Source organism: Mus caroli, unplaced genomic scaffold (assembly GCF_978045245.1).
Source record: "Mus caroli unplaced genomic scaffold, Mus_caroli_1 scaffold_4, whole genome shotgun sequence".
NCBI classification, from domain to species: domain Eukaryota; kingdom Metazoa; phylum Chordata; class Mammalia; order Rodentia; family Muridae; genus Mus; species Mus caroli.
Genome location: NW_028227259.1, coordinates 126,635,370 through 126,760,412, shown reverse-complemented (window position 1 = coordinate 126,760,412; position 125,043 = coordinate 126,635,370). Strand labels below are relative to the sequence as shown.

General features: G+C 46.3%; 2 protein-coding genes and 1 pseudogene across 3 annotated transcripts; 1 reads left to right on the top strand and 2 right to left on the bottom strand.

Annotated features, from left to right (window-relative positions):
• Positions 1-30,711: 30,711 nt before the first annotated feature.
• Positions 30,712-30,812, bottom strand: LOC115031164 (U6 spliceosomal RNA; annotated as a pseudogene).
• Positions 30,813-35,529: 4,717 nt separating this feature from the next.
• Positions 35,530-83,783, top strand: Atp2a2 (ATPase sarcoplasmic/endoplasmic reticulum Ca2+ transporting 2). Of its 2 annotated transcripts, none has more exons than XM_085837131.1 (21): positions 35,530-36,181; positions 36,803-36,820; positions 36,931-37,013; positions 46,009-46,113; positions 48,055-48,193; positions 64,472-64,552; positions 66,325-66,410; positions 67,695-68,159; positions 69,661-69,749; positions 70,513-70,615; positions 71,348-71,479; positions 75,414-75,536; positions 75,616-75,834; positions 76,419-76,754; positions 77,184-77,404; positions 77,735-77,937; positions 78,863-78,948; positions 79,259-79,392; positions 79,813-79,930; positions 80,016-81,543; positions 83,112-83,783. In XM_085837131.1, the coding sequence occupies exons 1-20, from the start codon at positions 36,064-36,066 to the stop codon at positions 80,289-80,291; spliced, it is 3,135 nt and encodes a 1,044-aa protein (XP_085693257.1). In that variant the 5' UTR covers positions 35,530-36,063; the 3' UTR covers positions 80,292-81,543; positions 83,112-83,783. The 2 variants fall into 2 exon arrangements, with proteins under 2 accessions (XP_085693257.1, XP_029333694.1); XM_029477834.2 differs by having other exon boundaries at positions 35,531-36,181; positions 80,016-80,139.
• Positions 83,784-92,753: 8,970 nt separating this feature from the next.
• Positions 92,754-114,701, bottom strand: Anapc7 (anaphase promoting complex subunit 7). The gene is made up of 11 exons (XM_021162055.3): positions 114,499-114,701; positions 109,227-109,413; positions 108,008-108,127; positions 104,896-105,007; positions 104,210-104,363; positions 101,928-102,070; positions 99,371-99,488; positions 97,675-97,871; positions 96,877-97,101; positions 95,708-95,858; positions 92,754-93,385 (listed from the first exon to the last, which is right to left on the bottom strand). The coding sequence occupies exons 1-11, from the start codon at positions 114,597-114,599 to the stop codon at positions 93,196-93,198; spliced, it is 1,698 nt and encodes a 565-aa protein (XP_021017714.1). The 5' UTR covers positions 114,600-114,701; the 3' UTR covers positions 92,754-93,195.
• Positions 114,702-125,043: the final 10,342 nt, after the last annotated feature.

Below are 125,043 nucleotides of genomic sequence, written 5' to 3'. Positions count from 1 at the left end.
GCTGTCGGAGAGACATTGACGTTCTTGCCTGACACTGACGGTCCCTCCACTCTCGGGTCTCAAACTAGAGGGATCTCCTAGGAGCCAGTAGGTCTCTAGGAGCGGGTGGAGCTATGGGTACCCATGGGTATTCGAATGGAAGGTAGAGGACGCTGTACCTTATCACATACGTCCTGTTAAATGCGTCCATGTGTGATCACCGTGTGCAGTCATGGTACACACACAATGTGGAGGACAATAAATGAGTAAACTGGGAATGGGCCATGGTACAGTTTTGGTTTAACCTAAATGAACTCGAGGTCAGCCATTCCAAGTCCTGAGAGTTTGGTGCCTGAGAGTTTCCTTATCTGACCCTCCTCTTGAGTTGTAAGCACATAAAAAAGCAGAATTGAGTTCCTCGGTCTGCACAGGAAGATGGGCAGCTCAGTCAGGAAATATGGGTAAAATGGACGTACAAGGCCTTCTCTAGCAAATCACTTCATTGTGTTTTTCTATGACCAAAAGTCACTGAAAAGATGGAGTTACGTAACTTATGGTGGTGGTGGATGAGACGGGGTGCCCTTCACAGCAAACAGTATCATTATTCTTGCCCAGCTAAATGTAGTTTCTACTCCGGCCCCTGGCCAGGGAGATCTTACCGTGTAACACCCCCTAACGAGCAGTTTCTTGGCTAACCTAATGGGAAAAAATGTAAGGTAGCTTTATAATTAAAAAGATTCATCCCCAGTCTTTTATTTTCAGGTAGGTGGGGTAGTCTCACGTAGCCATGAACTCAGTGTGAACTTGGGCTGTTCTTCTTGCCTCTACCTCACAAGTGCTTAGATTGCAGGCGTGCACAGCCACACCTGGTCTATGTCGTGCTGGGCATGTAACCGAGGTTTCATGCATGCTAGGTAAGTACTGTCAAGTGAGCTGCACCCCCATCCCAGTCAACCCCTAGTCTTTATAGGGAGTTTACACCCTATGTGGAAGCACAAATGTATTCTCTTCCACAGAAAACAATTAAACAAACAGAGCAGCGGTTCTCAACCCTTCCTGATGCTGCAACCGTTTAGTACAGATCCTCATTGTGTGGTGACCATTTTTTCTTTCTTAAAAATTGTATTTATTTTATGTATATGAGTATACTGTAACTTTCCTAAGACACACCAGAAGAGGGCATTACAGATGGTTGTGAGCCACCATGTGGGTGCTGGGAATTGAACTCAGGACCTCTGGAAGAACAGTCAGAGCTCTTAACCACTGAGCCATCTCTCCATCCTCCCCTCCCCCAATTGCTACTTCATAACTGTAATTTGCTTATGTTATCCACCACAATGTAAAGATCTGTGTTTTCTGATCGTCTTAGGCAACCCCTGCGAAAAGAAGTCCAACCCTACTAGGAGTCACAGCTACAGGTTGAGAACTGCTTTGATTGTGTGTCCTGTGAACTTTGATATATCCAACAGTTTATAAATTTGGGGCTAGAGCGATGGCTCAGTGGCTAAGAGCCCCTAGTGCTCTTTAGAGGAACCAGGGTTGGTTCCCAGCACTTACATCACACAGCCCACAACCTTCTGTAACTCCAACTCTGAGAGGTCCTGTGATCTCGTGGCCTCTGCAGGCACCTGTGTGTATACATGTATGTGTACACACGTGAGTGCATACAGACACATGAACATACATGTAACTAAACATAAAATATTTTTTAAAAATAGATACTTCACTAGAAGACCCACTAGGCTTAGGAGAAAGTTAATAGAAATGGATATTACCATGTTTTCGAGACATTTAGCAATATGTAGATGGTTATTGTTCAAACACAGAACTGATAAGTCAGTAGTCATGTGGTATGTACACAAGATGGTAAATGGCTGTTTCCAGAGTTCACCTTCTGTCCCGGAGTAATAGGAACATCTGTCCTTTTGCTTGTATCTTGAATCAAGTATTTGGGGGGGAAATGGTTACATTTTGGAGTCAATGTGACAACTTTTTTAATCTTGGCAAGATTCTGTGTTTTCCTCAGGATGGATTCTGTGACCTTTTAGGTTTGTTGAAAGAGGAAAGTTTATATAGGAACAGTTCAAATAGTACATCTCAAGTACAAGACTGTATCCACTCTCAGCGCCGAAGGAGGCGTCTCACCCAGTACTGAGTCCCCCAGATTCAAATTTACTTAAAGAGAGGTTTTTATGGAAGCATGACGGTACTCATTATAATCCCAGAATCTGAGAAGCTGAGGCAGAAGGATTTCCCTCAGCGTCTGGTCCTGCCTGGGGCCTCGGAGGGCCAGCCAGACTACATAGGAAAGCATCGGCAGAAATGATGTTGATGTGGGGGCTGGAGACATGGCTCATGCAGAGGCTCTGAGTTAGTTTCCAGGACCCACGTCTGGTGGCTCACTGCTGCCTGTGACTCCAGTTCCAGGACATCCAATGGCTTTGGCCCCTGGAAGCACCTGCACACACTCCGTGCGTAAACCTCACGGAGGCACAGGTACACATAAATAGCGGTTTTAAGTCTTGATGTCAGTGGAAACATTCCTCGTTCCTCCTTAGTGCAGAACCATGAAGATAACAGATTGGCACGTGAACTTTTTCCTTTTGTTTCCATTTGTAACCCCCAGAATTGCATAATCAGGTAGGAATCGGGAAGTAAAAACAATCACGAAATTAAACCAAGTGGCCCGTTTCCATAACTCCATCACAAGTTTAAAAAAATTTATTTAAAAAGACAAACACGGAGCAGGTTCATTACATTTAAGAATTCTTTCCACAGCAGTCATAATGACAATGAAATCAAGTCGTTACTCAGGCTTTGAGATCCGTGCTGCACTTTAAATCCTTTTGAAATGTGGCAGAAACAAAATAGCCCAGGCTGGCCTCATCCTCTCCCTCCTAAGTGCTGAGGTGGCAGGGCTGAGCTCTGGGTTCAACATCTTCCTGCCTCTCAGCGTCTGCTTCCTGGATGTTTACTGTGGGCGTGTGGCGGCACGTCGACCCTCCAAACCTTCCATCACGCAAGAACGAACGCTTGAGATTTCGCACCCTCCTTCCCTGCCAGCACCTACCTACCCTGTTAGTTTCCATCTTCCTGACGTTGACCACGGGCACCTCGCAGGTGGCATTGTGTGTCTTTTTCCAACTGGCATCCCTCTCACCAGCGTCCTCCAGGTTCATCCTCCTTCGTCAGTGAGACTTGACGCTGGCCTTCCACTGGCCCTTTCTGTGTCTTCTTTTACAACGGAGCCCCAGTGCTCCGAAAGTAACTGTTCTGAAGATGATATCAACTGTAGTGTCCCAGCGTGTAATTAAATTATGGAAAAACAAATTAAAAGGCACATTTGGTTGTCTAATATACCCAGAAATCAAGAGAGATTTATAATGCAACTAAGCAGTGTAGAACTTCCTCATCTCAAAAGCAGCTATCCGGCCTGAGAAGTGTTTGGTTGGGCCCCTGTAGTTGCTTTCTGCACAGTGTGTGGCTTACTCAACTGTTTCTAGAGCTCCCTGTACCCAGCTCTGTTTTCTTGAGCACAGTTGAGTCTCTTGAGATAGCTGTATTCCTGTTCCTAGAGAGCCCTCCTTCCCTTCTTGTCCCAACAACAGCAGCCTCCTGTTCCATCTTCCATTAAGAGAGAGAAGCTTGCCTAACAGAAACAGAGTAACAATTGTTTAAAGAAGTCAGACTTTATACTTCCATGGTCTTCCTGCCTTAACTTCAGCATATGATCCAATGGGGCTATATATTTTTTTCTCTTTTGAGAGGGTTTCTCTGTGTAGCCAGGGCTGCCCTGGAAACTAGCTCTATAGACCAGGCTGGCCTCAAACTCAGATCTCTGCCTGCCTCTGTCTCCTGAGTGTTGGGATTAAAGGCGTGTGCCAGTGGAGCTCCCCCCACCCCCATGGCATCACTATAATGGCACTCCTGTGGGGCCAGAGGACAGTTTTAGTTTGTCTCCTACCACCTGGTCTCCAGAGTCCAGAGTGAACTCTCCATGAGTTCAACCAGAAGCACTCTTACCTGCCAAGCCATCTAGTTGGCCCCCAACCCTCAATCTGTGTAATGTTGTGCACTGCACTCAGTTTTTGAACACTTCACCACCCCCAAAAGAAACCTCACACCCAGTAGCAATCGCTCCCACTTTTCAAAGTCACCTCAGTGTTCAGCAGCCCCTAACTTGCTGTCTATCTGTCTAGACTGGCCTATTCCAAGCATTAAAATGTATGATGTACCACTGTATGATATATGTGTGTAAGTGCAGGTGCACACATGTGTCATTCAAACTCAAGTCTCTAAACCCTTGAACCACTTCCTATTTTATTATTTCATTCCTTGAGAAAGAGTCTCGCTGTGTCGCCCTGGCTGGCCTGGACCTCACTAAGACCCTCCTGCCTCTGCCTTCTGACTGCTGGGATTAAAGATGTGCCCCCACCATGCCTGGTGCCTTGGCCACTTTGAAGCATACGTTTCAGTGGAGTACAGCTCCCACCTTCCCCTCCCGCCATCTCTGGCTGTCCTGCCTGTGTAAGTGTGGTCGCCCTTGGCACCTCAGGTGAGTGAGATTGCAGCATTTGCCAGCATCTGACCAGCTTGTTTCCTTAGCGGGTTGACCTCCAAACCCTTCCCCTCTCTGTCACTGGGGCTCTGGGCCATGGCAGGTGTGTCTCCTGCCTCCTTTGGCTGAACATTCCATTGTGTGGTTTTACTCCAGTTTGTGTCTTCATGGGCTCCTAAGCATTTGAGTTGTTCCTATTTCTTGACTACCATGAAGAATGTTGCTGTGAGCATTCAGCTTCTGTGTGGCCATGTTTTCCATTCTCCTGGAGTCAAACAATACCTCCATGTTCAACTTCTCTCTTGCGCGCGCCCAACTGGCCAGGAAGAACAACTCTGCAACAGGATCCTTCTGCACATGTTTATTGGGAGAGCTTGATTGTAGAGGTGAAGAGAGAGACCCCAAGCCCAGAACTGGTGCTGCTTATATAGGCTTAGGAGAGGTGTTCTCTCTCATCTGATTGGTTAACTTGTCTCTCATCTGATTGGTTAACTTGTCTCTCATCTGATTGGTTAACTTTGGTTAATTATCAAAACCTCATCTTGGCAAAAGAACCTTTACTGCCTATGTATGTGTGGTGGCCAGCAGTAGCCAACTGCCACTCTGCAACTGCCACTCTGTAATTGCCACTCTGAAACGGCTTCCCACACTTCTCAAAAGAATTGCAAGCTGTTTCCCAAGCCACCCTCTGCCCAGTGAAACACTGTCGAAGATTCACATACATCCACATTGTTCCCAGGGGGGTGTTGTGTTTTATTCCTGTTTGTTTGTTTGGGGGGGGGGTTGCTGATTTGGCTTGGGTTTCTGGTTTTGTTTTGTTTTGTTTTGTTTTGTTTGTTTCGTTTGTTTTCAGGCAAAGTCTCATTTAGTACAAGGTAGCTTTGAACTGACCTCAGTTGTTGGATCTTCCTGTGCCTCTATCCTGCGATCACAGGCTTGGGCCACCAACCCCGGGCCGACATCACTTGTTATTGTCTCTCTCATCATTACAAGGCAACCTGGGTCGCAGATGTATTGCACCTTCACATCTCTCCAAAGCTGTTTGCCCAGGCTAGAACCTGTGGAGCAATGTCCAACAGACGTCGTGAGCTTGGGTCTCTTCCACTTATCTTCACCATTAACTAGGATGTGTGCCGTGTCTGTTTAGTAGACAGTTTATCAGACTGGGACACTCCCTTCTATTCCTGGAGTGTCTCTCTCCTAAATGGATGTGTGTGTGTGTGTGTGTGTGTATGAGAGAGAGAGAGAGAGAGAGAGAGAGAGAGAGAGAGAGGGAGAGGGAGAGGGAGAGGGAGAGGGAGAGGGAGAGACAGAGACAGAGAGAGAGAGGGAGGGAGAGATAGAGAGAGACAGAGAGAGACAGAGAGAGACAGAGAGAGATGTGCTGGGATTCCTATTTTACCTTTGATCCTTATTTATCACTTTCATTAACTGCATGGAATGGTTGTATTTTTACTCCTTATCCATCAATTTTTATGGGACACATGGTCTATGCTGGACACGACAGTGGGTGCTGAGGTCCTGTCTAGAAGGAAAGGAGTCCTGTGCATCCCTGGATCATACTCCCAAGTGCAACAGACACCAAGTGATCGAACCAGGTGACTCTCAGTCCTCTAAGTCCACTTTCCCTTCATTTAAGATGAAACACACAAGCAAAGTTTCTCCAAAAATGAATCCTTTAAATCTAGACACAAGTCACAAAGCCATTGTGGACAGTAGGTTGAGCCTTTCACCCGGGAGTGTTCTATCTAGTGCAGAGGCTTGGAGGCTGGAGGAAGTTCTTTGTGTATAAGGATCAGCAAATGTCCACTGTGGCCAGGGCAGAGCCCAGGTGATGAAGGCTGAAGCAAGAGGAGGGAAATAGTGTTCATAGGGGGAGGGCATGGTAGCACCTCGCTGTGGAGCCCAAGCTGCCTCAAACCCAGGACAGGCCTCATGCCTGTCTCCTGGATGTGGAGTTACAAGCATGAGCCACCCCGCCTGTCTTACAGTTTATTTTTTAACACACTGATATGATATTCAGTGCCTCTGAGAAGGAGGAGGACATAATCTGGCTTGGATTTCATTTTTTTCTTATTTTTAGATTTACTTTACCCTATATTTATGAGTGTTTTGCCTCATATACATAATGAACGCACACCACATGTGTGCCTTGTGCCACTGGAGGTCAGAGAGTGTTGGATCCTGTGCAGCTGGAGTTAAGGATGGTCATGAGCTATCATGTGGGTGCTGGGAACCGAACCCAGGCCTTGTCAAAGACCAGCAAGCTCTCTTAGCCACAGAGCCATCTGTCCAGCTCCCTCTCGCCCAATTTAGAAGAAAAGCTTTGCAAATCTAAAAACCGGGTCATAGGGCTGGAAATATTTGTGTTGGCCACGGATTTTCAGTTACCAATGGATGTTAGATAACCAGTTGGTAGTCAGAAACCCTATGGGGAGCCCAGAAAGACATGGAAGACTCGGGTGATTTCACATCTGAGTGTGTGAGTAGCGTCTGTTGTAGCTAGATCGCTGAGGCTGCCTTGCTATCCAGCTTTGGGGAGTAGTGAGTGAATACTGTTGAATTGCTGGAGGGGGTGAGAGGCCAAGTTCTTTCATTTGTTGGTAGAGAGGCCATTAAGTAAGCCATAGTTTTCTTCAGGGGCCACAGAGGTGGGAAGTAGGGGCACTTATACTAGTCTTCCTGGTGAGACATGAGCTGACATCTGCTCACCCCGTAGGAATCCAAGGACAGAGTAATAATACCACCAGAGCTCAACCTGGTGAACCAAGGCATCTGTTAGAGATTGCTTACAGGACCGTGGATGACTCAACGACAGCTGTATCACCAACAGCTTACCCCAACATGAGTGATAACCAGAAACAAAACAAAACAAAACAAAAAAACTGCCACCCTGGAGCTATCTTTACAACCCTGGAGCTGTCAGTTTGACACCTGGGAGAATCTCCTTGCTTCAGGAGCCCTTGCTGCTTATATCACCTTAGGGAGGGAGGAGCCTTGAGAATCTGGTTAGTTTTGGGTACTACTTCCTGATACTTGTGAGTTGTCTGCATCCCTCTCAGAGGATCTCTCCTCTAGGATGGACTTTTTAACTTGGAGGAAATTGCTACTCAACAAGCATCTTGCCATAGTATCCACCCAAGGATGTGAGGAAGACAGCCCAGGAACTGGAGGCTCGCAGCCTCCTCACCTACAAGTCGTGATGTGTCAACTACAAACTGTATTATTTTTGGACTCTTAGCAGGTGTCTTATAGAGATTGTGGGGACATTTCCCACCTTCCCTGCCCCTTTGTCCCAGTCCCCATCTTCCCTCCCATGTCCACTCCTTTATATACAGATACGTGCACAGCATTCAAGGGCATTCAAGGGTGTCGCTTTTTAGTCTAGGACCCATAGCACTTTCCGATGGGTCACTAAACCTGAGCCCACACCCACTGGCATCTCAGATGTTAAAGAGCAGGAGTCAGTCCTTCATTCATTCAGGTTTTGTCCTTGCCAGCTACTTGTCTCCACCTCTGTCCCATGGGACACAGGGACCACAGGACAGCTTTGACCACCCTGACCCCTTGGAGAGGCATCTAACAGAACTGTGTGCATAAGTTTTTGCACAACAGCCCCTTGGGTGACTAGTACAAATGTAAATACCGTAAATACTTAGGACGAACAGGCCATTTGAAACCGAATCATTCCATTCACTTGCTTTTTAGCAGGAAACAAGGGGCGCCATTTTGTGAGAGTGGGAAATGAGGGTGCCCCCACAGAGCCTGTCTGTGTCAAAGGTCAGAAGACTGGTGGCCCTGAGCTGAGTTGCTCGGCCCCTGTGCCAGGCTGTGGGTGCTGGTTGCTCTGGTTGCTTTGGTCCAGAGACTCAGCAGCTATTCAGCCTTGGCCAGCTCAGTCCTTGACATTGACTTTATGGAGTCGATTACCATTGCTCCTGAAGTTAGACTCCAGGATCTCTCAGAAGAGTGGTGGAGGAGGGCAGGCAGCAGATGCTGAAAGAGAAGCTAGAGAGGGAGTCATGTTGATGCTGGTGGGACGCTCTCTGTGCGTTTATGTGCGCGTATAGAGCACACCTGCCTTGACCCCATGGTTGACTAGCAACATCCCTCCTCCCCTGGCTACCTGCCAAATACAGACACACACACACACACACACACACAGAGAGAGAGAGAGAGAGAGAGAGAGAGAGAGAGAGAGAGAGAGAGAGAGAGCTCTATAGAGCCCTCCTTAGCCTGCAAAAAATCTTTCTCCTGAGACATCAGTAATGACTTGTAATGACAGGTTTAATGGTTTATATTTCTGCCAGGACCACCTACCCAGAGGCCACACCCTACTGACCTGCACAACCAAAGACTAAGCCTGAGCGCTCCCAGGTCCTCTGGAGCCAGGAGAGCTGCCTCCTGCTTTGGTTCAGTCTAGTTTGCCATGTGACTGACCATGTTATTCATCCTCACCATAATTCAGGGCTCTGACTTCTAACACAGGACCGATGGTTCTCATCTCCTGGCATTGTAGGGAGAACAGAGTAAATTCCGGCCTTTGAGTGTGTGTGTGCATCCAGGAGACAAGGGGGCTCCAAAAATCCAGTGTTTTCCTCTTGCTTTCGTTAAGGTGTGAGGCTTTTACGGGCTCTCTTATGCAAGTCCTTAGGAGGCATTCACTCAGGGAACAGACTGGGGAAAGGCGAGCCTGCTTACAAAGGAGAGGGCCTGCAAGTCTCCCTGCTTGGAGAGTCTGCAGCAAGTGCTGGCTAGCAGCCTGGAGTGGAGGTGGGGCTGACTAGGTGGCTTGTTTTGCTAACTTCTGGTTTCCCTTTCCAGTCTGGTCTGTTTCTGGGTCACTAGTTGGATGGGTCACAAGTTACAGCAGAAAATACAACATCCCAGCTGCTGAAGGCGGACAGGTGGACACTCTATTGCCCAGCCTGCCCTGCTGGCAGGGGAGAGGAAAGTAGTGAGTGGAGGGAGAGAGAGGAAGAGAGGATACAGCCTTTTTATGACCCTGTGACTAAGGGAAACAGTGATCTTACAGCTTTGTCCCCATGGGTCTGCCCTCTGTGTCACATGCTGAAGAGTGAATTGCAGGTTTCTTGTCTTCACCAGAGAGCCTTGGGTTCTGCTTTCAACGTTGTATTTGTCTCCTGATGTTGCTATACAAACATCCAACTTGATGGCTTAAAACAGGACTGTAGCCTTAAATTTCTAAGGCCGGAAATCCAGAGGTCAGGGTGTCCGACTGGTCAAGTCCCCACTAGGGCCTCTGAAGGGCATCCATCTTGCTTTTCCAGCTTCAGGAGGCTAGCACTTCTTGGCTTGAGGCCCCTTCCTCAAAGTACAAGGATCTTTCCCTAGCTTAGAGCCTCCCGCCATGTAATGAATCATGATGAGCTCTGGCCCCAGCCTGTCCTCCGTCCTGCCTTTCTTCCTTGGACTTTTCTTTTATGAACTATGTGTTTTGCCTTGTTTTAGTCTGTATGGATCTCACCATGTAACAACTCCAGGCCAACCTCAAATTAGTGACCCTCCCAGGGCGCACTCCCAAAATTCGGGGTATGCGACCCTGCGCTCAGCTTCCTTCCTAGGCCTCCGAGGGACTTCTTGGAGATGGGAGATTATTTCATTGCAAGAGACAAAGGGCAGGGTCAGCGATTGTTAGACTTAGGAAGTTTCCCTAGAACAGAGAGAGGAGCCTCTGAGTTTGGGGGCTGTGGACACTGGAAAGACAGAGAGTCCAGGCATAGGAAGAAGGGGGGACCCAGTATGCCTGAACTATAGGAGAAACAGACAACAAGGGTACCAGTGGCCCACATGTTGGTGTGACAGCCTTCCCCTTTGCCTTTCCCGCAGGGCAACTTCACCGAAGCACTACCACACTTCCCAGGTCTTGGTGCTTTTATTTTTAGTTTAGGGTATTTTCTATTGTTTGAAGGTTGCCTTGCAACCCTTTTGCCTGGAGGCTTAAAACAATATAGGGTTTCTTTGCTGAGCAGCAACAGTAGCCAAGAGAGACCGAACATAAACTTTTAAGTCTATTTTCTCAGAGTTTGTAAATCAGCAATGGCTTTAAACAGAGGAACACGCGCCCCCAACTTGCCCCTCCTGGGGGAGGGTAGAAGGGTGCCTGGCAGAGAACACTGTGTGGACTCTTATCGTCTATGCGACGCAGGGACAAGTTCCAGAGTAGGAAAACAAAACATCTGCTATTAATACACCCAAGTCCTCCAGCACACGGCTGGATTCGATTATTTGTGAAAGGGAAAGATACTCTTTACCCTCTGGAGCTCTCTTGCCAGCCAGGACAGAGCTGGCAGAGACAGTGCCCTCCGTGATGCGAAAGGGTTGGTCACCCAGGCCTAGCTTTGGACAGGAAAGAGAAGCCTTCAGACTCGTCCCAAGAGGAATGCTTTGCCTGGCTTGGGATGTCTGAAGCCCTGATGGCTTCATTCAGAATTAAGAAAGAAGAGGGCCCCACCCACTCAGAGGAGAAGACCGTGGGTAGGGGCGTGGGGCTCTGGGAGATTGTGGGAGGGGTGACCGGGAGAGGGGCGGTGAGTGGGATGTAAAGTGAATAAGTAAAATAAAATAAAAAGAAGGGGGCAGGTGAAACAGGCTCAGACAGAAAGCTAGGCAGGGAAAGGGCCAGAGTACCCCACCTCTCCATCACACAGGCATCATCACCATGTCTGTGTCCAACGGCAGGAGCCAGAGACCCAGGCAGCCTTGCCGGGCTTCTTCCCCACTTCCTTGGCAGGGAGCAAGGCTAAAAGGACAGAGCTGAGAAGAGACAGAATGGTGTGCAGAGCAGGTACAGGGTCTTTAGCTCTCTCTCCTCCCAGTGACAAAGTGTCCAAATTGGCAGGGGTTGCCTAAATGTCTAGTTAATGATAAGCCTTCAGCTGGCAAAGAGCCAGAGGGAGGGGTGAAGGGGAGGGGGCAGAAGCACACACAACACTTAGTCCGGTGCCTGCTGGGTCACCCCAGAGGCTCCACAGTGTCCTAACTCCCTGGAAGGTTCCCCGCTTATCACCCACCAAAGTTAGGCTGCTGCCTCAAGCCCAGAGAACATTCGAGCAGCCAAGAGCCTCGGGCAGATACTGGGAGAAGAGGGCCGTGCTAGCCGGGCCAGCCCTCTCCGAGAACAAACAGGACAAAGGTCACTGTACTCGGAGCCGCCTCTCCCATCCTGCCTGGCTCCTGTGCCACATACCACAGTCCGTCCTGGCATTGCCACACCAGGCAGGTACCCGCCATTTCTATGCCCGTTCGTCACCCCAGATCTTATTCCCCAAGTGAGACCCAGTGCCATCCTAGTGGAAGCGATGGTGTCCTATCACCTTAGAACAGGAAAGCCATCATGTCGGAACCTGTTGGGGAGCCATGCTTGCTTGTGACACATTTAGATGCGAGTATATATGAGAGGAAAGAGTCTTTAACCAAAGCCAGCTAGCTCCCTGGCCTACCTACAGAAGCCGCTCTCTGTGGGAACGCGGCTCTCCAGGCCCCCTTAGAATCTAAGCTGACTGACAGTGTAGTACTGCCATCCAGGCAGGCTTGGATCTGTCTCTCCTCCAGCGGCTCCAAGTATCTACTGGGCTGCTCTTTGAGAATTCAAATAAGTTGGAGACCACAGAGTTTGGCAGGAGTAGGCAGACCTGGCACTGGTTAGCCAGAGACAGAGCAAGGGAAAGAAGGCTTGGGCATTGTGAGCCGCTGAGGTCCTGGCCCACGGCCTTCTTGCTGGGTGGGTCTGAGGGGAGCTGCTGCTTTTTCTTGTCTGGGGATGGCCTCCAGGCCCTGAGATGATGGGCATGTAGCCACAATGCTCACCGAAGCCCAGACCGCACAGAGCACACCGCATGAATTCTTTCTTTGTTCTGTTGCTGTTTTGTTTTTATGTTTTTGAAACAGTCTGCTGTAGCCCAGGCTGGCCTCAAACTATGGAGCCCAGGTTGACCTTGAACACCTGGTCTTTCTGTCTCCATTTCCCAAGTGCTGGAATTACAGATTATGAACCATCATGTCCAAGGTGTCGCCTTGTTTAACCTCCACGATACCTGTGGCTCAGGTATAGCACTGACCCACCATTGAGTGAGGACGGAGACTCGGAGAAGTTGAACCGCTGTTATGTGTGCCTGCATGAGCTGTGGCTGTGACTTAGCCCCCCTGAGCTGTGAGGACAGGATGGTAGAATTGGAGGCCGTGCGCAGGCTTCTTAGAAGCTACAGCTCCTGATTTATGCTCCTCAAAGCTGTCTGAGGAAGTTGTTTAGCTTCTAAGGTGATAGATGAGGACTGGGTCTTCTGTTTGGAGAGCCTAGGGCGGAGGGTAAGTCAGGACAGTTTCTCTCCTCTGGTCCCCAAGGGCTCCACAGGCCAACTGCTGGCCAGTGTTTACATCATCATTTTTAAGGCACTGGCCTTAAGCACAGCCACTCGAAGCTCACTCACCCCCCTTTCTCTGTCTCTCTGCTTCTGTGTGTGTGTGTGTGTGTGTGTGTGTGTGTGTGTGTGTGTGTGTGTGTGAAGCCGAACAGGAGCACTTCCCACCCATTCCCTTTGACGCAATCAGCACCAGCCAGAAACCCAAGACCCAGCTGAAAGCCCGGCTAATGCATGTTTCCGTAGACACAAACACCTTTTGTGGCCAAGCCACTTTGGGTGCCGGGGTGCTCTGCATCCCTGCCGTGACCCCCAGGAGCCAGCTGGCTGAAGCACTTGTACAGATTGGGGTGGCCACGGCAGCTTGCATGGAGTGTGGGAAGAGGATGCCTGGGCCACAAGCGTTTGTGTCCAGGGCCTTCTCTTTAAAAGTCTCTTAGCAAAGGAGGAGGTTGGAAGCGTTTCTACAGCCGGGGAAGAGCCTCCCTCACATGTAGCTCTGAAAGGGAAATTTTAGTCCAGTACCTCTCATCCCTGCCAACAAGTGTGCCACTAGCTGCCCCATAGCCACTTAGGGTACTCTTGTCCCCTTCTATGGGCATGCAATGCTGGTGGAGGACCCTGGTTCCTCTGGCTGTCCCCAGGAGCCACAAGACCACAGTCTAATGTCCCAGCTGGCCCATCAGCTTTGCCCACACTGCTTCTGAATTTATACGTACTGGCCACAGGTCCCAGCTCTCCTGTCCCTGTGCCCTGCTGTCCTCTGGTTAATAAACAGCTCACTTAAAGACACCGAGGAGCCTTTGGAGAAGCAGAGAAAGCCTGTGGTTCCCAGAGTACAGACCAGGATAGCCTGGACTCAGCCCAGGATCTCGGGGCCTGTTCATGTTCTCTACCCTTTGTAGGCTTCCTTGTGGACGGCAGAGGATCCCCACCCAAAAGCCACAGTAGACAGCTAGGTGAGGCAATGAGGTAGTTATTAATCACAGGGAGGCATGCTGAAGCCTGAGGTCCCTTCCTGGACGAGCTTTAGGTTTTTTTCCTGAGAGACCAGATCCACGAGCTCCCTGAACTTCAAGCTGACCTCGATCCCCCCTCTCCAGGGCCCGGCAACTGCTGGGGTGACTCTCTTTCCACCCACCCCCTCCCACCCATCTGCCTAGCCAACCCCAGGACCTTTGGATTTGACCTTGAGAAGTCTCTGTAGAAGGGAACACTGGGGAGTGTGTGTCACACACACATACACAGAGAGAGAGAGAGAGAGAGAGAGAGAGAGAGAGAGAGAGAGTTGCCACTGGCTCTAAATCCAACAGCACAAGGGGAGTTGGAGCCCCTCCCAGGACTTGCCCATTCTCAAGGTCTTGGTGACCTTTCACACCTCCTGCAGGGATCCCCATTGCCAGCAGAACTGTTTTGTTGAAGCCCAGCAACAGGACAGGTTGAACAAGAGATCTCTTGACAAATGCTTCTCACTTAATCCTCCCTGACTTGGCCTCAGGTTGCTTAGCCAAATTTATGGGACACTGCTGGTGCCTGCGGAAACGTTACCTTTGTTCCAGGCATTGTGTCTGGATGTGGGAATCCAGGGTCAACAAGGTGGAGGCCCTGTCCTTGAGGACAGACTAGTGAGAGAAATGGTATAAAACAGAGAGCCCACTCCTTCCATACACTGCCATCCACCCCTGCTCTCCACACCCTTCCTCTTACCCCCTCTGCCTCTTGTAACTTGTTAACTGGTTGCAGATCTACAAAAGAGGGTCACTGAACACAGAGGTGGCAGTCACTTGGGCCTGGAAACCCAACACTGTGGAGGTTGAGGAAGAGAGACAGTGAGTTCAAGCCCAGCCTGGGCTAAAGGGTAGACAGCGGGCAGTTACTGCAAAACTGGGTAGAACGAGGCTGGTGAGATGCTTCACAGGTAGACACCTGCCACCAAGCCTGATGACCGGAGTTTGGTCCCCCAGCCCACATGTTGAAAGGAGAGAACCGGCTCCCAAAAGCTGTTCTCTCGTTTCCATTCATGTACTCTGACATTTGCACATCCAAACAAACACATCCACAAGAAATATTTTTTTTCAAGTGAACTCAGTGGCTGCTCTTCCAGAGGATCCAGGGTAAGTTCCCAGCATCCACACGGTAACTCACAACTGTAACTCACATCTGTAACTACAGTAACAAGGAATGCAAGGCCCTCTCCTGGCCTCCATCAGCCCTGTGCACATGTGGTGCCCAGACATTCAGGCCCTGGCTGTTCTGGAACTCACTCTGTAGACCAGGCTGGCCTTGAACTCAAAAATCCATCTGCCTCTGCCTCCCAAGTGCTGGGATTAAAGGCATGCGCCACCACGCCCAGCTTATAGAGCCTAATTTATAAAGACAACCTGAAACTCACTAGATAGACCAGACTGGCCTTGACCTCAGAGGTCCATCTGAGTGCTGGGATCAAAGGCATATGCCACCATTCCTGGCTGAGATGGCATATAGAGCCTGGCACATAGGGCTGGGCCAGTGACGGCTGCATTTGTTTTCTCAGAAGGATAACATTTGCCTGAGAGCAGTGGATGAATGAAATAATCTGGGGTCCTTGTTCTTCTGTACTAACTACTGCTTACATTTGGCCAGCGCATCTCCCCTGCAACATCTTCCTGGGGACCGATACCTCGCTGAAGAGTACCCAAGGACAGGGAGAAGCGCCATTGGCGGCATGCTCTCCTAGCAAGCATATAAAGACGACGACTCGGGGCCAGGGAGATGGATCAGAGCAGTGGTTCTCAACCCTTTGGGGGTCAAACGAGCCTCTCGCAGGAGTCACATATTAAATACCCTGCATATCAGATATTTATGTTATAGTTTGTAACAGTTGCAAAATCACGGTTATGAAGCAGCCATGAAAATAATTTTGTGGTTGGGGGTGTGTGGTCACCACAATGTGAGGAACTGTACTTAAGGGTAGCAGCATTAGGAGTGTTGAGAACCAATGGCTCAGAAGGTAATGGTGCTTGCCACTAAGCATGGTGGCCCAAGGCCAATACTCAGGACCTGCATAGGAGAAGGAGAGAACCAAGTCCCAAAATAGTCTTCCTGCCTCCGTACATGTAGTGTGGCATATTCATGCACGCGAACACATGCACGTGTGAATATAATAAAAAAAAAAGTTAAAGACCTGGGTTTGATACCCAGCACTACTTAAACTGGATGCAGTAGCCTCTACCTATAAGCCTGGCACTCAAGAGAGACAGGCAGGAAGATCAGGGGTTGAACACCATCCTCAGCTACATAGCAAGGTAGAGGCCAGCTTGCGATATAGAAGACACTGTGTATAAATCGTTTATAATAATAGGGTTGTGGTCTGCAGTGCATGAGACTCTGAATCCTATCTCCAGGCCCACAGGTAGGTAGGTAGGTAGGTAAGGTAGATAGGAGCCATTAAAGCCCCAAGAGTTCAAACTGTGCAGCCTCTGGGAAGCCCTGAAGACTGAAGTTCCGGGGAGGCAGAGACTGGGAAAGAAGCTGGTTCCCTGTGTTAGTGAGGCCCCGTTGTCTGAGCTAATCCTGGAGGCTTGACCCCCTCTGGTTTGGTTCACATTCTCCCAGAGAAGAGCACTCCCTGATAAAATGTTCCCTCCCTGGGTCCTCGCTGCCTCTTTACAGAGTACCAGGAGGCACTGGGGCTGTCCACACTTAAGCCTCACCTGCCTGAGATGGGCAGCCAGCTCCCCTAATCACTCCACAGCTTAACCACCCGCTCCTGACCCCCTCCCCAAGCTCCCACCCATCTCTGGTTTTGTTCCCTCAGCTCCTTAATCAAATTAAGGGAAAGGAGAGGGTTTAGATAGGGTTGCTAAATATATTTCTGTTCAGGGGATAGAGAAAATGACGATGACGGGCTGGGGAGGAGGGGGAGTGTGAAATTCCTTAATGGAATGTGTCCCGAGCCACCTTTCCCTCGACCGACCAACCCCAACCGACCGACCGAGCCTGCTTGGATCACCTCTCTGTGGTAAAGTGCTTGTCCATCGTCCCTATCTCCTGGAGATAAGGCCCCATGGCAGTGCGCGCCCCCAGGGAAAGGTCTGCTGAGGCCATCGGACCCTGTGAGCTGAGCTGACCCTGGTCTATATATTTCACAGGACACCTTGGCCGTGCCGGGGCGACTGGGCTTGCTGTGGATGTGACACCAACAGAGACCAAACTGTTGGCAGGCAGCCGGAGGGCACAGTTCACAGGGTACACTTTCCCCACACCAGGTTTTTTGGAAATTTTTTTTTTCTGTTTCAAATACACTAAACTATAAAGGGGGAAGAAAAGCCACCACAATCGCTGCCTAGCCTCTGGTGGTCTGTCTGTGAAGTGCCTGTATATGCATGCTTACTGGGAAGTGGACTCGGACACACACAGTGCCTATATGCTTCTCTTATATTTACCTTAACGCCTTAGTGTCCCATCCATCAACATTTCTTCAGAAACACCTCTGTCTGATTTCATTGTACATTGATCTTGGGGCGGATGGGTCCATGCGGCACAATAGATGTGTAGTGCTACGATGACCTCTGTAATGTAGAGGTCAGAGGACAACCTGAGGGTCAGTTCTGTCCTTCCACCATGAGGATCCTGGGTACCAAACGCAAGCCCTGCAGCAAGCACCTCTTCCTGCTAAGCCACGTTGCCAGGCCCTGGAAATAATTTCTAAAAAACGTACTTCACATTTGTCCCTTATCAATGTTAAGATAAATGTTGCTTACACGATCTCATCTCAGAGGCCAGGGACTCTTTTTTTTTTAAATATTTATTTATTTATTTATTTAATGTATGTGAGTACACTGTCACACCAGAAGAAGGCATCAGATCCCATTACAGATGGTTGTGAGCCACCATGTGGTTGCTGGGAATTGAACTCAGGACCTCTGAAAGAGCAGTCAGTACTCTTAACCGCTGAGCCATCTCTCCAGCCCGAGGCCAGGGACTCGTAAGAATGTTAGGGACCATGTGACATGAAATCTTGCAGTAAGTGACTCAAGCTAGAGGTAAGGACGGTGAGGCCCAGGGAGGTGAAGGAACTTGTCCTCAGTCCCTAGGCTCCTGCAACATGGGCACAAACTTAACCTACCAGTGGCTTTTTGGTTTTGTTGTTCTTTCCCCAGTATTGGGACTAGATCCCAGAATGTCATGGGTGTCGTCAGATAAGAGCATATGTACTGTGGATCTATGTTTCCAGCTTCTCATGGGCTCTTTTGACATCTAAGTGAAATTCTCCATGAGTTTATCATGAAGAATAATTCTCCTGTTACTGGGCATGCCTTTCTCCCCCTCAGCTTAGCTTTAACCCACCATGGTTTGCACCTCTTGCTATTTATTTTTCTCCCAGAACCTTTTTCCTATAAGTGAAATGACCAAATGGTTCCTTTAACAGCCTCTTTCCATATTACCAAGTGCCTTCCCAGAAAGCCACCATGGCACTCCTACAGATGTGAGGAGGAGATGGCCCTCTTTTTAAAAGCAATCCCAGTTTGGTAGGTGGAAGTTCTCCCCCCTCCATGTGATTTGCATTTTCCTTGATCGCTGGTGAAGCTGAACTTGCCTTTACAGGTTTATTAGTCAGTCATCTCTCCACGAGTACTTGCCACAGGGCAGCTTTGTCACCGCTGCCTGGCTCTCCCTCTCTCCAGTCTGCACCCAGTCACTCGAGGGAGTCCTGTGAGAAAGAATCTGCTTTCACATTCCATATGCCCCGCAGAACTTTGGTCATAATAAGGACATGTGCCGTGGTTCAGACTTCTATTTCCTCTCCCCCACCCCAGCCACACCTGACTCGCTTTGGGGGCTCCTGCCACACTGCCACACCTCAGAGGCAAAAGGTTCAGAGTGCAAGATTTCCCTTCCACCCAATCTGCCATCCTCAGGCGGTTCCGGAGGGAGGATCGCTCTCTACAGGCAGTACCCAGGCTAGAGCCAGCAGGCCAGTGCCCTTGGTTTTCTCTTCCCAGGAAACTTAAATTCCTATTGCTCTCTGGGGAGGTGAGAGAGCAATGGGGCCAAAGAAAGGACCTCTGTTTCTCATGAGCCTGTGGCCTCAGCTTCCCGGCCTCCCTACTGAGGTTCTGATGGGCTCTCCTAATCTTCAGAGAGGCCTCCTTGGCACTAGAGGGGCATGAGCCATCATCTCCCTTGGGTGTGTGAGCCCCTTCCTCTGGCTGGTGCACAGTGGGTACAGAAGACACCACTCAGAGCTGAAGGAGGCAGACGCTGATGTCCTGGGGTCCAGGAGACTATGCAGGAATTCCCTCCTCCAGGGTCCAGCTGCTTGTCTGGCATTGTCCCTGCGGGTGTGTCTCCTATGCACAGGCACCCAATCTTGCCTGCTACCCCTAGAATTGTTAGCCTCAAGATTGGACAGTGTGACCTCCTCAGTCTCTATGGGCTACCAGAAATATCTCTCAGTTCCTTAGGCAGAGTCAGGGTTCAAAAGCCCATTTCTGTTATCCTCGCCTGTCCCAGCTTTAGAAGATGAAGGGACTGGAGGGTGTTAAGTGCCAAGAAAAAAAAATGTCAGTTGGGGAGGGGCAGGAATCAGAACATGACTCAGCTCACGACGGCACCATTATGCCAACACAGCACCAACAGTGTCCAACACCCCAGTCTGTTCTCTGGCAAAGCAGCCGTTATGCATCAGGGAAACAAAGGCTTAGAAGCCACCTTCTGACCTCAGCCACACGGGACAAAGCTGGGCTGAAGGGCAAATGTCACACAGCAGTGCGTGATGCAGACCAGTGAACTCTGGCTGACCCAGAGAGGACTCGCAGAGCTTCAGCTACAGCAGGTGGAGCCTGCAGGCAGGGATGTAGGATGTGAAGGGGTCCCTGCAGGGATGTAGGATGGGAAGGGGACTTGTGGGACCAGATGTCCTCACAATCCCAGAGGTGGATATGCAGCAGCCGTGGTCAGGATTCTTGACTGGATCCTTCAAGGTACTAAAGAATGCCTAAGATGGCCAAGGTACCTTGTAGATGGATGACCAACAGGAGACAAGAGATAAGAGTTATGGCAAACAATTGGTTTATACAGTCTTGGGGGTTGGCTGGGGAAAGCCCATCCCCTGGCCTGGAAGCTCCCAGAAGCTGTCACATGGGTGAAATTTCTTCTACAGGGAAGCTTTGACTTGATGTCAGATTATAAACTCCTTAAACTCAAGTAATTATAGACACTAATCATCTACAAAGCACACACGCGCACACACACACACACGCATATATACACACACACACACACATGCACACACACGCTCGCATACACACACACACACACACACACACATACACACACACAGCAGAGCAGAGCAGCAGTTTGAGACTGACATGGGCTGTGGAAGTCTTGGAAGGGAAGAGGGAGGAAGGAGGAGAACCTTCCATAAACTTGGAGCCAGGCGTCAGTGACACACTTTTAATCCCAGCACTTGGCGATAGAGGCAGGTCAATTTCAGAGTTCAAAGCCAGCCTAGACTATGGAGGAAATTCCAGGGCAGCCAGTGCTGCACAGAGAAACCCTGTCTCGAAGACATGTTCAAGCCACGTCATAGTAAACGAGGGTCATTTTAGTTAACATTTGCTTCTCCTTTGGTTGTGAGGACTTCTCGGGTAGACACAACATTAAGTGGAGATGAAGCTTAACATTGCGTGTGACTAGGATAAACCAAGAGAAGGGAACCAAGTCAGCGTGTGAGAGCTGTACCATGAATCCTGTTATCTTTCCTTATCCCCACAGTCTCCAACTAGGGCTGGGGATGCAGCTCAAAATGCTAGATTGCTTTGCCTGGCAGGCAGGCCCAGGGCTAGGCTCTTCTGCCCAGCCCCAACACCACCAGAACATGTGCAGTGGCAAAAACCATCACTGCAGCAATCTGAAGGTACAGGCTGGAGCAGCTCAAGTTCAAGGTCACCCTGAGCTATGAGACACAGCTTTCAGACAGTAGAGTGGGGGCCAATCTCTACAACGGAAGGCTGCTTTGTTTTAACCTTGGGAGCCAGGGAGGAAAATGGGTCTGTCATGGATCTCTTCTGCAGTGACACCTCATTTTCCCAAGGCCGATTCAGGACAGGTCAGTTTGTTGACAGGTCCCTGCCTGCCCATGTGTCCAGCAGACAGGGAGTCAACTCCAGCCGAGGTCAACCAGCTGGGGAATCCATGGACTGAAAGCGAGACTGAGGTTTCTAAAACTTCCCTTGTCTCCTCCTACTTCATTCTCTCCATCACTGGGACCACAGGTCAAGCTCCTAAGGAAGAGGAATAATGGCTGATGGTCTCCTGTGGCTCCTTCCATGTCTACCTCCATTCCAGCAAGCGCCAAGGGACCCCGGAATATCCCTGAATTAAGGGGATGATAGTGGTAGGGGCTGGAGAAGCTACAGGCGCTGGGCTGACTGAACCCTGGTAGGAAGATGAGTCAGAAACACCAGCCCAGGACCAGCAGTGACAGTCTTGCCTGTCTGTAGGCATACTGGAAAGCAAAGGGACTCCATGAAAAAGGAACAAGTCCTTCACACACCCTTTCCTGTGACTTAGAACACCGTGTGACCCTGGAAGACTGAGGCACTGACAGACTCCTAGGATCATAGGCGGCCTCGAGGCTCCAAAACAAAACAAAACAAAACAACCAAAAAACCCAAGAGGACGTTCCCACAAAAGATGTAGATTGTGAGCACCTGCTCCCGGCAGAGCCAGCTTCCTCCTTTCAGTGGCCCCAAGAACAGAATGACAGAATGAGGTCACCAGCTCCTCCTGACAGTCAAATCTTCCTCCTGAGGAGAAAGAGGAGGGAAATAAGGGGGGAGAAACAGTACCTCCCAGTCTTAGGGAGTTGAAACCAGCCAGCCCAGGACTGGAGGGGTTTCAAGCAGTAGACACTCCATCCAGAGCCTGAGCCAGGCTCTATCATGAAACGCCCCGGGGAGTTCTAACTAAGGGATGCACAGGGTGGGGCTGCCAGACCTGGGGCACCCTAAGGAGCCAGAGTTGAATTGCAGGAAGGATAGGCTCGCCCAAGTGGTGGGGGTAAAGGTTAGGGGCAAGGCTTGTAAGCGAAAGGGTGTGGTGCGATGTTGGAAATTGAGAAAGAAATATCAGCTTAGTGGCTCTCAGGCCTGGCATCTCAGCTGCTTGGAGACTGAGACAGGAGGATCTCGAGTTCAAGGTTAGCCTGGGCAACTTTGTGAGCCCCTGTCTCAAAACATTAAAAAGGCTTGGCCTATAGCCTGATGGTAGAGTACTCTCCTGCTGTGTGAGCAACCAAGTTCAACACCCAGTAATAATAAACATTAAACACACACACACACACACACACACACACACACACACACGGAACATCTGATCTAACAATCCCGTTACTGCGTGCCTGGGCAGAGAGAACCCAAGAACATTGCAGGCTGTCTTGGAGAGGTGTCCGTACATTACAGCACTGTTCACAATAGCTCAAACCATGCAAATGCCTGTCAGTGGATAGTTAAATAATAAACACCGGGAGATTCCCTCTGTGACCCCAGGGAGATATCAAGGTGATTTGGTTACCCACATTTTAGGGGCAGGGTGCTGAGGGTGGAACCCAGAGCCATACCCCAAGCCTTTCTTTTTTTTTTCCTTTTTTTTTTTAAATGTAGGTATAAATGTGTGGATGGATGGATTTTTGAGACAAGGACTTTCTATGTATCCTGAAACTGTGTAGACCAGGATAGCCTCCAAGCCAGAGGTCTGCTTGTCTCTGCCTCCCGTGTGCTGGGAGGTATGTGCCACCCTACCATGTTTGTGCCTAGTCTTACTGCATCTTGTCATGGACAAAACGTAATTCAGGACATCCCTGAGAAGACTGCTCTTTTCTAAAGGGACCTGAAAGATCAGTGAATCTGAGGGAGAAGGGAGGGGCGGGGGGTGGGAGGGATAAGGGTGGGGTTGGGAGAAGTGGAGGGAGAGGAGGCTGCAGTCAGGATGCAGGAGAGAAGGGTACATTTTAAAAAGTAATTACATCTTTAATTTCATTTTTATTTTCAATTATGTAGTGTGTGTGTACGTGTGTGTGCATGTGACATGTGTGTGCGTGTGACACGTGTGTGCGTGTGTGTGACATGTGTGAAGGAGACAGGACAGGTTTTCAGTAGTCTGTTCTCTTTCCTCGCTGTTGTCTGGCAGGGTCTCTTGTTACTGCAGCTTGAAGTCTGCATACTCCAGCTCCCAGACCATTCTCTTGTCTTCTGTCTCCCACCTCACGTTAGGGTGCTGGGATTACAGACATGAGCTACCTCATCTGGCTCTCAGCGAGGGTTCAGGTGAGCTCCGCACGGTTGCTCCATAAATGCTTTAGCTGTTTGTTTGTCTGTCTGTTCATTCATTCATTCATTCATTCATCCATCCATCCATTAATTCATTTATTCATTCATTTATTTATGATTTTAACCTGCTGAGCTATCTCACTGTCCCCTCTGACAAACCAGGAAGTGTGAACACCGTTTTAGTTGCTTCGCCCAAAGACCACACCGTCAATTGACACTGACTACCAAGTCTCTTACTTTCTTTCTCTAGTTGCCAAAAGGTGAGCGGTTGGTGCTAAATCACCCAGCTGAAGAACAGGCAGCTCACAAGATGGAGCGCCCCTCTGTGGATGGGTGAACCTCCTCTCGAGGCTCTCCTGAGCCTGTTCTCTTCTGCTACTCTAGGCTCTCCCCTCCTCACTAGCTTGCTCTCTGGTTGACATTTGGCTGTCCTCAGCTGTATTTCTTCTGACCCCGTGTACCTAGGTCCCTGATCTGGGGTCTGGAGGAGGTAGGGCCTCTCCTTTCTTGGATTTGTACCAGTTTCTCATTAAGGTATTGTTCCTGGGTACAATGGGCTCCGGGCTCGCACCTTGATGTACTTCCCCTTTTGCGTGCACAGGGAGCTAGCTGGGCATTCACCATGCCTCTTTCCCATTGTCCCTGGGGTGGGAGGTAATCAAACTCTCTAGTTGGAACCTTGGGTGAGCCAAGGTCAGCAAGATGTGTGGCACTGAGATGCCACCCCGCGAAGGGAAGGGACTCCATGGCGGCTCACCTTGTTTGGGGCTTTGTTTGCGTTGCCGTGCAGTTGTAATGGAAAACGAATAAAAATAAAAATCCCAGGGCCCTTTTTGGCCAGGGCTTGGGAAGTTAATCCCATTGTCCTGGCCAAATGCCAGCTCAGGTCCACGCAGTTCGCAGTCGTTGGCCTCCTGCAGATCGCTGCGGGGATGGGGGGGGGGGGGGACGCGCCCGGCCCCGCCCCACCCCCCACCCCCTCGCTCTGACTGCAACAGCTGTCCATGCCCCACCCATGAAGAGGCTGCATTTCTGCAGGACTCAAAGGGGCCTTCTCTCCCTTGGCTAGGTCTGGGAGGAGGGACAAAACCTAGGTCAGGACAAGACAAGGGTCAGGAAATTAAACTGCTGTTTGCAGCCGGGGAGATCTGTGTCCGAACACTTTCACACACCACAGAATCACTGGCTTCTGTCGTGAAAAAGGCTTTCAGGAATCGCTAATGTCTTCCTAAAACTCCTGCGTAGAGCCTCTCCCTTCGTTTTAGGCAGATTTAAAAAGGTTTTTTATCTAAAGTACCTCCGAGTTTATCTCCGTAGAGCGTGCTGTTGTGGTGTCGTCTGATTGCTTCCCCTAATGCTTAGCTCTCTTTCCTTTACGAGATTTAGTATATTTTATGATATGAAGAATTGACCCGGGCCGGCGAGATGGCTCAGCGGGTAAGAGCATTGACTACTCTTCCGAAGGTCCTGAATTCAATTCCCAGCAACCACATGGTGGCTCACAACCACCCGTAATGAGATCTGACGCCCTCTTCTGGTTCCTCTGAAGTCAGCTACAGTGAAATAAATCTTTGCGGGAGCAAACAGGGACTGAGCAAGCAAAATTTACTGAGCTGGGTTGACCGGAGCGATCAGAGGTCCTAAAACTTCAGTTCCCAGCAACCACATGGAGGCTCACAACCATCTGTACAGCTACAGTGTACTCACATACATATAATAAATAAATCTTTTTTAAAAATTGATCCGGACGTGATGGCGCACGCCTTTTATCCCAGCACTCGGGAGGCAGAGGCAGGCGGATTTCTGAGTTCTGAGGCCAGCCTGGTCTACAAAGTGAGTTTCAGGACAGCCAGGGCTATACAGAGAAACCCTGTCTGCCTCATCTTCTTGAATGCTATACAGACCACATGTGTGTACCATACCTAGCTCTGTTTTGTAAGTATGTGACTTCAACAAGTGACAACCTGAGAACCAATTATCAGATTCTGGTGTGTGTGGGGCGGGGGGGGGGGGGCTGTTAATAGAAATGACAATGACACCTGACACCTGAACCTAAGGATGGAAGGACATAACACGGGACTCCTGGGCGTAGTGCACAAGTGGAGAGTTTGCCAAGGATAACGTCTGCCTTCCCAGTTTCTTTTCCCGTTTGGTCTTAATTAGCCTGATTCCATGTGTGTATTTGACTGTTTTCTAGAATTATGTTATGTCCCACTGAAGTCCTTGCTGGAATGTTCCAAAGGTTTCCAGCTCAGGTTTTCTCTTAAGAAAGAAGGATGAGATGGGGCGGGGACACAGTTCAGCTGGTGAAGGGCTTGCCCAGCATGCACGGTTCCCAGCTCTGTATTGTAATCCCAGCACTCGGGAGATAGAAGCAGGAGAGTCAGAGTTTAAAGGTCACCCCCAGCCTGGGATACAGGAGATCTTATCTCAAAAAAAAAAGCAAAAATAAAGAAATATGTAAATAAAATAAGGCTAGAGAAGAGAAGGGGACAGGTATTTTTCTGGACATTCCTCGTGTGGGTGCACGTTTGTAAATGTCGGGCTGTACCTCCAGCCCCTGCTTGCTTTTCCTTGGGTCAGAGAAGCCTCTGCCAGGATGTTCTTTGGCCTCAAAACGTCCCCTCCCACAAGCTGCCATGGCTGATCTTTGGGGGATAGCTGAGATTTGAAGAGAAAGCTTCAAGTGAGGGCTGATTACTTTTTGGGGGTGGGGGTGGGTGTTGGCCTTGCGTTTGCTGCCTTCCAGGAAGAAGGAGGGCTCTGCTCTCCTCTGATGAGTCATGGGAGAGAAACTTCCAATGTTTGCAAACATCCAGGGCCAACCCTCGGGAGAGCTTGCTGGGGCTGTGTGGAGCTCCCACCAGGGCTCCCAGGACCCACCTGAGAGGACCTCAGGGGGAGAGGGGGAGAGGTTCTGCCTTCGCCTGTGCTGGAAAGCAGCCAAGGAAATAGGACCGTTGTATGTCTCGGGGCTCCAGCATGTGAGGCACAGGAGAGGGCCTCCTATAGGGGTTTCTGTCTACAAATCAGGCCCCAGACTGGGTCATACGAGAAGGTCACGGGCAGGAAGTAGGCTTTTGAGGCAGCTCAGTTGGCGAAGTACCTACATCATAACCCAAAACCCCAAATTACCCTACGCTTTCTCTAGAGGCCTGCCCATCTGCAGAAGGGATCCTAGACCAGAGAATCCCAGACTCCAAAGTGGATACCCAGACCCACGGGTGAAGGGTATGGCAGAAAAGAAGGCAGGGCCCGGGGGGGGGGGGGGGAGTAGTCCGCAGGGGTCTTCCTTTCCAGGGAAGATGGAGAAGCAGGTTAGGGAAGGGTTGAGGCTGGTGGTTTGCTGGGATCTGCCGTGCCTCAGCTCAGTCTGCCTGAGCCAGATGGAGCCTATGATGCAGGCACCCAGATGGAATGGCTCAGGCATGTCAGACACACTTCTCTCGGGATACACAGCGTTCCCCCTCCTTCCCGCTCGCCAAAAGGAGGAATCACAAGGTGACTCGGGCCAGCGGCCAGACCCCTGGGATTTGCGGAGAGCTATCGGGTGGCCAGAGTGGGGATCACAATAGACGCCTAACCGTGCTCACGGCTCTACCAATCACCCTTTCCGCTATTGTGGGACGTCAAGGGAACCAGCTGGTCAACCTTGGGAACAAAGATCCTGTTCTAGGAAACTGTCCACAGCAACCCTATCTGTCGCTTGCTCTATCTGTCCTTGGGATCCTGCCAGCCTGAAACTCTACCTGTTCACTATTGCTACCCCCACTGGGGAGCAGGACCTTGGCAATTAGCAGGGCCCCTGGAGCCTCCAGCCTACCTCGGAGAGCCTCACCGTCATTCACCAGCGAAGAGTGGGGGAGACGGGGAAGGGGAGGGGTGCAAGGAGGACAGAGGAGAGAAACTTTAGAAATGTTTCCACAAAAATCAAAGAGCAAGCAAATGGAGGCAGGAATTGTTGCTATATTTAAAGTGCGTTTTGCCCCGTTGGGAGCCACAGCTTTGAAAGCCATCCCATAATTCTTTGCTTTTGCACTGCTCTATGACTTTCTGTCTCTTTTCTTTTTTTCTTTCTCCGTGAAGATGGCAATGCTTTGGGCCACCCTGCACACCCCACACACACCACCCCCACCACCCCCAGCAGCAGCTGCAAAGAGAGAAAAGGGTTTTATTAATTAATTAGTTGGATATGTGCTGGTACCTGTGGCCCGCTGGGCGCTGTGCTGGCTGCTGGGGACACCAAAAGGAGAGGGTTAAAGGGTCTCAGAGACAACAGTCATCATCCGTTTAATCTGACCACTTGTTATTACCTGCAGACCCCTGGTCTCCTGGGCCTTATAATTTGTCGTCAGAAGAGAGGTGATGGTGGGTGGGTGACATTGCCATATTATTATTCGCATGTGACTGTGCCTATTTATTATTCCTTCTGCCCCGAGGAGACTGAACTTCTTGGCTCTGGATATTCTGTATTATTTATGGCTCCCTCTTCTAAAGGACATGACCTCTCACTCACCCTTGTCACCCTCACACAGGGGCCCGTGGCTTGGATGGGTGGAGATGCAGGCTGGCAGCTGAGCTTGTCAGTCTGGACGTGGAAATGTGTGTGTCATGTGTCCGTGGGTGGAGTTAAAGCAATGTCGAAAGGGTTGAAGATGGGGAAGAATGGCCAGTCCTGGGCCTTGATTCAGAGTCAAGGAGGGAGAGAGGCTTGAAAATGAGGCTTAGTTAGTGTGTTGGCATTGAGTACCTACTACTGTGAGGGTGAATCTCTGTGAGCCGAGGCTAGCCCAGTCTACACAGTGAGTTCCAGGATAGCTAGGGCTACCTTGGGAGATCCCGTCTCAAAAATAAGTAAGTAAATAAATAGATGGCTTTGCTAAACTAGTGAGTTACAGACGAGGAGTATCTAGGAACTGCATCTGCCACCCCCTGGGACAGCCGGGAAGTGGAGGTGACTTTGCCTGGGTCAGCCATCGTCAGTCTGGACTCCCAGGAAGCCTCACATTCATAAGCATCAGCTAAGAGCTGGGGTTTCCAACACTCATCCATGAAAAAGACACTTAGTTATGCACAGGAGGAGGGGCACTCGGGGAGGAGGGGGAGTCCGCAACGGTGGTCACAAAGGACTAGTGTGTGATCAGTGGCACATGTCATATGTGGCATGCTTGAGTGAACGTGTCTCCACACAAAGCCTGACAGAGTGGTGGTCTGGAGCCCCTTGTGGACAAGGACTGGTGAGCACAGCTCTCCCATTAAATTCTCATGGACAGCCGAGAATGGCAGTGCACACTGTCAAACCTAGCACTCAGGAGGCCTGGGGCAGAAGAACCTGGGATTTGCATCCAGCCAGTATCTCAATACTGTGCCCCCACCCCCACCCCAGCCATCGTATCACTCAACAAGCACACAGCCCGAGAAGCGAGAGGTGGCAGATGGGATCCTGTCAGAGGTCTTGGCTCCTTCTGGCCTCTCAGTCTAAGCATTTCATGATGCCAAGTTTGGTCCTGGTGCTTAAATGGGTATTTCTCATAGTACATGACCTTCAAGTTACATCAACCAAGGGAAGGGCGACGGACGATCCAACAATATCTGACAGACTATCAGGGGATAAAGAGGCAGGAACATCCTTAAAGATCCTTACTTTCTTGACTTTGGAACTTCTGGTCAAGATTCATTCACATTCAGTTGATTAGCTTTTTCTTTTTTTTTAATTTAACTTTTTTTTGGGGGGGGTTGGGGGGGTTCAAGACAGGGTTTCTCTGTGTAGCCCTGGCTGTCCTGGAACTCACTCTGTAGACCAGGCTGACCTCGAACTCAGAAATCCACCTGCCTCTGCCTCCCAAGTACTGGGATTAAAGGCGTGTGCCACTACTGTCCAGCTCTTAATTTAACTTTTATATGCTATGGAGGTTTGAATATTGGAAGTGGCACTATTAGGAGGTGTGGCCTTGTTGGAGTATGTGTGTCATTGTGTAGGTGGAGCTTGAGGGCTCCTAGTGCTCAAGCTCTGCCCATTTTCGGAAGAGAACCTCCTCCTCCTCCTCCTGCTGCTCCTCCTCCTCCTCCTGCTGCTGCTGCTGCTCCTCCTCCTCCTGCTGCTGCTGCTGCTGCTCCTCCTCCTCCTCCTCCTGCTGCTGCTGCTCCTCCTCCTCCTCCTGCTGCTGCTCCTCCTCCTCCTCCTGCTGCTGCTGCTGCTGCTCCTCCTCCTCCTCCTCCTGCTGCTCCTCCTCCTCCTGCTGCTGCTGCTGCTGCTGCTCCTCCTCCTCCTCCTCCTCCTCCTCCTCCTCTTTCTCCTCGTCTCTTCCTGGCTGCCCTTGGATCAAGATGTAAAACTCTCAGCTCCTTCTCCAGCACCATGTCTACCTGTATGCTGCCATGCTTTCCCGCCATGATGAGAATGGACTGAACCTCTGAAACTGTAAGCCAGCCCCGATTAAATGCTGTCCTTTCTAAGAGTTGCCTTGGTCACGGTGTCTGCTCACAGTTGTGAGCTGCCCACAGCACTGGGGGTTGAACTTGGGATCTCTGGAAGAGCACTAGTACTCTTCACCACGGAGCCATCTTTCCAGCCGCCGCCCCCGCCCCCCTGTTAGGTATTTTTAATCTGGAATGAGTAGCTAAAAGACCTGTTGGATAGTGATATAGTCATTCTGTTTGTTAAATTGTGTGTAAATCAAATCTGAGATGCATCTTTAGAACACTGTTTAGGGTTGGAGAGGCCACTGAGCAGTTAGGAGCATGTTTTACCCTCTGTGGGCACTAGGCATATAATATATTATACACACACACACACACACACATATATTATATATACACACATATGTGTGTGTGTGTGTGTGCATATAATGTACATATGTAGTGTGGTGGTTTGTCTAGGTATGGCCCCATAGACTCACTTGTTTGAATACTTGGCCTGTAGGGAGTGGCACTATCTGGAGGTGTGGCCTTGTTGGAGTAGGTGTGGCTTTGCTGGAGGAAGATGGGGTGGGCCTTGAGGTCTCTTATGCTCAAGCTACACCCAGTGTGACACACAGTCCCCTTTCTGCTGCGTGAGGATCAAAATGCAGAACTCTCAGCTCCTTCTCCAGCACATGTCTACCTGCATGCTGCCATGCTTCCCGCCATGATGATAATCTCTGAAACTGTAAGCCAGCCCCAAGTAAATGTTGTCCTTTATAAGAGTTGCTTTGGTCATGCTGTCTCTTCACAGCAGTAAAACCCTAAAAACACATATAAAAGACAAGATACTCATACACATAAAATAAATCCTTTTTTTTGTTTTTCCTTTTATTGAGAATAGATTCTTTTTTTTCATACAATACATCCTAATTATAGTTTTCTCTCCCACCACCCCTTCCAGTTGCAATTCTCCTGCCCTCCAGATCCACTCCCTTTCTGTCTCTTGTTAGAAAAGAACAGGCTTCTAAGAAATAGCAACCAAACATAAGAAAATAAAATATTACATGAAACTATCATTTTCAAAGTGAAATGCTTCACAAATTTGCATATCCCCCTTGCATGGGGGCCATGCTAATTTTCTCTGTGTCCCTTTGGTATATGTGCTGCCAGAGTGAGCACAAGTCTAAAAATTTTTTTAAAGAGAGAGAGAAACAATGTCTTGCAGAGGACTTTAGTTCTTCCAGTCCCCATGTTGGATGATTCACAAGCTGTAACTTCAGTTCAGGGGGATGTAGCGCCCTCTCCTGGCCTCTTTAGGTACCTGCACTCATTTGCACATACTCCCAAACAGATACACAACACAAACACAGAGTTAAAACTAAATAAATCTTGGGGCTGGAGAGATGCTTCAGTGGTTAAGAACACTGGCTACTCTTCCAAAGGACCCAGGTTCTAGTCTCAGCACCCACATGGCTGCTTACAATCATCTGTAACTCCAGTTCTACGGGATCTGATGCTGCCTTCTAGCCTCCACAGCAGTACCTAGGCATATATGTGAGCAGAACATTCATTCCCATTTAAAAAAATCTTTTTAAAAAGACTGCTTGATGATAAGACTAAAAAAGATCATAATAAGCACACAAAAAAAAACCATTCAATTATAGCAGGGCTCAGTGCCTGGGACAGAAAAATCAACAAGCTAAGTATACCATAAATAGCTTTAATGGGGCTATGATTTGTACGCAAAGGACTTGATTTGAGTTCACTGCTAGTACTGTGTAAATGGAAGGACAGAGGTGGGTCAGGCTTAGACTTGATTTTTTTTTTTTTTTTTCCGAGACAGGGTTTTTCTGTGTAGCCCTGGCTGTCCTGGAACTCACTCTGTAGACCAGGCTGGCCTCAAACTCAGAAATCCACCTGCCTCTGCCTCCCGAGTGCTGGGATTAAAGGCGTGCACCACCACTGCCCAGCAGGCTCAGACTTGTATGCTCAGTACTGGGCGTGTCCAGAGAGGTCGAGGGGCTGAGACTCGCTATAGGAGAACAGCTCAGTGCCCAGCTGCTCTTTTTAGTGAGGAAAGGTCACATTAGTGGGATTAAGATCTGGAAATACTCAAAAGGAGTCACACAAAGAGGGATTTGAGTTTGTTCAAGGTGGTTTCAGAGAGTTAAATAAGAACGGATGTAGCTAGGAAAAGGTGGACACAGCCCAAAATGGGGCTGCTTTAATGATTGGAGCTGTCCAAATATGGAGCAGGCTGCCTCTTGTGGCCCCCATCACCTCCCAGGAGGCCTGCAGAGGGCTGAGACCTGGCCAAGGCCTCTTTTGCAAGTCACCCCCTAGCTTTTCTATCGGAATAGCTTTTTAAACTAACCTGCTTTTTGTTAGCTAATGTCCTCTTTTATCCGTGCCTCTGAAGGTCTTTGATCACACTTCATCTTTCTGCATTGCACACTGCGTCTTTCCTTTCTCTTCCTGTCCCCAAGTGATTAAGTACGTGGTTCTGAGCCTTGCTGGAAGAGGGTAACCTTTCTTATTAAAGCCTTGCAAACAAGGAGCAGAGTAGAGCATTGCCCAGAAAACAGACTGAGCCCCAGTTTGCTTTCTCTCTCTCTTTTTTTTTAAGGCAGGTTCTCACTAAGCTGGCCTGGAATTCACTATGTAGACCAGGTTAGCCTAAAGCTCATCCTCACCTGCTCTGCCTCTGCCTCCTGAGCGCTGGGGTTACAGATGTTCATGACTACATCATGCCGCCACCGCCTTCTTCTTCTTCTTCTTCTTCTTCTTCTTCTTCTTCTTCTTCTTCTTCTTCTTCTTCTTCTTCTTCTTCTTCTTCTCCTCTTCTTCTTCTTCTTCTTCTTCTTCTTCTTCTTCTTCTCCTCCTCCTCCTCCTCCTTCTCCTTCTCCTCCTCCTCCTCCTCCTTCTTCTCCTCCTCCTTCTTCTTCTCCTTCTCCTCCTCCTCCTCTTCTTCCTCCTCCTCCTCTTCCTCCTTCTTTTAAAGTGAGACCAACCCTTTAATTTGTTTCTCCCAACTTTATTTCTACATAAAAGGGACCATGGATTCTGCCTCTGGGAGTCTTGGGTTCATGATCAGTTTTGCCAACCTCTAAGCAAAGAAGTGCCCAGCTAGAAAGCATATTAATGTTTCAGAGAGCAGTCCAACCTTCAGTAGGAAATGCTTTGCAGAGAACATTCCAGAAGGGCAATGGAATATAGTCCCAGGATCTCTGAGACTATAGGTGTTGTCTTTTCTGGGAGGGCAGTTTTGCCTTCTTTTTGTTTTGTTTAAGATTTATTTATTTATTATTATATGTAAGTACACTGTAGCTGTCTTCAGATGCACCAGAAGAGGGTGTCAGATCTCATTACGGGTGGTTGTGAGCCACCATGTGGTTGCTGGGACTTGAACTCAGGACCTTCGGAAGAGCAGTCAGTGCTCTTAACCACTGAGCCATCTCTCCAGTCCTTCTTTTTGGTTTAAACCTAAGCTTCACAGCCATTCTTCTCATAGGCAAGTGGTCCAGAGGCCAAAATAAATCCAGCTTATTGTTGAATGGAAAAATCAATACACTGGAGCTGAGCAGACGTTTGCTGAGGCCTTAGTGCTGGCAGAGCCCTTCCCAAGTAACTGATGGGTTGAGGAGGGTAGGACTCTCATTGGTTTCATGCATTTAAACTGTAGGTACTCAATAAATGATGAGCAGATGTTGGGGACTGTGCTTTGTACTGAGTGTGGACCAGACAGACAAACTTTGTTTTCAAGTCTGGATGTCCTACAAGATGCTAGGAGGCAGGCAGCGAGCAGCTAAACAAAATCTACAGTGTATTTTCCATAGATAAGTGCTAGGGCAGCGGAGACCCTTGAATAATGTGATAGTAGGCATCCTGGGGAGGGGAGCGGCTTTAGATAATAAAAGCATCTTTCTGGGGCTCAGGGATTTAGCTCAGTGGTAGAGTGCTTGCCTAGCAAGCTCAAGGCCCTGGGTTCGGTCCTCAGCTCTGGAAAAAAAAACAAAAAAACACCAAACATCTTTCAGGAGGGGACGGGACAAGGAGGAAGATGGCCTGAGGGAAAAACTGGGAACCCGTGTTGTATGGTACACCTCCATCCCCTGAAGGAGGGGACTATAGAAGAAAAGCCAAACCCAGTTAGCATCTCAGACAAACTAAGAGAGGCCATGACCTTCCACTCTCAGTGCCCCTTGCTGTAGGTGTGACAGAACTGGAATCCAGCTAGGAGGGAGACCCACCAGCTCTCCATCCCTCCCACCCCCTCACCCCCACCTCGCAGGCAGTCACCTGATCCTCCAGAAGAGGCTGTGACCTAACCAGTTTCCACCTTGCTTCTAGGGAGTGCATTGCTATACACTAGAATTTTTGTTTGTTTGTTTCGTGTAGGGTTCTGTTGGTCCTGTTCCAAGTATCAATCAGAACTGCGTGCCAGCCTCCACTCCTTGGAAATAATTAAATGAAGTGACGTACTTGATTTTTTTTTTCAGTCGGGTAAAGCACCATGATTTGCATCTGCTGAAGGAATCTATCTTAAGTCTTTAGGCGGAGCCTTGTGGGACGTCTCAAGTGATGGGGGGGGGGTGGCGTTGCTAAACACTCAAGAAGACGAAATGCTTTATTTAGCAATCTATGCCCTTCATGAAGCCGCTTTTTGTGAAAATATTTGCGAATTCAATGCAAAGGGCCTCCTCCCTGTTAAGTATGGCTTCCCACATTCCTCTGCTTTTTAATTTTATTTTGTATGTTTGAGACAAGGTCCAACGTGGAAGACTGCTTCTAAACTCCTTCAGTGTCTGTCCATGACCTTGAACTCTTGATCCCGTGGCTTCCACTTCTGTGCGTGAGATCACAGGCGGGCTCCGTATGGCCCCTCTTTATATTGGCAAAATTACCTTGCATGCTAGGCTCTGTACAGACCTCACGGAAACAACAGATGATCTGTGGTTTAAGAATAGATTTGGGATTGAAGGCTCCTTCTCTCGCATTGGGGGAAGTGGAAGTCTTATATAGCAGCCATCATTTGGAAGCCAAAGCCAAGCCACCTAGCATAGCTGCTACAGCATAACCTGTGACTTCTATGCAGACGTGTGTCAAAGGCTGTGTGAGTTACTAAAAACGAAATAAAACTTCCTCCTTCCTCCCCCAAAAGTGGGATTCCCTGTCGGGGCACAGAACCCGCAGGGAAAGGAAGGGCTGGTGTTGGCGTGCGATGGAGATGAGGCTTTCGGCTGGGGGTGTGGGATGCGGTGTTCCCGAGGCGACAGATGAGCGCTTTTGGCTGTGTGGGAAGGGAACTGCGGAATTCCTCCCCTTGGTGGCTGAGGGGGGCTCTGAAGGAGACATTAGGATGCAGAGCGCGGCTCGCGCTGCCCAGGACGCGGAGGCAAGCCAAGGACACCAGTGCGAGCGCGCCTCGGCCCCCCGGCGTTCCCGAGCCTCCCTGCCAACGCGCGGTCCCAGCCAGTCCCCAACCTCAGCGGCAGGGCAACCAGCACAGAGCGCCCACCCGTGAGCTCCACGCTCTATCCCCGCGCGCGGTCGAAACAGGAAAAGCCGTGGCCCCGGAAAAGTCAGGCTCACCCTCCGCCCGCCCCGGTGGCCGCAGCGCAGCGAGCACAGCGCGGACGCGGAGGCGGCCCTGGCCCGGTGCGCGCGCACAGGCGCCGCGCGCGGCCTCGATCCGGGTTCCTGGGGGGCGGCGCGCGGGAGGAGGCGGGGCCTGCCGGCGGCGTGGGCGCGCGGCGCGCGCGCGCGGGAGGGCGTCGGGGGAGGGGGCGGGGCCGCGCCGCCCGCGCCGCGCTGGGGGCTCTCTCGGCCAATGAGCGGCGTCCACATGCCGCGGCGGCGGCGAGAGGGGAGGCAGCGGCGGATAAATGCTATTAGAGCAGCCTCCGCGGAGCCGTCCCCGACGCCGCCACCTCCCGTCTCCTCCGCCGCAGTTCCCTCCGCCGCCGCTGTCGGGGGTGCAGAGCTGAGGGGCTCGGGCCGGCGCGCCGCGCAGCTCCTCTCCCGTCGCCTGCCTCGCGGTTCCCCGCGCCGAGGGTTCGGCCGGGCGCCCCTCCTCAGCTGCGCCCGGTCTCCTCGGCGCAGCGCCCGGGGCCTGCGCTGCCCGCGGCCGGCTGGCAGCTGCTGAAGCGACGCACACTCGCGGCGGGGCGGGAGGCTCGCAGCCCCTCGGGCGGGCTCGGCGAGGCCGGGCCGCGTGCGGCGGTTTCTGGGGGAGGGGGCTCGGGTGATTCAGCGCCCGGTCAGGCGGAAGCGGCCGCTGCCGCCGCGGAGGAGGAGGAGGAGAAAAAGGAGGGGACAGCTGTCCGCGCCCGGGCGCCCGCGGTGGCACGAGCCCGCGGCCCGAGTGCGAGGCGGTAGGCGAGGAGGCCGCGGGGACGCGAGGCGAGGCCGGCCGGGGCCCCCGCAGCCATGGAGAACGCTCACACAAAGACCGTGGAGGAGGTGCTGGGCCACTTCGGGGTCAACGAGAGCACGGGGCTGAGCTTGGAGCAGGTCAAGAAGCTCAAGGAGAGATGGGGCTCCAACGGTAGGTGCGGGGCGCCGGGGCTGCAGCGGCGCGGCGCGGGCCCGAGCGCCAAGGAAGATGGCTGACCCGGCTCCACCTCGTGGGGCTTGGCTCGGCTCGGCGCGGCGCCCGACGGCTGCGAGAGGCCGGGCGGTCCACGCGCGGGTCCGGGCCATCGCCGACCTCTAGGGGTCTCGAGCCGGTGACCTTCCCGGCCGGCGCTCAGCGAGCCGTGGTGGGGGGAAGAGAGGGAGGGAAGGAGGGAGGAGGAGGCTCCTGCGGCTGGGCTGAGTCCCCCGCGGATTTATGAGGCGTCGATGTTGTTGAGAAACCCTCGGACCGTTTCTTGTGCTCCCCAAAGTTGCACATCTGGCAGAAGTGATGACCCAGCTGAAATGAAATGGTCCTGGAGGCCGGAGAGGGCTTACGGGTAGTTCCGAGGCCACTGATTACCAGGGCTGCATAATTTTCTCGGGGTATCAAAGTGAAGACAGATCGTTGAACGTTCATATACCTACATCTGCCTTTCAGACAAGGATGGTGGTGAATTTAGCAGTTTTTAACAAAAGCGCTAATAAAATATCTTCATTTTTCTTTCTGTTTCCCTCCTGACACGTTGCCTGTCGAATTTCGGCCTTCTAGAATTGCCGGCTGAAGAAGGTAAATAATATTAACATGTTATTTTGGAGAGATGATGTGTGCAGGCTGATTGATGTGGATAATTGAGACAAATGGGGTTTTTTGGTTTGTTTTTTTTTCTTTTCTAACAGGAAAAACCTTGCTGGAACTTGTGATTGAGCAGTTTGAAGACTTACTAGTTAGAATTTTACTGTTGGCAGCATGTATATCTTTCGTAAGTATTTTAAAAATTATTTTGTCTCCCCATAAAAGTTGAAAGAATTTCGTTGGGACACCAGAAAATAAATAATGACCATTGAGTTTCCGTGTTTAAAAAAAATAAAAACAAACAAAATAACCCAAGAATTAGAGGGGGAAAAATGATAGAAGCTGTTTTGCTTAGGTAATAGATGCCTTTACAGTGCAGTGAGAAGTGACCCCTGACAGCACAGGGTCTCTGGAATTCTTGTGCCTCACCAGTTTTTAGTATCAGAAAGTTCCTCACTCTAAGTCCTTTTCTGTTGGGGTTCTTCCATTTGTTATCATGTTGTAAGATCACACTAATATGATGTTGGACACTCTGTAAATAGAGCGTACAAAAGGAATATTCCAGTTGCTTTGCCTTCCTGGTGGTGGCAAGGTGACAGTTGTTCCTGACAGTGACAAGAATGATGACGGCAGTGATGGCACCACTGTTGACCAAATTTGGTCACTGACCTTTAGGGTGACATCTAACCTGGACCCCTGTCTTGAGTGATTCCTAGAGTAAGAGAACAAAGTTCAGTATTCTTGGTTCTAAATATTAAAGAGGGAATAAAGGTGAAGGTGGGGTTTTTGTTTGTTTTTTTCTTTCTTTCTTGTTCTGTATGTGCTTGAGCCAGTGTGGTTGCTAAGAAACTAGAGAAATGCAGAGAGAGACCTGCCTAAGAAAAGCTAATGGGGACAGCAAGGGTAGTTCTAGGTTATTAACATTTTACTCCAGGATTTTTTTTTTCCTGGGCAGTGGACCTTATAGTTTCTTTAAAATGGTGATAGTGGTATGCAGATGTTCTTAACCTTCATAACACATGCCAACTTTTATTCTTAGAACATTGTATTCTTACACTATGATAGGAAGTGAAAATCATACAGTACTTGTCTTAGGTTTCACAAAACTGATAACTGTATGGTTTCAATTATGTATTCACACATAAGTCTGACCCAGGGTGGTCATGGCCTCTATGAAAACATTAGCATAGAGGATTGTTTAGAGAACTTACTGAGTTCAGGTAAAGGAAAGATTAATTTTTAGCTATTTTAAAATAATAATTGGCAGCAAAGGGGACTTTTAGGAGCAGTTGTGTGCATGAATTTTATCCTGAAACTTTGGTTTGTCATGTTATCTAAGTGTTGCGTACCCATTACTAGTTTAGTTCTTAAGAATCTCACCTGTGGTTTTCACTGAATAAAATTTATTAAACTCCCATAGCAAACCATTCCGCATACTACTGAGTTATTTACTCTGTACTTCTTATATATAATATCTTTTTGTGATTAATTCTTTAAAATTTTGGCCAATAGGTGGTTGTTTCATTTGTAAACAAGATAAATGGAGTTGATTATAGTTTGAGCGTGTTGCCATGTGCTAAAATAAGTTATATATGTGGGGTTGTTTAAGGTTTGTATTTATGCAGGCTACATCATTCTGGAAGTCTTTGCTTTGGCATTAAATGGTGTCATTCACTAAGGCCATCAAAGACTTAGAATTAGTAACTAGATGATATATACAAGCTGTAGGCAAAATGCATTCTTACAGGTTCCTTTCATATTATTTGAAGCAGTTTTAGAAATGTGCCAAGTGAACATGTGAAGTGAACAAGTGAAATGTGTGCCAAGTTACTTTCTATTGGATTTCAGAAGGTTTCAAATTGTTCATGGACAGTTTGACTTTTTATCAAGCAGAATTAATGATTATAGATAAATTTTACTTTGGAGTAATTAGGAATTTATTATTTCTAATTTTCAAATTTCAAGTGCTTAGCAGTTTTTGTGATAGAAGACATTGTCTATTGGTAGTTGAAATATAAGTTCATTTTCAATAACTACTTGGAATTCTCGTTCAGGAAATGAACTGTTACATTTTTATGATATGAGTTGTTAAATGGAAAAGAATAAGTGTTTAGGAAGTGCTTTTTATAGAATTAACTTCATTTGCTTTGGTTTATTTGATCAAGATTGTGGATAGATTTAGAGACTCTTCAGAGGTTGCTCTGAAGCCTATACCACCTCTAACTTTTAGCGTCCATGCTTAAATCTGTATGAAAACCTTTAAAGATAAACTCCAAGGTTGCTTAACTTCAAAAGAAGAAGTTCAGGAAGGCGAGGCACCCGTGCAGCCTGGGCTGGAATAAGACTGCTCTTAAAAGCTACAAAAAATGGAAAAGAGAAAAACTGTGCTCTAGAAGATGGGTTTTCCTGATGGTCTTCATGGAGGGTTGGTAGTGCTCTATGGTACTTGTCTGTTCTTTCCTTATTTTCTTTTTATTTCTATTACTGCCTATATATGTATGTGCAATGTATGGGTATACTTGTTTTCAGGTATGTGGGTGTACTTGTGTGTGAATGTGTGTGCAGAGGCCAGAAGTTGACATCAGGTGCCTTGCTTAATAATTCTCATCTAAAATACCGAGGCAGGGTTGCTGGATTAAACCCAGAGCTCGCTGATTCAGCTAGTTTAGGTAGCCAGCTTGCCTCTGCCTCCTGAATGCTGCAATTACAGCCAGGCTGCCATGGCTTGCTGGCCTTTATGTGAATACCTGAGGTCTAAACTCCGGGGCTTAAACCTATAGTAAATACTGCCTGCCTAGCCATCTTTCAGTCCTTTTTGTTTTGTTTTGATTTTGTTTTTGTTTTTTGAGACAGGGTTTCTCTGTGTAGTCTTGGCTGTCCTTGAACTCACTCTGTTGACCAGACTGACTTCTGCTTCCCAAGTGCTGGGATTAAAGACATGGGCCACCAGCATCTTACTGTATCTTAGACTAGTCTCAAGCGCACTATGTACAGCCCAGTGGCACTTGTTCCTCTTGCCTTACTTAGCCTTTTAGACGCCAGGAGTACAGGCTTGTGCCACGAACTCCAGCTTATTTATTTTTATAGCTTCCAAATAAGAACACTGACTTATTTGTGGTAGTCAGTATATTCTTACTGGCATAATAGGAAAATCGCAGTTGTATACTCAGGTTCTTTTGTAGAAGTGTAGGCAGTTCTCATAAATCATCAGATTCTCCTCAGGTTAGAAAGATATTAATGATTTATTTCAAATATCAGATTAGTAAACTGTTAACTACAGTTAATGTTTTGCCCTGGCCAAAAAAAAAAAAAAAACCAAAAACCTGCATTAATGTTTTACCCTTGTGGCCCATGGGGACAGTTTAATTTTTAGTTTCCACCAAAATTGTTTCTTTTAAAAAGGTCAATTCAAATATGGTAGTGCATGCTATAATTGTAATTAGTGTTTGGTAGCTAAGTAGGTGAGTTAGTAGTTCAAGGCCATCCTTGAATATGCAATGAGTTTGAGGTTATCCTGCAATACATAAGACTATCTCTGCAAAATGCATCTCCCTCTGCACATGGGTTAGTTTGACACCATTCACTGTTTCTGTTTTGCTTCACTGGGTCTCCATTCTCTTAGATTAGTGACTTTCAGTATTCTGCCTAACTGGGACGCCTGCTCCCTCCTCCCTCCCCCAATTGAACACCTGACACACACACTGGGGATATCAGGGTCTGTTGCCTGGAATGGTACTTTTGAGAGAATAAAGCAAATGGGCTGTGATAGAGGAATTGGCTGTAGGGAATAGGAGTGTGCAGGCTTTCAATGGCTAGTTGTGTAAGCTCACACGATGACCTTTGAGGAAAGATCTGAAGGAGTGGGGAGGATCACTAGGGCCATGTTGGCATTAGCTCACCGGTCTAGAAAGTAGTGGGGTACCGATGATGAGAGTCTGCACAGGTTTCTTTACACTACTCAGGTTGATTTTAAAATACTTTTTTGTTGTGTTTCTGAGACAGGGTCTGTCTTTGTCGTTTTGGCTATCCTGGAGACCAGGACTATATAGACTATGTTGGCCTTGAACATAAGAGATCCTCTTGCCACTACTGGGTCGTATGTATCTTCAGTACCTTGAATATAGGAATGAATTTGCTTCTAGGATTTCGAGACATTGATAAAATATGCTATCTAGTTTTACTTTGCTGGTTTCAATGATCTTCAGGAAGCAAATTTGTGGTGGTTGAAATTTTTAAATTTTCTGAAAATACAATTTAAAGGGTGGTTTGAAGGTGAAGCATTAATGTTTTCCTCACTTTCCCTACTATAGGGGTACGCCACAATCCTGTCATACTGTGAGTGATGCGCCTCTCTCCCGTGTGTATAGCAGAACACGGCCCTTTTCGTTAGAACAAAATTTGCTTTATTCAATATTCCTGTTAGAAGTCAGTAGTGCCAGGTTAAGTGTGGTGACATACACTTGTAATACCAGTCTTGAGAAAGCTAATGTAGGAAGATTCAAGTTGGAGGTCAGCCTGTCCAGCAAAAACAGGATAGAGAGGGGTCTGGAGAGAGGGCTTAGTGGTCGAGAGTACTTGCTGCACGTGTAGACGATGTGGATTTAGTTCCCAGAACCTTTATCAGGCAGCTCAAGCCATCTGTAACACCAATTCTGGGGTGGTCTGACACCTTTTTGGATTCTGTAGATACCAGCACACGTGATGTGCATATACATATTCTCAGGTACACACACAAACTTAAAGAAATTATGGGCATTATTAGTACCATAGTGCCATTTCTTGCGTGTTTGGATGGAACCCAAGACCTTCACATCTTTTAGGAAAGTGTTCTACCACTAAGTTACACACTAATGCAGAGATTGCCCTATAAATGAATGTCAGTAGAAAGAGCTCCATCCTACACTGCTTCAGCTTAAAATGGGATGGCTTAGAATGGGGCTGGCAAGTTTGAATTCAGGGGAAAGGCACTGTTACTGTAACAATACAGAGTTGAGAGAGAAGAGGAAACCCTGTCTTTACCTAGAACTACACTTTGTTCCTTTCCTTCAGTTACTGGTGAAGCGTTGGTTGTCTTCTTTACTCACAGACTCTGGCTTGGGGCTTTTTACTTAGCTCTGTGAGCACTTGTTTCATTGTCTCCCCACTTGTCGGTATTACACACTGAGCATCGTCGGTTCACCAGAGCATCTTCTGAGCCCCTAGGGATGCAGCTGTAAACGAAGGCAGTATAAAGAGAATCCTTGATGTTCAATGTAGTCTCAAAGAAATTTTTCTAGATATATTCCCCCTTTTGTGTAAATCTATTTTGTTTAACTTAGGAAAACCCATAGTTATAACTAAACTGACCAAACCCTAAGAGAGCGCCTGTGTAGTTTTCCTTACACCTTCTCCCATCAGTCATTTGTCAGGACTGTTTTCATTTTTATAACCTGATAGGATTTTTTTTAATCAGTAGAGCAAACCATGAGACACCAAAAAACACAATCTGAGCATAGATTTGTTTTTGTCAGTTAAATGTGATTGATCTTCAATTTGAGGTATAGGATTTGAGTTTTTGGGTTATTTATTATTTTACAATAGACTTTATCTTTTTTTTTTTTTTAAGATTTATTTATTTCATGTATATGGGTACACTGTCGCTGTCTTCAGACATACTAGAGGAGGCCCATTACAGATGGTTGTGAGCCACCATGTGGTTGCTGGGAATTGAACTCAGAACCCCTGGAAGAACAGTCAGTGCTCTTAACCACTGAGCCATCTCTCCAGCCCTAGACTTTATCTTTAAGAACCTTTTAGGTTATTTGCATCTCTGTGCATGTTTGTGTGACTATATGTCACATGTGTGTGGGCCTCTAGGAGAAGGAAGAGGACTCCTGGTCCCCTGAAGCTGGAATTACAAGCTGAGCTGGAGCCCTGGAAGAACAGCAAGGGGCTCTTAGTCACTGAGCTGTCTCTTCAGCCTCGGTTTTGTTTTTGTTTTAATAAAGTATTCAAGAAACTGCTGTGGAAACCCGTCACCTCTTGTGCTGGAGACTGACTCACGGCCTGGCATATGTTAAGCAAGGTCTCTGTCTCTAGCTATTGCACTGTCTTACCAGCTCTGAATGGATGCTCCTTAAACTTTAAATAGGTTTGAATGCCATTCTTAGAGCAGATTTGGCCACTAGTTTCTCACCCAACAATAATTAGTATATCTATAGAGCCTTTGAGTGTGGGTAGCCTGTGTTTTCTATTCAACAGGACACATGGAAGGCAAAGTTACTATACTGGTTAAATTAGGATTCTTGCATTTGATAACTATTAGGCAAGAGAACAATGTACATCTCTTGACTGCTAAAGGTTTGTGTTCCTCTAGTAATTCTGACACTGCTCACCCTATTCCTTCACTCCAGCTGGTAAGGGACGGTGGCCTAAGTTGTCCTCAGGATTGGCTGCCAAGAAGGAAATTCATACCCACTTTAACAAGGTGTGAAGCTTATCTTAGAGTCACTAATGCCTCACTGACCTTTTGGAAAAGGCCCTGTCACTCATGAAGTTGAGCAATTTTTCTTCTTTAAGAGCTAATTAAATTTCTTACTCTGATATGTTCTCCTTGGCAAATGTTTGGAAGGCTGTATCAGCAGCTGTGATCCTGCATCTATCAAAATTTATAACTTCCTAGAGAAGTTTTCATTTTGGCGGAGATCCTGGCCTTAATACTAGGAATGCCCTGTTGAAAGCTTGCAGTAGTGTTTATTACATTCATTCTGGTTTCCTCTTGCCCTACTTGTCAACGGTAATTGATATGTGTCAGAGCCGGTATACTTTTTCTTTGATATGATTCTTTGCTAGTTCAATGTTATTCCTCTTTAGAGTTTTAATTACCTTTTGGTAATTTGTTATTTGTGGGTTTTTTGTTTTGTTTTTTAAAAAACCTTAGAGAATAAGTGCTATGTGGGCTCATTATTTTAACTTTATTTTACTTATAACACAGGATGTGTCTGTGTCTGTGTGTGTGTTTATACACACATGTTTGTTTGGAGACAGGGTCTCTTTATTATGTCCTGGAACTCACCTTATAGACCAGGCTGGCTTCGAACTCGGATCCACTGGCCATTGCCTCCTAAGATCTAGGATTAAATGGCTTTTGGGGGTGGTGGGGAGGGGTGGTATATACAAAGGTCAAATAACTTAATGGAATTGGTTCTCTCCTCCCACTTTTATGTGGGTTCCAGGGATTGAATCAAAGCTTGTCGAGCTTGTAGAGTAAGTGCCTTTACCTGATCAGTCATCTTGCTAGCTCCTAGATAATCTTTTAAAGAAAAGGTCTTGGTTGGTGAGATGGCTCAGCAGTTAAGAGCACTGACTGGTCTTCCAAAGGTCCTGAGTTCAAATCCCAGCAACCACATGGTGGCTCACAATCATCCGTAATGAGATCTGACACCCTCTTCAGATAGTAGTGTCAGAAGACAGCTACAGTGTACTTACATATAATAAAATAAATAAATCCTTTAAAAAAATAAAAAGAAAAGGTCTTTATTATGAAATGTTTACATTTTAAGCCATATAGCCTCTCATCTCACCCCACCCCCACCCCCCATGTAAAGCAAGGTCCACCTCCCAGATTCAGTCATTCAGGTTGGCAGGTTTCTGATAAAATTGTCACTGACATTTGTCAGGACTTGGCCCTGGAAAGTGGGAGGGAGCTTGTGTGCATATGTGACATGGGCATTTCTGTATGGAGGTCAGAGGACAACTTTGAGAAGTCGATTATCAGATCCTTGCATTGTGAGTGTGAAACTTGAACCCAGATCATCAGACTTGCATAGCAAGTGCCTTTACCTACTCATCCATGGCACTTGCCCTCCTGGTTAACTTTGAACTCAGATCAGCAAGTCCAATCTGTGCTCATGACCCCTTTGGGGGCGTTTAATGGTCCTTTTACAGGGGTCATCTAAGATCACCAGAAAACACAGGTATTTACATTACAGTTCATAACAGAAGCAAAATTACAGTCATGAAGTAGCAATGAAAATAATCTTATGGTTGGTGGTCACCACATATTAAAGGGTCACAGCACTAGGAAGATTGGAGTTTTAAAAAAAAAGTGGTGTGTGTGTAGCATTCACATACCTTTTTGGAATAGTTTGCCTGTTACTGTGTGATTGAATTTCTAGACTGATAGTCTAGGCAGCAGACACTTTTACATAATATGCCACTTCCCCAGCCCAGTTTATTTTATTTATTTGGAGGGGAATTTATATAATTTCTGAAGTGCTGTATTGCAATACTAGGTGCTGTGGTAAATTGCTTTAAAAAATACATTTCTCGTCTCAGAACAAGCTTGTGATTCTGATGTGACCCTCACTACCCCTGAGAAGGTAGAAATTAGGTTCTACATTGAATTTGAATAAATGGTCAAATTTTTTTCTCCAAATGTTTGCTTGTTTGGGTGGTTTGTTTTGTTTTTTGAGATGGGGTTTTTCAGGTTGCAGACCATGCTGGTCTCTGGCCTCTGCTTTCCAAGTGCTGGGATTAAAGGCGTGCACCATCATGCCTGGCTACTTTTTTGTTTGTCTTTTAAACTGTAAATTCATGCCATGTATGTTTATGAATTGATGTAAATTTTTAAGAAATTTTTTTATTAATTGGGTGTTTGCCTACATGTATATTTGTATACCACATGTGTTCAGAGCTTTGGAGGCCAGAAGGGGGCTTTAAGACCACACCTACTCCCCTCTACCCTCTACTACCTGAGTTACAGACGACTGCTGGGGATGAAACCTGGTCCTCTGTACGAGCAGCCAGTGTTCTTAACCTGAGTCATCTCTTCAGGCCCTGGTGTGGGTATAGGTGTTTACCCGGTCACCTTTTACTGTAATAAAATCGGGAATTTTAAGTTTCATTTATTTGAAATGTTACCTATGAAGTGAATGAGATTCGTTCTTTCCACCAAAACAAACAAACGTAAAGAAAAAAAAACTAACTCTTAATAAGAGTTGTTAAGTAATCTTAACTAAGGTAAGAAAAGGATATAAACCAATTGTTTCTGCTATTATATTTTGCCTTATATTTAAGATGTAAGGACACGGGTTGTTTTTTTTTTCTATAATAACTTATGTAATGTTTTATCCTTTTATTATGAAAATAGCTAAGTGTAAAAGCACATAAGCAAGTCTAACATGTACAATTTTTCCTTTCAGGTTTTGGCTTGGTTCGAGGAAGGGGAAGAAACGATCACAGCCTTTGTAGAGCCTTTTGTAATCCTGCTTATCTTGGTAGCCAATGCGATTGTGGGGGTGTGGCAGGTAAGCAGACCATCCATCCCTACAGCGGCCACAGTCTTCTTTCTTTCTTTTAAAGATTTATTTCATGTAAGTGCACTGTCACTGTCTTCAGACACAGCAGAAGAGGGAGTCAGATCCCATTACAGATGGTTGTGAGCCACCATGTGGTTGCTGGGAATTGAACTCAGGACCTCTGGAAGAGCAGTGCTCTTAACCACTGGGCCATCTCTCCAGCCCATTGTTTGTTTTTGTTTTTAAGACAAGGTCTATTTACATGACCCTGGCTGTCCTGAAACTACATAAACCAAGGTGGTACTGCAGGCCTTTAATCCTACCCAGTACTTGAGAAGCAGAGGCTGGTGATCTCTGTGAGCTTGAGGCCAGCCTGGTCTACAGAACAAGGTCTAGAACAGCCAGGGCTACAATGAGCAACCATGTCTCCAAAAAAAAAAGGAGGGGGGGGGGCGGTGTTGTAAGGGAAGGAGGAAGCTGAATGAGAAAGCAAACAGGAAAGAATGTGGGTGAGAAGCTGGGTATGCTAGGTCTTCCCTTGTATATAGCACTGACTTTGAGGCAGGATCTTTTTAGACTATACTGGACAACAATAGTAAGACCCCGTTTTCAAAAAAGAAAGTTGATAATGGAAAGCTTCAGAAAACCAAAGAATGTGAGAAATATAATCAACCTTTATATTTCATGATGATTTTGAAGACAAACTTCATGAAAATGTCTTTTAATTTCCTCAGATTGTGGAGTACGGAGGAGGCTATAAGAATTCTTAAAACCTAAATTGTTTTCAATTTTCTCCATTACACAGACTTCGCCTGCACACGGGCTGAAAGCTTATTTACTAGAGAACAGAAATTGCATCCTTCAAAATTGATCTACAGGATCTACCTCAAAAATGTCAACATGTTTTGCCTTTTGTTTAGAGTTTGACAAGACACCTAGAGTAATGTTTCAAGTTCATTTCCAAGTCGGTTTCCGGCCCCTTCAGGTTTTTGGTGTCCTTACTTTGGTTTTGGTTTTTTGAGACAGGGTTTCTCTGTGTAGCCCTGGCTGTCCTGGTTGGCCTCTGTTATAATACTCCCCACCCCTTGTCTTCCCATGTTACAGATTTTGAGGCAGGATGGTGGCCAGACATACCTTTTTTTTTTTTTTTGGTTCTTCAATACAGGGTTTCTCTGTGTAGTCTTGGCTGTCCTGAAACTCACTCTGTAGACCACACTGCCTCGAATTCTAATGTGTTGTGTTTTGTTTTTGAGGAAGTAGATCATAATGTAGCTCAGGGTGGCCTCCAACTCACCATTCTCCTGCCTTAAATTTCAAACTGCAGGGATTACAGGTATGCATTGCCCCATCATATTTATTTTATTTTTGAGACAGGGTTTTACTAGGTAATTCTGGCAGGCCTGGACTCACAGAGGACCGATTGCCTCTGCCTCCTATACTGGGTTAAATTTAAGGTATATATCACCTTGTTTAGCCTAGCTTTTTACTGTATAAATTTTGTATTAAAATACCAATTGTTGGGGCTGAGAGATAGCTCAGTGGTTAAGAGCACTTGCTGCTCTTCTAGAGGTCCTGAGTTCAAATCCCAGCACCCATGTGGGTGACTCACAACCATCTGTAATGGAATCTGGTGAACTCTTCTGGTATCTGTAAAGACAGAGCATTCATATATAAAATAAACAAATAAGTAAATAACAAAAAATTTTTTTTCTTCGAGATAGGGTTTCTCTATGTAGCCCTGGCTGTCCTGGAACTCACTCTGTAAACCAGGCTGGTCTCAAACTCAGAAATCCACCTGCCTCTGCCTCCCAAGTGCTGGGATTAAAGGCATGCGCCACCATGTCTGGCTTAACGTGCTTTTTAATATTAAGATTATAAATTTTAATTTCTAATCTAGAAATATTTAAACCAGACATGCTGGTTTACCATACTTGACTTTTCTTTATACAGGAAAGAAATGCTGAAAATGCAATAGAAGCTCTCAAGGAATATGAGCCTGAAATGGGCAAAGTGTATCGACAGGACAGAAAGAGTGTGCAACGAATTAAAGCTAAAGACATAGTTCCTGGTGATATAGTGGAAATCGCTGGTGAGTTGAGTTCAGTTTTATTTATTCCTAGATTATGTATTTAACATTCTTTTCTCAAGGTTCAGATTATATTTAACTTTTTGTGTTTAGATTTTTTTTGTTTTTCAATTTTATGCCTATGAGTTATTTGCCTGCTCAGGACTGTCCGTGCACTGCGCATATGCCTGGTGCCTTCGGAATCCAAAAGAGGGCATTGGATTCCTTGGAACTGGAGAAAACTGACATGTGGGCTCTGGGATTTGAACTTTGGTCTACCTGAAGAAAAGTCAGTGCTCTTATCCACTGAGCCATTTCTCTAGCCCTGTTTTTGTTTGTTTGTTTGTTTGTTTGTTTTTGTTTTTAAAAAATTATATTTTAAAATACACTTTTCATATATTTAAAAATAAAATTTTGTGACAAGTGGGTCTCTATTTTGTCCCTTTCCACTCTATATTCCTCCTTCCCTTCCTCCCCCTCCCCCCTCTTAATTTTATTGCTTGTTGGTTTGTCCTGTGCTTGGTCTGCGTGTTTGTGTCCGTGTGAAGAATTGGAGCCACTGAAACTTTAGTTACAGACGTGAGCTGCCATGTAGGTGCTGGGAATTGAAGAGCAACAAATGCCCTTAACGACTGAGCCATCTCTCTAGCCACCTCCATTTTCTTTTATATATGTATATATATTGTTGGGTTTTGTTTGTTTGTTTGTTTTTGTTTTGCTACTGCAGTTGTTTCATTTGTTTTTAGAGATAGGGTGTCTCAGTAGACAGGCTGGCCTTGAACTCAGAGATTCACCAGCGTCTGCCTCCTGGATGTTGAGATTAAAGTCTTTTTTTTTTTTTAGATTTATTTATTTATTCATTTATTATATGTAAGTACACTGTAGTTGTCTTCAGACACATGAAGAGGGCGTCAGATCTCTTTATGGATGGTTGTGAGTCACCATGTGCTTGTTGGGATTTGAACTCGAGACCTTTGGAAGAGCAGTCAGTGCTCTTAACCGCTGAGCCATCTCACCAGCCCCAATTAAAGTCATTTTTAAATATTTAAAAAATAGGCAAGTTAAATATTCAAAAAACTAAGTTGACTATTAAAAAGTAAAAGAGATGAACTTTACAATTTGAATATAGTTAGTAGTCATTCCCTACGTTCACGACTAAGTTCGTTTGGCCTATTTCTGAATCCTTCATGGCCAGTGCTGACACCCTGCTAGTTAGCCACTTCTGCACATCAATCGTGGAAAGCTTGGGCAGAGCTTTGGCCTAGTACCCATGTGCTCGCTTGGATTTTGATCGTTCTAAGAGGTACAGAACAGAGAGAAGTAGATTTTACATAGATATATTTTTAAGCCTCTTGTACCCCTTTCTTTCTAGACATGTCCTAGTATTCTGTAATGCTGACCAAAACATGAAATCACATCTTTATCCTAGGATTTGCTCTGCAGAACAGCTAGTAAATGTGTTCAGGAATAGGCACTTAAGTGAGAGGATATTTTACAATCTTACAAAATTTTGGTTAAAAGCCACCAGCTGCTCTAAATATGTCCTATTCAACTTTTCTAGTTGAGGAAAATTACTCACTGTAGTTTCTAAAGTAATTACATGATAAACATATATATGGTATGTACATAAGTCAATTTCAATTTGTTGGTGGCTCAGGTCAGTCTTTTTAGCATCTTAGTTGAGATGGTTGACATGCCATACAACCTTCTCTTCCACTACAGAGTTCTGTAACCAACGTTAATTCCAGACATTGATCCATTCGGGGAAAGTTATCTTTTCTAGCAACTGTTCCTTGTCTTTCACTGTTCCCTAGCAACAGCTTGCTTGACTCTCCTGGGTTTACTTATTCTAAGATGTTAGACACAGTAATAGTGCTTTGAGAGCCAGATACACGTATGTGTAAAAGTAAAAATAAGTTAAAAAAATTAAATTTTAATTATGAGCTAATAACTTTTGTAAGAGTTTGTATGGATATTACAGGTGGCTTATGTAAACCTTTGAACCATCTAGAACACGTGGAGTCATAAAACTGACTAGGCAAAAAGTAAGAGAACAACTACTATCATGTATTATTTCTACATTCCTTTTTTTTTGGTTTTTTGAGACAGGCTTTCTCTGTGTAGCCCTGGCTGTCCTGGAACTCACTCTGTAGACCAGGCTGGCCTCGAACTCAGAAATCCGCCTGCCTCTGCCTCCTGAGTGCCGGGATTAAAGGCGTGTGACACTACGCCTGGCTCTCTATATTACTTTTAATACCAGGAAATTAATTCTGATGAATGGAAACAAAAAGTAGTAAAGCTATACTTAATCTTACAGTAAGGGAACATCAGTGGTTTTAAATTTTCTGAATTAATCTGAATTTTACAAATGTGAATTAAGCTATAATAGAAAAATAGTCTCTGAATTTAGGATTTGGCAGTGGCTTTGATGTATGTCCTAGGGGCTTATTTATTCAAGGGCACTGGGTTTGTTAAGATTTATTTATTTTATGTTTATGAATGAGTACACTGTAGCTGTACAGATGGTTGTGAGCCATCTTGTGGCTTCTGGGAATTGAACTCAGTACCTCTGCTTGCTCTGGCCCTTTTCAACATTTCTGATCAGCATGCAGAGCCCTGGGTGGTCTCCGGGTATGGGTGTTCACTCTCCTTTCTCCCCATTTTTTTTTTTTAAAGATTTATTTATTATTATATGTAAGTACATTGTAGCTGTCTTCAGACACACCAGAAGAGGGTGTCAGATCTCATTATGGATGGTTGTGAGCCATCCATAATGCTGGGATTTAAACTCAGTACTCTTACGTGCTGAGCCATCTCACCAACCCCAAGGGCACCGTTTTCAACACTGTTTTGGTAACAGGGCTGTCGATAGCACAGAGCATAAATTGCTCCTGTCCTGAAGCATCCTCTGGAATGAGCTCTATTATACAAGTGATAAAAATGACACAATCTTAACAAAAAATTGCCTTAAGCCTTCTGTAAGAAATATTTTATATTTCCTAAAATGAAAACTAATTGCTTAGTAACAGGGACAGCATTTTCCAATAATTCAGTAATAATGAGGAATAATTCATAAACCTGACTATTTAAAGACTAGTAATAAGATTTAGTATTATAAAGTTATCTTCAGTGAGGTGGCACACACCTTTTGTTCCAGCCCTTGGGAGGCAGAGGCATGAGGGATCTCTTGAGGACTGCCTGGTGTACATATTGCATTCCAGGACAGACAGAGCTACATAGTGAGACTCTGTCTCAACCACACACACACACACACACACACATGACTTTGCTAGGCAGTTGAGTACAAAGCAAGGTTATGTAATAGATAACCCAACTCATTTAAGAAAACCAGCATTGTCTTCCTCTGCTTCACATGGGACAGAGAAAATTCACCTCTACAGAATTAGGCAGTTACAACGAATTCTTTGAGATAGTTTCCTATAGCACTGACTAGTCATGAGTTCATGACTTACCTACGTCAAGCCATGAGCGCAGGGCCCTGAAATATAGGTATATACTGCCATTCCTGTCTCTGCACAGATTCTAAGGAACTTGGTGAGTCTAACATACATCTCAATTGGATAGTTATCATCATGAGGCTTGGTTGTTAGGGTTTTTTTGTTTGTTTGGTTGGTTTTTTTAAATTTCTTTTAGGAAACTGTCAAAGTTGAACCAGCCTAGCTTTGTATATTTAACAAACATCTAATCTTATGAGCTCACCAGCCATGAGAGCAGAGAGCAGGGCATTACATGGGATTAAGCTTTGGTCTTTATGTTGGTGTACGTCCTTACTGTATAGACCAGGCCAGGTTTGAACTCAAGATCTTCTGCCTGCCTCAGCCTCCTGCATACTAGAATTACATGTGTGTGTGACTGTGCCAAATTGGCAGGCTTTTGGATATTTTGGGGGGTTGGTATAAATTCATTTGGTATTTTGAGCTTTGTGTCATTCACAGCAAAACCTTTTTTTCCTTTTTTTAAAGCAATCACTTTTTGTTTGATTGGTTGTTTTTTGTTTTGTTTTGTTTTTCTCCAGACAGGGTTTCTCTGTAGCCCTGGCTGTCCTGGAACTCATTCTGTAGACCAGGCTGGCCTGAACTCAGAAATCTGCCTGCCTCTGCCTCCCGAGTGCTGGGATTAAAGGCATGCACCGCCACTGCCAGGCTAAAGCAATCACTTAAAATGTGTTAAAAAATAACATCTCATCTCTGTAATCTAAGCACTTAGCTGACCACTAGTTTAAAAGGGAGGGAAGGTAAATTTCTGTTTTGTTTATTGGTTTTTCCAGACAAGGGGTCTCTGCATAGACTTGGCTGTCTGGAAACTATGTTGATGAGGCTGGCCTGTGAACTCACAGGTGCCTCTGCCCCCAAGTGCTGGGATTAAAGGCGTACACCACCATGTCCCACCTGTTGTTTATTTTGCATTATGGATGTTTTGTCTGCGTGTAGGAGCCTACAGAAGCCAGAAGAATACATTAGATCCCTTGAGACTGGAATAACAGATGATTGTGAGCCTCTATGTGGGTACTAGGGATTGAACCTGGGTCCTATGGAAGAGAAGATAGTATTCTTTAACTTCTGAGACACTTATGCATCTTTACAGCCCTGTTTTTAAGTACAAAACCAAACGCTTTTGGTTGGTTTTGTTTAGAGCAAAACCTAACTTTATGGGCAGGTTGATTATTTAAGTCTCAAATGGAGCTGGGTAATTTCTACATTTCTAAAAGTTCCTAAAAGTCTGTCCCAGGATCCTGTGGGGAGCTAGAGAGATGGCAGTTAAGAATGACTACAACTGGGGCTGGTGAGATGGCTTAGTGGGTAAGAGCACCCGACTGCTCTTCCGAAGGTCCAGAGTTCAAATCCCAGCAACCACATGGTGGCTCACAACCATCCGTAACGAGATCTGGCGCCCTCTTCTGGAGTGTCTGAAGATAGCTACAGTGTACTTACATATATAATAAATAAATAAATCTTAAAAAAAAAAAAAAAAGAATGACTACAACTTTTGTAGAATACCAGAGTTCAGTTCACAACTTCAGTTCCATGGATTCCTCTGGCCTCTGTGGATAGATACCTGCATGTACATAGTGCATATAAATTCAGACAGGCATATATGTGAGCATACACAGAGAAACACAAAAGATACAAGAAAAATTAGTTTTCCAAGATAAGATTCACTATTTTGCCCTGGTTGGCCTGGAACTCAGATTATCTATCTCTTCAAAAGTGTAAATGTACGCCGGGCGTGGTGGCGCACGCCTTTAGTCCCAGCACTAAAGGCAGAGGCAGGCGGATTTCTGAGTTCCAGGCCAGCCTGGTCTACAAAGTGAGTGCCAGGACAGCCAGGGCTACACAGAGAAACCCTGTCTGGAAACCCCCCCCCCCCAAAAAAAAGTGTAAATGTGTGCAGACCACATTAAAATTTTAAGTGTGGTTTAAGCAGTAATTATCCTGTTTAAGCAGTTTACAGTTAAGCAATTTAATGAGATACTAGTTTTTTCTTTACAGAAGTTGAGATTTAGTTATGTTTTATATATATGTATCTATACATATATGTGTATACACACACACACACACACACACACACTTTCACATACATCTCCATACCCCAGGAGGGCCTTCTGATCCACTGTGTGGGTGCTGGGATTTGAACTCAGGATCTCTGAACGAGGAAACCAGTGTTCTTAACCTCTAAGCCATCTCTCCAACACATAGATTTTCATGTGTTTATAATTGTCGAGCTGAACCAGAGAGATGGTGCAGTGCATAAAGCAATTGCTATACAAGGATGAGGATAGGAGTTAAGTGACCACTACCCACATAAAACATGGGAATGTATGGCCTCTCCTCTGTCAGCAGGTAAGAAAAAGGAATCCCCATACCAGGTTGGCTAGCTATACTAGTTAAGGTGAGCTCTGGGTTCAGCATGGGATTCATGCTCAGTAAATAAAGTGGGGAATGGTTGAGGATGACATCTGATGTGAACCTCAGGCTTCCACACACATATATGTCCTGTCCCCTAAATTTTTTTAAAAGTAAAACTTATAATAAAGGGAAAAAAAAAAAGCCACAGAAACGACCAAGGAAAGCATTGAGCATGTCTGTAAAGTTGTTTCATAGTGAGGGATGTGAGGGAACAGTGCTACCTAGAGATAAAGGTATCTAGATAAAGGTATCTAGATTCAGGTAACACTAGAAATAATATTGATTGTTCCTAAAAATCAAGTCCTAAATTCCTCATGCTAACTTGTATGTCAAGAGAGGCAAGGACTGGAGATGAGCTCAGCATTTATCGTAGTCACTGCCCTTGAAAAGGCCCACCCAGCTTGGGTACCTCACAACTGCCTGTAACTTCAGCTCCACAAAGCTGTCAGCGCATGATGGCTCAGATATAACTCCAGTTCAAGGGGCTCTGACACCCAGTTCCAGGGGATCCAACACCTCTTGGCCTTTGCAGACAGACAACAGACATACATGAGGTACCCATGAATACAGGCAAAAGACCACCATATACATAAAATAAATGTGAATCTCTTTTGAAAGGGCAAAATACTTTTGAAAAATGAGAGTAGATATATTAAGCAGAGTGCTTTGAGGGCAAGACCCTTTAACACTATGAGGACAGGTCATAAGACACTGAGAGGACTATGGGAGGTTCCCCACCCCCACACACCCCTCAGACCATGACAGACCAGTTGATCTTGAAGCTTGACCTGATTACATGGGGCTGGCATTTCCTGATTTCCTGTAATCACTCCTCCCGCTTCATGACTAATAGTCAGTGTAAGTCTTTCCATTCTTGCCATGGAGGTTAAGACTTTGGGGGAAAAAACAGCTTTGAAAAGAAAAAAAACCAACAACAACCACAGGAAAGGGATCACTTTTGCTAAGATATTGTGACTTGGAAAAATACAGTGTTTAAGCTTTGTTTGTGTTAGAACATGTAGAGAATTTGGGGAGGTGGCTGGAATGTGAGGATAGAATGGTGTAATTCCTGCTTCCATGAATTAATTTGACCTCCAGAAGTGAAAGATGTTCATAGCTCAACGTTCAGTTTCAGGGCTTTCTGAACTCCACCTGTTGAGGTACATGTCCACCCACTCCAACCCCAAGTGCTTGGGATTAAAGGCATGCACCACTGCACCCAGCTAAAATTAAAATACTTTTTATTCACCCACATACATGTATACTTAAACTGTTTTCCTTGCATATATTATTATTTATGTTTACCTTAAGTAAAACAAGATGTTTAAGTATTCTTACTTAAATCTCCTTGTAAGGTAAAGAAAACTTTCATTCATTTGTAAATTATCACAAAATAATTTTTAAAAACTGACTCTTAACTGTATTCTTGGTAGACTAACCTTTAAATTGTATTTTTGTTCAGAGTGAAAATCAGTATTGTTATGGAAAGGAAAGAGCTAAGAACTTACAGAGCCAAGAACTACATGTGAGCAGAGTCAGGTGTTAAGCAAATGGAAGGAGGTTTATAACAGATGCTCTCATTCTTCCTGCCTCAGCCCAAAGAGAGGAAAAAAAATGTGGAGGAAAAAATTGCAGAGCACTCCCTTGGCAAGAATAAGAACTTTCCACTACCACGTGCCCTCAGGCGCTCACTAGCCCATTAGGGAACATCACTGGATGTGATCAGCAGTGTTGCCTTGCCTGCTTCCCAGGCATAGCCCTGTCTGAAACTCACAGAAGCCTGTGGTGTAAAGACAATTGTTATTTTTCCTTTGAAAAATATTAAACAGATCTTTACTTTCATAGATTTATTTTTTAAAGCTCCTTAATATATCTGTCCTGATGTGCATCCAAACAGACCCTTAGCAAAAGATGTGAAGCAGTCATAACAAGTTAGAGGAAGTCTTTCATTAATTGAGCTTCCTGAAGTAAAACTCTCTACTTCCTGGCCTTGGTAAAACAAGGTCATGGGTTGGCCAAGATGATGCAAAGGCTCTCTAGCTGAGAGAATGCTAGCACATAGTGGGTTATAAAAACTAACTTCCTTCATGTCTTTCCACAAAGAGATGATCTTGTAATGGAAGGAGCATAATCATACAGCTTTAAGTTCTAAGCAGTTGGGCTTTCACTGCGGAAGCTAGTATTTCTGGTATGCAAGAAAATGTAATACAGACTGTTCTAAAAAGTTCTTTTCAGAATCTGAACCTGTGCTTATGAGTATTTTCCCTATATATTTTTTTAATTGTATTTCTATGTCTATGTCCATGTTCGTGTGTGTGTGTGTGTGTGGCATATGTGTACAAGAATAAGAGAACAAGTTAGGAGTTCACTGTCTTATACAGTGTGGGTCCTAGGGATTAGACTTCCAGTTGTCAGGCTTGGTGGCAGTTGATTTTAGCTGCTGAATCACCTTGGTAGCCTGCCTTGTATTAAATTTTTACACTTGATCTTAGCTAAAAGGCTGGAAAGTGATGTAAGAAATGAGTCAGCAGAGGAAAATGAATGGATAGATTCAGTTCAGCCCTGTCTGCCTGAAACTCACTATGTAAACCAGCCTATACTGTCTTTGAACTCCATGGAGATCTACCTGCCTCCCAAGAGCTGGGGTTAAAAGCTTGGGCTACCATACCTGGCATCAGGTGTTGCCTCTTTATTCATAAGTCTGATATATGTTTTTATTTTGTCTTTTAAACTGTTAAACTGAAGTTCTTTGTAGATAAAGTCACTGTCACCATGATCCAGCACAAGTTGAATTACAAACAATACTCCTTTCCATAGGAGAAAGTATGGTGCAGGCTTAGTTTTAACATGCAAATGTAGAGTCTGGCAGATCTTTGTGAGTTCAAAGACACTTAGGACAGCTATGGCCCATGGAGACCTTGGCTCAGAAACAACAATGCTTGAAGAAGTAGTGAGACAGAAAACAGTACCCCATATTCTTAATAAATGAAGGATTTTAAAATAAAGGAAATTACTCACCCAATAAACGGGACTATAAAATAGGCCTGTGGCTTCAGAAAATCTACCACCCATGGAATTCTAGAAAGAATCCAATCCTTATGGTGGTCAAGCACACCTTTCATTCCAGCAGTTGGCAGACAGGAAGGTGAATCTCTAGGTCCGATGCCAGCCAGGGCTACATAGACAGACCCTGTCTCAGAGGAGAGAAAGATAGAAGAAAATACACCTCTAGGGCTGGAGAGATGGTTAAGATTACTGACTGCCTTTCCAGAGGTCCTGAGTTCAATTCCCAGCAACTACATGGTGGGTCACAACCCTCTGTTATTGGATCCAATGCTCTCTTCTGTTGTGTCTCAAAACAGTGGCAACAGTGTACTCACATATATAAAATAAATCTTTTTTTAAAAAAAGAAAATGTACCTGGAAACTTTTCTAAGAGGAATCTGTTCATGTCAGCATCTAATTGACAATTTAATCAAAATCCCATTGGATCCTTTTTATATGATTGTCCAGTAATGTCCCACAGGCATCCAAACCTGGGAGGTTGAGAGGTAATCTGGTCGCCTCCTTGGAGTGTGAATTGTTAATGTATAGAAAGTAAGAAGATAGGGTTGGCTTTGTTTGTTACTTTGCTCTGTTTTGTTTTGTTTTGTTTAAGATGTATTTATTTATTTTATGTATATGAGTACACTGTAGCTGTATAGATGATTGTGAGCCATCATGTGGTTGCTGGGAGTTGAACTCAGGACCTTCGAAAGAGCACTTTGCTCTTAACCGCTAAGCCAACTCACCAGCCCTGTTATTTTGTTTTGGCTCTAGATAGTTAACTTCAGTGTTAAATTAAGCCAAAGTCATTTCCTATATATTATAGGCAACTTACTTTTCTTCTACTCGAGAAGATAATCATACTGAAAAAAGTTGTAGAAATAATATCTGATGGTTGAGTATAGTGTCTGGAGACTACACATTAAACACCCTAACAGCCTCATTCCTTGCTGTTTGAGACCATAGAGGTGGATAAAATTATTACCTTTTTTTTTTTTTTTTTTTTAATTGTCCAAGACCAGTTTAAAGATCTGGTCCTCAGGGATCATTTGGGCATGAGAGGAACTTTTAATCTTATTTAATCCATTAATCTTAATTAATCTTTCTTTTACTGGTTATTCCATCTATGTGAGGATAAATCAAAGGCCTTGTTTGACAACTGTTGCACTAGGAAGTAAGTAGGAAGTTTCCTGTTTGTTAAGGCTCTTTCTGTAGTGTGGACATTGATTAGCATTCACCACAGGAGGTCTCCTTGGACACACCCTGTACCTAGCTGGCTTTGGGGACCAAGGCTGAAAGTCCTCCTTTTCATCCCTCTGGCCACATTAGAAAGATCTTCCAGGAGGGTATTGAACACCCAGAAGGTCAGTTACTCCTGTCTAGTACTAAAACCAGATACTTTTAAATAAAAGTTCTTATAATTGTTGATCTTTGACCTTAGACACTTGGATATCATACATATCATCTCAACTTTATCATTTATGTACCTTAAATTACTCAAAACTAACTTGCATGAGATTTCTACTTTTCCATTCTGGAAACATCCATCAATATAGATTTTTTTCCTCTTATTAAAATTTCTTTATTAAAATACAGTCTTTTAAATATTTTGTTTACTGGTGTCCTTTCTTAACAACATGAGAAAATAGAATTACTGATGTCTCTGTTTTTTGAGGATTTCTCCTTGGTTGGAGGAAGGTGACTAAAGCGGTGTCTGTCACCCTGAGAACTAGTCAGTTTCTTAGGCTTACTTAGAATTGTCAAGAAGTTACTAACAGGGGTGCAGGTGACATAAAAGCCACACTGGAAAGTCTTTACCCAGGATGTAGCCGTGCTTTCCCATAGCCACACAGGTAGCTCTCCCTTTCTCTAGGTTTCCCAGTCTGTCACCCCAGATCCTCCATAACATCTTGAGGCTTTGTATGATTGTGGTCTCATTATAAAGCCAGCTGGGATGGCCCTGTCCATCTCCTCCTTTTGTTAAGGAGTATAACATTTAGCCTGTCACTTAACTTAGAGCAGAAGCCCTGCACTCTAAGAAATAGACACATTTACTTTTAACCTTATCTGTAGGGCAGATGACCTGCTGTCAGTAGAGTTTTTTAAGTTTTCTATATGAACATACATATTAAGTATGAAGTAAACACTATAAACACTCATATTACTTTGTTTTGGGTTTGTTCATTTGTTTTCTTAAAAACTGAGTAACCACATAGAACCACCATTTTCTCTTGGGCAGGGGTGAAATGCTCCCTCGGATGAAAGAGCTCCAGATTTTAGTTGGACCTTTTGTGCAAAAGAAAAAGATCAATGAGGCAGCAGTTCAATTCAGCCCTGAGGCACAGAGGGGGGGGAGGCTGGTTGAGAAGAGAAAGGGCTGGGAGAAAGATGTGACAGAGAAGGACTGGATGTATATATTGTAGAAGGTGTCAATCAACATTGTTTTCTCAATGAGTAACAGTCTTCATATTAGGGGAAGAGTCATTGACTTTATAATGCTATCATAAATGTCTTCATTTAGCATGTATGTTTAGGTATTGGTTTTACCTTACTCTAATGTTGTGTTATTCAGAACTTTCATCTTGTGCATTTATTGCTGGATGTGGAGGCACAAGCTTATAATCTCAGCATTCTGGAGGCAAACAAGAGACTGAACAGAGATCTTGTTTCAAGAAAGCAAGGATTTGCCTTAATGGCCTTGGGTTAATCTTCAACACCATTGAAATGTGGCCGGGTTAGAGGGATGGTTTGTCAGTTAGAAACACCACCTGCTCTAACAGAGGACCAAAGTCAGACAGAGTCCTAGCTGGCACCTATGTTGGGTAGCTTCCCACCATCTGCACTCTGAGCTCCGAGGGATCTGATGCCTCTTCCTTGACCTCCATGCACACACATATATAAGAGCATAGACATACACCCCACTTCTCTTCCCCCTTGGGGCAGGTGAGGATAGGGTTTCACTATGGCTGTCTTGAATGTCCTGAAAGTCATTGTGAGAAACAGGTTGACCTCAAACTCACAGAGATCCACCTGCCTCTGCCTCCCGAGTGTTAAGGTTAAAGGCTTAGCATCATATTTTGTCCTTTGTATTTTATTGTGACGTATGTATAATGTGTGATGTCTCAGTGTGCTACAGAGTGTGGAAGTTGGTTCTCTTTCTTCTCTCAAGTCCTCAGCTTGCTCGATGAGAGCTTTACCTGATGAGCACCTTATCAGCATTATATGATTTTTTAATAATCTGTATAGGTGGTGTGCCTACTCATGTCTATTCACCATATTCCCAAAGAAGCCAGAAGAGGGCATGGGATCCCTTGGCATTGGAGTTCAAGGCAGCTATGAGCCACTATGTGAATGTTGGGAATCAAACCTAGGCTCTCTAAACGAGCAGCCAGAACTCTTAACCTCTGAGAGCTCTCTCTAGCTCTCTTAGGTGGAAGTTTGTAAAAACAGTTACCGTCTATCCCATCAATTGTAGCGCAGAGTCATGAATGACGTCAGCTGTAGATTGCTAGCACCTCTGTACCTCACTGGACAAAAAGAGTCTTGTCTGCAGCTCCCATAGGATTATTACATAAATCACCTCAGACATCAAAGGAACATTTGAAATTTTTCCATTTAGAGTTATACTTTCAGTTGACCTTGTACTCATTTCACAATGTTAAAAGGCCCAGGGAATTAGATTAATTTGTGACATGCAGAAATAATGGTAGTAGTATGGCATACCACTAAGTACTTTGGCTGAGCAAGAGGATTGCCATAAGTTCAACACTAGTAAGAGACTGTCTTAAAAAATACCTAGTTTAAAAAACAGAACCATACATTCCAGGACAGCCACATGCCCAGGAGAAGTTGGCCAACACAAAACTAACTAGTATTTTTGTGAGGTTTTTAATTTTTATTTTGTCTTGTTTGGGTATTTTTTTTATCTTAGTTTTTTGTTTGATTTGATTTGATTGTTTTATCGGAGAGGAGGGGGTATTTTATTTTTGTTTTTGTTTTGTGAAAGAGCATAAAGTTGGTGGGTGGGGAGCTAGGGAGAATCTGTGAGGAGAAAACATGATCAAACATATTGTATGAAAAACTCAAATGTAATCAGAAACAAAACCAGAGTCGCTAAGATGGATTAGCAGTAAAGGTGTCTGCTGCCTTCTGATGACCTGAAGTCAGTCCGTGGGACCCACATGATAGCAGACAACTGACTTCTGAAAGATAACCTGTGACCTTCACACTGGGATGTCCCACACATACAAAATACGTAAAAATGTAATGCAAATGTTAAAACCTAAAACAAGAAAAGAATGTTGTTTTGTAATTTAGTGATTTGTTTGTTGAGACAGGGTTTCACAGCTTAGCCTGACTTGCCTGAAATCCAGAGACCCATGTTTACCCGCAGAGTCCTGGTATTGAAAGCATGCAACTGTCACACCTGGTCTTGAACTTGTTGTTGTTGTTGTTGTTTTGTTTTAATGTCATAATCATTTGGGTGTACTCCCTTTGGTATACCGTGAACAAAGTACATTAAAGTGGAAGATTTGTGTTACTCAGTTGGAATGTTGCTCTTGGTTGCATAAGCATTTCCAGCAGGAATTCTACCTTCACCTGTGTGTGTCCCTGTAGTCAAATGCAAGGATGATCTTAACCCCAGGAGATCTTGGACCTACTAGCTTTGTGTGCTGCCTTGCTTTCCTAGGCGTAGGTCATTTCATGCACTAAAACAGCAGGGGTTGCATGTAGATTCGGTTCATATCAGAGATTTATATTACAATTCCTAACAGTAGTAAAATTACAGTTATGAAGAAGCAACAAAATATTATGGTCGAGGAGAGTGCCACACACAGCATGAGGAACTGGACTAAAGGGATTAAGCATTGAGAAGGTTGAGAGCCACCACAGCAGGAAAGTTTTTAAAAAGTTAGCTATCTCCTTGGAGAAGGGCTAACAAGTGCAGGGCATACTTCTAGGATAGGATGGCTGCTTTGGCATTTTCTAGACCACTTTGCTGGGAAGTTTTGTACTTTGAGGCTGGAGGCAGTCCCAGGCACTGCTAAGCAGGCTGTCTTCTGAGCACAGCCAGTTCCCATCCTCTTTTAAGTTCCACTAAATGGGCACATTAGTTCTATTGCAGAGAAGACTACAGCTCTGGGTGCTATTCTCAGGGAGTACATAAAGCTTGGGTTTGTCCCTTACTCGGTGCTTTATACTCACCAAGTGCTCAGCTAGGAGCCCTGTGGGGCTATTACAGGAACTCTACCCAGGAAACAGATTGTTGACTGAAAGATCTTCAGGTTATGCAAGAGATTTATTTATTAGGTAATTTAAAAGGTACTAAAGGTTATAGGGTGAAATGTCTCTCTCCACTGTGGCCTGGAAACCCAGTGGTGCTGTTTTTTAAACACTACACCACTATCAGCTGTGTGTGTGTGGTTATCTTTTCTGATTCCCATGTGGTATACAGGTACCTTAGGAAATTTTCACCATAGTGAATATAAAGTGGTCACAGCTTTCACTGCTTATAAATATTTTGAGCAAAGTCATAAAATTAGGCTTTATAAAAGTATAATGTTGGCCTGGAGAGATAGATGGCTCAGCGGTTAAGAGCACTGCTCTTCCAGAGGTCCTGAGTTCAATTCCCAGCAACCACATGGTAGCTCACAACCATCTATAATGAGATCTGACTCCCTCTTCTGGGATATGTCTGAAGACAACTACAGTGTACTTATATTAATAAATAAATCTTTAAAAAAAAAAAAAAAAGAATGTTGCAGCTTTGAGACAGCAACAGAAGTCCTGTCCATGTTTCATTTCCCTTGTATCCTGATTTCCGTGTCTAGGAGCACAGGTAAACTAGCTAGTCATACTTAGCTAGTCATACTCTGTGACACGGAATACTGGATGAGCTCTTTATATACATGGTTCTTCTTTAGCACTGGGAGAATTTTCATTAATTTCTGCATTTGTCTTGCTTTTTACATTATTTGGGCCTGGCATGGTGGCTCACGCCTTTAATCCCAGCACTCAGGAGGCAGAGGTGGGCGGATTTGTGAGTTCGAAGCCAGCCTGGTCTACAAAGTGAATTCCAGGACAGCCAGGGCTATACAGAGAAACCCTGTCTTGGGGGGAAAAAAAAAACCAAAAAACAAACAAACATTATTTGGAGGTCTGGGGACAACTTAAGACAGTCTGCTCTCTCCTTCCATTGTGGGGATCAGATCTGCCTTCAAGTGACTACCCACTGCACAATCTCACTGACCTACCTCCTACCTCTAGCTTTTTACTTAATTTTTTAAGATTTGTGTTATTGTGTGTGTGAGATGTGGGAAGAGAGGACAACTTTGTCAAGTCCCCCCAACCCCCATGGGTTCTGAGAACTGAATCCATGGAACTCTCATTTCTATGCTTGCATGGCAAGCTGTAATTAACAACCCATCCCCCCAGCCTTGTTTGTTCTTTCTCACCCCTATGGAAGCTGGCAGAAGTTTAGGCCTTGTGAAGTAAGAGTCATATTACCATATAGCTTCAACTCAGGTCTGTTTTCTTATTTCTTGCCACTTGGAAGGTAAAATAGCATTTCTACTGCTGTGTATTTGTTTTGTGATAGAACTACTTGTTTGTTGTCTGTGTTGCTTTTCTGATGGATGTTCCTGTGTGTGTGCGGGTGTGTCTGTGTATGTGTTCGGCCTCAGATTCAATGCACCATTGAGGGAGAGCTTGCAGTCTTGATCTTCTGGTGGGACTTACAATGTGTGTACCATAGGTAGCCACTCAGTTCTAGGGACCATGCCCTGTCTACCACCTGACCCCCAACCCCCATCTAGCTTGCTTTAAATACAGACTACATTGTAGTGTATGTTGTATTTACAAAAAGATCAAGAGAGGGGTGATATATTCTATGGAGGTGTAGTCAGGTATGGGGGAAGGGTGCCTCAGTGGGCCCATGCTAAGACATCCCTTCCCCCTGAGGGACAGCCACATAACCATATAGTATGGGGAGAGGGGAGTCAAGAGGATAGTAGAGAAGTAGAGGCCAGCCATGAGCACATGGGGAGAAAGGAGCAAGAGGGGGCAAGCGGCCCCTTTTATAGTGGGTTAGGCCTGACTGTTGCCATGTAACTGTGCTGGAGCTTAGACAGAATGCTAACAGTGTACATTGGCAATATTCTACCCTTAATCTGTTCACTCTGCTCAGAAATAGAGACGTATTTACCCGTTGTGTTGTATGCAAGGTATTTGGTTTTAAAAAGCATGTTTGATATGGAATCATTCATCTTTAGGTAACCATAAAAGTTGCTCACTTTAACTGACCACTCCCACCTTTTAATCTCTTAATTAGTTGGTGACAAAGTTCCTGCTGATATTAGATTGACATCCATCAAGTCTACAACTCTAAGAGTCGACCAGTCAATTCTTACAGGTAAGTATTTTATATATATATATATATATATATGAAAATCACTCAAATTTGAAGCCTCTTATCTCTCAGCTATATGTACCCCTTTATGGGATCCTACCCTAATCTTTCTCTAAGATACTTTATTTCTTAGTTATCATGATCCAGGGTGGAATGATATCTGCTGGCAGGGTTGGCAGGTTTAAAGAAGTGCTGGCAGGCTGGAGACATGGCTCACTGGTAAGAGCACCAACCACTCTTCCAAAGGACCTGGGTTTGATCCCCAGCATCCACAAGGCAATCACAACTCCAGCACCCTCACAGACAGACAGACATGCAGGCAAAACACCAATGCACACGGAACAAAAGAGAACCACACAGTATATTGATGATAAGCCGGGCATGGTGGCTACACTTCTAATACTAGCACTTTGGAGACAGAGGCAGGAAGATCTCTTGTGAGTTCAAGGCCAGCATGTTCTACAGAACAAGTTTAGGACAGCCAGGGCTACACAGAGAAACCCTGTCTCAACAAAACAAAACATACATATAACACTTTCTCTTCCCACCCCCATACATACATTTTTAAAAAAAAAAAATTTAAGTGCTAACCTGAATAGCAAGTAAATATAAACTTTAAAGGCTGTCAATATTTATTTAGGTTCAGTTTTAAAAGTAACTGATCATAATTCAGTAAAGTTCATGCCACCTGAAGCCCTTTTTTTTTTTTTTTTTTTTTTTTTTGATATATATATATATAAGCACACTGTTGCTGTCTTCAGACACCAGAAGAGGACATCAAGTCCCATTACAGATGGTTGTGAGCCACTATGCTGAACTCAGGACCTCTGGAAGAGCAGTCAGTGCATTAACAGCTGAGCCATCTCTCCAGCCCCAGTCCAGTCAGCTGGGCTTTAATCACTTGTTTTATACAAGCTGCTTAACTAATAAAATTCCCTTTAGCAACATCAGCTTCAAGTTATTTAAGCCATAAAATGTTACGGAAATGATTGGGTTGTGTACCTGAAATCCTCAGGGTATGTCTAGAAATAGGAGAGAAAACTGAAAAAGGTATCAGAATCTTGAAGGTTCCCTTTTTTTCCTCTTGGCTTTTTGAAGCAGGCTATCCTGTAGGCCAGGCTGTCCTATCCTGTAGGCCACTTGATATATAGCTCAGAATAACCTTGAGCTGCTCTGTCTACTGTCTGTCCTGTCCAGCAGTTGGCATAAAAGCATGTGCCGCCACTCTCGGCTTCATATACTGCTGGAGATCGATCCCAGACTTTGCATGCTAAGTAAGCACTTTGTCAGCTGAACTCCATTCCCAGCCCAACTGAATGCTATACTAAACATAGGTCAGACAAATCACTGTATCTTTGGCTCTTCCAAGAATATTTCAGGATGTTATTTCAACATTAGTCTTTATTTTTAAAATTACACTTTTGTAGTCCTGACATTCTTTCCTCTGACATTAATCTCCATTACTAAGTTTTCCTAGTTTGCCTGTTTTGGATCGATTGAGCCCTTTGTTCTTTCTCCCATGTTGGAAATGGCTATGAACTTTCTTGCTTGTTTATGACTGGGTCTCACTGTGTTACTCATCCCGCAAACTGGATGTGTAGCACACGGTGGCCATAAATTTGGGACTTTACTTGCCTCAGTTCCTGTGTGCTGGGATTATAGGTATATGTTACCACAACCGCTCACATTGGCAGTGATAAACAGTGGGAATGGGGTGCTGTGGGATTGGCTATGCCGCAGATAGCGCTAACCATCCTGTCTCATAATGTGCATAGGTGAATCTGTCTCAGTCATCAAGCATACCGACCCTGTCCCTGACCCCCGAGCTGTTAATCAAGACAAAAAGAACATGCTCTTTTCTGTGAGTACTTTTATCAGATGTTGGGGGTAAGGTTTCCTGGGGGTTGAGCCAAGGGCCTCAGCTAAGAGTATACTTTTATTTGGAGATAGTCCCTGTCTTAATTAGGGTTTCTATTGCTGTGAAGAGACACCATCACCACGGCAACTTTTATAAAGGAAAATGTTTTAAAGGAAAATTAAGGGTAGCTTACAGTTCAGAGGTTTAAGTCCGTTATTATCATGGCAGGAAGCCTGGTGGTATGCAGGCAGACGTGGTGCTGGAGAGGCAGCTGGGAAAAGTTCTACATCAGGATCCTGAGGAAGCAGGAAGAGAGAGTGAACCTCAAGACCCCACCTGTTCCCAATAATGCCGCCACTCCTCATTCAAACCACCAGCATCCCAAAGTTCTCAGTTGTTTTTTCTTTTTTTACTGGCTACTCTCAGTGGCCAGACAGAAAAAAATAATCAGTTATTCCAAAGATAATTATTCTTCAGTGTGTCAGCTGTCAGAAAAAAGAAAGAAACATAGCTGGGGGAGTAATTTGCTGAAGGCACTGGCAACAAAGCAAATGAACCAAACTAGAGACTGTAAAATGGTGGCATGTGTGACTTGATATTCATTTCAGTTGCCATCTAATGAAATGATTAGTGCAAACGTGTTTAAGCCCCATTGGTAACAGTTGAGAAGTAACTGTTTATAGGTTGCAGGCATTGCTGCTGCATGTGGCTGTGATTTAAAAGAAGTCTGTGTTTGTGAAGAAAGCTCATGTGTGTTTAGTTTCTCAGTTGAAAATGAAATTTTTTCAAGTAGTATAGAAATCCATGTGCTTGATTATTTACAATCTAGCTTAGTATATTTCAAGGTGCGGGCTTTGCTGGTTAGTAGGAGCGCTTAACCACAGCAGTAAGTAGATCGCTCTAGTGAGAATGATTGCTGCCCTATCCAGGTAAGGTGGAATAGGGGGAGAACACTCACATTTCACATCTGACGTCACTGACCTCAATACTGGTACTGGAGTAGAAATTCTGAAACAGCCTATAGGGCTGATTATCCACGCTTAGCCGTGACAAAAGTGGACTGAGAAACAAACATATCCATAGTGCTGAGAGCTGCATAGAATTTGAAATTACAAAAGCGAGAGTACTGCTGAGCCCAGAGCAGATCTGTAGGCAGGTTCCATGTGTGGAGAGCCATCCTGTCCCAGGGAATGAGTAGGTGCTCTGTGGAGTCCAGGCAGTATCCGCATCAGTATTTAAGGTGGGATGTGCTGGTGCCCTCATGACCCATTTTCCTCTTCTCCCTAGGGTACAAACATTGCTGCTGGGAAAGCTATGGGAGTGGTGGTGGCAACCGGAGTTAATACTGAGATTGGCAAGATCCGGGATGAAATGGTGGCAACAGAACAGGAGAGAACACCCCTACAGCAGAAGCTAGACGAGTTTGGGGAGCAGCTTTCCAAAGTTATCTCCCTCATTTGCATTGCAGTCTGGATCATCAACATTGGGCATTTCAATGACCCGGTTCATGGTGGCTCCTGGATCAGGGGTGCCATCTACTACTTTAAAATTGCCGTGGCCCTGGCTGTTGCCGCCATCCCTGAGGGTCTGCCTGCTGTCATCACCACCTGCTTGGCTCTTGGAACTCGTAGGATGGCAAAGAAAAATGCTATCGTTCGAAGTCTGCCTTCTGTGGAAACCCTTGGTTGTACTTCTGTTATCTGCTCAGATAAGACGGGCACACTTACCACAAACCAGATGTCCGTGTGCAGGGTGAGTAAGAGGCGTCCTCTGTGATTCTTGCCTGCAGTCTGTGGGTGATCATCCCACGTGAACTAGCTCCTCCAAGTTACCCTCTGACCTCTGCATGTAGTTCCGACACACACAAATACATGGTAAAAATTAATAATTCCCCACTGTCTTGGGAAATACAGAATAGCTGTAAAGCTTATAGATTTTCATTAAAGAAATAACTGGAGGTTTCATCCTCTGTCTCTACATATGTGTGTCCAGAGGAAGCAACTATTAAACCTCCTGCTGAAGTCAGTTGCCATTTCCATAGCACGCTAAATGAAACACGATTTCTCTCTGACACATATGAGCAGATAGTTGCTTATAAGTTGCCACTTTCTGCTTTCTTCTCTTGTTAGAAGTCGTTTGAAGTAAAATAAGAAACCTTTTAATGTGCTCAGTGACCCACACATGGTCAGTCACAGTCCTACAGGTGAGGCAGCACGATCAGGATGTCAGGATTGTTCTTGACTACACAGAAAGTTTGAGGCTAGCCCAGGTTGAATGAGACATTATCTATCGGATTTAAGGAAGAAAACAGAAGAATTGAGAAGCTAATTGTTAGGGGCATATGCATATGGCATATAGACTCTTAAGTGGTGGTGAGGGTCACGTTTTCAATAAAAGATTAAGATAGATTTTTTTTTTAACAGAAAAGATAGGTGACTAACTCAGGCTTTGCTGTTTAACTTAGTAATTTGTGTAATCTTGAGTGAACCTATTTTTCCTATGATTTTTTTTCTATAAAATGAGCAGGAACACCCATGTAGCGGCACACATCTTTAATCCCAAAACTCAAGCTGAAGAAGCAAACATTATCTCTGAGTTTGAGGCCAGCTACACAGTGAAATCCTGACTCCCAAAAGGAGGTGGAGGGCGATGCCAAGCAAGCAGCTCCTAGATTGATAGACACTGATTGGGGCCTGGGTAGGAAGAGGGGCCCAGGTATTCTACAGCAGCTCTGCCTACTTTACTTGAGTGTTTTGACTCTGAACTATGAGTTTCTTCTTCTATGCCTGTTTTTAAAGTAAAACAATAGAATGATAATCTCTGGGCTACTTGATGTAGAATTCTGAGCATTTAAAAAAATCATTGGTGATTTGCTGACTTGTGAATCCCCCTATTTTTACTTGGGTTATCTTAGACTACATCACTGTTTAGACAGTTAGGTTGAAGGCTCTCTGAGCTGTTAATAGAGCAGTGCTGTGAGGGGGAACCTGGCTGAGCATTGTTCAGACTTCCTTTTTTGTTTTTTGGAGGCAGGGTTTCTCTGTGTAGCTTTAGATGTCCTGGAACTTTGTAAATCAGGCTGGCCTAGAACTCACACAGAGGTCTACCTGCTTCTGCCGCCTGAATGATATGATTAAAGGCCTGCACCACTACCACCTAGCTCAAACCACCTTCTTAAATGGCAGGATTTTTCACTGTAGACAAGGAGTTCTTGTGTGTATATCTTACATAAAACTTTTGTGTTTCCTTGTAGATGTTCATTCTGGACAAAGTGGAAGGTGACACTTGTTCCCTTAATGAGTTCAGCATAACTGGATCCACATATGCACCAATTGGAGAAGTGTGAGTAAGCTCTGTCACTATGGTGACTTCTGGTTAGACCATGAGGGGTGGGTCTAGAAACTGTTGCTGTTGACAGAGGTCTGACTTAGTGATGGACCTAAGGTATGCCGAGCAAGCCTTGCTGTGATCCCCAGAAGTTCTGAATAAACAAACAGCAGAATGTGCATAGTGACACTGTGGCAGGCACAAGATCATAGCCAGCCTGGATCTGTGAGAACCTGTCTCAGACGTGTGTGCTCTCTCTTAGACTCATAGAAAAGAAACTTTTGCTAGATGGCTGACTGGCTCAAGTTAGTGGTTTTTAATTAATAATATCTTTTGAAGCCTAGACGTTCTGGTGAAGGCTCTGTTTTGTTCTTCACTTACTGGTACACTGTTGGGTTTTGATGAAAATTTCTGGTCATTCAAACTTTTTTTGAGTCTGTTCCAATTTGTTCTTCCCAAACTCCATTTTCATCCTTGGGGATGGGGAGCTGTTACATGCCTATGGAAGTTCAGGGCCATGCTGGAATAGAAAGTGAGTTTTAGCTTCCAACAAATGAGAGTAGAGTGTAAAAAGCACTTTCTCTGTGGGTGCAGCAGTGGGAGTCCATCTCAGGACCCTTAGTGGTGGAAGGAGAGGAGGACCTTCCACAATTTGTCCTCTGCCCTCCTCTGTACATACGTGCTGCATTGTGGCATACAGCCTCTGTTTAGGTTCTGTTTGTTTTTAAACTAAAGTTGAGTCAAGCTGTGATCTAGAAATGTTTTTCTCTTTTGATAGGCAAAAAGATGATAAGCCAGTGAAGTGCCATCAGTATGACGGACTTGTAGAGTTAGCCACCATCTGTGCTCTGTGTAATGACTCCGCTTTGGATTATAATGAGGTAAGACTCCTTGTAATGTTCCGACGCTGGCTCAAGGGTAGGGTGAGTGGAATTTTATTTCTGATTTCTATTCCCTGTGGCCTGGCTGAAAAAAGGCCAGGTGCCCTTCATAGACCTGCAGCTGGGCACTACAGCTTGTTTTACTAAGATACATAGTGTGTCATGATGTTCTGACCACTGACGTGCCCTTTAAAGGACCAGAGTTCCAGCTACAAGTCTTTCTGAGAGTGAGGGTGAGGACTGTACTTTTTTTTTTTTTTAAGATGTACGTGAGTACACTGTCAACTCTCTTCAGACACACCAGAAAAGGGCAACAGATCCCATTACAGGTGGTTGTGAGCCACCACGTGGTCGCTGGGATTTGAACTCAGGACCTATGGAAGAGCAGCCAGTGCTCTTAACCGCTGAGCCATGTCTCCAGTCCCAGGACTGTACTTTTAAACACCAATTGCCATGTATCCTCGAGCACAGTCTGTAGCTTAAAGGGTTGTTTTGGTGGTATAGTGAAGAGTGATGACCAAGAGCATTTTTACAAGTTGATTAGTGGGGTTAATTATTTGCTTTCTTTTTCAAAGGTCATTAGAATAAACAGTGACCTGAAATGGTCAAGGACTTTAAATGAATAAACATCTTAATAACTCGGTTTAGTGTCTTGTGGTTGTACCGTCTTTTCTCGCATGGACTGGGGAGGACAAGCTATTCTGCTGATATTGACTTCTTTTGATAATGCAGGCAAAGGGTGTGTATGAGAAGGTTGGAGAAGCTACCGAGACTGCTCTCACGTGCCTGGTGGAGAAGATGAATGTATTTGATACTGAGCTGAAGGGGCTTTCTAAAATAGAGCGTGCAAATGCCTGCAACTCGGTCAGTATTGAGCTCAGCGTATTATGCTGTTATTCTTCATTATACTGTTGGTTTTACTGTTGTTCTTCAGCATTAGTTTCCTGATGGTCACAGTCAGGTACGATGGTTTCTCATGCCTATTCTAGAACTCACGATGCATATACCAGGAGAATTGCCACAGCCACAAATTATAGAACAAAACTCATAGACGACCAAATCACATTTTAAAAAACGGACCCAAAAAAAAAAAAAAAAAAAAACCCAGCAATCGTTAGTACATTGTCATAGGTGTATCATAAGGGCTCTACCAAGGGAGCTATCCCTAGTCCTGAGAATACCCAGCCTCTCCTGCCTGCATTTCAGTGTCTTTCTTTGTGGCCTCTTCAGTAGCATAAAGAAAATAATTGTATGCTTTTAACCTTAGAGCTGTCCCTTGCCCTAATTTTCATTTGACACACCACCACCCCCCATTTGTTTAACTCTGTGAAAAAAACTGTTGAGTGTTCATTCTGACTTTTTTCTTTTTGTTTCTTTGGTTAGTTGGTTGGTTTTTCAAGACAGGGTTTCTCTGTGTAGCCCTGGCTGTCCTGGAACTCACTCTGTAGACCAGGCTGGCCTCAAACTCACAAATCCGCCTGCCTCTGCCTCCCGAGTGCTGGGATTAAAGGCTTGTGCCATCATGCCCAGCTCATTCTCACTTCTGTTTTCTCAAATCCATTCCAGTCAGGCTCTTGCCTCCACCTATCAGTCCATCAAAACCTCTTTTGGATCACTTATAACTTTGTGCTAAATCCAGTGGTTAATTTGTTTATAACTGGTAAATGTAACAAAATAGACAAGTGAGCAGTTGTGGACTTTGGACCTGGAGATGGCTCCATGGTTAGAAGTTTAAAGGGCCTGGATTTGACTCCCTCCCCACCCCACCCCGGCACCTGAGAACTGACTGTTTCTCCTGTCCAGACGGTCAGAGGGTGTCCTCTCCTGCCTTCCATGCACCAAGCATACATGAGGTACAGACGTGCATGCCAAATTAAAACGGTGTGTCTTGGAGTGGTTAAAAGTACTGACTGCTCTCCCAGAGGACCAGCCAAGGATCGTTTCCCAGGGATCTGACATTTTCACACATGCATGTGTGCAGGCAAAACACCAAAGGTCATAAAAAATTATTAGCACTAAATAATTATTTTGAGAAACAAATAAGAAAGCTAGAAAAATGAGGGTTCTGATGTATCCCAGAAATCAACCTAATGACTACTGAGATGGAAAAGAACATTTGAACAACAATCACCAAAACTTGTTTGTTAGTTTTGTTTTGTTTTGGTTTTGGTTTTGGTTTTTTTTTTCCCCCTATTCTGTTCTTCCAAGACCTTATTTCTCAGTGTAGCCCAGGCTGTCCTGGAAGTTGCTCTGTAGACTTGGCTGTCCAGAACTCAAGATATATGCCTGCTTCTACCTCCTAACCCTAAACACCACACCCACCCGTTTTTCTTTTTCTTTCCTATTTTTTAGTTGAGGCTGGGGGTTCTTTTAGTATTTTCAAATGCATACAGATGACTCAAAATAGAAAATGCTGCTGTTACATGAAGCAAGGCTCAATAAATCATGCAGACTATATTTTTTAAAAGTCAGCTAGCCCTGATATTGAAGTGTGCATTGATAACTATCAAGTCCTATGGACTTGTTTTAGAGTGTGTATTTTGTGGATGGGAAAGGCCAGCAGCAGGCCTGTGGTTAGCATTGCTTGTCACCAGGACACAGCCTGCCATCACTGGGAAGGGAATGTCAGTGAAGAGTTGTCTACATTGGCCTTTAAGGGATTCCCTTGAGTTAATTGAAATGGGAAGAATTCTGAACTACCCTGGTAGAAGGGGCTACTAAGGACTAGTGTATATGCACTAGCTCTTTGCTCTTGACTGTGGGGGTAGTGTGTTTAATTCTCTCAGGTTCTTGCCAGATAGGCTGTGACTTTAAACAGATAAACTCCCTCCTCTTAAGTTGCCACTATCAGGATATTTCATGGCTAGCCAGGAAAGGCACTCAGGTACTTAAAACCCCAGGTTGGGAGGCTCTTGAGTTCATGGCCAACCTAACCTGGGCTATTTAGTCATCTCACAGAGTTGATATAAAGTTAGAAATTAATGCTACAATTTTCAGTTGAAAGAATGTTAACTGAAAACTAATGATTATAGGATTACAATTATAACTCAGCATGTGTTTAAGGAAGCACAGCACACACACACCCCAAGCAGTTACAATCTATCAGTCACCTTAACAGCTAAAAAGTTTAAAAGTTGATGGGTCATCTCATAACTTTCAACAATGACATAAGGATATTTTAATGCTTAATTAGAGCATTATTAAATAATCTAATAATGACCTGCATAATCCTAATGGCAAAGGACATTCAGTGGGGCAGTGGTGGGGGATGCAGGAAGCAGCCGTGAATATTGAATCACTTACACTTTTTTGGTTTTTCGAGACAGGGTTTCATTGTGCAGCCCTGGCTGTCCTGGAACTCACTTTGTAGACCAGGCTGGTCTTGAACTCAGCAATCTGCCTGCCTCTGCCTCCCGAGTGCTGGAATTAAAGTGTGCGCCACCATGCCCACCGAATCACCTACTCTTGAGTCTTGAGCATAGCCATAAGCTAGCATCAGCGTGGGCAACCCTGCCTGTCCAGGAACCACTGCTGTGCACCTCCAGACCATCATACTACAGCTATCTTTCCACACTCTTCCTCCTCTTCAGCTTGCAGCAGCTTCATGAGATTAGCCAGTCTCAAGTTGAATAAAACAGTTTTGTGGCTGCTGACAGATGTTTGCCTAGTTATTGTCTCTATAGACAGATCGATTCTACCTGTCACTCTGCTTGGCTTAGAACCTTCCGTAAGGGTGAGGAAGTTGCTCAGTGGTAATGTATTTGCCTGACATGCACAAAGCTTTATCCTGCTTAGGTAGGTAAGAAATGATGTACAGACAGGATGCGGTAGAGCCGGTGTGTCAGTCAGCGGGAGACCACTGAGTGCTTGAAGGAAACACTTGCTCTTCTGCTCCCTCATTGAAGTTCTATGTCCCCAGGCGTAGCATCTCTCCCGGGTATCTGATCTCCCCTAGCCTACAAGAAAGTAGATGGCCATTCCTAATCTCTGGCCATTTTTGTGTCTAGTCACTCCCATGCAGTCTTTGAACTGGTGGTATAACACGGAAGACTGTGCTCACTTGCTGCACCCACAGAACAGTGTGACTACAAGGTTGTGGAGAACACACTCTGGACCCACACCCTCTGCCATTGGACTAGTCAGCTAACTGGCACTGTATGATATGTGTTACATGTCTGCCTTTAAGAAATTCACTGTGTAGCTGGGGCAACCCTTGAACTTGGTATCGATCCTCCTGCTTTGGCCTCCCAGTTGCTAGGATTATAGGCATGTAGCACCACACTAGCTCTTTACACAGATTTTTTTGGTTTTTTGGGTTCTTTTGCTTTTTGTTTTTTTGTTTTTTTTTTTTTTTTTTTTTGTTTTTTCGAGACAGGGTTTCTCTGTGTAGCCCTGGCTGTCCTGGAACTCACTCTGTAGACTAGGCTGGTCTCAAACTCACGCCTGCCTCTACCTCCCAAATGCTGGGATTAAAGGCGTGCACCACCACGCCCGGCTGTGCTATCAGTTAATAGCCAATGTTTAAAGCGTTCCATGGTTGTCCTGCACAAATTTTTGTCCCCTATGGCCTTCAGTATATCCTAGTTTTACATTCCAATCTACTTCCAAACCAGAGAACACTTTTGTGTAGGTGCTTGCTTGTTCACACCGCTGTTGAGGCTGCCAAAAAGACCAGTGTGATGAAGATATCTAAACAGGGGCAGGCTCTATCATATAATGAATGTCTAATGCGTATCTGAGCAGGTATAAAATGTCTAGAAATAATAATCCAACAGTGTTCCTCTCTGATCCCCCACAGGTCATAAAGCAGCTGATGAAGAAGGAGTTCACTCTGGAGTTTTCACGGGATAGGAAATCAATGTCCGTCTATTGTACACCAAACAAGCCAAGCCGGACATCCATGAGCAAGATGTTTGTAAAGGCAAGTACTGCGCAGACTGAGGCTTTCCTACCAGGTGGATGGGCAGGGGCAGTTGCTAATCTGAGTCTCACATTCTCAGGGGGCTCCAGAAGGTGTCATCGATAGGTGCACCCACATCCGAGTTGGAAGTACCAAGGTCCCCATGACTCCTGGTGTCAAACAGAAGATTATGTCTGTCATTCGGGAGTGGGGCAGTGGCAGCGACACGCTACGGTGCCTGGCTCTGGCCACTCATGACAACCCACTGAGGAGAGAGGAGATGCACCTGGAAGACTCTGCTAACTTCATCAAATACGAGGTACCTCCACCTCACCCGCACAGCCACTGCCCAGCCTCTGCTGCCAGAGGGGCCACAGGAGTCACCCTGTTTAGATTGCTGCTTCCAACAGAAATAGTTAAGGATTTAGTAAATCTGCTTTCAGAGTAAAATAATCAAGACAAGTTCAGACAAGCCTGTCAAAGCCTAACAGAAACCAAGTTACTAATGGATATTTTAAAAATATTAAGTATTGGTAAAAGGCTGAGAGATTTCATTTCCACTTCTTCCTTAGACCAGAATTTTCTATCGGGGATGGAAGCTACTAAACAGAAGGAACAGCTTTGCTGTGGCACTGACACTGCCAGCCTCTGAGTTTTCATTCTTTAACACTTTGTTCTGTTCCTGTGGTCAATCTCAAATTCCATAATACAGGCCAGACATAGAGACACATGGAAGCAGAATGCTGCTACACTACAGTTTCAGGACTGTAGCTAGGAAAACCTTGTTTGAACCAAGGGCAAGCAGAAAGAGAAAATGACAAACTTAGAGTTGTAGCAAGAATTAGCTGCCAGGACACTCGGTAGGGGTAAGCTGTTTGAACTCATGTGGCTCTCTCACTTTAGACCAATCTGACTTTCGTCGGCTGTGTGGGCATGCTGGATCCTCCCAGGATTGAAGTAGCCTCTTCTGTGAAGCTGTGCCGTCAAGCAGGCATCCGAGTCATCATGATCACTGGAGATAACAAAGGCACAGCTGTGGCCATCTGTCGACGAATTGGCATCTTTGGGCAGGATGAGGATGTGACATCAAAGGCTTTTACAGGGCGAGAGTTTGATGAATTAAGCCCTTCAGCCCAGAGAGATGCCTGCTTAAATGCCCGCTGTTTTGCTCGAGTTGAACCTTCCCACAAGTCTAAGATTGTTGAATTCCTTCAGTCCTTTGATGAGATCACGGCTATGGTAAGATTTTAGATAGACTTACATGACACAAACAACAGTGTATGTATGCCTATAATCCTGGCACTTAGACTGAGGCAAGCCTGTGCTACCTAGTGAGATCTTGTGCCTAAAAACAAAACCAAACGAAAAAGGCATGTTCTTAATCTATAAGCAGTACTTAGTATGATAATGCGTCTGAGGTGTGTAAATGACCACAAATGGCTCTCAGGTTTTCTGTTGAGTGTTGGTGTAAGGCAATATATGCAGATGTCCAGTCTCCTTAGTTCTACCTTTCTGTGCTGTGACTCTTTAAGCTTGCATATTTTTATATTTTCTTGGTAAAGTATTTGACACAGCTACTGCTCTGTCCCGTTTCCTCCTGCATCAGTGCCTCTGCCTAGAGTTGTGCCACATGGGTGGTATCTGAATCAACTGCGCCTTCCCTTTCAGACTGGTGATGGTGTGAATGATGCTCCTGCTCTGAAGAAATCTGAAATCGGGATTGCCATGGGCTCAGGGACTGCAGTGGCTAAGACTGCTTCTGAGATGGTCCTGGCAGATGACAACTTCTCCACCATTGTGGCTGCTGTTGAGGAGGGGCGAGCCATCTACAACAACATGAAGCAGTTCATCCGCTACCTCATCTCATCCAACGTGGGGGAAGTGGTCTGGTGGGTGTCTGACTGAAACTAAACTGTATCTTTCAAGGCTGGGGCCAGGGTGTTGAGCTTTCCCAGATTGCTGCTTCTGTTAGGACAAATTTGGTTGTTGGCTTGAGAGGAGAGAAATCTCATGGGACTTGTCTGCAGCTGACCAGTGGTGCAGAAAATATTCTTAAAATGGTAGTTTAAAATCATAAAAGTCTTGGTCCTCTAATAAAGTTTCATATGAACTTTGACAGATTAGATGTTGTCTGATGCTCCTGGCTTGGGGAGAAAAAGCTATTTCCATAGTTCCAAAACTCACTGACTTTTTTCTCTTCTTCCCTTGAATGGAAACAGTATCTTCCTGACGGCAGCCCTTGGGTTTCCTGAGGCTTTAATTCCTGTCCAGTTACTCTGGGTCAATCTGGTGACGGATGGTCTGCCTGCCACTGCGCTGGGGTTCAATCCTCCAGACCTGGACATCATGAACAAACCCCCCCGGAACCCAAAAGAACCACTGATCAGCGGGTGGCTCTTTTTCCGTTACCTGGCTATTGGCTGTAAGTACAGTTGTTGTTTGTGTGGAAGGATGCTGTGTGCAGTGCAGGTCACCCACTGAAAGCCTCTGTTGAACAAGCATCCTGTTCTTCCTTAGGTTATAGAGAAGCAACAGTTAGACATCAGGCTTTTTATATTTTCCCCTTGCTCAGAGTGACGCAAATACCAAGGCATGCCAGGGCCCTTCCCTGTTGAGAGCTCCAGGCCGAGACTTAAATGGGTTATTACCAACTAGGGGACAAGAAGAGTCCACTAGCAGAGGCTGGTGCCATTCTTTGTCATAGTTGAGTTTAAAGAGCATACAATCTAGAATGGCTGCCAGTTCCTCTGGCTTCACAGTATATCTCGAGGACCAGCTGCCCTTCGGGCAAATAAAAATTTCCATTCCCTGTCTTTTAAACTAGTGCCCTCGTGCACCTCTGTAACTCCAGGTTAGCTGTGTGCTCTGCTGTTGGTTAGGTGGTTATGGCCATGGGTAAACCAGTCTCAGCTTTGTACATTTCCTGAAATTGATAAGGAATGGCCTCTGCCTTAGACCTAACTCTGTTGCTGAGGGGTGGGGGCCAGTACTGTAATGGCAGTTCTTTGAAAGGGTTCTGCTTGGCCATACCTGGAACAGTGCAGTTACCTAGTGTCCAACAAGGTCACCTCTGTTTGCCTATAGACTCAGGTGTGACTTGGTTTCCTCAGTTCCTTGTGTGTTCTGTCTGCTGGGATGGATAGACCTGACCTCCACCTGTTGTCTGAAGCCTATACTTGCTCTTTAGCTCTGGCACCTTGTGCAGGGCCTGCGTGGGCTGGGCTCAGCAGGAGCATTTCCTCACAAACTCTAGAGACGTTGCCTATTTCCTTTTTAGACCAGAAACACCCTGTCTGTAGTCAGCTCCTCTGGCCAGTGTGGTAACCTGCAGCTTTGTTTGTTTCTAGGTTATGTTGGCGCTGCCACCGTGGGTGCTGCTGCATGGTGGTTCATCGCTGCTGACGGCGGTCCAAGAGTCTCCTTCTACCAGCTGGTATTTAGCCACTTTTTTATTTTTTTAACCCCCTGTGTAGTAGAGAGCTGGTATTTAGCCACTTTTTTATTTTTTAACCCCCTGTGTAGTAGAGTGAATTCTTGTAACCCTTGGTCTTTCTGTGGCTTGGGATCATCTTCAAACCTTCAAAACTATTTGGGGTCAGATAGTTGTTTCAGGTAGCTTTAGGACCCAGGGCTTCTGCTGAGCTGTATTCTGTATTGGTGTTGGGCCTTGAACTCGGTCTGGAATTGGCATCTACGTTTGGGAAGTACTCCCGGCTAATGGAATGTTTGGACTTTTGTTGCAGAGTCATTTCCTACAGTGTAAGGAGGACAACCCAGACTTCGATGGAGTGGATTGTGCAATCTTTGAGTCCCCATATCCAATGACAATGGCACTTTCTGTTCTAGTAACCATAGAGATGTGTAATGCCCTCAACAGGTTAGTGAATCTTGTAGGCTACAGTCCTAGGGTTTATGAGAGAATCATGGTTGATAGCTCTTCCCTCACAAAAAATGACATTGTTTTAAGCTATTGTCCCCAGGAAACAGTGGGGGTTGTCCCCATCACGGGTTCCTGATGTGGCAGGGTGTATGAATGGGACCAGCAATCCAGACTATGCCTGTACCCTAAGGAGTGGAGCACAAGAGGTTCCATCTAACCAAGCCACTGATGGACACAAGTTTCCAAATGGCTCTACCTTGGGCCATCACCAGCAGCTTTGAGCTCCCCGCACTTGGGAAAGCAGGCCTTTAGAGTTAGTTAGGTCAGCAGGCAGCAGCAGCACTACCCCTTGCCTGCTTATGTGTCACTGACACACGCCTTTGCCTCTGGTGAGGTCACTTCTCTTCTCACCTGTAGCTTGTCTGAAAACCAGTCCTTGCTGAGGATGCCCCCCTGGGAGAATATCTGGCTCGTGGGCTCCATCTGCTTGTCCATGTCACTTCACTTCTTGATCCTCTACGTGGAACCTTTGCCAGTGAGTCATTATGGACCCCGGGCTGGGTCTGGTGTAGTTCCTTTCAGGCAGGTCCAGAAGCTTGACACAGCCTTCTTTGTCTCAGCTCATTTTCCAGATCACACCGCTGAATCTGACCCAGTGGCTGATGGTGCTGAAAATCTCCTTGCCTGTGATCCTCATGGACGAGACGCTCAAGTTTGTGGCCCGAAACTACCTGGAACAACCCGGTAAAGAGTGTGTGCAGCCTGCCACCAAATCCTCCTGCTCCCTGTCAGCATGCACCGATGGCATTTCCTGGCCGTTTGTGCTGCTCATTATGCCCCTGGTGGTCTGGGTCTACAGCACAGACACTAACTTTAGCGATATGTTCTGGTCTTGACTGACAGCGCTACATACAGAAGATGTTTAACTTAATCAATTAATTTTTTATTGTTTAAAGCAACTGTCTATTTCTGCTGAATTTTCACATGAACATATTGGCTGGTGAAGGAGGTTTCATATCTAGATTTTGTTTTGCTTTTTCTGACTCCAGTGGGACAAGATTTTCCTTTTTTTATACACATAATTAAAGTGTCCATTGACATGTACAGAGAACTAACACTATTTTATGCAGATATTTTTTTGTAGATGAAAAAGCATGTACAGTGTTCTGTTTAATACTCATACTTGTACAAAGATAGTTGAGCCAGCAGACATTGTCAGCAAATTAATTGGCAGCAGACGTAGGAAATGAATGTGTGTGGTTTTTAAAAGAAAAAAACTAAATAGCATGTATTGTGTCTTTTGCATGATTCTCTGGATTTAATTTGGTATCACAGTCTAATTTTTATTCATAAGCCAATTTTTCTGCACTGAGCAGAGTCCTGCTACCTCAGTCAGTATTTTTGGTTTGCCACTTCCTGCACCCTCAGCCTCTGTCACCCCCAGCCCACCCCAGCCTGCTCGGCTTCTTCTGTAGGTCTGATGGTTCTGTTTACATCCGTCTTCACGAGAGGTTTGCCTGTCTCGCTTGTGCAGAAAACATTGCTCCAGATCCAATCGACTGGGTTTCTGTCCCTTCGCCTAGTTTTTAAGGTTATTTATTTAAATGTCTAATGTATTTTATTGTAACAGACATTGTTTTGCCAACATTGCCTATTCAGTGGCACTTCACAATCTAGTTTAAAAGAAAAATAAAACATTTTAAATGGACAGAGAAAAATAACTGTCTTGTTCTTAATGGCCTTGAACTACGTATAATCAGTTCAAATTTCTGAGCTTCTCAGCTTAGAGCCTTAGTTTCCTGTTCTGAGTCCTGTTCTGCCGCATAGTAGGATTTTATTTATAATGTATAGGCACGATCTGTCATGTGATATACATTACTCAAGTTTCTGCTGGCCCGTTGTATGTAGGTTGGTGTAAGGGCAAGTGTGTGTGTATGTGTGTGTATGTTTTGTAAAATCTGTAAATAGCACATGACCAAATGAACATATTGTATAGAAATATTTTTATTTGACTATGGCACTAACCACCACCACCATGACTGATGAACGTTTGCGCATGTTCAAGGTCAGTCTTAACGGCAGTGTGAGTCATTAACAGTCCTAACTGTGGTGTTTTCCTCCAATGCCTTCCAACATCCATCAACTAACGTGAGTATCTTCCCTTTGGGACTGGGGTGCTGTGGCCTGTGTACAGGTGGTGCCAATGATGAGATGGCCCCTGTTGCTAGTGAGCTGCATGGCTCCTGTGTCCACCAGGCAGCCACTCACTACACAGGCTACCCTAGTGTAGACACTGACCAGGACAGCAATTCCTATGAGCTGTGGGAAGGAGGGCCTTGTGACCTGGCTGACTTCAGGCTGAAGAAGCTGTGTCACCTCTAGTACCAAACAGACTGGACACAAACCATGTCACAAGGCTGTGGATTTTCACTGGCTGAGGAAGACTAGGAAAGCCAGCTGACTCCGCATAGGCAGCTTTTGTCACCCTTCTCAACCCTCTGGTGTGCAGAGGCCTGGGGACTACGACCTCCTCCCTGAGTTGCAGGAGAAAGTGCCAGGTTCTGAGGAACCGGGCACTGACCCTTCCTTGGAGGCCTCTGGGTGCTGCAGGGAGCAGTGATTCTCAGGAAGCAGGCAGGTTTTGATGGAGTGGGCCAAACACAAAGGTACAGCTGAGTTAAAGACCAAATCAGAATGATACGTGCTGGGCCCTAACACCATGCTGTTCAGTGCCATCTATGAATGAGTGGGCCCTAAAGGAGATGGTTCTCCTGAGTGCTGTATTGCTTACTGGGACCTGTTCAACCCCAACACATAGACCAGATCACTGCTACCCTGACCAGGGCCACTTGACCCATCCAGCCACAAGCAAGGCTGACAAAACCTTCCCCTGGCCCGCATAGACCAAGGCCAACAGCACAGTCCCAGCCACAGGCCGCCTCCTGCATGTCCTCAGCCCTGCACCCTCAAGAAGGGACAGCATTTATTGTGTCAGCATCATGCTCAACCCACTAGGGCAGTCTAGCCTGGACCCCAGCCTTGAACTTTCCCAGAATAGCCTCTTCAGCAAAGCTGTCTAAAGGTTCCACCCTGCAGCCCACTCAGCAAAATTCAGGTGGTGGCCTCCCTGAAGAGCTAGCAGGGCTACTAAGGCTGGAGAAGGCTAGCCACCTCACAGCACCCTCAAACTAGGGTCTCAGCCCCAACAGTGGCACAGGCCTCAGGAACATCTAAGACGGCAGCATTGACTAGGTGCCTGCAGAGCCTCAGAGCCAAGAAGCACGGTTGCCCTTTGTCATGAGCTACCAAACTCCATTAGGATCGACCCCTGCAATTGGGAAGCCTTCAAAGCAGAGCTGAGCCTGTAGCCCAGGACTAGCTGCCATAGAGAATGGGGAGGGACAGGAAGGCCTTCCCTCCCCTGGTGCCATGCCACTCACTGCTCCACCTGCCTCACCCTCTGCATGGCTCTCAGCCCTGTACCTGACATGCCTTCTAGTTTCTGCCTCCTGGAGCTTTGGTAGGAGGCGGCCCATGGCAGTCACCAAGCCACTGCTTCTAGATGTGCCTGATCAGCAAGCACTCGGGACACTCAGTCAGAAATGCTGGTTTTGCATCTAGACCAAATGCAGTGTTCTTTCTGTCTGTCCCTGTTGTTGTGTCTTAACATTGCTCTACGTTTCGAAAAGCTGATTTCCTCTCTCTTTCCTTTTCAGCAATACTGGAGTAACCGCTTCCTAAACCATTTGCAGAAATGTAAGGGTGTTCGGGTGCGTGCATGTGCGTTGTTAGCAACACATCTACCAGCCCTCTGCATGACTGAGGTTGGGGAAAAGAAAAATAGAAACAGTCCCCAACTCACTGTGTGATGTGGAGGAAATGTGTATTACCAGTGGGGTTTTAGCTGTTCAATCAAAATAATAACAAATGTACAATTTAGCATAACGAATCAGAGAGCCTCTCCAGAGAAGTTGGTTTCTTTGCTGCAGGAAGGTTGTGAAGCCTTACCCAAGAACAGAAGCCATCAGCCAAGTCTCCACATTTCTCTGCAAAATGTCATAGCCTCTCTAACTGTATGATAATTGTAATGCATGCCTTCAGTTGTAAGTGGCCAGACTGCTCTACAGTGACATTGAAACATGCTTTCTAATTGGCCCTGTACAGTTTGCTTATTTATAAATTCATTTAAAACACTACAGCTACTGAATGGTTACAACATAGGCCTCCAGTCCTAACTTCAGTTGTTTTTTAGGTGTGCAGCCAGCTGTTCCACACTGTATTATTGTAACTTATTTAATGAAGTCAGAAGCAGTAGACAGATGTTGGTGCAATACAAGTATTGTGTGCATTTATCGTAATAAAGTGCTCAGCGTCAGTTCAATTCCTCACAGCTTCTCACAGCGCATGTTTGACTGTAGTCTGTAAATAGAGGTCAGTTTCTGTGCTGGTAACAGGTATTGCACAGACATGATTTCAGGTAAATAAATCTATTCTACGATAAACCCTCAGCAGAGCTGTGGCTGATTTACAGGAGGGTGGGGACGGGCACTGAGGCCTCCCTGGGAGACTAGTTTTGTAGTTAACCTGGAGGGAGGCAGAACGCATGTCACAGTGACCTTCAGCAGAAATCAGGCCTTTTCAGCTCAGACTAGTGTGACTGTGCGGTGGCCTTCTGTTTAAGACAGGAGACAGATAAAGTAGACCTGAAAGGATCCTGAATTCTCCCTTAAACTGCTATTCTGGCCTTACTTGCCAGAGATAATCTCTGAATGAGTCCTGTCAGCTCCTGAAATAGAACAGCTTTTTGACAACATCCAGGGCCAAGATGGCTCAGCAGGTAAAGGCCTTTCCCATAAGATGAGTCTGGAGTCCTGGGCTTGCCTCCCAGAACCCATGGGAGAACCAACTCCATCCACAAACTTGTCTCCTGCCCCCACTGAGAATAAACAACTGGAGTTATTCCTAACATTTCAGAATGACAGGATCACGGTCACCAACACTTCAGCTCATACTCAACGGAGACATTTCTCAGAATAAAGACCAGGCTGGCCTGGAACTCTGCCTCTGCCTCCCAAATGCTGCGAGGTGTATGTATGCATCACAGCCGCCCAGCACAGACAACCTGTTCTTAGCAGCCTTTAGTAACGTCTAAGACCAGATGTCAACACAATTCTTTTAATCTAATAGCCTTGTTTTGCGTGGACATGAAGTATGCCAAGCAGGTAGTCTGAAGGCCACTTGAGCCCTTGTGCTTGGCAGAAACACTTCTATATCCTTAGGCCCAATCTAGTGCAAATGGATCAAAAGGTTTTAATGTCTACACTTTGGGAAAGTCGTGAGTGCAGGATGCTGTCCTGTGTAAGCTGTGTGTTTTCCATGGCTGGTGGGAGCCCAGTGCCCCCTGGAGAACAACTGGGTGTCACCTAAGTCCAAAGCCCTTCATGACCCAGCAGGTCCACTATAGGCCTCACAAGGCTACAGCAAAGTTTGCCGTAGAGAAGCAGAGCTGTCGAGTGTGTAGCTGTAGGAAGCCTCGGTGCATGAAGCAGGAGTCAGCATTGAGGGTCAGTACAGACCCAGCACCCATGACACAGCACTAGGCCCTGACCAGTGGGTGTGCTAGTCAAGGCCTCACCATGGAGCCTCTCACATCCTTGTCTTTTTAAATACAAGAAGGAAACTTGGCCTTTCTTGGCACGACCTGAAACTGACGGAAGAAGACAACAATCCTAGCCAGAAGATAGGTGGTTAGAATCTCTAACTGCATTCCAGAGTCAAGTAAACAGATTTCTTGTAACACTAGCAGAGAAGTACCCTATAATGGCATTATAGGGATATGTAATATTGCCACTCTGGAGGGGGTTCTTTATCCCCAAACTCCACTTTTTTAAAGTCTCATACCGTGGTCTAAATCTCAAACGCTGTTCCTGCCTCCCAAGTGCTGGAATTAAAGGCCTGCATCATGCCTAGCTTCAGATCTATTTTTAAGGGCCCATACCCAACACGTTGCAGTTCCCAGATATGTCCAGACAAGAAGAATCCATTTTAGTTTTTTAGGTAGACCCTCATGGCCCAGGCAAGCTGTGGCCCAAACTCAGTATATAGCTGAACCTGCCCTTCAACTGTTCCTGCTGCCTCCACCTCCCAAGTGGGCCCACCATGCCTGGCTTCCCACTACACTATTGGCTTACAAAAACTGGAAATAATTGGCTGCTACCAATAAACAAGATCTAGAGCAGCGGTTCTCAATCTTTCTGATGCTGTGACGCTTTATCGTAGTTGCTCGTGTGGTGACACACAACCAAAAAATTGTTACTGTTGTTCATAAACCGATTTTCCTAGTGTTATAAACTGTAACAAATATCTGATATGCAGGACAGTCTTAAAAGACTCCTGTCAAGGGCTGGTGAGATGGCTCAGTGGGTAAGGGCACCCGACTGCTCTTCCGAAGGTCCAGAGTTCAAATCCCAGCAACCACATGGTGGCTCACAACCATCCGTAACAAGATCTGACTCCCTTTTCTGGAGTGTCTGAAGACAGCTACAGTGTACTTACATATAATAAATAAATAAATCTTAAAAAAAAAAAAAGACTCCTGTCAAAGAGTCATTCAACACCCCTAAAAGGGTCAAAGTCTACAGGATGGGAACCCATTGATCTATAATGTCCAAACCATGGAAAAAGACAAGACTGGAAAAGTAATCGAGAAGTGAATGATGTGCATTCTGCCTAAAATAGCTCAGTACAGAAGGCTGGTTCCGCCTTTCTGGAGTCGTGTGTGCTGCACAAGATCCACCAGCTTCTACCTCCTGAGTGCTGGAATTAACAGCATACATCACCACTGCCTGGCCAAAGTCCCCCCACCCCCTTTTAAATCTCTTTTAAAGGAGACAAAAATCAATTCCTTGTCTCAAAGGTTGTAAGCAAAGGACTCCAAGATACAGGCAGCAGATTACAAAGGCCGAGGGGTTAGGATGTGAGAACCATCAAGTCACGAATTGAGTGGGCATGGATGCGTTCTGGCTTAGCTCCAACCACTAGGGCAGATGAGCACCGGCAGGTTCCTGACAGAATGTCCACCCAGCAGCAGGGATCACGCATGCTCCCATCCAGGCTTCCTGAGACCACTTTCCAAATGGTATGGGGCATAGCAAGAGACACGACCAAGACAAGTGCAAATAATCACAGGCTGGCACTGGCAGGAACAGGTTAAAAGGGCACAGCAAGCGCTGCATAGCTCAGACTCACCAGCAGTGGTGAAGGTTGGCACCCCTCCCAAGGGACGCTGGACAGTGTGGGCAGGGAAGGCCACAAAACACACACCAGGCAGGTGCTACTTCAGCCAGGCAAGCACCTTTGGTCCCTTAGAATGCTTCACACCTCAGGCCAAGGCCAGGAAAACATCTGACAAAACTCCAGAGAACTACTGTTGAGTACCCCAAAACCTCAAGATAGTCCAAAATCTGAAGTGTGTGAAAAAAAAAAAAAAAAAAAATGGTGGCCACAGAAATCCCGGACTTGGTGATGGGCTGGCATTAGGGACAGAGCAGCTAGTTGAGAAGACACTAGCAAGAATTAGCAGGAACCATGGACAGCTAGATGCAGGCAAGAGCATCAAGCACTCCCTTGTCACTTCACCCTTGTGAGTTAGAAAGATGTATCCTTTGATCAGCAGAGAATATTCCAGAACTGGCAAAAGACCATGACCTGTAACTGGAAGAATAACTTCCATACAGGATTCCAAACAACACAGTGCAGAGATACGGTAAACTGCAGAACACAGAAAAGCTTTCACAGCTGAGGGGGGGGGCGGGGGTGTGTGTGAGGAATCCTTTTCAGGAATGACAGTGAAGCCACCAGAGGGGACTTTCAGCAACCTGGAAAGACTGCACAAAATTAAAGAACTGAGGTGACAAGGTATTTCAGACAGACCATAATAGCTCAGTTGGGACAATAGGTGGACTTGAGGTGACCTGAGACCTCTGTCATCCAGGACAAGGAGACAACAGTTCATTTCCAGCTTGGACATCTGTGTTGCTGTCCCAGAGGAGCCACTGAGAGAACAGAAGCAGCAGTGGCCATGGATGCAGCAGCAGGGTAGACCTAGGAGGACCTGAGCCAGAGGTTTCCATGTGATGTGTTCACTGAACTCTGTGATGTCCCTCTAGGACCAACACGTCCCTCTGCTCACTGTTTCTATGAAAAGCCCCACCCCCACCCCAGCATTGGCTCCTCAATGAGCACCTGTGCTCTGGACGGGAATAGAGAGCATCAGCGCTTGCTTGGAGCCCCACCATTGTGGAGAACGACTGACCCTGAAAATTAGTAGCAATTATAAAACATGAAGGTGGAAATGTCCCCAAATGCTTGATCTATAACCCTGTATGGCTTGACTTTAATCCTCCTTTTCTATGTACAGATGCCAGAGTTTAAAATGAGGGTTGGTGGCCAGTTACAGTGGCACAAGCTTTTAATCCCAGCCTCCGGGGGACAGAGACAGGAAGATCTCTGGCTCTGAGGGCAGCCTGGTGATCTATGTGGCAAGTTCCAGGACAGCCAGGGATATGTAGGAAGACCCTGTCTCAAATAAATAAACAAACAAACAAACAAACAAACAGGAGGATCTCTGGCGCTGAGGGCAGCCTGGTTCCAGGACAGCCAAGGCTATGTAGGAAGACCCTGTCTCAAATAAATAAATAAATAAAACGACACAGCTGAGAATCTGAATACGGCTGCTCCCAGAGTCACAGACATAAGATACCCAAGTGTGCATCCCAGGCTGACCTCAAATTTGCCATGTAGCTGAGGATGACCCTGAACTTCTATTTCTAAAACCCTATTTCTACCTCCCAAATGCTGAGAATTCCAGGCCTCTCACCTACTAACTACAGCTTTATTTAAAGAATAAGCACTGTCTGGATGGTGGTGGAACCTTTAGTCCCAACCCTTGGGAGGCAGAGGCAGGTAGATCTCTGTGAGTTTGAGGCCAGCCTGGTCTACATAGTCTACATATGAGATCTTAGCTCCAAAAATAAATTGAGAGAAAGAAACCACTGTGCAACCCTGGGAAGTGGTAGCCCTGAACTCACTGGGAGGGTCCTCCATGGCTTTGAGCTTGGAGGTAGCAGGCCCAATCTGCCCTCTAATGGCACGAGGGGTAATGCCCATCCTTGCTCTCTCTGGTTCCCACTCAAGTCCTGAGGCAAAACCCTGCTGTCTGCGAGCTCACAGAGGCAGCCCTTTGTGCTGAGGGGTTGGTATGAGTTGTTGTAAAACTCAGGTTCTGCAGGCCTTGAGTCTGGCTAAAGGTAGCAGCAAGGAGATCTGAGCCTTCCCCAAAGCAGGCCTGGCCTACAGATAGAGGTCAATCGTGTCCATGGGAGGCTCAAGCCCAAAGGACCAGCCACATGCTCTAGCCTAGGTCCCCAGGGATGTGCTGACAGTCAGAACAGAGGGTCATAGGCATGGAAAACGGAAGGCCCTGGCAGAGACCAGAAAGGACGGAGGAGCCTCACATACCCTCCTCCACAGAAACATATCCAGGAGTCACCCCTCAGCCTTTAGGCAAGGTGGTCTGACTTTAGCACCACCTTAGGGGAATGAATTCTTCCAAGGCAGAGCTGGGCACAAAGAAGTATCTTCCTGGGCTGGTGAGATGGCTCAGTGGGTAAGAGCACCCGACTGCTCTTCCAAAGGTCCAGAGTTCAAATCCCAGCAACCACATGGTGGCTCACAACCATCCGTAACGAGATCTGGCGCCCTCTTCTGGAGTGTCTGAAGACAGCTACAGTGTACTTACATATAATAAATAAATAAATCTTTAAAAAAAAAAAAAAAAAAGAAGTATCTTCCTGCGACCTCAGGCCTGAGAAGACAGTCACCACCAGCTCCCAGCACCAGTGAGGAATGGCTGCCACTTCAAACAGGGTCCTCACTCATAACCCCAACCTAAAGCTTAAGAACAAGTACGTGGGGCTGGAGAGATGGCTCAGTGGGTAAGAGCACCCGACTGCTCTTCCGAAGGTCCAGAGTTCAAATCCCAGCAACCACATGGTGGCTCACAACCATCTGTAACGAGATCTGACCGCCCTCTTCTGGATTGTCTGAAGACAGCTACAATGTACTTATATGTAATAAATAAATCGAAAAAAAAAAAAAAAAGAATGAGTACATATAGGGAGATGGGACAACTGGAATAGGACACAAAGGGGACTGGTCCAGCCTGGGCTACCATATTCTTATAGAGCGGACATCTGGCCAGCCCGCTGGAAAGTTCCAAGAAGGATCACTCCACACTCGGCAACAGGCTGCTAGGGATTTACCCAAAGAAGGGAAAGCTGGGAGCTTAGAGAAGCCGCCAGAGGGCTGTTTATAAAGACAGGCTCTAAAGATCTAAGCTGTGGGAGAACCGGTCTCAAGACGCCACCACCCTGTCCAGACTGGCTGGCAGCCTGAGTGCAGCCAGGCCGAGCATGACAACTGTTCAGAAGACAAAGCCAGGGCCTTGAGGGTGAGAGGTGTCTTGGCTTGGAGGAGCCACAGCATGTGACCTCAGGGGTGAGCTGGTGCCATCCCAGAGGCCCACACATTAAATGCCTGGTAAACCCTAAGCCAAGGCAGGTTGGAGTGTCCTGGGACAGCAAGGGTTCTAGTCTGTCACCTGAGAGTGACTGCCAACATCCACGATGACCTCATGGCATATACCAGCCCACAAGAATGTGGCTGCCTCCTGTCCTGGGGCAAGTGACATCACAGACTAGGCTGCAGACAAGCATCCAGCAACAGCCCAAGGGGCTCTGCACACCACCTAACAAATGTAGCCAGGGGACAGAGCAGCCCAAGAGACCCAGGTCCAGCAGAGCCTGGATTTTCATTCCATTCTGTGTGCTAGGCACAGATGGTTCATTTCAGACTGTGTTAATGGTTTAGCTGGGGGAATCACAAGTTATCTCTATACATTTAAGGGTAAAAATATCCAAGAACTTTTCACTGCTTTTCACAGCACTTTCCTAGGCCTAGGCCTCGATGTGTAACAGCTGCCCACAGTACTGAAGCGTTCCCAGCTGCAGCTCTTCCTGGCCCCGTGAGAGGACTGTGACTCCCAGGTGCCTGGGATGAGCAGAACCAATGTATCACCCGTCCTGTGACTGGGTGCTCTCCTCTAGTGTAACACTCTCAAAGTGCACTCAAAGTGGTTCCAGTTCTGTGGCCCGACCATCCCATGTACACACTCTTAACTGGAAGCCTGGGTTGTTCCTACCTCTTGTCAACGGTGAACACAGGTGTCCAGTCCCTGTCTGAGCTTTTATTCCTTTGGGTATCTACCCCAAAATTGGAATGGGGGGGGGGTCCATCAGAGTGTTGATATTTTGGGTCCACCAGACTTTTCCACACGGCCACGCCTTTTCCATCCTACTGATACTGTTACTTAGCAACCACCGTTTCCTACTGATGGCTATATGGGAGGCAATCTGTAAAGTTCTGGATTCTTCTTGGACTTGTAGGTGCTGAGTGGTTTGTAAATAAACTCTCTGTCCTGCCAATGACGAACATTTAAGAGTCTAGGCAAACCCCATGCCCTGGCCCCGAAGCACAGTGGGCGCATCTACTGTTGATTCAGGCATGGAGAGAGCTTGATGGCAAAAGCCAGCCCTTTGTGCCCCTCTACCTCCCCAAGAAAGTGGTGGCAGCTGACGCCTCACTCTCTGCCGCTGGGGAAGGAGGTGCCTGGGTGGGATGGCAAATCTGAACAAGATGTTTACCTCAGCCGCTTCCCTTGAGACCACGGTGAGGTCTATGTCCAGTCTGGCCTGTGCCTGTCATCAGCAAATGATGTGGCCCCTGAAAACTGGTCTCGGCAGTTTGTAGTGACTGTGCTGGATTTATGCTGGCAGCTTAACAGTGTGACAGTACCGGCCCGAGACGGCCCCAGGTGAGCTGGGTTTAAACTGTAAAACCCAGAGACCACAGGCGAGGCCAGTTAAGGCCCATTTTGTCCACTCACAAAGGTCTAGAGAGTGGCGCTCCAGGGCCTCTCTGGGGTCAGGCTCAAGTCCAGTCAGCTTGCCAACAACAGGAATTTGGGCAAAGCGAAAATGCTCATTCCGCAGTCCAGGGTCCCAGACCTCAAAGTCTGTGGTGCTGAGAACCAGGGTCTAAGTGCGAGGGCGGGCAGCTAGACAGGGCAGAAACTGAAGCTGGTTCTGGTTCCCAAGGCAGGCTCAGAAACAGCTGTGGCTACCACGAGTCCTGCGGATGGACCACACGTACCAGCCGGGACTGAGCAGTGGGGAGAAGCCCGTGGGAAGGGCGGGGCTGCAGATCCCACCAGTGAAGATTAGCTTCAGGCATCACACCAATGGTATCTGTTAGGGTTTTACTAAGAATGGACCCCCAGGCTCGTGGGGGGGGGGGGGGCCTTCTTCCGAGACAGGGTTTTTCTGTGTAGCCCTGGCTGTCCTGGAACTCACTCTGTAGACCGGGCTGGCCTTGAACTCAGAAACCCGCCTGCCTCTACCTCCCAAGTGCTGGGATTAAAGGCGTGCGGCACCACGCCTGGCCCTGGCTCGTGTATTTTAATGCTTTAGTTCCCGGGGAATGGCACTATTTGGAAGGACTGAGTAGGTGTAGCCTTGTTGGAGGAAACCCATGCTGGGCCCATCTGCCTATGGATCAGGATAGAGCTCTTCAGAACTGCTGGTCTACACAGCAAGAAAAACATATGATAAATAAATGAGCCAAGCCTCACGAACCTGCCTGCGTGCCACACACAGTGGGGCTGCTGGTGGGGCCAAGCCAGGAAAAGCCCCACCCACATGCTGCCTAGGGAGCCTCAGAGATGGCTCGGGACAGCTAGTATGCAGAGGCTGAAGCTCACACTGGTACTCTTTGCGGAGACCTGGTCCATTTATCATGTATCTTAGGACAAGTCTTGCTATACAGCCCAGCACATCTCAACTGTCATGCCTCTGCCTCCCGAGTGCAGGCTTCTGGAACGCGTGTCCACCAGACAGAGCACCCTGTCCCACTTCTCACTGCGCTGACAGTGTTCTGAAATCGACTACTGATTATCCACAATGAATCAATCTCTCACATTCCTAGCACCTTGATCTGCATCTTGAAAGGCATCACACCTGCAGATGCAGGACGGAGGGAGAGTCGACCTGTTCCCAGGAGCTATGGGATAATGCAGGCAGATGCTGAAGGCATCTCAGTGAATAGCCAGGCTGGTTCATGTGACACGCTCGGGGCTCCGCCACCCAGCACATGGAAGAAGAGAGTATATTTATATCAAACTGTCTAGGCCCACATGGCTGCCTCTGACAAGGCGATAAAAGGAAGAGTCTCAAAGGCTGTCATGTGCCACCACACTGAACAGTTTATTAGGTGAGCCTGTCCTGTGTGTGGCCATCATCTGCTCCTCATATCTGCCCACTGAGGCCAAGTGCTGCTCTGCAGTCCATGAAGCACGGTACCCGCATCCGGAACCATGACTATAGGGAGTGTAGCAGGGAGGACCCTGACTCCCAGGAACCAGATTCCCTCTGGCAGGACCACCCAGGTGCATATGCCCTTAAGAGGATGGCTCAGTTCTGTGTACCCGTCATAAAGAGAAAAAAGCATCGTCCACTGGGTACGTCAGAACCATCCATAATGGTGAGTCTGCAGCTTAGAACTCGTTAAGCAGACAGGTAGACACCAGTCCTGACTACTACCTGGAAACAGGCAGGGAGCCCTGCTGTGAGCACACTTCTGACAGCATCTGTCACTCTCGGAACACCAGGCGCTGCCACTGCGCCCTCACTGCATGCCGAACCACTGCTCCTGATCAGCCCACTGGGCTGCCTCACTGTCGCTGCCCTCCAGGTCCCCTTCTTCCCCACTCCCCTCCATGTCGTCCACATCTTCCTCCTGAGTGGCATCCGTGGGACTCTCCTCCTTCTCCATCTTCTGCATCCCCTCGAGAGACTTCTGGTCATTGGGGTCCAAACTAAGGAACAACAAAACAGAGGAGAGGCTGAGCCTGCCCTGTTTCTTGGGACTGTCACTACGCTGGCTCAGCAGTGAGATGACTACGTCAGAGATGCTGCAAACTGTGGCGTCCATGGCTGGATCCAGGGAGTCCATCAGAGACGTTCTAAGTTTTAGAAGGTTTAACACGAAGGGGCCGGAGAGGTGGTTCAGTGATTAAGAGCATTTGTTGCTGGGTTCAGTTTCCAGCACCCATATGGTGACTCATGACTGCCTGTGACTCCAGTTCCCAAGTATCTGATGCCCTCCTCTGGCCTCTCTGGGCACCAGGCACACACGTTTCACAGACATACATGCAGGCAAAACACTCATCTCCATATAAAATGTATTTTAATAAGCAATTCATTTTAAAATGGCAATTAAAGATTCTAACTTCACTAGCACCCTGCTGGATGCAGTGGCCAGTCAGGAAAGAGTAGAAGGACTAACAGGAGGCCTGGTGCTCACAGCCCAACACATCCAGGAGGGAAACAGGGTCAGAACACCGAGGCCAGCCTCAGGTACGGGATGAATACATGCAACCTGCCTCAGGCAAGCTGTTCTTCCGGGTGTGACACTGTTTCACATTATACCATGAACTGTGGGTAACTACAGCCATCAATCCCGTAAACAGGTACACAGGACAGATTTTAAGTCCTGAGGATAGAGCCAGGACCAAAGCATTCTCATTAATAGCAACCCCACAAAGCCCAGCGTCCCAGAATCCTCACTGATTTGGCTCCTAAGAAATCTTTAAAAGGAAAAACGAAGTCCTGGAAACTAATGCTTAGGCCTCGCCCATTCCAGGCAGGAGCTCTGCGCCACTGAGGCAACTTCCAGGTATCACAGCCTCTCCCTCTGCCCAGGCAGTCAGGGGTCAGCAAGCGTCCCTAAGGAAACTTGCTGCCTGGTTTCTCGTGCCAGGCCATGCTGGATCCTGTTCCTATGCACAGACACAGTGGAGTCTGTGACATCTCTTCTTTACCCAAAACCTCCACCAAACTCTGCCTACACAGAGGCTTCCACGCTGTAGCCCGGCCCTGCAGACTGCTTGGAGGTTCTGAGTACTGAGTGTCACTGAGTGCTCAAAAGCACTGCCTCAACTATCTCCTGGACAAGAGAACAGACGCATGTGACACCTGATGAGGACAGCTCCTTGCCTAAGACACACTCGCAAGTCTCAGAGAATCACTTCTGAACTAAGCCGTAGAAATCCCTTTATTTACTGCTTACTACAGACCGGTCCCTCGCTAAGCTTTCTACTGCGTACTGTGAATCCCCATCCAACCATTTATTCTCTTAAAAATTACATTTATTGGGCTGGAGACATGGCTCAGCGGTTAAGGGTGCTGACTGCTCTCCCAGAGCTCGAGTTCAATTCACAGCAACCACATGGTGGCTCACAACCATCTCTATGGGATCTGATGCCCTCTTCTGGTGTGTCTGAAGACAGCTAAAGTATATTCATATATGAAAAAATAAACAATTCTTTAAAAATTAACATTATAACTTAACTGTATTGCTATTAGTGCTTGTATGCGCACACACGTTTGTCTGTGTGTTGTGTAAGTCATGGCATGCGTGCGAGGTCAGAGGGGTCAGTTCTCTCCTGCAACCTTCCCATGGGCTCTGGGGATCCAACTCGGGTCTCCAGGGTTATGTGGCAAGCACCATTACCTTCTCAGTCTTTTTGTTTTTTGGTTTTTGGAGACAGAAATCTCTGTGTAGCCCTGGCTGTCCTGGAACTCACTCTGTAGACCAGGCTGGCCTCGAACTCAGAAATCCGCCTGCCTCTGCCTCCCAAGTGCTGGGATTAAAGGCGTGCGCCACCACGCCCGGCTCATTCTGAATCTTGATACCCTTAATTAATGTCCAATGAAGAAGGTATAGACAAGGAAACTGGTTAGTATCTTGACCAAGGTGACAGGTGAAAGCTGTATTCAAACTCCAGAGTTTACGTTTTTAATTACTATAGTAGACAGAAGCACAGGAACATACTCAGCAAGAGATTTTAAAAAGCAGACTGTAAAATCTCCACTAGGCATAACCCTCTGAAGCCATGGGGTGTGGGCAAGCCCAGGAGAGCTGTACAGTCAGCCTGGGTGCTGCTCGCATGTGGGCTGGGGAAGAATGATAACTCTGCTAATGTGCTTTAGGAAAATATGTCAGGAGTCATGAATTCCCAAACACCTTCTCTTGTTCCTTTTCTCATCCTGCCTTCAACTGTGGGCACACGTGTTTGCAGACCTGCCACACAGGCCCTGCCTCCTCTCTTTCCCTCCCATGGAGGCTGAGCACCTACCTCAGTGCTATACTGTACTGGTCCATTGCTTCCTGGTACTCGTTCACAGCTACTAGGAAGTCCCCCAGGATCCGATGCAGGACACAGTCGCTCTGGTTGGCCAGCGCATTTCTCAGCAGAGCAATTCCATCTTCATATTTCTGTTCCCTGCCTAGAGAAAGACAATCGTCACTGCTCAGTAGTACAGTCGCACCCACTATGATATGACAACTTTCTCAGAGATATCCTTGAAGTGGCGCTACAGGGTTTACAAGAGGCATGTGCGTGCGGTCTCTATTTCATTGGGAAATTGACATGAGTATTGCATCTTTAAAAAACATGTGTTACATTAACTTATATGGAGGGAGCAAGCATGCCACACACAGCACATGGGTGATGGTCAGAGGACAATCTGTGGGAGTTGCCTATCTTACCGTGTAGGTCTGAGGACTGACCTTGTCAGTCTTAGTGGCATCGTTACTCAAACCACTAAACCTATTCCCTGAAACTTCAAAAAAAATTTTTTTTCTTTTGCAGACAGGCTGACCTGGAACTCACTCTGTAGACAAGGTTGGCCTCAAATTCACAGATCTACCTGCCTCCCAAAGGCTGGGATTGAATGTGTGCACCACCATTGCCCAGCATATATATACTCTTAAACGTAACAAAAATAGAAAAAAAAAAAAAAAAAAAAACAAAACGAATTCAATTTTATTCCCAAACCAGTGAAAGCACAGGAGATTACTGGGGTCAGAACAAACGCCCCCAACTCATGTGATAGCCTGGGCTGCCTCTGGACTCCGGATGCTAGCAAGAAGGCCTGCACTAGATGAAGCCAGTGGCCCCACAGTAGAATCCTGAGCCAGAATACCCTCTTCATAGCATCATAAACTTAGGAATATGCCAGAAGCAAGAAGAACAAAACTAAGAGAATTCACATAGCTCAGAACTATTCAAACTGACTGAAGGCTTCTGCATCAGACTAAACTAGTTCAAAAATAAACCCGAGATGAACTCAACAACTACCAAGTGATGTTAGCTGATTTAAACCAACCCAAGCAGGTCGAAGGCACATCTGGCTGTGTAAAGCACTTTAGCACGCTCAGAGCTGCTGGCTCATCTGTAAGCCTCAAGGAGAGGAGGATGCTGAGGGGGAAGGACAACCGAGAACATGCAAGTGTAGCACTCACTGAGCAGCTCCGCTTTCTTCACCACGGCCTTGACGTAGTCCGGCCTCTGCGCCAGGGCTTTATCTAACAGAGTTTTGGCTTTCTCCTGGGTCACTGGATCTTCCAGACACACGGTGGCTAACAGCGTAAGCGTCTGAGCGTTCGCACCCAGAGTTTTGTAAACATTGTTGGCCATCACCATTGCTTCTCGGATGCTGTTAGAAGCTAAGTAACACTCTATGAGACCTGAAACACAGAGAGCAGAGATGCCAGGCAGGACGGCCCACCAGCCCCTCCCGAGCTCTGCCCTAGGCTGCGCCCCCCCCCCCAGCGCCTTCCTTCACTCTAGTGTTCTAACGAGCTGTGAAGAACGACCCAGCAAGGCCCGCTAGCTATAAAAGCAGATTTTTCTTTTTCTCGACTTCTAATTTTTCTCTTCAAATTTGAACTCATCTTCCTGTTAGAAGACAGACTACTGAGCTTATTTTTAAATTCCTATAAAAATGTTTTAGAGGAACAGAATCTTGTAAGAGCTATTTTAGTGTCAGTGACTCAGTCACCAAATGTTGCTAAACCTGGCACAGCTCTGCTGGGCTGCAGTGACATCCAGCCTCAAAAGAAATATTAACAATAAAAACTGTTTTAAAAAGCAGCTCAGCTGTCCAGGCTGGAGAAACTCAGAGTTCCATGTCACAGCTGCTGCTTTCCCCAGCTGCCCTGCCTCTAACACAGCACAGTGCCAGCAAGCTCTGACCAACACCACTGCCACCTGGGCGCAGCTGTCAGGCTGACACCGCCATCGGCAGGTCCCCGGCTTACCTTCGTAACAGTCCAAGCGACAAGGCGCAAGCCTGATGGCCTCCCGAAAGTGTATGATGGCTTCCTGGACCCTCCCCATGTTCCTAAGTGCCGCCCCCTTGAGTAACAGAGCCTGGACGCTGTTGCTGTTCAGCTGGATGGCCTTGGCACCTAAGTACAGGGCCCGAGAGTAGCGCTTGCTGTAGAAGCTGTGGCATCTGGGAAAAAAAAAACCCACAAGTTCTCTGAGAGAAGCCTCTGAAGAAGGCTTAACACCAGACTGTGTAGAGAACTTCTGAAACCTGGCTGACAAACTGTCTTTAAAAACAAACAAACAAGGGCTGGTGAGATGGCGCAGCAGGTTAAGAGCACCGACTGTTCTTCGAAGGTCCTGAGTTCAATTCGCAGCAACCACATGACCATCACAACCATCGTAAGGAGATCTGACTCGCTCTTCTGGAGTGTCTAGACAGCTACAGTGTACTTACGGAGAATAATAAATCTCTAAAAAACAAACAAGCAAACAAAAACCAAAAAAGCTGTCCAAGGTGCTGGCAGGCAAGCCTGATACTTCCTAAGACCTACACTGCTCTTGCTAATTGTTCTATGACTTCCAAACATGTGTGTCAGGTACTGTGGCTCTGTGCTAGTGTGCCTCATTCCTGCCCCCAGAGGCACTGGCATGGTCTCTGCTCCTGTGCCCAAGAAGCTGATGTTGGCCGGTGTAGATGACTGCTACACTTCAGCCAGAGGCTGCACTGCCACCCTGGGCAACTTTGCCAAGGCCACCTTTGATGCCACCTCTAAGACCTACAGCTACCTAACCCCCAACCTCTGGAAAGAGACTTGTGTTCACCAAGTCTCCTTATCAGGAATCCATTGATCATCAAGTGAAAACCCACACCAGAGTCTCTCTTCAAAGGACCCAGGCTCCAGCTGTGGCTATCACTTAAAAGAGATTTTATACAGCCGGGCATTGGTGGTGCATGCCTTTAATCCCAGTACTTGGGAGGCAGAGGCAGGTGGATCTCTGAGTTCGAGGCCAGCCTGGTCTACAGAGTGAGTTCCAGGACAGCCAGGGCTACACAGAGAAACCCTGTCTAGAAAAACCAAAACAACAACAAAAAAGTCTGTATACATGATCACAATTACAAATTATGCTTACAGCTACAAGCCAGATATCAGTAAAGAAGCAAAACAAAACAAACATAACCTAACTAAAAATTAACTGATATTCTCTTAAAGAGAAAAAAAATATCTCTTTTCAAAACCTCTATTAAAAATGGGGAGGGTGGGGCTGGTGAGATGGCTCAGTGGGTAAGAGCACCCGACTGCTCTTCCGAAGGTCCAGAGTTCAAATCCCAGCAACCACATGGTGGCTCACAACCATCCGTAACGAGATCTGGCGCCCTCTTCTGGAGTGTCTGAAGACAGCTACAGTGTACTTATATATAATAAATAAATAAATCTAAAAAAAAAAAAAAAAAAAAAATGGGGAGGGAGCTGGAGAGATGGCTCAGTGGATAAGAGCACCCGACTGCTCTTCCAAATGGTCCGGAGTTCAAATCCCAGCAAACACATGGTGGCTCCCAACCATCGGTAACGAGATCTGACTCCCTCTTCTGGAGTGTCTAGACAACTACAGTGTACTTACATATAATAAATAAATAAATCTTTAAAAAAAAAATTGGGGAGAAAGGAGAGTGAACACCCATACCCGGAGACCACCCAGGGCTCTGCATGCTGATCAGAAATGTTGAAAAGGCGGCAGCCAAGGTTCTCCACATCCTCCAGGCGCCCTTCTCGTGCCAGGAGGTAGCCGTAAACATCCATCCCTGAAAGGAAGGACACAGTAAGAGGCTTTTCTAGCAAAGCAGGAAACGGGCCTCAGAAAAGGCAAAGAAGAGCCAGAGAAAATGGCTCAGAGGTAAGAATTCTTCTTCTGGCAGAGGCCTGGGTTCAGTTCCCAGCACCCACGCAGTAGTGGCTCACAACCACATGTAACTCTAGTTCGAGGACAATTGACCTCCTCTTCCAACCTCTGAGGCCATGAACTCACACGGTGCACATACATACATAAAAGCACACCACTCACACACAAAAATTAAAGAAAAAAGTCAGAGAAGGACCTGTGAAATGGCTGTGGGTAAAGAAGACCTTCCCCAAGCCGGATGAATCAATGTTTACTCACCAGGACCCACAAGGAACAGACAAACCACTTCCAAAAACTGACCTCTGACCCACTATGCACACACATATAATTTAATTTTCAAAATTAAATCAATGTGTGGAGGTGCAGCTCAATCGGTAGGGTGCTTACCCAGTATGCAGCAGCTCGGGGCTCAGTCCCTAGCACCATGTAAACTGATGGCGGCACGGGCTACAGTCCTAGCATTTGGGCATTGGAAGCAGGAAGGCCAGAAGTTCAGGGTCAAGCTCAGCTACACAGGGAGCCTGAGGCAGGCTGGGCTGCACGACACCTTGTCTCTTAAGTGACTGAATGAACAGCAAAACCATCCAAAACAAGAAAGGCCCTCTCCTGGCCTCTGAGGGCTTCTGCACACACATGCTGAACATGAACTTGCAAGAGCACACAGCACACACATAAAAGAATGGGAGGCAGGCAAAGGATCAGCAGGTCCTACGTCACAACTTAGAACACCAGTCATGTCAAGAACCGTCTGTCCCTAAGCCTGTAGTGTAGTCAACAGCAGCCCAGAAAAGCCATCACATAAATGTTGTATGAAAAGAGCCCCCAGCCCTCAGTACAAGCTTACTATGCTAAGAATGCCCAGTCTCAAAAATAGATGGCCTATGCCCCCAAATGCTGTAGTTCATTCTAAAATGCCAATCCTCACATTACTCTCCCCAAGCCCCTTCCACTCCTCCCTCATGGTTTATGAGGCCCCACACTGGCTCTCATGCACCTCTTCCTACCGCTCTCCTTCCTCTCCATCCCTTCAAATCCCCTTTACTCTCAGAGCAAGTTCATAGCCACACTCCTGCTAGCCTGGGCCCGGGTATGAACATCCAACACCAAGCTACCTACCAATGCCACCAAGCTTGTATTCCTAAGACACTAAATTATTGTTTTCCTCTCTCTCTGTCTTTCTTCTTCCTCTTCTTTTGTTGTTGTTGTTGTTTCCAAACAGAGGTTCTCTGTATAGCCGTGGCTATCCTGGAACTCACTCTGTAGAGCAGCCTGACCTCAGAGCCCTGAGTGCTGGGACACCGTCCCCTGGTCTGTTTCTTTAGTCTGGGTTGTCAGTGGTCGAGCTTGAGCCTTTGACTCCTTTTTCACCTCCCAAGTGCTGAGATCACAAGTGTGGTTGGACAGCTTGGAAAAAGGAACACACAGCAGAGGAGAACTGGTACAAACACACTCTAGATCCGTTCCCACACTCAGTCACCCTTCTTGTTTGTTTGAGTCAGGGTTTCCCTGTATAGCTAACCTCGCTCTCACAAGCCTGCTTCAGCCTGTTAGAATTATTGGTAACTTACTCTTTAGAATCTAAAAACCTGTTTATTATCCCGAGGCGTATTTTTCTGGTGACCTCTGTTGGGTCTTTACAAATTTCATTCACTGGCCCCACCGGCTTCTCAATCCCCTGTGCCTTGTGCCTTCACTCTGCCCTGATGACATGGTAGGCACCTTCCCCTCCCTCTATAGCCACTCCCCTGCTTCCTCAACATCATACAAGGACTCAGTAAAACCAAAGCTCCTAGAAGGACGTTAGGGTTCTCAGATGACATAAGTCAGCCACATCACACATGTATTAACTCGTAGGGAGGTGGAGATGCCACAAGGGCCCTTACAAGAAGAAGGCTGAGCAATGGTCTGTGAAGAGAAAACAGCCACTCAGAACAGAATTATCTAAGTGTTAAAGCGATGCCAGGACAGGAGAGAGAACCACTACAGGAAGCCTTACAAAAGCGGCTCGGAAACCAGGAGCAGAGATGAGCATGGCAGTACATACCTGTGAGCCAGGCACTTGGGAGGCGGAAGCAGAATCAAGAATTCAAAACCAAGTTCAAGGCTAGCCTTCGCTACATGGACTATGTCTTCAAAAAATAAAAAAAACAAGGGGCTAGAGAGATGGCTCAGCAGCCAAGAGCATGCACTGCTCTTTGTGGATCCCCATATCAGAAGGGTCAATTCTGACCCCTGGGAAACAACGCCTCTGACTTCCAAGAGCACCTGCCCTCACCTGTATGTGTGTACACACACACACACACACACACACACACACACACACACACACAGTGGGACTCACCCTTTATCAAGTAAGGATCCAGCATCTGGGCCTGCTCAAACTTGAGGACAGCGTTCTTGCTGTCCCCTGCTCTGAAGTACAGGTCGGCCAGGCTCCCCAGCAGGTCCACATTGTCTCGCAGTAATGATTTTTTCTCTAGTGAACTTAAAAGATAAATACTAACCCTTAGACTCTGTTACAATCTGTTTTTAATCATTCCATCTGGGGCTGGGCTTACAGATGACATACTTTTCTATATGGGTGAAATTTTTGATAAAAAGGCTTGGGGGGGGGGGTTGAAGTACGGTCGCACTAAATTCTCCAGGTTAGCCTTGAACTCATTGAACCTCCTACCTCCACCTCCCAAGTCCTGACCTTATACACAGGCACTACAACTCCTAATTATAATAGTAATAATTAAAGAAAAGAAACGTTAGTAAGCCAGTGAGCTGCCTCAGCAGGTAAGAGCAGCACTTGCCACCAGGCCTGATGATCTGAGTTTGACCCCTGGAACCTCTGTGGTGGAAAAGAGAACTGACACCTCCAAGTTGTCCCCTGACCTCCACACAAGCACATGTGCCTACATACAACAAATAAACACAAATCTAATTTTAAAAACTTTTTTTCCGCCGGGCGTGGTGGCGCACACCTTTAATCCCAGCACTCGGGAGGCAGAGGCAGGCAGATTTCTGAGTTCGAGGCCAGCCTGGTCTACAAAGTGAGTTCCAGGACAGCCAGGGCTATACAGAGAAACCCTGTCTCGAAAAAAACAAAACAAAACAAAACAAAACTTTTTTTCCCCTGAGACAGGGTTTCTCTGTGTAGCCCTGGATGTCCTGGAACTCACTCTGTAGACCAGGCTGGCCTCGAACTCAGAAATTCGCCTGCCTCTTCCTCCCAAGTGCTGGGATTAAAGGCGTGCGCCACCCTGCCTGGCCTAAAAACTTTTTAAAGGACTTAGGTACAATGGACCTTAACCTCAGCTTTAAAAGTTACACGGGCATCTGGAAGAAGGCTCAGCAGTGAAGAGCACTGTGGGCCCCTGCAAAGGCCCAGATCCATTTCCCAGCACTAGCAGAGCAGCTTACGGCTGACCGCGACTTCAGCTCGGAGAAGCTCACTCCCTCTCCTGGCCTCTGTTCACTATGCATGCACATGCCATGCAAACTACATGCAGACAGACAACCATCTATATACATGAAAGGAAATAAAATACTTAAAAGTCATATATACACATATCTTTATATACACATATACACTTTATATACACGTATCTCAAATATATCTCTTAATATCTATAAAAACCTCTGTGGTTATAATTTTCTTTTTTGGAGACAGGGTCTCACTAAAGAGCCCTGGCAGGCCTGTCTCTTGAGCACTGAGGTTAAAAGTGTTCACCACCACAACCAGCACGGTTATAATTTTTTAGACAAAAATGACTTTTAATACAGCACTCACTAGTGATAGCTACTGTGACAAATAGGTAGGTAAGGAAGTACATGACAGATGACAGGTAGGTAGGTGTGTAGTAGTTAGCTGATAGATAAATGATAGTTTAGATGATAGATAGAGAGATGCATGCATACAGCCTTTGGTCTTAGAACTTTGTTTAAATAAAAAGAAATCCCTAACTGCAAAGAGGTCTAGCCTATGTCAGGTATACAGTAAACATGTCTACCAAGTCGAAAAGGCATGAACATGACATCCTCAGCAATTAGCTCTTTTTTTTTTAAAGACTTATTTATCATATCTAAGTACACTGTAGCTGTCTTCAGACACTCCAGAAAAGAGAGTCAGATCTCATTACAGATGGTTGTGAGCCACCATGTGGTTGCTGGGAATTGAACTCAGGACCTTTAGAAGAGCAGTCAGTGCTCTTACCGGCTGAGCCATCTCTCCAGCCCCCAGCAGTCTGCTCTTTAAGGACGGCCATCTTCATATGAACAGTATAGAACTGAGTCCGGCTGTTCATTTTCACAGGTTCCAACAGTTTATTACATTTGCAATCACTTAGTGCATTAGAAAAAAACATAACCTAAAGACAAATGACACAATGTCAAGCAGTAAGCAGCACCTAGCTTTTCTGTGTCACCAGATATATTACATCTCTAGACAAGGAAAGGGCCAAGATCCCTGGATTCAGCCAGGCTTGGTGGCTCGTGCCTATAGTCCTAGCAATAGGGACACCTAGGCTGGAAGACTGAGGCAATTTCAAGGGCAACCTGGTTATGTAGTAAGGTGTGACATATCTCAGACTATACCTCCCACCAAAATAACCACTGAGTTGACACCTTGGCTCTCACCAGATGGTGTTGATTGCTCTCGAGTTGTCACCGGTGTGCACAAAAGCATACGCTTTAATCCACACAGACAGCCAGTCCAAGTTGGGCACAGTCTGGATCACATTCATCGTCATTGATGCCACCTCTGCGCCTTTCACAGACAGGGATAACAAACCTGACCCCAAGAGCAAGAGAAACTGAGTCACGCACAGCACCCTCCTCCCAAGGTGCAACCCCAGCAGCCGCACAGCTGCCTTCCCTCCTCTAAGCAAGGCGCACACAACTCAAAGGTCAGCGCCTCAGGCATGCTCAAGCATTGCAGCCACTCAACTGTACCCTGTCCCCAAGACAGCGACTCCTCTAGTTCATAACCAACAGTGCTCAGAATGGTGTAAACTTAACTCTAGGTGCCATGAAGACGGCTCAGTGGTGAAAAGCACTTGCTGGTCTTGCAGAGGATCCAAGTTTAATTCCCAGTACTCATGTCTACCACCATCCCATAACTCCAGCTCTTGGGGCTCCAATGCCCCCCCTCCAACCATTATGGCACTAGACACTACATACATACAGACAGACAAAACCCTCATTCACATTAACATAAAATTAAAATCTAAAAAAACCCCTACTCTACCTAAGGCATAGTTGTGCCTGAGAGCCATCATCTTTGACTGCAAACACCCCAGGCACCAGGGAGAAACTTTCTGTACCTAGAATGGCGTCAAGGGCCAAAGGGCACTGCCGCAGGACCTCCTTATAGCTGGTGACTGATGGGCGCTCCTGACCGGCCTTCTTGTACAGGTTTGCCAACATCATGTTTATCTACACACACGAAACAGAGAACAGTAAAGCAAGAGTATCTGCAAAGCAAACACTGCACGGCGAGCACGCGCTCATTTCATTCCCGACTACTAGTCTACTTTCTAGCAGAAAAACCAACCCACAGCCCTGTGCAAATAAAGACTAGCTCCTCAAAACAAAGTACTATTAGCCTTGTTTTTCTTAGCCATGTGATCCTCGCAAAACACCTCCTAATATCTGACCCAAAGATGCTGCCTCTGGGACATTGAGAAATGTTCCATAATTTTAGATACCTTGATTCCAGCAGATATATTTTAAGGATTTCTTTGTTTTTGAGACGGGGTGGGGGGGTCTTAGTATGTAGACCAGGCTAGCCTGGAACTCATAAAGATCTTCTGCCTCCTAAGAGCTGGGATTAAAGGCATGTGTCACCACAACTGGCAAAGTTTTTTTTTCCAGACAGGGTCTTCTCTGTGTAGCCTCAGCTGTTGTGGAACTTGCTCTGTACACCAGGCTGGCCTCAAGATCCACCTGCCCTTTCTTTAAGTGTCAGGATTAAAGGTGTGCACCACTACCTCTAGCCAAGATTTACTACTTACTACCTGATCTAAATGCTGGGAACTGAACTCCTATCTTCTGAAAAAGAGTTGTGTATGTTCCTAACTGCTGAGCCATCTCTCCAGCCCAAGCAGGGGTCAATACTATTGCATAACAAAGTGAAGAAAATCTTTTAGTTTAGTTTATATGCATAAATATATGTGTGTGTGTGTGTGTGTGTGTGTGTAGGCCAGCAGAGGCAGAGGACTCCCTGGAGCTGGAGTTACAGCTGGGTGCGAGCTGCTGATGTGGGCGTTGGGATTCAAACTCTGGCCCCAGAAGAAGAACAAACTTTTAACTCCTGAGCCATCTCTCAAGCCCCTCTTTTGTTTTTGGTTTTATGAGACAGCATAAGCTGGCCTCAAACCCACTGCATACCTGAGGATGAGGACCTTGAATTGCTAACCTTCGTGAATTACCTTTACCTCCCAAGTGCAGGATACGGGCATGTACCATTACATCATCTGGCTGCTTCTTAGCTCAGCCTGGCCTGGAACTTACTATGTAGATCAACTAGCCTCAAACTTACAGCAATCCTTCAGACTCAGCTTCCTAAGTGCTGGGAATGAGCCATACGACAGTGTGTGTGAGCCACAACACCCAAATTACACTACGGGGCATAGCCGTTTAAGAATCAGTTGAAATTAAAATACCTGGCTTCCGACAAACCAGTAGCTGGAATCTGGCCCATCTAATACTTCAACTCTGACTCACTAGAGCTGTCGACTCACCAAACTGAGACAAAAATCAAACTCAAAATGACCTCCAAATGTAACAATGACTCAAATAGAAACTACACTATTTAAATCCTGTGAGATAAGACATCCTCATTTCAGTAAAATTTAAATAACTTTTTATTGTTGGCAGATCAAGAAGCCTGCTTCCGTCTCCTGGGTGCTGGGATTAAAGGCGTGAACCACCACCACCACCTGGCAAGAAACCTTTCTTTAAATAAACATAATTGTATCCCAGGTATGGTGGAACATGTCTATAATCCCAACAATGGGGAGGCAGGCTCAGGATGTCACTACAAGTTCAAGGCTAACTCGGGCTATGTATTGAGAACCTAGCCTCAGAAACCCCACACCTGGGAAGTTAGCGATGGCTCAGTGGCTGAGAGCTCTTGCTGCTCTTACAAAGGGCCCAGTTTCTAAGTATCCAATGCCCTCTTGTTATTTCTGTGGGCACCAGGCACAAACATGGTGCATATATATATATACATACATGCATGTAGGCAGGCAAAATACCCATACAGGTAAATTTTTTTTTAATTTAAAAAAATAATTCTTTAAGGGGCTAAAGAGATAGCTCAGTGGTAAAGAGCACTAGCTGCTCTTCCAGAGGACTTAGGTTCATATCCGGTGACTTGAATGACCTTTCCATATCAGGTGACTTGAATGACCTTTTTAACTCCAAGGGATCCACTGCCTCTGGTCTCTAAGGCTAAGAAACAGCTGGCCCTGGTGGTGCAATCCCAGTTACTAGATAGGCTGGGGTAGGAAGAGTCAAAGCCCAAGGCATTCTGGGTTATTCTGGGTGGTGGTCTAAATAGGAATGACCCCGATAGTCTCTTGTGTTTGAATGCTTGACCCATAGGGAGTGGCACTATTAGAAGGTGTGACCTTGCCTGGTGGTGGTGGCACACGCCTTTAATCCCAGCACTTGGGAGGCAGAGGCAGGCGGGTTTCTGAGGCCAGCCTGGTGTACAGAGTGAGTTCCAGGACAGCCAGGGCTACTGCTGGGGTAGGTGTGGTTTTGTTGGAGGAAGTGTGTCACAGCGGGGTTGGGCTTTGAGGTCTATGCTCAGGCTTCAGTGTGGCACACAGTCAGTCTCCTCCTGCTGCCTGTGCAGAATGCTCAGCTCCTTCTGTGGCACCATGTTTCCCCGGTCACTGCCATGTTTCCTACTATGATAAAATGGAGCAAATTTTTGAAACTGTAAGCCGACCCCAACTGAATGTTTTCCCATGGTGTCTCTTCACAGCAATAAACCCTAAGAAGACACACAATTTAAGGACTGCCTGAGTGAGTTGGTGAGCCCATGTCTCCAGGTGAAATTTTTAAATAAAAGGACAAGAGTCGAGGTTGCTGCTTAATGCCAGAGTGCTTGCTGAGCACGCCTGAGACCCTGGGGTGGATCTCTAGTACCACAAAACCTAACAGAACACTTCTGTCATTTGTCTGTTTTGAGATGGCCCTGACCTCCTGGTTTTCCTGCTTCTGCTTCCCAAGTGCTGGGATCACAGGTGAGTGTCGCTACACCTGGCTGAATTCTTATCTTAGGGTCCCTTAATGAAGTAAACTGCCATCTGTCTGAGCCCTAACTCTACTGGGAAAAGTTAAGAGTTCAGACTTCCTGAAACGTGGAGGACAGAGATGATGGGGCAGGACCAAAAGAAACGGGACAAGGAACAGTGAGCTTACTTTGGGAGTTCTTTGTCTTGAAGGGATCCCATCGAGTACAGCAATGGCATCCTTGTCTAGCTTCAGCATTGTGTAACACTCAGCCATTTTGTACTTCACTTCAATTTCAGATGGAAGACACTACGAGTTAACAAAACACCTTTTGAAAAATGATCTCAACAACATGACAGTTTTTCAAAATAAAAAGAATAAGTCTTATAATCTTATAGCAATTCTGCTCCTAGATATGCAATCAAGAAATGAAAATAAGCCAGGCAGTGGTGGCACACACCTTTAATCCCAGCACTTGGGAGGCAGAGGCAGGTGGATTTCTGAGTTCAAGGCCAGCCTATTCTACAGAGTGAGTTCCAGGACAGCCAGGGCTACACAGAGAAACCCTGTCTTGAAAAACCAACCAACTAACCAAAGAAACAAAAAGAAAAAAGTCAGAATGAAACATCAAAAAAAAAGAAAAAAAAAAAAAAAGAAATGAGAATAAAACCCGGCAGTGGTGGCACACATGTTTAATTGTAGCACTCAGGAGGAAAACGCAGGGGGATCTCTATGAGTTAGAGAGAACAAGCTCACCCTAACCAGGACACAAAGCATCCCAGCAGCATCAGCTATGAGGTACAGGAGAAACACCCCAGTGTTCATTAATACAAAGATAAAAGAAAAGAAGCATTCGGGAACCATGGAATATCATGTGATAATAACAAAGAATATAGAACTGTTTCATTCTATAACCAACCAGCTCATCGCTGAAACAAGTACTTCAATCCTGTCTCTTAGTATGTGTATACATACATATACATATAAATATACGTATACGCGCTGGAGATGGTTCAGCAGTTGAGAGCACTGACTCCTCTTCCAGAGGTTCTGAGTTCAATTCCCGGCAACCACATGGTGGCTCACAACCATCTGGAATGGGATCTGATGCCCTCTTCTGGTGTGTCTGAAGAGAGTGACAGTGTACTTACATATATAAAACAAATAACTTACATTTCCTTTAACAAATAAATCAATAAATGTATACACATTGACAGTCACAGGCACGTCAGGCTGTGGTGGCCACCCTTTCACGTGGCTCTCTAAATTTGAGGCTAGCCTGGTCTACAAAGTGACTTCCAAGACAGCCAAAGCTACATAGAGAAACTCTGCCCCCAAAAAACACAGTAAATGAATGACTGAGTGACTGAGTGACTGACTGAGTGACTGAGTCTGCTCTCTTACTCACCTGGCTCTGTGGAGTAGATGCAGAATTCCCAGTGGAAGGCCGAACTTTGGAAGTCTTACTTAAGGCTTTCTTCTGCTGTAAAGCCATGGCATACTTACTCACAGCATTGCGGAACTCCTTATCGTGAAAGAGAGAGTCTGCATGATACACCAAGAGCTGGTACTTCTGCGACGGGGAAAACAGCTCACTAGAACATAAAGGAAACAAGTCCTAATGGCTTATTTTGAAAATTAGAAAGAGCACCTTGGTGTACCTAAGCCTACCACAGAAACCTATCATGTCAGCTTGCAAAAAACATGAATATAGCCGGGCGTGGTGGCACACCCCTTTAATCCCAGCACTGAGGAGGCAGAGGCCAGCCTGGTCTACAAAGTGAGTTCCAGAGAAACCCTGTCTCGGAAAAACCAAAAACCAAAACAAAACAAAAAAAACCCAAGAATATTTCTTAAATTTAAGTGGCTTAATGAGAGGCACAGCATTTGAACACCATGCAAATATGGCCAAAACATCTAGAACACTATCTTACTGTATTGTGGCTTTGTACAATGTGTGTTTTCTTACTATAGAAGCTAATGATACCTATAAATCAATACAATGAACAGATGGAGAGCACAGGCTTTCCTTCCCATTTTTACGTCCTTCCATCTTTTATGGCTTTTTGAGACAGCAATGCACCTGTAGTCCAGGTAGCCCTGAACTTACAGCAATCCTCCTGCTTCTGCCTTGGAAGTGATGGGTCAAAGAATGGACCGCTATGCCTACTCAATAAGACCTCTTCATTTAGCACTGTTTTACATACACCTATATTATCTTAGGTTAACATCAAATTTTATGGATAATATTGCCAAAGGATAGCAATAATTACAAAAAAGCTAGAGACTCTAGAAAGAAAATTTACCACTCTGAATTATTTCGTTGAGAAACTCAACAAAACAGGCACCTGAAAACTTCAAATACCAAAGAAAAAAGCCAGTATGAGAACACAATTGGAAAGCCAAAATGGCAGAGTGATAAAGGATTAGACTTAACAAGTCTATCTTAAAGAGTCATTACTATGATTTATATGTGTATGTGCACAGGTGAGTGCTGCTGCCCAGAAGAGAAGGTTGGACCCCCTGCTAGGAACTTAACATGCATGCAGAGAAATTCAAGTTCCCTCAAGAGCAGCAAACACTCTTAACTATGGCGCCATCTCATCTCCCCAGGCCCTAAAGGCTCCTTCAATTCTACAGACACAAAGCAAGCTTGCCAGCACTAGAAGCACCGTCACCTGGACTCTCAGGGGTCTAAAGTCACTGTGTGGGAACCCCATGCTTCAAACTTTCCTCTGCTCTGTGTGTGTGTGTGTGTGTGTGAGCCTGCTTCACATGGAGCCCAAAGCCTCACAAAGGCTAGGCAAGCCTATCACAGAACTTCAACCTCTACCCTCAAAAAGATGCAATAGTCCTTATAAGCAAGGTTAAATGCGGAGACACTGCTTTATTTCCGTCCTGCCTGGGGTACCAAACCAAGGTCTCTGCATGTTAGGTAAGCATTCCACCCACAGCTTATCTGCAACCCTGGTTACCACTCTCGTGTTTATACCTCCAGTCCCACTCCTTCACAAATTAAGTAATGGTATATATTTTCCTCTGAAAGGTAAAGAACAGACTGAGACAAGAAGTCTATAAAAAGGTACTTATTTCATGCTATTATTATTTTGTTTGGGCTTTTTGCTTGTTTGTTTGTTTGTTTCGAGACAGGGTCTTACTGTGTACCTCTGGCTGTCCTGGAACTTGCTCTATAGACCAGGCTGGCCTCAAACTTGGAGATCCACCTGCCTCTGCCTTCTGAGTGCTGGGATTAAAGGCTTGCACCATCATGCCTGGCCCAAGTATCTTAAACACAAGGGAAGCCATATGTGGTGGTGTAGGCCTTTAATTCACTGAGATTTCGGAGACCGAAGCAGGAAGATCTCTGAGTTCAAGGCCAACTTGGTCTACATAGCCAGTTCCAGAACAGTTAGGACTATAGACACTGTCTCAAACAAACAAAATGGGAGACAATTTAAAAAAAAAAAAAAAAAAACAAACAACTAGGTACCACTACCAGGTAGGGTCGTATATTCCTGCAGTCCTAGCATATGGAAGCAGAGACAGGAGGACCAGGCATTCAGAAAGCTTATCAACCCAACATCAGCCTGAGTCATGACCCTCTCTCAAAAGGGAAGTTAAGAGGGGTTCAGCAGGTAAGAGCATGGGAATTTTGCAGAGGATCCAAGTCTAAATTCCAGCACATACATCGGGCAATTTACAACACTTTGTAACTCCAGCTTAGACCTCCAAGGAATCTGATGCCCTCTTCTGGCCTCCAAATGCACCAGGCACATAAACATAAAAACCAAAGTAATTCCAAGTCTATTAGCAGTCATTCCCTAATGTGATTTCATTTAGTAATCTATAGTACCTTCTTAAAAAATAAACTGTGTTATTATGTACGTGTACTTAGATACCTGTGTGCATGTACATACAACAAAACAATCATTCAAAAAAGTCAAATGCGATAGATCGAGTCCATAATCTCAGAACTTGAAGGTAGGAGCAGGAGGATCAGGGGTTCAAGGTCAGCCTCAGCTTCACCAAGACCGGTGTGCTGGCTCACTCATCATTTAATTCCGACACCGTGGAGTCAGAGGCAAGTGGATCTCTGAGTTCTAGGACGGCCAGGGCTACACAGTGAAGCTGTGAGATGGGAAAAAAAGGCAAGCAAAGTACTGCTTCCTCAGTTTTGAACCTGACCCAACCGCCATTCTTCTCCAGAGAAAGCTGCTTTTCATGTATCACTCCAGAGACACTACTGGGCAAGTATGTTACAATGTGTCTTAGTCAGGGTTTCTATTCCTGCACAAACATCATGACCAAGAAGCAAGTTGGGGAGGAAAGGGTTTATTCAGCTTACATTTCCACATTGCTGTTCATCACCAAGGAAGTCAGGACTGGAACTCAAGCAGGTCAGGAAGCAGGAGCTGATGCAGAGGCCATGGAGGGATGTTCTTTACTGGCTTGCTTCCCCTGGCTTGCTCAGTCTGCTCTCTTATACAACCCAAGACTACCAGCCCAGAGATGGCCCCACCCACAAGAGGCCCTCCCCACTTGATCACTCATTGAGAAAATGCCCCACAGCTGGATCTCATGGAGGCACTTCCCCAACTGAAGCTCCTTTCTCTGTGATAACACCAGCCTGTGTCAAGTTGACACCCAAAACCAGCCAGTACACAATGACCATTTCCCGGGCAGAGTGATATCTTAGGTAACTGTAAAAGCTAGTTTTCTGTCAACTTGACACAGCTGGAGTTATCACAGAGAAAGGAGCTTCAGTTGGGAAAATGCCTCCATGAGATCCAGCTGCAAGGCATTTTAGGTAAGAATTCCACCACTGAACTATGTTATCAGTCTTACTTTGATTTTGGACAGTTTGTATACTGTCTCTTCAACAAATACCAAAACATAAAGGATGAAGGTCAGAACTTATCTGCTTCCTGTAGCTAAGAACTTGCCAATCTAACCTAACATGGAAAAGCATGGGTTAGCCCAATTCAGTCTAACTAGAGAAGCAAGCTCTAGAGCGTTCAAACAGTGCTAGAACATTGTCCCGACCCAAGAGTAAAGATTAGGGCATTATCCCCAATTCAGGAAAACATTTGCTATGAAGCACCACTAAGATTCAGGGGGAAAGGGCTGGTGAGATGGCTCAGCAGGTAAGAGCACCCGACTGCTCTTCCAAAGGTCCTTAGTTCAAATCCCAGCAACCACATGGTGGCTCACAACCATCCTTAACAAGATCTGACTCCCTCTTCTGGTGTGTCTGAAGACAGCTACAGTGTACTTACATGTAATAAATAAATAAATCTTTAAAAAAAAAAAAAAGATTCAGGGGGAAAGTCCTCAGCATCAACACAGAAGGCTGACAGAGACCAGTGTCCCTCGTGTCACACTAAGAAGCTGGTGACCAAATGATGCATGCGCCTAGTCGGTCCAAAGCACACTAATGAATTGGAGTGGAGGATAGTGACTGAATTACAGGCCCCTCACAGCCCTTTGGCTGTCTCACTGGACTAGCCTCAGCCACACCAAATGCAAATGTCTGCACGGAGTAGAAGGCTACTCTAATGCTCACCTGGAAGCACTAGACAGTGGTGGACTGAAATACAAACTATCTCCAATCACAGACAGATCCACTCGCTCCTCTATGTTCTCCAGAGTGTGATTTTGGTCGACCTACTGGACATCCCTGTAATAAACACATTTCCTTAGCATTTTTTGTTTTGTTTTGTTTTGAGACAAGGTTTCTCTGTGTAGCCCTGGCTGTCCTGGAACTCACTCTGTACACCAGGCTGGCCTCGAACTCAGAAATCCACCTGCCTCTGTCTCCCAAGTGCTGGGATTAAAGGCGTGCGCCACTACTACTCGGCTCAGGCAGCGGTTCTAAAGTGAAGCCACAGGTGCCAACAATGCCTGGCGTGCAGAACTAGCTTGCTCTGAGAGCCTTGGGCAGGAGGAGAAATTAGAGAAAAGGAATGACTAGGTTGACTTGCGGTGCCACGTCGAAGAGTGAGCAATGATGGAGAATTTTTTAAGCAAGGCCCTTACAGGCAATTCAAGCCTACAACTGTCCCGGGTTTCCTTTGAGACGCAGTAAGCCGGGCTAGAACTGTCACTCCGTCGGTAGTGTTTTGCCTAGCACGCCTGAAATCCCTGGTTCAATACCCCAGGACCACACGCACATTGTGAGCATGGTGGGGGTGTAAAACACCAGTGACCCCCCCCCAGCTTCTGGGAGGCGTAGGCAGGAGGGTAAGAAGGTCAAAGTCTTCCTCGACTACACACACACACACAGCCTGGGGCAGGCTAGCCTGGGCTACAGGAGACCCCTATTTCTAAACACAACCACACAAAACCAGTCACTCCCCGGCGGCAATGTCGGGCCTTACATTAGACTGCCAGGGTTCCTTTTAAATAAAAAAAAAAAAAAGGCGCCACCGCGCCCGCCACCAATGCTCTCAGTCTGGGAAAGTGGGGTCCCTCCCTCCGCTGGGGCAGCACCCCCACGGCTGACACTCGGTGGACTGGGTCTCCGGGACGCAGAGGACTTCGTCGTTCTGGAAGGAGCCAGTCCTCCGAGGCCACCGAGGCCGGATCCCGCGCAGCCCTCCGCGGGACCACACCGTTCCCCCGCCACCGCCACCGCCAACCCCGGCTCCCCGGACCGCCACCTCCCCGCCTCTCCAACTCACGGGTTGTTGTTACTCATGGTGAGCAGCAGGCTGCTGAGGAGCCGCACGTTGGAGTGCAGCCCGGCAGCCGCCATGTCCCGCACGTGGTCTATCACACTCATCCTGCCCGGCAACACCGCGGTCCCGGCAGCGGCGGACGAACTCCCGGGAACGGAGAGCGGAGGCTCCGGGAAAGTTCCAAAATGGAGACGGCGCCGGGGTCCTTCCGGTCCAGACGCGGCTCCGCCCCCCGAAGATGGAGGTAGCCACGGACGTGCCTGAGTAAAAAGAAGCAACGGCGAAAGGGTTTTCTCCATCATCATCATCTTCTTCAAAACCATCCCAGTAGGAATAGTAGTTTTGCTGCGCTAAAGACAGCCTGAGAGGAATGGATGCCATTCGGAGGTTAGTAACAATGCACAGGAGTTCATCCTAAACACAGCGGAGGAGGAAAACGGACAGTTAAAAATTGAATTTTCGAATCAGGCGCGCAAAGGCTGGCTTTCTCCAACTACGCGTGCGTTCTAGGCGAAGGTGGCACGCCCCCTCGCCTGGCGGCTTGTGTCCCTGTCACTGGGAATAGATTCCTTGATGCAAGGCATGATTTACCCGTCCAAGTGACCGGCTAGATCCAAGTGCGAAGAAAAGATAGGTACAGGGATGAGCTGGATCTCTGATCGCCCCACTGTCAACATCTCAAGCCTTTACGAACTCGTTACTGCATTGCAAATTCACAAATCGCAATGCTGAAGCCATTCCCATAGAGGGAAGAGAGCCGCCTCAGAAATTAAAACTGCATGCTCTTGCAGGGGAATTCGGTTCCTAGCACCTACCTGGTGGCTCACAACAGTCTGTAAGTCCAGCTCCAGGGCATCCGACTCCTTCCCCTGGCGTCTATGGGCACATACATGCATGTGGTGCACAGACATACACACTCAGGCATGCATGATACTCATAAGAATAAATTGAAAAAAATAACAACTTGGATCTGAAGAGATGGCTCAGCGGTTAAGAGCACCGACTGCTATACCAGAGATCCTGAGTTCAATTCTCAGCAACCACATGGTTGCTCACAACCATCTTTAATGGGATCTGATGCCCTCTTCTGGTGTGTCTGAAGAGAGCAATGGTGTACTTATATTCAATAAATAAATAAATAAATAAATAAATAAAAACTTTGGCAGGGGGGTGGTTTAATCCCAGCACTTGGGAGTTGGGCCGATCTCTGTGAGTTCAAGATTAGCCTGGTTTATAGAGTGAGTTCCAGGACAGCTAGGGATACACAGAGAAACCCTGTTGGAAAAGCTTAAAGCAAACAAACAAACAAATAAATAAATACTTTGAATTGTCAGTCCCTCTTTGCCGATGAGGAAACCAAAACTTTAAAATGTTGAAGCTGGGCAGCCTGAGAGTACAACCACTTATCAGCAAGGCTAGTTTTGTAAATTCAATCCCCTTTGTCCAACATTTTCGTGGAAGGAGAGACCTGACTCCTTCACGTTGTCCTCTGAGACAGCCACATGTGCCTCTCACTCACACAAAATAAATAACTAAATGCAATTAAAATGTAAACAACTGAAGCTGTTTGCTTAAATTTGAGATTCAAGGTCATTTTAAAAAAAATATTTAGTTATTTATTTTATGTATATGAGTACACTGTAGCTGTCTTCAGACACACCAGAGAGGGCATCAGATCCCATTACAGATGGTTGTGAGCCACCATGTGGTTGCTGAGAAATGAGCTCTGGACCTTGGAAGAACAGTCAGTGCTCTTAACCACTCAACCATCTCACTAGCCTATGACAAAGACATCTTGACCCCAAACTCATGATCCTCCTGCATCAGCCTCTTGAGTGTTGGATGTACAATACCGCCCCAAGTTTATTCCTTACAATAATTTTGTTATGGAAGAGAGAAAGCATTTTTTAATGACTTTTTAAGGGCTGACCAAATAGCTCAGGAGGTAAAGGTGCTTTGCTGCCAAGATGATGGCTTGATGGTGAAGAAGAAAAACGACTCCTGAGTGACTTTGCCCATGAGTTGTCTACACGCACACACAAAACACACACACACACACTACTTGGGACTGATTATTATCCTTGCATTGTACTGAAAATTCTTAGAGAGAGAGAGAGAGAGAGAGAATATGTTGGGGGGGGGCACACGTCTTTAATCCCAGTACTCTGGAGGCAGAGGCAGGTGTATCAAGGCCTGCCTAACTCAGTAAGTTCTAGGACAGCCAGGGATACATAGTGAGACCCTCTTTCAAAACAAGCAAACAAGACACATCCCACATCTTTTTTTTTTAAGATGTATTTATTTATTATATCTAAGTACACTGTAGCTGTCTTCAGACACTCCAGAAGAGGGAGTCAGATCTTCCTTACAGATGGCTGTGAGCCACCATGCAATCGCTGAGATTTCAACTCAGGACCTCCAGAAGAGCAGTCAGTGCTCCCAACCACTGAGCCACCTCTCCAGCCCCATATCCCACATCTTACCAGTAGCCACATAATGGAAATGACTGTTCAGCAACCAATGAAGAGTCAAATGGATACAATGTAACCTGGCTGAGGAAAAAGAAGGAAAAAAACTGACCATGAAATAAGAAAAACCGGTCTCAAATATATCACACTAAAAATAAAATTGCCACTGGTGAAGGAAGCCAAATGGAAAGCTCTTGCAAATGCCAGCTCCACTTCTGTGAAGTATCAAAGCACAAACAAACTCCAAGAGCCAGGAAGTCATCAATAACAACAGGGCTCCCCTACCCGGCCCTGGCCCTAGGGTGTAAGGACTGTCGGGGCTGAAGAAATGGAAGAAGCCAGACCTGAGACTGAGAAGAGATGGGCCAAAGAAGTGGGAAGAAAATAAGAAAGGGTAGTGCCAAAAGAGGGCGGTGCTAAAATGGGGCGGTGCCAAGAGAGCGCAGAGCTTTGCGAGCCTGGAGAAAGGCTAAGTAAGACTGACCCCAAGGTGGGCAAAAGCAAAGACAGAATTGGTCTACCTGGTCTACAGAGTGAGTTCCAGGACAGCCAGGGCTACACAGAGAAACTTTGTATCCTGTCTTGGTGTGTGGTTGTGGGTTGGGAGAAGTTAAAGGAGACAGGAGGATTTAGCACGCCTTACCTCTGCAGAGACATTTTTGGTGAGGTAGTGAAGACTAGACAGCTGGTGCCAGGTGTGAAGCCCTATGGCTGGTTCCCACTAGTGGTGGAGGCTGGGGACTCTCAGTGAGAGAAACTGAGACCATTAGCCAGTGCCAGGAGCTCTTTCAACATCAGAAGAAGCCGGGCATGATGGCACATGCCTTTAATCCCAGCACTCGGGAGGCAGAAGCAGGTGGATCTCTGAGTTCGAGGCCAGCCTGGTCTACAGAGTTCCAGGACAGCCAGGGCTACACAGAGAAACCCTGTCTCGTAAAACCAAAATCAAAACCAAACCAAAACAAACAACATCAGAAGAAAAAAAATTCAGAAGGGAGTTGGTAGGAAGTTTAGCGCAGGTTAGTCTATAACTCGCTATGGAGCGGAAGCTGACTATAAATGTCTAATCCTCCTGCCTCCAACAGTCTTACACCAAGTTTTCAGATGGATTGAGGCATAAGTGCGTGACAGGGTCAGGGAAACTTACAAGGTCCATGACATGGAGAAGCCATTTGTAATTATACAGATGACAGCTACTGGTCATCTTGGTCCACCATACAGGGTCCAGCTAATTTGGAACATTTTTCCCGCAGCTTTCCCCTATCACCCTCTAGCCTATGTCACATGAAGCAGTCTTTTCCTCCTGTGGGTGCTGTGGCCCCCAGAGTGGGGCCCAGTGGCCCATGAGGGAGGCTTCTATATTACTCTAATAACACGAATACCCATGCATGTCTGCTGGCATACTGCATGACACAAAATAGAGGAACCTAGCAAAACTAATGGAACCTCAGAATGGGCCTGGGACAGGGCGGTAGCTGCTTCTCCGCCCACACATCCCCATGCCCCATTTTTTCCTGAAGTCCCCTCAGGTGCTGACAGCCTAGTCTTTCCCATAGTGTCAGTGGGATGGTTGGCTACTCCACAGCTCACATCAATGATTCCCCATTGGTCCAAAGGCTGTATTAAAAATACATACATACATACAAAGGGGCCGGGCAATGGTGGCCCATGCCTTTAATCCCAGCACTTGGGTGTGGGAACTAAAGGGGGTGTAGGGGAAGGTGGGGAAGGGAGGATAGCCCACGTCCAGCCAGAGTTCTTCCTATGCTCTGGGCAGGCGACGCTGGAGGGCTTTCCAGTCGGCTCAGTGTGGGCATCTAAGCCACTGACCCCACTCGGCGGCGGGGGAGGGGGGAGTGGACAAGGGGCAGTGCCCAACCGGGGACCCTGGGCGACACCCTGTAGTCCCCAGGGTTATGGGAGAGAGGGCAGAGGGAGAGAGGTTCCCATGCAGGTGAGAATAAGCACAGCAAGCCTTGATGAGCAGAGACAGTCTATGGTTTTAGAGCTTTATTGTAGAAAGGCAAGGGGAAAGAGAAAAGGTAAAAGAGAGAGAGACCGGCCATGACCAAGAGGAGAGAAGGGGGAAAGAGAAAGAGAGAAGAAAGGCTAGAGAGTAAGAAAGAGAGAGTAAGAGAGGAGAGGAGAGTAGGGGTGTAAGAGAGGGAGGTGGGCCAAGCAGCCCCTCTTATGGTGGGCTGTTATCTTTACTGTTGCTAAGTAACTGAGAGGAGTTTAGCCTGGAGGTCAGAAGCTTGGGACATTGCCTACATGACTACTAACTATGCTTCTCCTGTGGGGGCTTTGGGGGAGGGGGACGGTAACTTTGACAGGAGCCAGAGTCCAGGAGACATGAGAGAACTCCTTCTGTTCCATGTAGGTGAATTATCACCACCGGGTCCTGGGGTTCAGACCTCAGCTCGACTGGAAACCAGACTGTCTTTGCATAGCTCAATGCCCCACACTTGGGAGGCAGAGGCAGGCAGATTTCTGAGTTCGAGGCCAGCCTGGTCTACAAAATGAGTTCCAGGACAGCCAGGGCTATACAGAGAAACCCTGTCTTGAACCCCCCCACCCCACCCCCAAAAATGGGGCTGGTGAAATGGCTCAGCAGTTAAGAGCACTGACTGCTCTTCCAAAGGTCTTGAGTTCAAATCCCAGCAACCACATGGTGGTTCACAACCATCCCTAATGAGATCTAATGCCCTCTTCTGGTGCGTCTGAGGACAGCTACAGTGTACTTCCATATCATAAATAATTTTTTTTAAAAAAAATTGCTGCTTGGCAATATAGTAAGTAGGTCTGTAGTCTGTAACCCAGGTTCCTGACTCTGCCTCCCGCATTTCCTCCAGATTCGGTCCCAACCCACCCCCCTTCCCCAGAGAGTTTCTCTGTGTAGCCACAGCTGTCCTGGATCTCACTCTGTAGACCAGGCTGACCTCCAACTCAGAGGTCCATCTATCTCTGCCTCCTGAGTGCTGAGATTGAAGCTATGTACCACCACGCCAGACTACCTTAAACGTTTAAGCATCTTGCTGCACAGTGCTGGTGCTGCACTCCAGATGGTTTGGAACTCTGAGCAGTAATGGGTAAGGTTTTCTTTATAAAGTTGCAACAAACTTGAAGATCTAATTGGTGTAGGGCAAGGTGGTGTAGGCTGAGATCCCAGCTCCAGGGCTTGGGAAAATGGAAAATCCAAAATCGGCCTGTTACAGAGTACGACTGAAAGACTCTAAAACTCCCAAAGGGAGGCACTTACTCAAGCCTCGGGGCAGCCGCGCACCCAAGAAGACACTGAGACCGAACTTAAGATGTATAGAGAGTAAGATTTAATACAGCAACGACAAGAAAGCACATAAAAAGCACATATACCAGATATCTGGGGTCGAAACTCATGCAGCCAGCAAGGTGCAGAGGAGATTCGGCAATTGGCCCAAACTTTTCACAGGCTTTTATAGGAAATAGCCAGGGGAAAAGTACAAGTTTTACGTCACCAAGGGGCTTTGCCAAGGGGCTTTACATAACCAAGGGGTCGTGTCCTATATTTTGGCAATGTACTCGATCTATTGGAACATTCTGGGGTAGTACCAGGAGGCCCCTATCTCAAAAATGTTCTTGGAACAGTCCTCAGTTAGGAGGGGTAGGACTAGGTTTGTTCCAGGAGACCCCTTATCTAAAAAATGTTCCTGAAGCAGTTTCCAATTGGGAGGGGGTACCTTGGGGTAAAAAGTTCAGGTGTGTTCCGGGAACAATCTCTGGATGGGAGGGGTAAGAGAGTTCAGCTTTTCTTCTTTCACGACCAACATCAGTCTGGACATTTCAGTGAAATTCTGTATTTTTTTTTTTTTAACAGTGACCAGAGTGCTGGTGGCCAGGAGCCATTGTTGCTCTTCCTATGATTTTATTTTGGAGACAAGGTCACATTTTGAAGGTCTAGCTGTCTAGACCTTCAAAAGAAACTCAGAGATCTTCTCTGCCTCTCAAGTGCTGGGACTACAGGTGTCTCACCATCCCTAGCAAAAAATAAATAAAAATTTTAAAACATAAGTAAACAAAGAAAAGTCTGTCTATATAGTGAGAGCCTGTCTCAAACACAATCACCAAAGTCTAAAAGGTGTGAACCAAAATTCTTAGTAAAAAGCCACATGCTGGTGAGATGGCTCAGCAGTTAAGAGCACTGACTGCTCTTTCAAAGGTCCTGAGTTCAATTCCCAGCAACCACGTGGTGGCTCACAACCATCCATAATGAGATCTGATGCCCTCTTCTGGTGCGTCTGAGGACAGCTACAGTGTACTTACGTATAATAATTATAAATAAAATCTTAAAAATAAAAAACCCCACATGCACATTGAATGAAAATTCTGCAGGGCTGGCCGGTTGACTGATTAGGTTTCCATGACTGTGAAGAGCTAAAATAGTGAAGATCCAGAGCCAAAATTATCTTGGGATATATATATAGATAGATGTGCATGTATGTATACACACACACACACACACACGTACACACCCATACCTGGTTAGCTTGTAACTCACTATGCAGATGAAGTTAGTCTCAAATTCAGACATCCATCTGCCTCTCTCTCCCATGTACTGGGATTAAAGGTGTGTGCCAACACACCAGTTTTTTGTTTGTTTTTTTTTTAATGTGTAGTGGCCCCTGCATGCTTGCCTGGGTACCATGGGTCTGCCTGGTGTCCCAGAATTCCAGAAAAGGGCTTCAGAACCCCTAGAACTGCAATTATAGCCAGTTGTGCACCATTATATGAGTGCTGAGAACTGAACTTGGGTCCTTTGCAAAAGCAAGCAGTGCTCAATGGTTACACTGTTTCTTCTTCTTCCCCAAGGAAAGGGGCTCCCTGCACTTTAAGTAGGCAGCCAGCACACAGTGACGTGGAGGAGCTACAACAGAGGCAACCCGCCAAGCTCTGGGCCATTTCCACATGCCTAGCTGCCCGACATGAGGGAAGATCTCTCCCAGATGTTGTTTCTTGGGTGTCCTTCCCCACAAGGGGAAGGACACAACACTGTAAACTGTACCAAAGGAAACACAGCTTGACTCTTTTAAGTGTCCTCTGGAGTGTTTAGCTTCCCACCATGGGGAAGAAACTTCAGGAGAAAGAATTTGCCTGAACAACGGCAGGGGGATGAATAAATCACTAGCTTTCCAGCCTGCTGTCTCTCTTCTCAAGGAAGGGACCGGACAGCCAGGCAGTGCTTAGGGCTTCTCAGATGCCTCAGTGACACCTGTGCAAGGGACAGACAGTGACTCGAGGCAGCATTGAGACAGGCACAAAATGGGGTAGCTTGGCCCAGCCAGATTCCAGTTAACAAGGCCCACAGCCCTCTGCAAGAGACCCACCCTGTCTTGGGCTGGAGAGATGGCTCAATGGGTTAAGAGCACTGACTGCTCTTCCAGAGGCCCCGAGTTGAATTCCCAGCAACCACAAGGTGGCTCACAACCATCTGTAATGGGCATCTGATGCCATCTTCTGGTGTGTCTGAAGACAGCGACAATGTACCCACACACATGAAATAGAAAGAAAGAAACCCTGCCCCTCCTGGGCCACACCCATCAATCCTCACCTCTCAGACCTGAGCTACTTCCTACTTCCTAAACCCATTTGCCTATTTGTCTCTGGTCCATTGGACTTCCAATCTGTCAAGTCTATTTCCACGGAATAAACCCCAATTGGATTATAAGAGAAAGTGACTATAGCTGAAATAGAATACTAAGCTGCAAATGCCAACCTTAACAATACAATGAAATATTTCTAGCTTTTTCTTTCTTTCTTTCTTTCTTTTTCTTTTCTTTTTCTTTTTTTTTTTTTTTTTTTTTTTTTTTTTTTTTTTTTTTTTTGAGACAGAGTTTCTTTGTGTAGCCCTGGCTGTCCTGGAATTCACTCTGTAGACCAAACTGTCCTCCAACTCAGAGATCCACCTGCCTCTGCCTCCTTAGTGCTGGTATTAAAGGCGTGCACACAGCCAAGCCAGACTAGGCTTAAACTGGACGTTAAAGGCTCAGCACACTGTAGGTCACCTGTGAACTGGAGCTGTGGAGCCAAAGCAAAGAGGAAGGCCACAGATGATTCACCTCAGCACTGACACAGAACAGATGTGGCCTGGAAATTACACCCTCCTAATGGAGTGGTCACCCTAAGATCTGTAAACACAAAGGAACTCATTGCTTTCAGTGTGAGTCTTTCTGGACTGAAAGCCAACTGTTTTTTTTTTGTTGTTGTTGTTTTTTTTTTAATTATTAAGACCTCCAGGACTAATAGTTCTTGGAAGAAGGAAAAAAAGTTAGAGTAAGAGAATTCAAATCAATCTTGTCTGAGTATTTCCATGCACTGTGATCTTGCTTTACCCGATGCCAAGGGGCAGCAATTAGTGCCCCGCTAAAGTGACGAATATAAGCAGGATACTTATGAGACAAGGATAAGGTGACCAAAATGGCCCTTTAAAAGCATATTATTATTATTAGAGAGCTGGGAATTCAACCTAGGACCTTGTGCATACTAGTCAGGTAGTCAGGTTTTCTAACACTGGGCTATAACCCCAGTTTCTTTTCTTCCTTCCTTCCTTTCTCTCTCTCTCTCCCTCTCTCTTTCTCTTTCTCTCCCTCTCTGAAACAGGATCTTAAGCTGTAACCCCAGTTTTCTTCATTCCTTCCTTTCTTTTTTCTTTTCTTTTTTTTTTTTTTTTTTTTTTTGGTTTTTCCAGACAGGGTTTCTCTGTGTAGCCCTGGCTGTCCTGGAACTCACTTTGTAGACCAGGCTGGCCTCAAACTCAGAAATCTGCCTCCTGCCTCTGCCTCCCAAGTGCTGGGATTAAAGGCGTACACCACCATCGCCCAGCCCTTCCTTTCTCTCTCTCTCTCTCTCTCTCTCTCTCTCTCTCTTTTTCTTTCTTTCTTTCTTTCTTTCTTAGAAAGGCTCTCACGCTGTCCCTGGACTTTACGTAGCTGATGACTAACTTCTGATGCTCCTGCCTCCACTTGAGTACCAGCATTACAGGAGAGTGCTGGGAATGGAATAGAAGTCTTTTCTGGTGGATTTTGTTATCATAGCACCTGCACCCAGTGCATGACTGGATCAAGAAGACTTAATATTTAAATGTCTGACAGGGTTAGGTGCTGGTCAGCTACAGTTTTGGATGCCTATTGCTAAACTATCTTCCTTTAAAATTGTACCTTCCAGTGGGGTGCCTCACTCCTTTAATCCCAGCCCTGGAGAGGCAGAGGCAGGCAGATCTCTGTGAGTCCAAGGCCAGTCTTATCTACACAGTGAGTGTCAGGCCAGCCAGGGTTACATACTGAGACCCTATCTAAAAGAAACAAATTAATCCTACAAATCTAGGGTGGGATTAGGGAATGGTGGTGGTGGGGTGTCTGGGGGAGGTGGCTCAACAGATAAAGGCAATTGCTGCTGGGCAGGACAACCTGAATTTAGCCCTAAGGACTGACATGGTATGACTCTTAAAAGTTGTTTGCTAGCCAGGCATAGGACATACTTCTTTAATCCCAGCACTTGGGAGTCAGAGGCAAGTAGATCTCAGTGAGGTCAAGGTCAGCCTGGTCTACATATCCAATTCCAGAGGAGCCAGGGGGACTACATAGAGAGACTCTGTCTATCTCCATCCCCTACCCCCTTCAGCCAACAGAAATAATTGTCCTCTGGCCTGCATACAGGCACCACCTACACATAACTATAACAAAAAGACCATCATCTAATGGTCTCTTAATGTCAGCGTTATGTTTGGATTAGAACTTTATTTTTTACTGGAGGCAGGGTCTCACTGGTCTCATCCAGACAAGGATGACCTGGAATTCAATTTGTAGACCAGCTGTCCTTCAACTCAGAGATCAGTCTGCCTCTCTCTCCCAAGTAATGGGATCAGAAATATGGGGACACCCTGCATAGCTAAGCCTTTCTTTTATGTGTATGGATGTTTTGTCTGCATGTCTGTCTGTACACCACCTGCATGCAGGGCCTGCAGAGGCCAGAACTGGTCATCGGATCCTCTGGAACTGGAGTTACTGTGAGCTAGCACGTAGATGCTGGGAACTGAACCCAGATTCCC

What these genes read in the sequence shown, in the direction of transcription:
- Atp2a2 (XM_085837131.1), top strand. Translation starts at nt 36,064, where the DNA reads ATGGAGAACGCTCACACAAAGACCGTGGAGGAGGTGCTGGGCCACTTC. An exon ending in AAAAGAACATGCTCTTTTCT is followed by an intron (nt 66,411 to 67,694) that starts GTGAGTACTTTT and finishes TCTTCTCCCTAG; the next exon opens with GGTACAAACATTGCTGCTGG. An exon ending in GAGTCTCCTTCTACCAGCTG is followed by an intron (nt 78,949 to 79,258) that starts GTATTTAGCCAC and finishes CTTTTGTTGCAG; the next exon opens with AGTCATTTCCTACAGTGTAA.
- Anapc7 (XM_021162055.3), bottom strand. Translation starts at nt 114,599, where the DNA reads ATGAGTGTGATAGACCACGTGCGGGACATGGCGGCTGCCGGGCTGCAC. An exon ending in GGCCCTTGACGCCATTCTAG is followed by an intron (nt 104,364 to 104,895) that starts GTACAGAAAGTT and finishes TCTTGGGGTCAG; the next exon opens with GTTTGTTATCCCTGTCTGTG. An exon ending in TCGCTTGGACTGTTACGAAG is followed by an intron (nt 97,102 to 97,674) that starts GTAAGCCGGGGA and finishes TCTGTGTTTCAG; the next exon opens with GTCTCATAGAGTGTTACTTA.